At 42.2% G+C, this 144,179-nt stretch overlaps 1 long non-coding RNA gene across 2 annotated transcripts; it reads right to left on the reverse strand.

The window, feature by feature from the left end:
- Positions 1–37,502: 37,502 nt before the first annotated feature.
- On the reverse strand, positions 37,503–93,945 carry LOC109280812 (uncharacterized). Of its 2 annotated transcripts, XR_009459811.1 has the most exons (4): positions 90,775–93,945; positions 87,180–87,446; positions 44,517–44,570; positions 37,503–43,881 (listed from the first exon to the last, which is right to left on the reverse strand). It is a non-coding gene; the product is annotated as an uncharacterized LOC109280812 (long non-coding RNA). The 2 variants fall into 2 exon arrangements; XR_002087236.2 differs by lacking the exons at positions 87,180–87,446; positions 90,775–93,945 and adding an exon at positions 58,706–58,817 and having other exon boundaries at positions 37,504–43,881.
- Positions 93,946–144,179: the final 50,234 nt, after the last annotated feature.

The raw sequence follows: 144,179 nt of genomic DNA on the forward strand, positions 1-144,179 counted from the left end.
GCCCACTGAAACCAATAGTTTTCTATTAATTTCAGTTGGCTTCATATGATACCCTTAACAGGGATATTAAAAAAAAAAAAAAAAAAATCAGTGTTTCAGATGGGAAGCAGAAACTTGCTCTTGCAGTGCTCAGAGACTTTGCAAGTCACTTCGAGACTAGACAGTCCCGTGACAATCATATGTGACTTCAGGCTTTTCACCTGGAATCCCTTTCTTTTTCTTTTGAGTCTCACTATCCATTTAGTCTCATTCGTCCTTCTTCTCATGTTTGTTTCCTGTAACTTGAACACCGTTTTCAGAGGTACTGAGTGACACATCCCACTAGAATATAACTTAGACTTGTTCAGTCAAACCACACTTCAGAATTTCAGATAATGTGCAGTTGTCCACTGGCACAACTTGAGTTGACATGCCTTAGTCAAATTATTTGATTAAGAGCTATCAATTGAAAAAGACACACAAACATACAGAGCAAATGAAGACCTGTAAAGGCATTCAAATAATTCTCTCAGGACCTGATTTCTCCTTGCTTTCTCTGCCCCAAGGAAATAAGCATGCCACAAATGCTCCAGGCCCAGGGACACTTTAACTATTGAAAGAAAATCCTTAAACAGGTGCAGTAAGCAACTAAAAGCGAAGACAGGAGAATAATTCAAAACTATGATATCTTCAGGCAAAAATTAAGATGTGTGATCTATAGTACTTGGAACCTTGCTCAGTACTCACAAAAACTGTCATTTACATTTTGAGATAATTACCAAAAAGCCTTCATTTTTGCCTTACATGGATGAGACACAAATATTAATCTTCTTGCATCCAAATGTAGAGCCTGACTGATAGGCAACAAAGATCCAAAATAAAGGATGCAAAAATTATTCCTTCCAGAATCTTCAGGTGGTACACCTAAGCATAATAGTACACCGGAGCAGCATGGTTAGCTAACAACACACACGGGTGTAATGTAACCAGCATGATGTCCAGCCACCTTTGTCTCCTTAGCTTTTATGAACAAGTACTCATTGACAGGTGAGCCCACCTAGAAGCTAGAAGCCATCCCTCGAGAGAGACAGTGAGACACTTGCGCCTCTCTGCCACCACACCCCTCTCATGAAACATTAGCAGGAGAGTAATTCTTTTAACATTCATAGCTCGGCATCATGATTTGTATTTTCTGATCTGAACTGTAATAATAAAATTTACTAAATGTGTAGGGAATTGTGTAAATTAGATGCAAATGGGAATTATGTGTCTCAATAGAAGGTACAAAGAAAACATGAAATATTGTTCATGTTTCAGCAGTATATTGTTATTGTCAAGAAATAGTAGTTTCACCTCCTTATAATAGTTTATAGAATCTAATAGTTACAATAGCTAGGAGTAAGCCTATCTAATACTGAGATCAGATCCAGATCATGTCTACACTTGCTGTATTGGCCAGCTTGTATTTAAGCATCGTAAAATAATTATTACAATATTACTAATCCTTTTAATACTAGGGATATGCAAACCAATAACATTTTTAAGAACACCTACTTTGGATAATGCCAATGATGTACATGAGGATGTTCAAGGTGACAGCACCACTAGTTTGAAGATAAGAAAAATCCCAGCACTCAACAAGATTTAGATATTACTTCTAGAATTATTAAATGTAATATTCACACACAAGTAATACACACAAATGTAAAAAGTTGCATGAAAAAGGAATGCAATGGTTATTTGCAACAAAGGTACTGACCGGGCAGGCCCCCCGACTCTGTTCCTTGGGCTCTATGGTATTCTGACTTGTGGAATACCCTGAGCAATAAGGTATTCTGACTTAAGTCTCCCTGAATTTCTCTTTTTGAAGCTGGAAAAAAGTATTTAAATATTCACTGAGGCAGAAAGACTGAGAATGACTATTATTCAATAGTTAGAGCACTCCTCTGGGAAACTGGACTAATGCACTGAAGTTCCTCCACCAATGTATCTTTCAAGTGTTTTATTAAAGAGGCGTCAGTAGGAAAGACTGAAAGTGCCCTTGAGCATTGTGATTAGTTTATTCTTCTTGGAGGAGGATTAACGTTGTGTTCAAAACTGGCGAAGGAAGTGACTGAACTGGGGTATCCCACATTCAGGGTTCGTACCTGTAACGGTGGGGTCCTGCAGGAGGGCCATGATCTCCTCGAGGCCCCCTTCCTGTGCCAAGTTGGCCCAAAAGGGCACCCTCACTTCTCACCCGCCATGTCTTTGATGGAAATTAAATGTATGGGAGGCTGCCTTATGTCCTCTTGGACACGGGTTGCTGTAATATCTGCCCCGTGGACTCCCGGACCCCTTGTGGGTCCTGCTCTGCAATGGATGCTTCAGGAGCACCCTAGCCTTATGGGCTATGCATGGCTCCAACCACCCCTTTACCACACCCCAAGCCTCGCAGCTGGAATAGACATTGTTTGGTCCAGGTCTATACCCTCTCTCTGGCGCTCGGGCTCTCTGAAGCCCTGTCTCTGGGACTTCTCAAAGCGTTGCTCCCTTCTCTGGGCCTTCTCAGTAATGCTGCCCCCCTCTCCGGGCCTTCTCAAGTGCCCCCTTTCTGGGGTCAGTGCTGGGGTCAGTGGTGCGCCCTCACTGATGCTGGGGTCCCCACACTGCTGTGGGTCCCCTATGAGGCCTCCTCCAACCCCTAATTGCCTCACCCAAACCACCGGTGGCAAACAGCAACACAAATGCAAGCCCCTTGGCTATAACATAAACTGAAGCCGCCCAGCTATAACCACGCTCAAGCCTACCAGGGATTCTTCATCTTGCAGCAGTGTCAGATGCTGCTCCTGCATCAGGCTTCTCCTCTCTTCCATGACAGGGAGCTCCTTCCTCCTTGGCTGCTGGCAGGGAACTCCCTCTGGCCTCAGCCCCTAGGGCTTATAAGGGAGCCAGGCCCTGCCCCTTTCAGTCAGCTGACCGCTGGCAGGTGCGATCTCTTGCTAGCTCCAGTTGCCTTGGCAACCAACAGCTGGGCTCCTTATTCACTGCTAGGGCTCTTTCCCTAGCAGTTTCCCCTCTTTAAGAAAAGGGCACCAAAGTGCTCTGTGACAGTACCCCTCCACTTCACCCAATAGCTCAGATATTGGACCTGCCCCTTTTACTGGTGTAATTAATCTAGACCCCACATTTTTCCCAGGAAGAACTATTTTACTAGTTCAGGCTGAATATGGGGAGTTTCAGTATGACTAAAAGTATATTTTTCAGTAGGGCTGTGCTAAACAGCACCGTTTCGCTTTGATTTCTTTTTCAATGTTTCAACAGAACAGTGTTTCATTTTGAGTTTAGTTATGTTTCAAAAGCACTGTTCCATTTCATATGTTTCAAAAGCACTGTCCTAGACTGGACCTAGGAGCTGAGCTGGTGGAGGCAATGTTTCGACTTGCCTCGTTTTGTTTCAAGGGTGTTTTGAAGCCCTCTGTTTCATTTTGATTTCTCTGTTTCAAGCTTGAAACAAGTCAGAACAGCATCAAAATGGAGCAGCCAGTGAAATTTCACATAGCCCTATTTTTCAGTATCCAGGCTACTTGGCCAAAACCAAAACAATCAAACAAAAAATCACTCAAATCCATTTCTAAGAACCTGGTGTCTTATGTTGAAGAAGATGGCTACTTTGCAATCCTCAGGAAATATTGATGACTAGTTAGGCTTGACCATTTCTAGAAGAAGAAAACTGAAAATGCAGAACTGGAAGTGGAGGGCAGGAGAGAGCTGTGCTAATAGATTCTTCTGTTACCATGGCATCCACTCTGGTACCTAAAATAGACAAAGATACGTCACCTTCCCTTCAGATAATGTTTAACATTTTGTTGTGGAGCACTGATCCAAAAAAAAACTTCAAAAGAAATCAACTTACTGCAGTAAAAATGCTAAAAATTAGAATTAACTTATGGAACAGAGAGTATTTAAGAAGGAAAACAGCACATTATATTACATTATAGTGTTAAAGATGTGAGCTTTCTGATTCCAATTAGCTCACAAGAGATGATTATGTGCATTTCATTAGGCCTCATCATTAATGATATGACTTGTTATAGATGCTCAAAAAATGGTGCTTATCTTCATATTGACTCGTATGAAAATGCTGAACTTACATTCTGTGCCAAACTCTGAGGGACAGAAAGTATGATATTAATATACTACTAAACAAAATAGCTAATAGGAATGAATAGAGCTACTAATATTGTGCTGATATATCAATGCGACTCCAGGAATGTGTGAATTTAATGTGCAAAGGATTATGACTTTGCTAATCTGAAATTAATAATTCTTTGTGCATCTCATAAACTGTGTGAATACTTTTACAGTTCAAAGAAGCTGGAAAGAAGCTGATGTGAAAGTCTGTCTTTTGTAATATAGTGGCTATTAATTTCAGTGGGGAGGGAATCTGCTATATTTTCTAAATTTGTATTCCATCAGTTTATTTTAGAAGCCCTAGACACAGTTTTTAGACTTGGGTGATTTAAATATGCTGTTTTCATAAGATGTCTATTATCTTGGATCAAATTCTTATAGAAAGATCTCTTTATGACATTTTGGGCATTTCTAAATTGGAAACTGAAAAATAGGCCTCTTCCAGTTTTGGAGGGTTTCAATCCTGAACCTCCTTTGGTAGAATCTGGAGGAAGTGAGATTCAAATGGCATTCCTCATGCCTCTAGTTTTATATGTAATATAAACACATATAGCAAAACATATAAAATATAAAAATAAAATATAAAAACACATAACATAAAATACATATACAAAAACTCTTCCTCAGCCTGAAGAAGGGTGTTTGTATCCAAAAGGTTGCAAAAAAGGTTTTTTTTTCCAACTGTTTTAGTTGGTCTAATAAAAGATATTGGAATTACCCAAACAACCTTGTCTGCCTATATAAAAACATGTAACTGATTCATTTCAAATTTAATTTATTAAATTATATCATATCAACCTGTTAAAAGCACTTAAAAACCTGAAGTGAATACAATTGAAAACATACTTTATACATATACCCTTTAAATTAACTAAACATTTTAACACATGCGATTCCTTTGCATTAGTTATTAATTGCTATGGAAAGGTCAATTCCTGAAATACCTTCTAAATATTTAATGGGAGTTTTACCGGAGTAAGGACCATTTAATTACTGAGCAAAGTTTTGAGGATTTGACCTATTGGAGTTACGGGCACTGTTTTAATAATAAAGTGCTACCACATAATCCTCCAGCAAGTGTTCTATCTGGAATCAATAAAATTATCGTATTACATCTCTAATGCCTATTAACAAGATCCACTCTGCAGTTTTAAAGATAGATGAACAACATGCTGAAAACTCTCAGAGAAGGCAAAGAGTATACAATTCTTCAGTCACCAAAGAAGAAGCATGCAGCATAAAGATTAAATCTCAAATATAATTGTTTGTACAATTATTTAATGAATTATTTAATGTGTATTTTATTTAAACCATTTTAAACTTAATAAACTCCCACCATTGATACCATTGTGCTGTGTGCTGCCCCTGCACTAGGCACTGCTTTTGGGCAGGGAGGTGACTAGCCAGAGAGAAGAGAGCAGGACTGGCTTTTGAAGAGGACTGCTGGGTGCTGGCAGCTACAGCCAGAGCCTGGAGCTCCCCCAGTGGTGGCAGGGTCCCATTGCAGGGCTGCAGAATGTTTGGTACTAAGAGCAGCAAATCTGCTGCCTAGTCCGTGTATGTGTAGATGCCTGCCTGGGAGCACTTAATCTTCAGAAGTTTACTCTTGAGCAAATTGAGCCGAGAACAAATGCATTTGTAGTTGTACCCACTGTGAGATAGAATTAATTCACAGTACTTATTTACAAGCATGGGAACGGATTAGAAAGGTCTCTGTGGGTGCACCTACATGAGATGCTACGTCTATAGGTGACGCATTGGGGGGGGCACCAAGAGAAGCGCCGGCGGCACTTCCAGTTTTGCCGCCAGCGCTTCCAGGGTCTGCGATCAGCCACTGGAGGACCCCCTAGGCTCAGGAAAACCAGTCACCCAGGGCTACATCCTAAAGCAAGTACTAAATGATGGCACAGTAACAACTGCTCCGTGTGAGGCACATGTAGATGTTCTCAGCATTTAACAATACTGGTTCCTCTTGGTGCCAGTAGTAAAAATCCCCTTGATGTCAATTTTGATAGTTTTAGGTCAATGCTGAATACCTCTGAAAGTGCCAGTCTGATGCATCTAATAAACTAGATGTAATAGGGAGGAAAAGATTTCCATATATTTTTTAGCTTCTAACAAAGAATTTCAAGTGCTTCATAAATATGAATGAATTTAGCTTCAGCTCTCCTGTCAAGCCCTGCATGAATTATTCCCAATTTACAGTTGATGAAAGTAAAATCAAAGAGACTATGATTTGTCAAAGGTCACACGCAGAATTTGGTGAAATCCTAGGAACAGAAGATGAGTTTACAAATTTATAGTCTTGTGCATAACTTTGATACCCTAAATAATCCTACCAATTGCTGAAATTTGCTCCATTTAATATGCCAAGTCTACAATTGAGCATATTTTTATTGATTGTATCACCTACCAGCCTGGCTGCAAGAATTTTGTCCAAGGAATTAGAAAACACACATCCTGATTCTTCCTGGCCCCACAAAATCAAGTATTCAGTTACTAGCCTATATTAATTCCAAAATCTGGTACTTTATGACCAAAGATTGAACTCTCTAGAACATTCCAGTCACAGTGTTGCCCTGGCAAGGGGTCAGGCCAACTCTCAGGATCTCAATATTGCGCTGTTAGACAGGAGGGCGTGGTGTATAATTGCACATATACAAAACACACACAAATCAATTAGGTGCATACACACACACACTACCAGCTCAGGCACATACACATGCAAACCAGCCTAGGTTCATGAATACTTATCACCAATTCAAGCACATACACTACACACCCCAAAAGTTAGAGACAGATCACTAATTCATATATCATGCACACAATGCCATATTTATATACATATATACACACACACACACACACATATATATATATATATATATACATATATATATACACACACACACACATACACACACACACAAGCAACTTAGATACACACACGTTCAAAATAACCAGTCTAGGTTCATGCACACTTATCACCAGTTTAAGCCCATACATGCTACACACACCAAATTTAGACAGAATTAGTTACCAGTTACCAACACCTGCACATCCAACACACATACATGGATTACTAATTCATATATTGCACACACACACGTTGCTATCTATATATGCATATATATATATATATATATATATATATATGTGTGTGTGTATTCAATAATTCACACACACACCACCCACCTACACATACACACAGGTGAGTTCCTAAGTTGAGCGTTGTGATGTGTATGTATGTATGTATGTGCTTGATGTACTTGGGATACCTGGGGAAAAGTTAAGGTAAGAAAGTAGAAGTGTAGGGAGTTAAAGTTACCAGGACCGGGATTAGAACCGGTAGACTACAGGGGCGTGGGCTGAAGAACTGAGGATCTGGGGTAACTTTAGGTTAATTGATCTTAATTGATTAAAAGACAATGCCCAAAGCCTGCAGAACAGGGAAGCATATGGGCACAGAGTCTGGGACTGGAGCCAGAGTTACAGGGGAGCTGAAAAGGTAGGTGGGGGCAGGGAAAATGGGACTAAGGGAAAGTGTAAGTGTTAAAGAAGGGCTCTGGGTGTGGGAAGCCAGAGGATGGTTCTGGGGCAGCTAGAGAAGTTACAGGGAGGGGCAGTAGGTGCTGGAAGCTGGAAAAAATTGAAGGACAGCTAATAGGAGCTGGTAAGCTGCAGGAGGGGAGGGGGGAAAGATTACAGAAGTGTGGGGGAAGCCTGAAAACAGAGAGAGGGACAGCAGAAAATCACAGGAAAAGCAGCAGGCAGCAGGGAAGCAAGGAGAGGCTGAGAGGTGGCAGAAAAGGGGAGATGGAATTGGGAGGAGATCGGGAAACTAGCAGAGAGGGTGGGAACTGGAGCTGAGAGCGAGAGAGAGAGAGAATGACGCTGGAATTTAAGATAAGGAAGGGACTGGGATTCAGTAAAACATGACCCAACTCGGGGTTGCAAATGACAGTGGTTTTATTGAACAGGGGAGATGGTGACACAATGCCAAACTGGTTCCCTTGCACCCCTCCCCCCCCCCACACACACACACACAAACACAATGGCAGCAGGGGTTAGAGAGGCTTGGTGCAGGGGCTGAAGTCCATTGAAGTTCAGGAGGAGAGAGAGAGAGACAGAGAGAGAAAGAGAGTCCAAATTGTAGGAGGAGGTGTGCAGGTAATATCTACCAATCCAGGCTGGAAAGGGATCCTTGTCCAGTAGATGTTCTCCAGAGTGGGGTCGCTGGCAGGGCCTCTGGGTGGATAGGTAGTATGATATGGTGCTGGTCCAGATGGAGAGGGTGTCCTACTGGGTCTGTCTTCACTGTCCCTTTTTATAGGGGCAGACCTTTTGTGACCCTAGAGACAAGAGGCATGCCCAGGCAAGGCTCAGCCCCTGGCATACTGAGCATGTGTGCTCCATGCAGGGATGTGCAGTTTCAGGTGTTTGTAATCGTGAGAGTTGCTGGTTTCACAGAGTCCTTTATCTTTCAAATGCTGGGTCTTGTCTCTGTTCCTGGATGAGGTCCGTGGTTCCTGGGTGAATCAATGTGAGGTGATGGCCCAGTCATTACAGGCCATTCAGTAGAGGCCTGCTACCATTGTCTTTCAATCATTCCTAATCACACTCATTCACTGGGGAACCAATTTACATGGGAGGGATACATGACTCATACTGTTGCAACATGGGATGCCCAGGGAGAGGACAGAAAATGGAGGCTTGACATGACTTTGGTTCACTTACAAACACAGGCCTAAACCATACAATATCCATATGAAACAATAAAAGTCAATATGAAAATGATAATAATACAATATACAATCAATACAAACCTAATAATAATACAATATAAAATGGTGGATATCCAAAACCAAAAACTTGCTACCGAAATAAAAATATTTAAAGCTTATCCTAAGTCTGAGCTCACTTATACTTATCTATAGGGAATAGAGAGGGAGAGAAAAAGTCAGAAATGGTTGGGGAAAGGGGAGGGAATGTATTTTAAAATAAAGACAAAAAAAAAAGAAGAAAAAACTGGGGGTTCTGCTACAACAGAAGCAGAACTGGAAGAGTACTTACTTCGTTCTACTATATTTTCTGATCCCATGTAGTGACTGGTTCTCTTGAAAGCATGTGCCCCTGTGGACAGCCCACACTCTGAAAGGCATTTTGTCATTGATTACCTATTGATGCGAATCAAATCACATCCTTGTTGGCGCAGAAGGTTCAGCACAGCTTTAGAGCAAAATACAGAACAATTTGTAACAGCTCAACTATTTTAACTTCTTTTATTTTTTCCTAGAAATGGAAACAATTACAATATACTGTGAGATCCAAAGCTATGATTTATGATAATGATCATTTTGGCTCTAAGTGAAAAATGTTTTAGCTTATATATCTTTGACTTACTATAAAATACTATGGCTCAGTACAAAGGAAAATTTAAGAAATGGACAAGAGATGCCAATTAAATGTTGCTGAGCCATTGGAGATAAATTAAGTAATTAGAATGGGCAGATTTAGGGAATACTAGACCCAAAGTTAAATAATAGATTCTAGATAGTCTGAAGATGCCAGAGAAGAATCTAAGGAATGAATCCTAAGGAAGAATCTAAGGAATGGATCTAAGGTACTGGAAAAAACTAAGGCCATATGTGAGAATTGGGGAAAGGATGTTGAAGAGAAGAGAGTACAGAATTCCAACGTTCTGATGCATATTGCTGCTGATAAGATATTATGCCTGTCACAAACCCCACAGTGGGCTGGGAGCATTGTGGAGTGTCATGAAGATTTTCTGGTGTTTATTTCATTGACATGGAGTTGGTAGTTTTGTTGGAAAGCCAATGCTATGCTCTATCCATTTCAGTTGTTTTTATCACTGTGTGGGCTATATTATGCTGTCTGTATATATCTTTATGGTTTTGGATATGGTTTAGCCAAGGCAGTGGATGGAGCTGCTAAATCTCTCTTGCTATTGCAACACTAGGGAAAAAAGAACTGTCACTCCGAGACAGTCGGAAGATATTATTCCATTGGGCACCCAAGGCATTGTCTGCCCGTAATGGGGAAATCGACTCCTCTATAGCAAAAGCATTTTTTTCTTTTTTCTATAAGAAATGGCCTATCAGCCACAGGAATGCCATGTTTCCTATGGAGAGAAATTTCTGGAGGAATCCACTGACTAATGAGTAATTATAATAATGCTGATGTTGAGGGAGGTGTCTTTGGAGGTATTTTAGAGTCTATTTATGATCACATCAAGATCTTTGAATACCAGGCTTTGAGGGTTCAAGGTCCCCAGCAGCCAGCACTGGCAGAATAAGCAGCAATGCTTATTTCTTATATTATTGGCAGACCTCTCAGGAGGTCTGGGATATAGCCAGATGGGAGGGTAAGAACATTTACTACTCCGTCTTCAGACCCACAGTATGTTTACTTGCATAATTCTTTTACCCTATATTATAAATCTTGTTGTTGTTTTATCTCCTTAGTGATTGCTTGTGAAAGGATGGATCTCTGGGCAACTGATATTCCATTCTATGGAAATTTCCATTTTGTGAATCTATATTTGTTTTCACAGCCAAAGAGGAGCCATCTGGAGCTGGCAGAGATTTCCTTGCTGCAGCTGTGAGGTTCACTATAAGAGCAGTCTGGTATAAGGAGTTATCCCAGGGCAAGCCACAGTCAGTTCCTTGAGACAAACAGTGGGACAGCAGGGAGAAATTAGGGAGTCTGGGGGTACCCCACAGATATGTCTCAGAACAAATCTTTAATATGAAATCCCAATTTGGTAAACACAATTTAGCAAACAAGCCATTGAAAAGCATGCTTCATATGGCCATGGTCTGTGGAATGTTTCAGCCTTTAACCTTGCTACCCAACAAAATATCCAGTGTATTTATTAATAGCTTCCTACAGCATGCCAATATACAGGTTCTTGTTTAAGTCAGTCATAAGTCAGCAATTAGAAAACAACATTAAATAAAATTGTAAGCATGACAACTGGAGATGATTAGCAATGGGAAAATTAAAGGGTTCCTTTTGATCAATTTTTCAAAAGCATCAGAAAAAGAGGTAATCTCAGAGCCTTCAAATTTCAGTTGCCATAACAACTAGATGTATTTTAGTTGCCATAACAACATTTCACAGTTTTCAGTAATAATGTTAGCCCTCCCTTGTCCACCAAGAGAATCTCATACATTGCTCTGACACCAGAAACATTAAGCAGCATGTTGCATGAAAAGAGAAAGCAGCAAATCTCTGCAATCTTGTAAAGGCAGAAAGGGGCTGGGGGGAGAGGAAGAGAGAGGGAATCTGGGACTGCTTGGCCTTGCAATGGAAGCAAGAAAAAAAATATGTGAAACTGAAGCCTTAATGAAATTCTTTCCTTTCACAATGAGTCCATATGCCTTACAGACTTCTGATCTCTTGTTTAACTTTCTGTAACTTCTAGATCACTACAGATTTAACTCGCCTGCAAGAGCACTTCTCAAACTTTTTTAACTCAGGCCATCCCTCATTACACTCAAGGCATTCCTCAGAAAATGCCAGCTTTTAGCTTTCATCTTTCTTTTGACTATGGAAAAATAATAGAGCAATTCTTCTATTGCAACGAACTCGGAAAGACCATAATAGGTGATAATGTTTTTGATATTATGGATTCTTATTTAAAATCTCTGGGTTTATCTTGATATTTGTGTGTAGGTGTTTGCAAAACCAACAGTGTTAATATCCCACCCCAGCTCATAGCACCCATAAAAGGATCTCATAACATCCTGATTGACAATCACTGATCTGGAGCATACCACAAAGCAAACACACAACAACTTGTCTTCTATAAATCTTTTCTCCGTGATCTCTTTACTGAGTCTTTGTTCTTTTGGTTAATATTATCTTTGCCTCCATATAAATATGCATATACATCTGGCCATTTCTCTCAGTTCAATTTGTTGACCCTTTTAAGCCATATACCTACATCAAGGTATCAAGGCATTAAATCAAGGCAGATACATAATTTCACCACAGCTTCAGATAGTAAGAACTCCACCCTGTCATTGCAACGGTGTCTGTCTCAGATCTCTTGTCTGCATCCCTTTACTACAGAAAATAGGATCAGTAACTAAAATAAATCCCAAATGAAAACAAGGTGAAAAAGAGAGAAAAGCAACCAAAAAAAGAATATTACCAGGCATTTGTTCTGCTGAATCTTAACCACAGTTTTACTGTAAGAGGCATTATATTGCTCATGATATTTCCTTAGCTTCTACCTTCCCGTTTAATCACTGATAGACAATCAAAATCAAAGTTTCTGAAACACACCATGGTGTCAAAACTGAATGCAAATAAAACAATTTAAAGAACTGAATAGTAACAAATGCATGCACTTCTTTGTTCCCTCTCAATGAACTGAACATTTGTTTCTGTAAACATAACACGAACTAAAGATGATGTACCATATACCATGGCCTGTCTAGTTCTACTCAAAATAATTGCCTCTCTAGTTGCACAGAAGCATAGGAAGTTTCCTTGTGGCTGTGAGCTGAGTGGGAGTAGAAGCTGTTTGGACTCAAGCCCTGTGCATGTGGAAAAAATCTGCCCCATTGCATTTATTTTATTCAAGGAATATCCACATGTATTTCACCACTGTTGTTGCATATCCCAAATTCTGAGAGCTAGTGGCTAGCAAACAAAAAATGCAATCACTGATTGACCGGAGATGCTCAGCTAGTATGCCCTGGCACTCTGGGTTGCCTTTAGATTTTTTCAAGGGTACTGTTAGGTGCCTTGCAGTGTTAGCAGTGTTAGGTGTGTGAACATGATTCATAAGATAAACCCAGAGATTTTGAATAGGAATCCATAGCATCAAAAACATTCTGACATCTTGTGGTCTTCCTTAGTTCTTTGCAACAGAAGAATAGCTCTATCATTTTTCCATAATAAAAAAGCCAACCCTAAAAGCTGGCATTTTCCAAGGAGTGCTTTGATTCTGAAAACTGTTTTTTTTGGTTGTAGCCATGTTGGTCTAAAGACATAGGCAAGCCAGGTTCTTCAACTCTGAAAAGGTTGAAAACTACTGTCCTACACCTATGTGCTGTTTTTCCCTATCCTTCCTTTATTTTTAGAGTTAGAATAGTGCTGCAAAATACCAGAACCAATAAATTACTTCCCAGTGTTTAGAAGACAATAGAATAATAATCTGATCATAATTGCTAAAAGTCATACTTCCAGGAACTGGACTAGTCTAATGCAGTGATGGTTGAAAATGGCTTAGGCATCAGATGCACTGTTTCAGAATAGACAAACTAATGAAACAACAAAACTTTTAACCTTCATACGTTCCCATGAGGTAATTTCCTACCCCAGATACATATTTTGTGCAGTATCTTCAAGTTAATTAATTCTATTTTTTTTCTTTTTACGACATTGTCACTAGCACCACAGTGCACAAGATCCCCAAAGAACAGCCAGTTTACATGAATGGTTTGCTCTCTGTGGATGAAAAACTGCCCCAGGGTAACATGTTACCCTAGGCATGAATGTGTTTTTCCATATGGGGTAACAATTTACCCCAAGCCCATGTAAACACATTGGGGTAACTTGTTAACCCAATATAATTTCTGTATAAATGAAGGCCTAAACCTGTTTGGCTACTTCGGGTGGATGCATCTGAAAGGTCAGCATTCATTCACACTTCATTCATGTCCACTTCAGGAATCCATGGTAACTAATGGATGGCCATTCTCCACCTTGCTTTGGCAGAAGATGTGGTAATCCCTGTTGCTAACCACTTTGTTTGCGGACTGCAAGGTCATCCAAACACCCTGCCCTTTGCCAAAAAACAAAAAACTCTTTGCCACACCTAAATCCACCTCTGCTCTCATTTCTCATGGCAAAACTCCACCTCACCTGCCCCTTTCATAACATACAAGCTAGTTTGCCCTGTCTTGGTTGGAAGTGATGACAAGGAGGAAAGGGACAGCAGAAAAGAAATAGAACAACATCATTCTGAAATACAAAATACACTATAGAGTCCCCTTCAATGGTAAGGGCATGAAACCCACCATGCCCCTTTTACTTGCTCTCAATAAGCCCCTGCATGTGCGATTTCCAAACAGTATCCACTCACATTTGGCTTGCCTGCAAAGGGTGGGTGCTGGTTTCTGGCTTCTGTGCCCAGGAGGACAGGGTGCTACCTGTGCTGCCATAGGGCAAGGTGGAACTGCTTCTGTGACAGTATAGGTGGACAGGGTTAGCTTTGATTGTTACTTATATGCATTCAGCAGTAATAATTTTTTTTTTTTTTCTACAGTCCAGGATGAGAAAGCAGCGCATACTCAGTGCTGAAGCCTGTCTTGCACAGGTAATTGGGGATGACAGTGACACATCCACTGATGAAACTTTATCCCAAGGCAGTGAGGATGCTGAGTTTGTTCCAGACATGGGAGATTGTTCAGAGCAAGAAGATCATGTGTCTATGAAAGCTTCATCCAACTCAGATGAGGAAGAGTTGGTACCACAAGGAGAAGTGATGCCAACACTTCCAGTGGGAAAGGGAAGAGGACCAGCTCCAGGCTGCTGTGGAAAACCAAAAGTAATAAAGAGACAGTGGTGGAAACGTTCCACTTGTTTCTCTCACAAGAAATCCTGACTGTTATCATAACAGAAACAGAGAGGTAGAAAGAAGATTCAGGGAGTGGAATGATAACTATCCTGAAAATAGAAAGGAGTAGAAAAAGCCAGATGAAACACAGCTGGAAGCATACATTGGCCTCCTACTGCTGAGTGGTCTATACTATGATGGTCACGAGGCACTGGAGGATTTGTGGGAGCAACACACTGGGCATCCTTGCTTCTGTACCACCATGAGTTTAAAGCAATTCCATCAAATCACCAGCTACTTGAGATTTGATAACAAACTGACACATGAGGAAAGGAGAGCTGTAGACAAGTTTGCTGCCTTCAGAGATATTTGGATACAATTTGTGGAGTAGCTCAGGAAATGGTATATTCCAGGAATATACCTGATGATTGATGAGCAGCTCATTGTGTTCAGGCGTCATTGTTCCTTCAGTCAGTATATGCCCAGCAAGCCTGCCAAATATGACTTGAAAATTTGGTGGTGCTGTGATGCAGCAACATCATTCCCCCTGTCTGGAGACATTTACCTAGGCAAGCAACCAGAAGCTCCATGCCAAGGTAATCTTGATACCCAAGTCATTGAAAAACTGGTTCATCGTTGGTACAAGATGGGAAGAAATATTGTGAGTAACAATTTCTTCACAATTACTTACCTGGCAGAAAGACTGCTACAGCAGGACTTGACCTATGTGGGTATGATTCAGAAAAACAAGGTCATATCCCAAATGAAATGCAAGAAGATCGAAGAAAGGAAAAATTTTCATCCATTTTTGCTTTTGATGGGAAACTCACCTTAGTTTCCTATGTTCCAAAGAATTCCATAGTTGTACTGTTGCTGTCAAGCATGTACCATGACCTGTCAGTGGGTGGAGAGCAAAGAAAGCCAGACATCATAGATTCATAGATGTTAGAGTTGGAAGGGACCTCAGTAGGTCATCAAGTCCAACCCCCTGCCCTGGACAGGAAAGAGCACTGGGGTCAGATGACCCCAGCTAGGTGCTTGTACAGCCTTCTCTTAAAGACCACCAAGGCAGGAGAGAGCACCACCTCCCTTGGAAGCCCATTCCAGATTCTGGCAACCCTTACTGTAAAGGTGCTCTTTCTAATGTCTAACCTAAATCTGCTCTCTGTCAATTTGTGGCCATTGTTCCTAGTTACTCCAGGGGGTGCCCTAGTAAATAGAGCATCTCCTATTCCCTGCTGCCCTCCTCTGATGCATTTATAGGCAGCCACAAGATCACCTCTCAGCCTTCTCTTATGAAGGCTGAAGAGATCTAGGTCCCTCGGTCTTTCCTTGTAGGGCCTTGCCTGCAGGCCTCTGACCATACAAATGGCCTCTTCTGAACCCTCTCAAGATTCTCCTCATCCATCTTGAAGTGTAGCACCCAAAACTGGACACAGTACTCCAACAGCGGTTTGAAAAGTAGGCCTGTGCAAATAGGAAACTATTCAATTCGGATTCAGACAATTTGGATGCCAGAGATTCAATTTGGAGATCCGAATCATTTTCCCAATTCAATTCAGTCAAATCGCTTCAGAAGATTTGGAGCTGATTCGGAGATTTGGCCATAGAGTATAATAGGAAATCAATGAAATATCTATAACTTTGTTGTTTTTTGGCTGATTCGGATGAAACTTGCAGAGGTGCCAAGTTTCAAGGTGATAGGTGCAGGGGTTTCTGGGAAACTGCACCTCAACTGCATCTTGTTAAAATTTAAAAAAAATGTACACATTTATTACAAAATCGTAACAAAGACTGGACAGTGTTTTGCTCATTCTGGAAAGATGAAGCTCAGTAACACACAACTCCGGACAACTAACCAGAGGTTGACTGCTGGTGCCAAGTCACTGATGAAGACATTGAATAGCACCGATTCAAGGATCGAGCCTTGTGGGACTTAATCATCCATGACTACAATAAAAACAAGGGTGGGGTGGATAACCACAACCACTTAGTCCATATGACCCCTTGCAGAATGGAAAATCAACAGGTGGCCAATGACACTATTTTTCGATATGCTGGATGTGGCTGCCATTGCCAGCCTCATCATTTGACTAGACCACAACACAAACTGGAAGCAAAGATCACATTTAAGAAAAAAGTGCTTTTTTTGCAGGAGCTAGGAGAACAGTTTATCAATGGACAAATAAAATGAAGAATGATAGATATACATAATCTAAGTCCATAAAGTCTGGTATGACTGCCCTAAATTACAAATTGCCACAACACACCCCAGTAGAACCTTCTGCAAGCCTGAGTGGATGTTGTGCTTTCGTCCAAGGACAGATGACCCCAAAACCTGGAAATGATGCAAAGATTGTAAGCAATTTGCTTGTGTGCACCACAGTACATCAGTGTTGCTTTGTGAGAAATACAATATGTAGTTAAAACAGGAAATGTTTTTGGAAGTAATTGTTAGTTTGAAAACAGTGTGAACTGCAGACCTAGCAAATTGTTCATTCACGTTTTGAAACTCTAAAAAAAGTTAAAATTTTGTTCATAGTTCTAGTTAAATAATATTTTGGGTTCAAATCATCATAAATACTCTTTCAAACAATCTGTATGTTTAATAAATGGTTTTTGGTACATTTATAGTGTCACTGGTTCCACTTTGTTCATGTGGGTGGGGTAACAAGTTACCCTATGAGACTAACAATGTGGAATTGTGGAGTAACAAGTTACCCCATGAGAACAACAATGGTTACGGTTTCATGAGAACAGATGAGGGTTAAAGGAGTAAGGCAGGGCTTATACAACCCAAAGTGAGAAAAAAGCAGCATACATTTACACTGCTGTGAGGGCATTGTTACATGTTACACTTAATGTGCTAGCTGCACTTACAACACTAGTGTCTGAGCCTTCAAGTAGTAAAGTGTGTGCTACATGTCATTGTAGCATAGTAAAGTTAAGACTTTTCTAGTGAGGAGTTCAGATCATATTGTCTAATATATAGTGAGCTAACATTAGACTGATTCAGAAAGATAATACAATATTGGAATCCACTACAATGTGACTCCTACTCTTGTCAACATATCGGAGTCCTGAACCAGTGACACTCTGGTGCTGTAGGGGATGGGTGGAAACCTGGCCTGTGCCAGTGTCACTCTCAGCCCCCACACTGCACCAAGTCTTGAATCAACTCTGGTGTGATCCCAGGGCTGAGACTGAAAAATCAGCTGAACTGCAGAAGTGCAGAAGGAAGAATAGCTCGATTAGTGGTGCATTAAACTCATTAGAAAAGGACAGAGTTTCTTTAACACTGGTGCAATGGAGATTACAACGAAGCAAGCAGATTATAATGAACCACAAAGTCAAGTGACTTCCTCACTACTGCCCAAATAGAAATGCTGCTGCCACTACCAGGCCATTTGTTTTAAACTTTGGGTGGGCCAGGAACCAAAGAGGGCAGGGGTTGCAACTGCACCACTGTATTCCCCTGGATTGTTCCTGAGCTATATAGTGCTCAAGTTTCACTTGCAGAAAGCAGGCATTAAGCTCTCAGGAATTTGGGGATCTTATTGCCTGCTGTATCAACTGATGTTGCTTCCCTGGAAAGAGGACATCGCTTACTTTGAGAGCTACTTTTTGATCCCTGTGTGCATATAGTCATAAAATAAGTGATTTCATAGATTTCATAGACATTAGGGCTGGAAGGGACCTCGGAAGATCATCGAGTCCAGCCCCCCGCCCAAAGGGCAGGACGTCAGCTGGGGTCATAGGTTCCCAGCAACATAAGCATCCAGTTTCATCTTGAAGGTGTTCAATGAAGGCGCTTGAACAACCTCCGGCGGCAGGCTGTTCCAGACCTTGGGGGCTCGGACAGTAAAGAAATTCTTCCTTATGTCCAGCCTGAAACGATCTTGTAGTAGTTTGTGACCATTCATCCTCGTCATCCCTTGGGGCGCTCTGGTGAACAAACGTTCCCCTAGATACTGGTGATCACCCCTGATAAACTTGTAGGTGGCCATCAGATCACCCCTGAGCCTGCGCTTTTCCAGGCTAAAGAGCCCCAGGGCTCTCAGCCTGTCATCATAGGGTCTGCTTCCCTGACCCCTGATCATGCGCGTGGCTCTTCTCTGGACTCTCTCAAGCTTCTCCACATCCTTTTTGAATTGTGGAGCCCAAAACTGGACACAGTACTCCAGCTGCGGCCTCACTAAGGCCGAGTACAGGGGGAGAATGACGTCCCCGGATTTGCTTGAGAAGCATCTATGGATGCAAGCCAGCGTTTTGGTCGCTTTACTAGCCGCAGCATCGCATTGCAGGCTCATGTTCATCTTGTGGTCAATGATGACCCCCAAGTCTCTTTCTTCCATAGTGCTAACCAACATAGCACTGCCGAGCCTATAAGGATGCTGCGGGTTTTTCTTCCCAAGGTGGAGAACCTTGCATTTATCGGCGTTGAACACCATCAGATTCTCATCCGCCCACTTGCTGAGCCTGTCCAGGTCAGCCTGGATCACCCGCCTGTCTTCTGGTGTGGATGTTTTGCCCCAAAGTGATGTATTTTATACAGAGGGGAGAAACTGCATACATTCAGTAAAAGAACAGTGACTGCAACAGTGTTCTCAAGTACAGAGCACAGCTTAGATCTCCTCTTTTTTTATACCAGAAGCCATGTGGCCACTTTCACTCAGTTCTTTGAGCAGGCTAATGATTGGTGCTGCCAAGACCACCCCCTGCTAATTAGTACAGATGCAACTTCACTACTGAAGTTTAGGAGGCAGCCCATGCAGTGCAATGTGATATGCTTTTGAGTATTGCTGCCAGGCACAATGAATGTGTTATTTTAACAGGGCCTACTTGACACACACAGTGAGGCCTTAAGCCCTTGATAACATGCAGTTAAACAGGCCAGAGAAAGGGACTAATCAAACCCTTTTTATGAAGATTGGATATCCAAATGTACTTATTTTGGAACCCAGGAATTTTAATCTTAAATTTTGCACTGACTCATTAAATCTAACTGGCCACATCTACATGCGATTCTGATTGCACAGTAATTCATTACTACCACTGCACAGTAGTAACGAGCTACTGTGCAGTCAGCATTACCTAAAACCCATTCGGTGATGCTACTGTGAAGTAGCTCTAGTTATTGTTTATAGAAGTACTAAATGGGCTTGCCTACAAGTGCACATTTACTGTGCAGTAACCCAATTACTGCACAGTAAGTAAAAATTACTGCGTAGTACGGAAGCACATCTACATGTGCACTCCTGTACTGTGCAGTAACTATGGTGGCTTACACCAATTTGGGCTTAAATTTGCTACCTGCATGATGCAGGTAGCAAATTTACACCCAGTTAGTTACTGCGCAGTAACGCAGATGTTGATACATTACTGCGCAGTAATGCAGGAGCTTCCTGGCTGGGTCTGCCCAGCCATTAGGTGGCCAGCCTGAGCCCATTCTCAGGGCTCCTCCCTTGCCCCCTCCCCTGCTGATGGGCTGCTCTCTGGCAGCCCCTAGCTGCAGGGTATAAAAACCTGCAGTCATTTTGTGCCTTGGGGCACACACCAAAGGGAGCCTGAAGGAGCTGTTCTCTGTCCAGGAGCCCAGCAGGCCCTGTGTGCACCCTGGACAGCCTGCAGGCTGTGTTTGCCTGGGCTGTCCCCCTCCAGAGCTGCTGCCTGGCCAGCAAAGGGTGAGTGCTGCAAAGGGCTGCAGTTTCCTACACCCCTTGCCCAGCCCTGTGATCATACCAGGGCTGGTAAAATGCTTTAGCTGCACAGCTGCAACTCCCTGGCTGTACCCCTGTTGGGGGTGCTACTGCCAGCCCTCCAGGGTCAGCATCACAGGACCAGCTGCACAGGGGCCCAGCCAGCTGGCATGAGGCATGATGTCATCCTCCTCCCCTGTGTCCAGCCTAAGGCCTGTCCACATGTGTCTGATTGTCCAGAGCCCCAGGAGCCCAAACTGGACCGGGGAGGAAGGGTGCACCCTTGTGGAACTGTGGAGCAAGGAGAATGTCCTGAGGCAAAGTGGGCGATACTCAAATACACACATTTATAAAGCCCTGGTGGCTGGGATGCATGGGGCCACTCCCAGTCAGTGTGGCAGTGCCCATTAAGGTCAAGGACCTGTGGGCTCACAGGGTGGTTGTGACCAGCCACAATTATTGATCTGGTGGAACCCCAGGACCATGGCCTTCATGTGGGAGCTGACCCACATTCTGGTGCCCCAGAAGCTCGTGCCCCACCCTGACACATCTGGTGACATGTCACCAGAGGAGGGGCTCCAGGCCTTCAGTGTCCTGCCCTGCACTCCTCCCCAGCTGCTGCATCCACTGGCAGCCTGGGGAGCCCTGTCCAGCAGCTGACTCAGCTTCAGTTCTCTCCTGCAGCTGCCCATGAGGAGCAGCTAGCCATGCCACCCCCAGCTGCCAGCAGCACCAGCTTCTCCCTAGGAAGGGGGCATTGGCCGGGCACTGACCCCAAGCCCATCAGAGGCCATGGACACTGGGTGAATCCAGGCACCACCTGGCATGTGTAGCCCAGGACCAAGTCGTGCGCCACGTTGGCCCCGGACCCATGCTACGTCCTGCACTGGGGGGCCCTCCCATTCCCCACCCTCACCCCTGCTCCTGCCCTCATCCCCAGCCCTCCCACCACATAGCAGGCTGCTCTAACTTGGGACTAAATCTTGTCCCAAGTCGACTGCATGTGTAGATGCTGCCCCTATTCCTACTTACTGAGCAGTAACTTACTGCACAGTAGCTTTAATGAGCAGTAAATTCATGTGTAGACACACCCAATGACTACACAGTAATGACTGTGCAGTCAGCGTCTCGTGTAGATGCAGCCACTGTCAATTAAATTCTAAGGATTAAAATTTAGTCAACACTTGTAATCAGTCAGAATGAAAAAGAACAAAAAATGTCTAAAATTCCCTACGCCTGCCTATTTCTTTTTGTCTGGTAAAGAACTAATGCCTCATTTACTTCTCTGAACTGCTTCCTGATTGCAACCTTAAATCAGGGACCAAAGCAATGCTAGCTGGAGGAACTGTACAACTAATTAAAACCAATAACCACAACACAAAAAAAGTACCGACTATTCACATCAAACTATTCAAGGCCATCTAAACTAAGGGAAAAAACCTTCACAAAATATGTTGAAAATACAGGCAAACCCCACTTAACACTGTTTCGCTTAGCGCTATTTCGCTATAACACTAATTTAAAATTGATACCCGATTCCACTTAGTGCTCAGCAAGTTTCATTATAACACCCACAGTTGCCATCTTGGGTCATTCAAAACAGCTGCAGTCGCCATCCTGGGTCATCAAATACTTTTCAGTTTCGTTTACCACTCATTTTATTTAACGCTCAGTTTTTCAGGAGCCAATTAAAAGTGCTAAGTGGGGGTTGCCTCTAAATGCTTTTCAGGAAATCAAAGTCCACTTTTACAAGCAAAAATAATAAAAAATACAATAAGCTTATCAAGCAAAATGGGTGTGTCTATATAAGATGCTTTATGGCACATTAGAATAATCTAATGTTCAGTCACCATCTCCACAGAAATTACTGCCCAGTAAATTAGTCTTATGCACTGTTTTCTAGTACTTGCAGATACAGGTATTAGAAAACAACTAATTAAACTAATGCATCCAAGTGCAGGTGTAAAAACTGACTGAGAGTAAATTGCTCCCAGTCAACCTAGGCAGCAGGGGGCCACAGGAGGCAGAGAGAGCTGTCCTGGCTCAGTAGGATGATGCCTCCCAGCCATGTGGAGATCAGGATGTGTCAAGACATTACTGGGATACAATTTACTCCCAGTCAGCATCTACTTGGGCACGTTAGTTTAATGTGCCAATTTCTTTTACCGGTATCTACAGGTAGTAGAAAATGGCTCATTAGACTAATCTACTGCACAGTGATTGTCAGGTGATGCTTTATTGCGCATTAGGTTAGTCTAATGAGCAGTAAAGCATCTTGTGTGGATGCACCCACATGGTTGAAGCATAACCTATTTTTTGGCTTAATTATGCTGGTACGAGTTCTAGTCCCTTTCTCCAAAAAAAGAGTTAATAAGCATATGGCTCACCTCACCTCCATTTACTGCTAGCATCTATAAATCTATAATTTACTTAGGAAAGGCGAGGATAACTATACACAAATAGGCATTATGAATCTTTTATGTATTAATATCACTGTGGTCACTGTATAGACTGCTGGGACACAAAGGCTTATGGGAAAAGAAAAAGTGAGAGTTGAAGTGGGGAAGAGTTAAGACAAAGACTTATGTAATACAAAATAAAAAATATCTAAATAAGAGTCTCCATTATTCCTTTACCTTTGTGAAAATTATAATTCTTCAGATGATACTGTAATACAGGTAATTACTTCTCTAGGCACAGTTGTTATGAAGTATGACTATAACTATAATCTTCTGCAAATAAAAGTCCTGAAAGTACAAGAAAAAATACTGTGATCCAGAGCTGTTTTCCAAACTCAAATTTATCATCACAGCATGAATTGAAGTAGGTTGTTCTGTCGTGTTTCCATTGAATTTTAGTTAAGATTTTATTCCTTCCCTTAGTTGTCATGGAAACATACCCTGAGCACATTATAGCATATAAAGCACCACTGACAAAAAAAAAATAAGTTGATCCTATTCAGACTATGCTGATTATTGCTTCCAGAGACACTTAAGAAATCATGGTACTCATACACTACTTAGTGTTAGTTTGAAGGGACTTTTTATCTCACAAAAGCTTTCTACGAGCAAATGTCTAACTACAGCATGTGAAATGCTGTTTCTGCCTTCAAACCCTTGGAAATTTTAGCACTTTGGCCTGTTTCAAAATGTACAGCTTCTTGAAAACTAAATTAAAAATCAGAGAAAGATATACTTCTCAATGCAGCATCCCTGTATGGGAGATTGTATCCTCTCCCTGCATTGCCTGTTCTGTAATTTGTGCTACTTACATCAATTATGCTGACTTGAATTTTTAGTTCTTAGTGGTTTGGCAGGGCCCAGTCTCTATGTTAGCTGTTATAGGACATAACAATTGTCATGAAGTGGAGAACCTAAGCCAGAGAAGTGAAGTACCATTTTTTTTAAATGAGCTCAAGAAAAAATTAGCATAGCTGTGATATAACAAAGGACACAGAAAACAGAACAATGAATTTTCAGGTTACTTACACCATCCCTGGAAGAAGGAGCCTGAAGTGAGTGAGGTTGGTTACTCCCTGATAAGGTAGCCCTGATTCGGGAGGGTTTACTCCCCAATGCAACTATACCAAAAGCTTTATTTATCCTGTTATGCTAATATTCATTTTGTAATGGCATCGGGCACGTTCCAGTATCTTTACCTATATTTTCACACCTGACTTTTGTTTCAGTTCTCTGCTTGTAATAGGTCAACTGTCTATCTCAGAGTCATTAGCATTTATATTACCTGCAATTAGTTTTGATGGCATACTATAACTGCATCTATATTGACTGCAATTAATACTGCTCACTGTTAGTTGCTTTTACTACTCAAAAATAAATCCCAGACTTAGGTTTGTGATTATTGCCCTAATCAACTGATTTATTTCACTTGTATGTTCATCTTGTGACATAATGTTACTTGTTTTTCACTTATGTCAGGCTCCACTTAGGCCTTTGGCTGACTCATGATAAGCCTACTTCTAATGCTAGCCCATTAATTAGAAGGAATCTTAGCATAAGTCTGCTAAAGGCCTAAGTCCCTTATTATCTCATTACAACAGAAGCTATTTGTTTTGCATCTAAACTCTTCCCTAGAAGCTACACCTGGCAATTTACTTTGTTGAAAAGGCCACTTGGCCATTGCTTTTATTTCATGAGCAGTGATAAAAGTTATCACTTCTGCCCCCTCTACACATTACAGGTATTACGCAATTAACTGAGACTGGCTACACATCTACAAAGTACCAATCACACCGTAAAAAGGTTCAACGAGCTAGAAAGTTAGGCTTAAAAAATGTGTATTAACATTATAGCTCATTTCTATCCAGATTTAATTTGGATGTATAGCAGGGTTTGCCCCTATGTTTGGGAGCCCTGTCAGCTAACCAGGCTCCCAGCTGCACAGGTGTGCCATGTGCAGCTGAGGCTGGGAGTCTTGCAGCTGAAGGGATTTCCAGGTGCAGGAGTGCCAACCAGCTATGGACTCTGTGTCCTGGTAGCACCCTGTAGCTCCCAGGACCCAGTATTCACAGGGCACTGCCAGTACTATGGGAACTGGCAGCCGCAGGCCACTGCTGTGATCTTCTAGCCACAGGGGTATATGGAGGACCTCCTGGAAGGGAGATTGCAGCAGTCTCCCAACCCTTGACATGCATGGGATGCCCTGCAGCTGAGAGATTGCAGTAGCCAGCTGTTTTGCCCCTCCCAGCACAATGGGGAGCTCCATCAGATGAGCCAGCTCCCAGCTATGGGAGCTTGCTTCTTGCTGGTGCAGTGGCAGCCCAGGATCAGGCTCCCACTGCACCAGTAAGAAGGCATTATGGGATCTAATGTGCAATCCCACAATCACACCTGCCATGCACATGTAGCAGGGCAGGAGGTGTGATTGTGTGGATCGTACATTAGATCCCATCGTGCCTGCATGTGTAGTAGAGGGGCCTTTAGAGACACTACCTATTTTATAGGAGTTGGGAAATGGGAGTTAGGTAGCCCCTACTTAGGCACTACCCTCAGTTAGATAGGAATCAGGTAGTTAGAGAGAGGAAAAGTCTTCAGAGGCTTCCCTATGTTTCCAGAATAAAGTATTTGTGCAGTTCTTCTTATTCATGCCTGACTGTTTTTATTGAACTCAGTGGTCACTACATGTTAGAAAGACCCAAGACACTCTATTCCTAGCCACCAGTCTTTCCTTGAGAAAAGATATTAGGCTTACTGCTTGTCTTTTTCTAAAAACCTACATTCTGAAAATATGTTAGGGAACCTCCATTCTGATGACAGCTTTTTTCACCCTCTCCATTTTTTGTATCCTAAAGGTATTAACCCAAACCACCTTTCATATTCAAGACAGAAGACAGCAACAGAAGCTGTCCATTGGCCTTTGGCTATCTCTGGCTTGAGACTTACTACACTGGATTTCCAGTTTCATATACTTTGGATTTGTAGAGCTGGGACAGCCATTACAATTTTGTTGGATTTTATAGGATTTTTATTTCTGCTAGAATATCAAAATGAGATATGTTGAATGTACTCAATTTTAAGACCTCATTTTAGAAAAATGAGCATAAGAATTTGCATCCTTGGTGTAAGGCTGACCTCCATAAAGAAGATTTGTTTTTTTAATTTTGGTTCTTATTTGCACCAAATCCAATTATACCTACGTATAGGTTCCTCCAGTGGCATGGATAGGCACTTAATAAATAGAGGTACTATATTCTAAGTGTAAATTTATACTTGTTCCCAAAATAGGAGGTTTCAAACATATTTTATCTATCAGCACTAGATAACAAAACTAATTGTCCTACTAAAATTGTCATGCAAAGACTAAATCCTCTGTGAAAAGATCTCTTCATCTAACCTTGACAATAAGGGGAGCCACAATTTCCACAGAACTCTCTAGGGATCCTTTCACAGTGCAAAACATCCAGAACTGGGGAGGCAATGACATGAGGAAAAGAGGGGAGGAGAGTTCAGTGGCAAGCTGCTGCCCAAAACAGGAAAGAGCAAGGTGCATGTTTTATAAGAATGGCCTTAATCATCTTCAGATTCCCCAGAGCTATTATTGAACCAGGTAGATGAGTGCTTGCCTAACATCTACGCATCTTTGTACAAGGGTTCTCAAACCCTACCCTGGAGGCCAGATCCAGCCTATGGAAACATGCTATACAGTCTGCAGGGCTCCCCACTGAGCTAGAAATTTGGCAGCAGGGTCCTGGCTGGGTAGCTTTTTAGACTGACATGCAAAGGTAGCCCAGGGCATGATTTGAGCACACAGGAGTGGGCTGGAGGCAATGTGGGGCCCAATCCTGCCTTACACCAAGGTATTGTGTTAGGGTAGAACCACAGAGTTTGAGTTTTTAGTCAAGTGTTGAGTGAGCCATCATAAGCTTTGCATTTTTTTATTACAGTGTTTCATTGTACTGTCTATTAATTTCTAATGATTTTCTTTTACAAATTGTTAGATAAATACCCTATGACAATAAAGTTACATTTTCCCCTATGATTAGGATTCACTGATGAATAAGCAGCAAATCAGTAGATTGCAGCTCAAAGGAGCGCTTGAAATCACATTAGGGCTGCAGACCTCAGACAGAATAGCAAAAGTTAATAGTGGATTGTCTGTACACTCAGTGACCATAAGGAATGAATAAATGTCTTGAATGTCAGCATTCTAGCACAATACACATGATTTATTTCTAATTTCTCTCAGGTCATAAGCTTTTATATTACAATATAATAGCTAGATAGATACTACTGGATTCACTAAAGTTGAGGCAAATGTCTATAATGATAAAAATTATATTCATAATCAGTAAAACAATATTTTTTTAGAACACTGAATGCAGGCTTTCTGTAAAATGTAATAGTGCCCTTATGGGGAATATATCACTTATTAAAGTGATAATCTATTAAATTATATAGAGAATAATCTAAAGATTACTGACTCCAATAAACTTTTGATCAAACCTCTTTCAGTTGAAAGAGGGATAACGTTCTAGGTTAGAATGAGATTTTTCTGAATTTTAGAAAGGCAAGTATTCACCCTTTGAACACAGTTAATTTTTTTAAAAATAGAAAATTAAAAGAGCATGTCTTTTTAAAAAATAGGTAAATAACACTGCTACCTCACTAAGGCCCTCTTTAAAAAATTCAAACCAGGAGGGAAATAAAAATGGTAAAAATACTGAATAATGATGAAATTGTTGAGAGTTATAGAAGAGTTAGAGCAGAAGTAGTAATAAACAATTATCCAGATTAATTTGTAATACCTAGCTTGTGAATAACAATTTCCATTCATACATCATGAAAATCCATGAAGATGAGTAATCATTAGATAAAGAAATTGAGGTATAGAGAAGGTAAAATATTTTCCCAGATTCATATGGAGTCTTTATTAAGCCTGGCACAGATCCCAAATGATCTGATTCCTCATTCTATGCCATATCCAGCAGACCAAGCTGCATCCTCTAATGTATAGGCAAACAGCACAAGTGCTTCTCTCCTAGGCAGAAACCTCTTATATACAGAACTTAGTGTTTTTTCAAGATGTGAACAACTGTCATTTCAACTCATTTCTATTTATAAATATTATATTTTGAACCTATATTTCCATGAAAACTATGTTTTGGTGGAGAGACTAAGTACCCAACTGGGTACTTCTGAAATTATTGTACCTAGCAGAGTACAGGCCTCAAAGACCATAGAGACAACATGTTCTATATCCCATCTTGGAAATGCCTCTTAATTATGCATAGATTTAGCTCCACTTTTTGGCTTAGAAGTGGGAATGGGGCTAATGCCTTCTTCCCATCTTGTCCCCACTGTAAAGTCTGACAGTGTTAAGGCACCAAAATTGCACAGTCCTGGCACTCAGCAGAACAAGTGACTGCTACTGAAGCTACCCCATATTTATTTGGTTCCTGTATGTCAAAATCAAGACATATTAGTGAAACAGACACCTTCATTCTTATTGCCCATGCTATCCCTATTGCAGAGTTACCAAACACAGAGGATTTAATGCTCCACCTGTTTCAGCCTTTTATGAGGGACTAAATTCACTTTAGTATCTCAGCAGCACCTGTCTCATGTTTGTGTCAAACAATCACTCATAACACCGTTTTCACAACAAATTGTAGATATGTCTCCAGCAGTGTATGCACAATTAGATATTTCAGACAATGGTTTAAAAATAATGGAGCAAAACTGATTAGGCAAGTACCTTCTGACAAAAGCTATCTTGAGGATTAAGTAGCATCAATTACAGATGTGTTAGTCATGAAAGCTCCTTTTCTGAAAGTGCCTCAAAGACAGATTCTTCTGAGATTTTTTTCCTGAGACAATTTTTTGGTGTATAGTAGGTCCAGAGCTCAATTGTTTAAGATTAATGTTATACCAATATAGTTCATAATATAGTCTGGTGTTTTCACTTTTAGATTCTTTTTATGACCTAAGAAACTTTCTATTTCAGCCAAGGCTACTCAACTCATTCTTCAGCAACAGAGAAAAAGCTGTTACCACATGTGTGAATAAAGATTAGGAGCACATTATGCTTTCACAATTGATGGAACAAATACTCCAGTTCTCCAGAGCATAATAACCACCAAGCCAGTGCAGCACCTGAGCTTTAATCAAGTGTGCTGTTTTCCATGCCTTTCAGCACAATGACTTTAAAACGCTACTAGCACAGTAAAAGTACAAGCTGTTTTTTACTGTTAAATTAAAAACATACCATAAGTACCTAGCTATAACTCCAGGCACTCAGTATTTCTTGAACATTTCAAGTTTATATGGAATTTTCTCAAATTCCCAATTTTATGATCACAGTGTTGCCATCCTTCATGATTTAATCATAAGTTTCATAACATTTGGTGCTCTTCCTAAAGTCCAGCTACTAAAGTCACATGATTACAAAAGAATCTCAACTTGTGTTCAAACTATATTTCAAGCCCTCCTCATTCCTGATGTATCTATTCCAAAGGGCTCAAAAACACAACTCAAATAACGAGATCCATATTTTTCAGTGGTATGATTCTATGGGCCTAAAATATTCCTGGCGCTAGCAATCCCAAATGTTTGTGTAGGAAAAGTTCCAGTGAAAAACTGCTGTTTCATTCCCCCTTTCCACCTTTACTCAGTGGCCAAAGTAGAAATGATAGTATGTGCAGAGAAAATGGAAGCCAGAATGCTAAAGGAGTAGTATTGCCTTTAGAAGAAGCATTATACAAAAGTTAACAATTGTATATTATTTCATGCTAAAAATAGAACTGTCAGTTTACAGAGTGTGATGAAATTCTGCCCTTTTTATATATATAATCTAACCCTATAGCAGATTGGATATATGGTGAAAATGCAAACAGAAGACAAGTGACTAAAGTATCTGAAAAATTTTAAAAGTGAAGAATGCAATGCCAATGCAAGTATTTTGATTTTCCTTTCATTTTTTGTGAACATTTGCAAATTCTCATTTTTGGAGGATTTCACCTTTTATTAAAAACCTAACTTTCTCTTCCTTCTAGAAGCTATGTGGAGAGAGGGCAGAGTCCAGCAAGGGTAGATCAAAGAGAGTGTGCATGGGTGCAGTCCCCCCTCTGCTTCAGTCCTTGTTCCACCCAAGGTTTAAAAGCAACTGTCCAGCATCAGCTAAGACGTTTCTATTTAGGCAGCCCTAACAGAGTCAATTGACTTCATGGCTCATTATAGTCTACCTGATTCCTTCTAATCACTCTTCACTCAACTGACATTAACAACTCTCCCCTTTCTGATATCCCATTAATCAAGCTACCCTTTCCTCGGCAGTTTCACTGTCTGTTAGCTTCTCCTGGTCTCCCTTCTATTTCACAGCCCTGCAAACTTTGTTAGTCCTTTTAAAATCCTAGATGTGCCCATAGAGTTTAGTCTTTAGCAGCAGCTCCAGTTTCAGCTTTTGGCTGCAGACAAGAGCTGCTGACTGTGTATCTTATTTGGGGAGGATGGTGTGAAAGCAGAAATAGTATTATTTTTAACATATTTCAGTTGTCTAATAAAACATTTTGAAACTTTTGGAACAATATAATTCAATTAATCTTTTCAGCTACTTTAAATGTGCACTTTTTTGTATTTTTTCAAGCAGCTGGATACATTGTCATTGATATCTGCCATCAGGAAGTAGCCTCAGTAATTTTTTGCTGATAGGATCTGGTGGTGGATACTGACATTTGAATATTAACCATCTTAAGCAACCCAATTGCTGGATCTTTCACATAAACTCAACCATTTAAATCTGCCTCTACTAACAATAAAAACAAAGCAGACAAATCCCAAACATGCCAAAGCAGACAAATCCCAAATAAAATTTAACAGATTATCTAGTATTTGTAAACTATCTAATGTCAATTCTCGTTTTTAAAGTAGTAATTATCTTACAGACTAAAACCAGCTAAGTACACATTTCCTCTATGTTTCAAAAAAACCAAGACATGACTGATTGATTTTAAAATTTGGATCAGATGGATATGGACAAAAGAAATGTAAACATAAGGCAAAAATCAGTAGTTATCATTCTATATCAGGGGTCAGCAGCCTTTTGCCAAAGCTTACAACCAAGTTGCTGCTGTGGGCCTCTCTCAAGAGTAGCCAGCTGCCAGAGTCATAGTAGCAAAGGTAAGCTCAAAGCTATGGAGCAGCAGGCTGTGCAGCAGAGGGGAGCACCGTGGAGTGGTGAAGCAGTACTACATAACTCTGCTGACCTCTGTCTTAGATTACTACAATGCCTCTTTCCAAGAAGAAAGATTCTAGCAACATTACTATTCAGTTTTGTAAGTCTGACATATAGAAAAACTAAGACCCAGAGGACAATAATTCATTTCAGTTCATTTTCCCTATGAAATTCTGGCACTGCAGAACAAATCATCTGGCCCAAATGATTTCAGTGTTATGCTAGGAACCTACTGGCAGCCTACTGTAGTGGAATATACCAACATCAGCTGTAGCTCAGAGAAATACAGCTCAACTGTCCTCCACTATGTTAAGAGGTTTTATTTCCACCGATCTCCCTTACAGTTGCCCAAATACAGTACTTTCTACAGGCAGGCAGAAGATGCATGTGTCCACTTGGCATGGTGAATTAAGACAATAGAAATAAGGATCTTGAGTCTGCTCTAACTTCTGTCTGTGTAAAATCAACAATATGCCACTTAGGTCCAAAGATCTGCACTGGGGATAAAAAAAATACAGCCAGATCATAGTTGGGCACTAAGTCTGTTCGATCTGTAAAAGACATTGTCCCAGTGTAGCTCTTCACTATACACAATGACTTCACATGCTTTCCCAGCAAAAGTTAGGAAAAGGCCTTTTATAAATCAGCTAACACAGTCCAAGCCAGCTAGATTAACACTACCTCAGCTATGCCTGCAAACCTCCATGTAGAGGTGTGGCCATAATGCTGCAACATAAAATGGGTTGGATGGTGTCGGGGTGGGGGGTGGAGAGGTCTGCTGATATTACTGGTCTGTTTGCACTTGTATGATTTACACTTAGTCATTCATTTTTCCAACAGGCACATAAGCCCACCCAGCATTTCCATGTCTTCATGGACACTACCTTTGCTTTCATATCCATAAGAGATCCAACTGCCTGGATCCAAAGCTCCTTTACACCAAAAAAAAAAGCCCATCACTGGATTATTGTTAAGGTTAAATGGAGGAAGCCAAGAATCCATAGGGAAGCTTCCACTCCCTGCCACACAGTCCCTGTAATGACAAAAGATACTTCAACTATGGTCTACCTTAAAAGTTCTAGGAAGTAAATATACAAAGCACAGAGATATGGAAACTGAAATCTCTTTTCTATGAACTGCAGGCTGAAGACATTTTTCTATGCTTTTGTTCTAGCCCTTAAAAATGAGTATATCTGGAGGAAAAATCAATGAACTGTATCTTTCAAAGTGTCCTGGCCCCTGGCATCCTTCATGTACTTATTTCTGTGGAGCAGTACAGTTCAACCCATGACTCTTACATTCCTCTTTTTGTACCATTAGCTACCATGCTGAGGGAATTTCTTGAGGGATAACATTTTGAGGAGTGGAAGAAAACTGAGCCAGGTATCTGATAATATACTGCTGTTCATATCACTTCCTGCTGGCTCTGTATATTATTAATGTTTATAGGGCAGCCACTATGACAGCAGCTGGCTTAAAATATGATGTTGAGAGATAAGATGCATTCCAGTTTTCTCCTTGTCCATTTCCTCTCATAGGAATATGAATAGAATTTATCAATTTACAATGTTTACTACTGACCAGCATGTCAAAACATTTTATATAATAATAAATTCCCTAAGATTTTTCTTACTATTAAAATGCCAATAGCAAGTCCCAGAATGAGCCATCTTAATATTTGTTTGATGATTCTACATTATAAAATATGATACTACAGATGGTTTGTTTTGCTTCATGCAATAAAACTTATTATATTAATCTTTTGTATCTAAGATATTCTGCATTTTCAGTAAGATGTAATTTTCTCACACAGTTACCATTAATATCACTGGGATGTTGATGAATATATTATCCCTGTGTAACTGAATGAAAATGTAGGGTTCTATTGTGTTGAAAGCTTTGTGCAAACCTATGTAGATGTTCTCCTTTGGTGTTTAGTAAAAAAATGGTCACTTTATTCAATTGAGACTAATGACACCAGGAAGAAGCAACGGGTGGTGGTGGTAGACTCCCTTCTCTGGGGGACAGAGGCATCCACCTGCTGACCTGACCTGCTGTCTCAGGAGGCTGACTGCTTGCCTGGAGTCCAGATCCAAGATATCACAGAGGGATTACCAAGACTCATCCAGCCAACTGACTACTATGCCATGCTGCTCATCCATCTGGGCACCAATGATACTGCCAGGGGAGACCCTGAACAGATCAAAAGTGACTACAGAGCTCTGGGAGCAAGGATGAAGGAGACATGGGCTCAGATGAAGTTCTTCTTGGTCCTTCCAATCAAAGGGAAGAGCCCAGGCAGGAGTGAATGCATCTTGCAGATCAATGCATGACTGCACAGATGGTGTCGCTAGCAGGGCTTTGGCTTCTTCAAACGTGGGATGTTATTCCAAGAAGGATTGCTAGAAAGAGATGGGATACTTTTCCCTCTTTTTGTTAGTTGTATCTCCACAGACAGGCTCACTAACCTAGTGAGGAGGACTTTAAACTAGGTTTGCTGGGGGACCAAGACCAAAGCCTTGAGGTAAGTGGGAAAGTGGGTGACATGAAGGAAGTGTAAGCAGGAAGGGGCAACAAGGGAGGCATTCTCATTCTTCCTGAGAAAGTAGCCCAATGCTAGTTATCTCACGTGTCTGTATATGAATGCATGGAGCCTGGGAGACAAGCAGGAAGAACTGGAAGTCCTTGCACAGTCCTGGAACTATGGTGTGATTGGAATAACGGAGACTTTGTGGGATAGAGATGTGGCTGATAAGATTGCAGAGCCACTGACCATAATCTGTGAAAACTCATGGCTATCAAGAGAGGTCCCGGATGCTTGGAAAAGGGCAAACATAGTGACCGTATTTAAGAAAGGGAAAAAAAGAGGTTCCAGGAAACTACAGACTGGTCAGCCTCACCTCAGTCCATAGAAAAATCACGGAGTAGATCCTCAAGGAATCCATTTCTATGCACTTTGAGGAGAAGATGATTACTAACAGTCAACAAGGATTCCCCAAAGGCAAGTCATACCTGAACAACCTTATTGCCTTCTATGAGAAATGACGGCTGCTGTGGAAGAGGAAAGATAGGACTATAGAACTAGTTCAAAAACATTTGTTGGTTCTTTGGAAGACAAGGTAAAACGGAATTACTCTCTCTTTCTATATAGTGCACTGAATAAGATTAAATACCACAAATGAACTTTCTCTCTCATCAGAGTCTAATAAGACCTTACAAGCACATCTACAATAAAAGCCCTTGGCATTTTCTGAGAGTCTTAATAAATGGAGTTCAGCAAAGGTCCCAGATCTGACTGCTGGAACAGAACTACAGATAAGGGACTTTGTCTATACAGCAATGCACATAAGAATACTTAGCATTAGAATTTTCTATATTTTAGAATAATGCTAATAATAGTATTATGTTATATTATACATATGATATTCTATAAAAAGGTATTTCTCCATAAAAAATAGTGGAGACATCAGTGAATGTGGTATACCATGATTTTAGCAAGGATTTTGATACGGTCTCCCATAACATTCTCACAGGCAAGCTAAGGAAGTATAGGCTGGATGAATGGACTGTAAGGTGAATAGAAAACTGGGTGGAACATTGGTTTCAGAGGGTAGTAATCAATGGTTCAATGTCTAGTTAGCAACCAGTATCAAGTGGAGTGCCCCAGCAGTCGGTCCTGGGGCCAATTTTGTTCAATGTTTTCATCAGTGACTTGGAAGATGGCATACAGTGCACCCTCAGCAAGTTTGCAGATGATACAAAGCTGGAGGAAGAAGTAGATATGCTGGAGGATAGGGCTAGGATTCAGAGTGACCTAAACAAATTGGAGGATTGGGCCAAAAGGATACTCATGAGGTTTGATGGGGACAAGTGTAAAGTCTTGCGCTTAGGACAGAACAATCCCATGCACCAGTACAGGCTTGGGGCTGACTGGCTGGGCAGCAGCACTGCAGAAAAGGACCTGGGGGTTACAGTGAACAGTAAGCTAAATATAAACCAACAGTGTACCCTTCTGGCAAAGAAGGCTAACGGTATACTTGGCTGTATTGGTAGGTTTATTACCAGCAGGTCAAGGGAAGTGATTATTCCCTTCTATCCAGCACTGGTGAGGCCACATCTGGAGTATTGCGTTCAGTTTTGGGCACCTTGCTACAGAAAGGATGTAGACAAATTTGAGAGTCTAGTGGAGGGCAACAAAAATAGTGAAGGGGCTTGGGCATATAACTTGAGGAGAGGCTGAGGGAGCTGCACTTATTTAGTTTGGAGAAGAAAAGACTGAGGCAATTTAATAGCAGCCTTCAAGTGCCTGAAGGGAAGTTTGAAAGAGGATGGAGCTAAACTGTTCTTAGTGGTGACAGATGACAGAACAGAAAGCAATGGTCTCAAGTCGCAACAAGGAAGTTTAGTTTAGTTTAGTTTTTAGAAAGAATTTTCTTACTAGGAAGGTAGTAAAATACTGAAACAGGTTACCCATAAAGGTGGCTAGACAAAGCTTTGGCTGGGATTATTTAGTTGGGGATGGTCCTGTGTTGAGCAGGGGGCTGGAATAGATGACCTCCAGAGGCCCCTTTGAATCCTAATTTTCTATGACTCTATGATAGTTCGCATGACTGAAGCACCTTCATGGATAGGCATAAACTGCTCAGGAAGAACCAGCAGGGGAGAAGAGAAGTAGTTGTGCTTTCTGTAAAAGAGCTGTATGATTGCTCAGAGCTCCGGTATGAAACTGGAGATAGGCCTGTTGAAAGTCTCTGGATTAGGGTCAGGAGAAAAGCAAGGGTGAGGTCATGTTGGAGGTCTGCTATACAACACCAGACCAGGAAGATGTGGTGGATAAGGTTTTCTTCAATCAGCTAGCAGAAATTTCCTGATCACAGGCCCTGGTTCTCATGCGGGACTTCAATCACCCTGACATCTGCTGGGAGGACAATACAGCAGTGTGCAGGCAACCCAGGAAGTTTTTGGAGAGGGCTGGGGACAACTTCCTGGTGCAAGTGTTGGGGAGGACAACTAAGGGCCATGTTCTTCTTGACCTGCTGCTCACAAATAGGGAATAATTGGTGAGGAATGTAGAAGTGGATGGCAACTTGAGCAGCAGTGACCCTGAGATGATTGAGTTCAGGATCCTAAGGAAAGGAAGGATGGAGAGCAGCAGAGTAAGGCCCTGAACTTCAGAAAAGCAGACTTTGACTCACTCAAGGATTGGATGGGCAGGACCTCCTGGAAGATCAGTGTGAGGGAGAAAGGAGTGCTGGAGAGCTGGCTTTACCTTAAAGAAACCTTACTAGTTTCCCTATCAAATGTCAGTGGAATTCAGTACTTCCTTTTTCTCCCCTGAAATTAGTATTTTAGAATTGGAATAAACTGAATAGACAAGCTATAGGAAATGTTGAGGTTACTGTTCATGTAGGTCTGAAACAAGTACACTATCAGTATTTTGAAACTGGCCACAGGTTTCTCCATAAGGGCATGCAGAGGAAAGGATGAAAAAATGGGCAGGATTTAGGTTGGATCCTTTCCCATTTGTACCGTGGAATGAAACTGAGGACAACACACACAGCAAGGCACAGAATCTGCATTTTATATTTCAGTTCTGCCAAGAGCCTCTAAAATTATGCTCTTTATATTTTATGCACAAGGGAGATGTGCATTTCTCCCCAACTTTTAGCTGTCTCCATTTTGCCCATTACTATGAACTTTTCTGGTGGAATTTGACATATGTTTTTATATTTCTACTTATGGAAGTTAATTTCTTCATCTTTTGAAAGATGAATGAACAACAAATAGACTAAAAGAAGATTATTATACAGTCATCATAGTGATGGAGAAATGTTTAGAAGAGGAAAAACAGAACTATAGAACTAATCCAAAAACATTTGTTGATGCTTTGGAAGATAAAGTAAAGCAGAATTAGTGTCACTTTTTATGTAGTGCACTGAATAAGATTAAATACCACAAATGAACTTTTTCCCTCATCAGAATCTAACTAGACCTTGCAATCACATCTACAAGAAAATCCCCTGGCATTTGCTGCGTGTCTCAACAAAGGGAGTTCAGCACAGATCCCAGATCTGACTGCAGGAACAGAGCTCCAGACAAGGGACTTTGTCTATACAGCAGTGCACATAAGAATGCTTAGCATTAGAATTTTCTATATTTTAGTATAATTTTATAAATTGTATTATGTTATATCATACATATGATATTCTATAAAAGGGTATTTTTCCATAAAAATAATATGCCCAGTGCAAAGAATGTTGGCAGACCCCCTGTTGACACTGAATTTGGACCCAGCACCTATACCTTTATTCCAGGCTGGCACAATCCTCAGACGGACCACCACACCTGCCAGTTGATAACAGGTGAATTTATTGATACAGAATAAGAACAACAAAACAATACAAACAATCAAGCAATTCTATATCTACCAATCCTAGGGCTTTCATCGGAGTCAAGGTACATCTGATCAGGATACAGGCTCCACTCTGAGGCTCTCTCTCTTAGGTGTCAGCAGTCTGGAGGAGGGATGCCGAGGCCCACAACCCCGCTTTGGTGGGGTGTATGAGATAGGGCACACACCAGCAGCATGTCCATGGTGGCCTCAGGGGATAGGGATGGGGATGGGAACCACTCTCAAAGAAGAGAAGGAGGAGGACAACAAGGAGGGATGGGAAAAAAAGGAACAGGGAAGGATGGGAGGGACAAGAGAGACCCTTTGTTAATCTCCTGCCCTGCTGCTCTGGGGCCTTGTAGCTGGTATCACTTATCTCGTGTTATGGGACAGTATGGTATATACTTCTTTGGTTCCCAGGCTTTGTGTCTTTGTTGTGTTAGACAGCCTGTCTGCTTTAAAGGCTATGAACTTGTGTCTTGGCATGCACCCCTCAAATCTCAGGATATGTCCATCCGTTGGCCTTTTTGTGCTAGACAGCCCATCTGTTTTCAGGGCCACGAGAAGCTGTGTGTGCATCTCCCAAGCTCTTTAGAAATCCATTTAACCCCTGCTGCCCATCTTGACTACCTATAATGCATATATCTATACCCACAAGCCAATTTCCAAAAAAACAGGCCTTTAAATACTGTTTCTAAGACAAGAACCCAACATATTGCTTTTCCCCTATATGTGGATGTGACTAGAAAAGGACCAATGGCATACACTGTTCAGTAGAATGCCTTATGTGAGTTGTTTGTGGCTTCTTTCTATTTTCCTCTCACTGGCTATGATATTAGAGGTCTGCACAGATGTTCCTCTCTTGTTGTACATGGTTACTTTTCAAGTGGCTTCTCAAAGCAGATGTTTCAGCATACCCTTATGTTCTTTAAGAAACTGCAGATTGCCTTGGAGTTCTGTTTGATCCCACAAAGGGAAACTCCCACACAAATGACTTTTCTCATAGAGATTGTGTGCACAGATGCAGACATCTGAACAATCTCTTTCACTATCTTTTCATAATCCAAGCTTGCAGATTTCAGCATTGTTACTACTAAAAAGCCAAAGGCAAACAATCATTTTTTATATTTATCAACTGCTTAAAAATCTATGATTAACAAACAACCAGGGCAAAGAAAATTATGGTATCCATGTAAACAGAGAGTTTTAAAAGTTTGTGGGATGCAGCAAAAGTGGTAATTTACAGTACAGCAGAACAATAATTTCATCAGTAATTTGAACAATTAATTTTGCAATAAAATGGATTATCAGAAGGACATCCTGATTCATCAACTCCAAAAAACCTTTCATGGGAATGTAGCAATTTTAACTACATCTTTTCATTGGGAAAGGATTTTCAAGTCCAGATGGAAGTTCTCATTAAGAGCACATAGAAAAAGGAAGCACCTAACCCCAGAATGCCAAATAGTGTGGTGTCTAGAGTACTCACTGGGTGCATCTACCCATGCATTTATTTCACATTAAATTTACTGTGCACACAGTAAGTTACTGAGCAGTAAGCAGAAATAGGCCAGCTTCTACACATGCAGGCATTAAAGCTCATTAACTCTGTATGGACTGACTTAGAACTAAAGTTAGTCCCAAGTTAGTCCACACACACAGTGTTACTGTGCACTAAGACATCTACACATACATTACTGCACAGTACCTAATCGGGCATAATCACCATACTGTGCCTGTGTAGTTGCATGCCTGTACTGCACATTATTTTAAGGATACCGCACAGTAACTGTGCATGTGTAAATGTGCTCACTCACTCCTGCTTGTTATTCTTCCACCTGCCACGTCAGTGCCCTAAACATCAGGCTACGAACTATTCTACAGATCCCTAGTTCCAGATGCATTTTTAAGCACTGAGCTACACAGTGCAACCAATGGATATTTAGTTAATATTACCCAATGGACCAGTTCCAACAAAAGATAATAATCTATCTCCTGATATCAGTAGCCTAGTGATTGAGGTATCACCAAGCAAGCCAGGAAACAGCAAAGCAGAAACTTGAAACTGAGTCTTCCCTGTCCCAGCTGAGTCCTTTGGCCAACACGCCATGGTGGTTGACTTCTTTTTCATTAAAAAAAAATTAAAAGTCTCAAATTCTTCTCAATATGGAACGCAAACATTTTTGAAAGCTTAAAACAGGTTTTTAGAGATGGGGAAAGCATAATTTAAAATAATTCTACCTTGTAGTTTTCAGTATGTTAAAGCCTGATCTGCTTTTATTAAATCTGACCCTGGAAAAGAAGAGGGCCCCTCTAAATTCAACATAATCAGTAGCAGGACAATGGCTGCAGAGCAGAGACAGACACACAATTCAGTGAAATATGACCTATTTTTGGATAAACTACAAACATTTTCACTTACTATTGCAGAAAGATAGTGCTGACATTATTCACTCAGGCAGACCTGTTGTTATCCACAACAAGAAAAATAAGATTTAGAAAAGGAATGAACAAGTAGGCTTTTACCTCTTTTAATTAAAATTTTTAAATACTTCATAAGTTAAAATATTTGATTAGATACACAGTCCAAGTCAACAGCTTCATTTATTATTTTAATTGATATTTTAACAAACAGGCATTCCTGTTTACTAGCACCAAGATCCCTTTATTTATTGCAGCTTATTTTGGATGACCTTTATTCTAAGATCTTTTCAGCTCTGTGTTATTGGTAGAAGCCAAGAGCTCTGACAGCTGCTGCCAGCTCTAGGTGGTTTGTTTAAAACAATAGGGGGGTTGCCTAGCAACCTCACATCACATTGTTGGTACCCGACTGTATCTTACATTCCAAACTACTCTGCACGTCTTCAGAACTTAAAGAGCCACTGTCAAGTTCATAATCATGTATAAAAATGGAATTTTAATCTCTTTCCAATAATTAGACATTAGGAGAGGGAAAATGGAACCTATTATCAAAACTGATTTGGGCTTTGTAAATCTGTAGTAAAGGAGAGATCTTGGCTAAAACAATTTGTGGTTTAATTGTGACAAAAGTGTAACCCCAGGATTTTAAAAATAGAAACAAACAACCGAAGTATTTTCACCCCCCATCAAAAAATTATAATTTAGATAAATAAAATAGATCCTATAAATCTAAAGTTTTTATATGTACATACACACACACACACATTATACATACACACACACACACTATACATACACACACACTGTATAGAGGGGTGTGTGTGTGTGTGTGTGTGTGTGTGTGTGTGTGTGTGTGTGTGTGTGTGTGCGCGCGCGCGCGCACACACGCGCGCGCATTAGAATGCTTAATAAGGATATAACTCTCTCTATCCTCAAAGCAGGTTGCAGACACTAAACTTCACAAAAACCCTGATGGTACTTATGTATCTCTAATCTCCTGCGAAAGGAGATAGTGGGCAGTTAAGTGACAGGGCATCTGTGAAACATGCACACAGAATGTACACCCCACTTGCAATCATACATCATTTGAGTCTGCATTATGTAAACTTCCATCTAAGCTCAGGCAAAAGTTCAAACAAAGCTGATGTTTAAATACCTTTTCCATACACAGCCTGCCTTCCCCAGAAAAGTCTCCCATGTTCCACAGTAGAGGTGCTCAACCCCTGGCCCACAGAACAGATCCAGACCACAGTGCTGTGTAATCTGGGAGCAGAGCTCCCCAAAGATGTTGTAAGGAGCCCCACGAGCCATAGCCCTGTGCACTAGATCAGGTGCCAGAGGGCTGAATGCCCAGTATGTTTAGGTATATAGAGTTGCCCCCAGAAGGGGCTAGAGCAAGCTTAAACCCGGTCAGGCAACTGGCTAGCCACTACCCTGGTGAGGGTCATGGGAGAGACCCTAAAGATGGTACATCTGCCACCCAAGGGATGGACTAGCTAAGCCTATGGCCTAAGGTGCCTGCTTCAAGAGGGAGCAAGGCATGATGAGTCATTGAGCTATGAAAGAGACCCTGTGAGAGAGGGTGGAGTGGGTAAGGCCTGAGTGAGAGGCAGACGGTATGAATGGGCATGTGACTGAAGCCTGACAGTGTGGCCTAAGCTTGTTCTGGCAGTAGGTTGGAAGCATTTTGTCATCTGGATACCATCTGCGAGGCATGGGCTGTGGTGTAGGGGAGGTACAGAGCCGCAGATATTGCCCCGTCATTGGGGCATAAAATGGGCAGCCTCCCACCTTAATTACCAACTATTAATTAATTAATTAATTAATTAAGAACAAGGTATGGCAGTTGAGTAAGGTGGGAGGCATACCCAAAGGCAAGCGGAGAACCTTGCACTGTGGCTAGGTGGGGAGCCCCACTTTGCCACATTCTAAAAGTTTGGGGAATGACGCGCCAAAAGTTTGGATTATGGAAAAACAGTTTCAGATTTTGTCCATTTTAATGTTTATATTTTTTTCCTAGTGAGAGCCAATTACACATCAAAAAATAAAAACAAAAACATTTCATTTTGAAAATGTAAAAATGGGGTATTTCAACAATTTGAATTTTTTTCTTTCCATTTTAGGAAAAGTTGAAATCAACCATTTCCTGTGAACAGCTTTCAGTGACTGCAAATTGGCATTTTCTAGAAAATATTTTATCAAGGAATTCTTGACAAGTTAAAAAAAAAAAATCATAAAGGACAAAAATAAGAGAGGAGCTGTATTAAGAAAATAGATATGAAAGGAGAGGAAGCGGAGTGGGGGTGAGGAGAGAGAAGGGCAATTACAGAGAGTATCCTAGAAGGGAGAATAGTAAAAGGTATAAATTGACCAATAAGATTCATAGATTTTGTTGTATAAGCAACTCATAACCACAAGCAGCAACAGTGCATTTTAGGTAGAGGTGGTCTACCCATATCAGAGAAGTCATGTTGCCAATTTGGCAAGTAGCGCATGTAGCTGACATACTGGAATCCAAGATGCTGCTGTAAATTCATGTTTTGGTCAATATTTCATCACCTACTAGGGTTAGAATTTAATTCCAATGACAAAATCCAACATTGTTTGAATCAAGATCAATTGTAACATTTGTCATGGTAGCCATGTTGGATTCTAAGATGGCCGACACATTAGCAAGCATATAGCGACTCACTGTAATAAAAAAAACCCTAGTAAACAATATTCTAATATGAAACTTCATAGATGCTGTCATTACAAATTTCATAGCAGGCCTACAGTACTGAAAATAGGCTAGCGTACTTGTTCTAGTTATACTGAATAAGACAATACATTTTTTTTAATTTCAGAAGGCAGATAAGTTAGGTATTAATAATACATAACTCCATGGCAATGAACCATAGACATATGTTCCACTCAAGGCAATAGGAAAATGTAATAGTCTAATCCAATGGCAATATAACAGTAATACAATGATATATACAAGATTAATACAATGGGTAATTGCACTTTTTCAGATCTCTTCATTACTTGAATCTGTTTCTGAATCCCTGCAGTTATTCTATGGATTGCAACATGCTGTCTCATAGCACTCACAGTCAGAAGTGTATGACATTATTCTGCTGGCACAAGCATGTTCGTCCCCAGCAGTCTGTCTTGCACTTGGCAGCTTGTTATCCAAAGGTATTCTGCTGGTAATGGTTCAAGTGTGTTTATGATAGGAACATAACCATCATTTTCAGCTTGACAGCCACACTGGTCAGGCGATGACAATGATGAAATAGGTTCAAGCACACTTCTCCAAATGAGCCTTTTATAATTGGCTATTGTTTTTATATCACATGATGACAGTCCAAATGGTATCATCATTAGATGCTAGTGTAGGCAGTATAGGACAAAATCCAACAATTGATGGTGGTGAAGTATCCTTGGAAAAAAACTGGGCAAGAATTGTCTACCTTAGTACATCAACATTCTCTTGGTTGTCAGCCGATCTTCTCCCCAGTGTCCGTGGTAGCTGTCCTGACATCTGTTGAACATCTATCTTGTCAAGCTTTTTTTTCATGTTACTACCCATACTATGGACAGATGGTTTCAATGACTTGTTATGGGGCCAGCATCATTGGAATGACTTTGTTAAATTCAGGTGGTACATCTTTCAAGATTCTGTGTTGCATGAAACTTTTGTTTTCCATCCAGTGTCTCCTCCTAGATGTCAATGTTGTCCAATCAAAACTGAACAAAATGACTGGGAATGAGATTCCTTGGGATAACAATTCCATTTTCCCAAAATTCTTTTTAAGTTTTTTCTCAGCAATCGTAGTCTCAATACGATGAACTGTGTCATACAGTATTCTGCATCCAGCAGTATGGAGACTTTGTGACAGCTTCTTAGGTCTAGTTGAATCTCTAGCTGAATTTAGATCTATATTCAATTTCTAATTCAAAACAGCATACAAACAGCTTCTCAGGAAATTTCAGTTACATCCCACCAAAACCAAAGAAAACTTTCCATTTTTTATTTGAGAATAAGTGATTTTAGTCTATATATTGTGAAAACAAATGTGTATTAGAATAGTAGTAGTACCTGCATGAATAATATCTCACAAACTTGCTGAAAGATAATAAGTGCACTTGCAGCTCTGCAGATCACAACACATAAATCATAATACAGTGATTCCTTCCCTTCCCCCCTGCCAATAATTACCCTGTAAAAGGGAAGAAAAAAAAAAAAAGTTCTCAACTTATCAAAAAGAGGCATTAAAAAGCAATAAAATGTTGATCTGCTTTTGTGTTAAAGTTGTTGAATGAAAGTTATCTGTATGTTTGTCAAGCCCGGGAGCAGTGGTTGGGAGAATGGATGGCATTAATTAAAGAAGTCTGATAAGAACATTACCCTCATTCTATATCTGGGACTTGACTGTGCAATTTGGGATGTGTCAACAGTGCTCTGCAGAGCAGCAGGGCACTTCTATACATTGGGTTGGAGGACTGGGGCTTGATTAGTTCTTAAATCATTTCTAAATGATTAAAGAGAAATGGAAAATGCTAAGGAGCATTCTTGCTCTATTACCTGTCACCAGCTTGGTTGATTCTCACTGGCCAGTGCTGTTCTCTTTTCAGTATCCTTTCAAAAAAAATAAAATAAAAAAAATCTCATTTCAAATTAAGAACACACATACATTCATAACTATCTGATTTTTCACTTGTACCAGTGTTTCTGGCTACCTTTTTAAACCAGGCTTTCTGTATATATCAAGAGGGCCCTGTAAATAATCTTCAACTGTTTATCCTGTGTCCCAGAACACACAAGAATGTCTATGAAGAAGGACCCAGGTATTCACTGTAGATTTCAGTCAACAAAACACTGGAAAGCAAGTATACCATCATAATACTGAGAAACACAACTGTAGATTACACTAAGCAACATGAGCCCTCTACAGATAATATCAATATTAATAAAGCATCAGGAACAGCTTCATGTATTTGCACAAAATATGTAAAGAATAAATAGCATAAAACTAAAGATCACTCCTGATTTAAGTATTATGCTATTAAAACCATGCGCCATCTCCTACATTTCTCCAACAGAATATCAATCAGTACTTTTCACCAAAAGCCACAACAGCTTACCAAAAAGGGAAATTTAAAGATGTCACAGAATGTAAGGATCCAAAATTATAGCAAAATATAGCCACACTCATTAGCCCATAACATTGTGGTATGCTCATATCTAAAGCAAGGGATATCTCCCTAGGAAGTACAAAACAGTGGTTGGTGTCACCTCTACCAGAGGAATGAATGATTGTTGAAGCTTGGTGTATTTACTGCTTGGTAATACAGACAGAAATGCTGGGGGGGGGGGGAAAAAAAAAATCACAAATAAAACACATTTGTCATGGCACGATGTATTTAGCAACTCCATTGTATTTCTTGCCCTATCTAGCGTAAAAGGTATTCTTTTTTTCCCCAGAGAAATTAGTAGGAGAAGCCAAAACAATCTAAAATGTCTCAGGTAAAATGAAAGAAAACGGCTTGTTAATACATGATTGCCATGTTCGATTTTTCATCACCTATCCGCTAGTCAGGAATGGCAGGGTTCTTACATGCAGCCATGGACCTATGGGGTTGCTGCTCAGAAGATTCTAAATCAAGTTGTGGCTTTTTAGCCTGTGCTAATAATACATAACACTCATTAACTCAGCAATTGCTCCAGTCATATCTTAGAGAGAGAAGATTCTGTTTAAAATTTGCTGTACCTTTACCTGTGTCTGCATCATGAGTCATTTGCTTAGTGTATGATAGTTAAGCCACAGTAAAAGCCTGTTAACTGTGTAATCTATAGGGAAACTCCTGAAGAATAGGAAATTATTTCTGTAGTTCTACCTCATAAGAAAAGACACAGATCTGCAGTGTCCAAAGCTGTTCTAAGTGTCATGGGAAGAAACACCTCTGCATTTGAATGCAAATCTGATAGGTTCATACCCCATTAAACAGACAACTCTAAAGTAAATTGATGAATAAGAAAATTATTAAACTAGGTAAAAATAATAGCAGAAGCCAATATTTGCCCTAAAAATATCAGAAGTATCATAAAACAAGACAGAGATAAGAAACCACAAAAATGATCTACAGGACCTTTGAGGGGCGAGGGTGAAATAGATTGATCAAAAATATTTTATTGATTAAAAACATGTTATTGTATATTTTTAACCATTGAAAATATTCAGAGGAACAAATATACAGAGATGGGCCTGAGCAGCAGAGTTTCAGATCCTGATCTGACTGTCAAAACTCTCATTCTCTGCAGTTAATTTGACACTACAGTTTTGCTCAACTCATTTTTTAAGACAAAATCCAAATGGAACATGTTGGCCTGTATTCAGATTCAGAATCTGAACCTCCTAAATATCAAGCAGGATTTTGGATGGAAAGATGTCTTAAGCTGAATACATATGATCATTAAACGAGTCCTAAAATAGTATTTACACAGACACACAACAAGAATATTTAACATACAATGTATATCTGGGTATACTTATAGGATGTATATGCTTCACCTTCAAAAGCACTCCCACCACTTTCTTGCCGGCAGAAAAAATACGTCAGTGCTTCTTTGTAGCCCAGTGGTAAAATTCATATTGTAAAAAGCAAAAAAAAAAGGTGATACGTGTGAGGTCTATGTTGTGTTTGTCAGTGATGACTTCAACATGTAGTTCAAAGAGAAAGGTAGTTAGCCATGTTAGCCTGAAGTCAAACAGAAAGCAGGGCAGGGTGGCAAGACTAATGCATTCAGAAATAAATACATAAGCCTTTGGAGGCAACAGCCTACTTCATCAGATTCTATGAATGGACAAGCAGAAAGCAGGGGTACTTTCTATTGGGCACATCTGCACAAGATGCTTTCCTAAATAGATTCATAGATGTTAGGGTCGGAAGGGACCTCAATAGATCATCGAGTCCGACCCCCTGCATAAGCAGGAAAGAGTGCTGGGTCTAGATGACCCCAGCTAGATACTCGTCTAACCTCCTCTTGAAGACCCCCAGGGTAGGGGAGAGCACCACCTCCCTTGGGAGCCCGTTCCAGACCTTGGCCACTCGAACTGTGAAGAAGTTCTTCCTAATATCCAATCTAAATCTGCTCTCTGCTAGCTTGTGGCCATTATTTCTTGTAACCCCCAGGGGTGCCTTGGTGAATAAATCCTCACCAATTCCCTTCTGTGCCCCCGTGATGAACTTATAGGCAGCTACAAGGTCGCCTCTCAACCTTCTCTTGCGGAGGCCGAAAAGGTCCAGTTTCTCTAGTCTCTCCTCGTAGGGCTTGGTCTGCAGGCCCTTGACCATACGAGTTGCCCTTCGCTGTACCTTCTCCAGGTTATCCGCATCCTTCTTGAAGTGTGGCGCCCAGAATTGCACGCAGTACTCCAACTGCGGTCTGACCAACGCCCTATAGAGGGGAAGTATCACCTCCCTGGACCTATTTGTCATGCATCTGCTGATGCACGATAAAGATTAGAGCTAATTACTGTGCAGAAAGCATCACCATCTACACATGCACAAACTTACTGTGTAGTAATTTGCACTAATTGCAAGTAAATTTGCTACCTGCAAATGCAAGTAGCAAATTTACTCAAGATTATTTACTGCATAAATGTGCTCATAGTCAGCTGGGCAGCAGGAGGGTGGAAAATTGCTCTCTGCCCCCTGGAGCTGCCTGCTGCCACTCTGGGGATAACATCCCCCTGCCCTGGGAGCAGAGAGCTCGCAGCCCCTGCTCCATGATCCTTATCTCCCAGCACCAGCTCTGTGGTCATGGGGCTGGTGCTAGGAGAGAAGGATCTGCCAGCACTGGCCCCATGACCATAGAGCTTGGGCTGGGAAAGAATAATCTGTCAGCTCTAGCCCCATGACCACACGGCTTGGGTTGGGGGATAAGGATCTCCTAGCCCTGGTCCCACAGTGGCTGGGAGCTCCCTGCTGTTGGGTCAGGGGGAGATTGTCCCTGCCCAGGCTCCAGTGATGGAGACTGTCCTAGCAGCAGGCAGCTCCCAGGGGCAGGGAGGACTATCCCAGCCCCTGCCAAGGCATAGCTGTCTCCTGGCCCCTGGGTTTTCACCCAGGAGGAGCCTAGAGCTCCACCTAAATGGTGCTGGAACCTACTGCAGGGTCACAGGGAGCAGGAGCAGCTTTCTGCTAGGACCATCATATCTGCTCCCAAGTCCCTGCACATGTAGATGTGTGCCCAGGAGAGTTTACTCTCAAATACTTTGTTTTAGAGTAAACTGCTCCCGGATTATTTGCATGTGTAGATGCACCTATTGTATTCTATTTCCTTTCTATTTAGTACCCCTGCTCTCTGTATATCCATTCATGGCACTGGATGACAAGGACTGTTGCCTATAAAAGTGCATGAATTTCTGATGTAGTTTGAAGTAAAGAAAGCAAAATCAATGGCTTTTGAGACCAGAATCTCCCTCTTTTAAAATATGTGGACTATGTATTGCTAGCTAATGTTAATCATGGAAAAGCAGAACAGCATTTGGAAAATACGGGGAAAAGCCTGTTTTTTATTGAAGTGAATAAAGAGCATCTAAAGAAGGACTATGTCAGAATAGAATTCAGGCTGGTAATCCGAATCCTCATGGTGATAGATGAGGAAGTAATTAAAGCTTTTGAAGTATAATGTAACTGTCTAAAATGAGAGAGTGTCATGGAAAAATAAAGCCCAGCAAGTACAAAATCACTGTGGATGAGCAAGAGAAAATAAAGTTAGAATATTTTAGCCACGTACCAAAGAAAATTACATACCATCTGGAGAATAGAACGATGCAAGGGTATGCACAAAGAAAAAGGTTGAAAGGAAATGCAAAGCAATGGAAAGTATTTGGGGGCCACATTGAAGAGTGAACCACAATTATGATAGAAGGCTGCACAGAAGGTTTTCTGCCTTCACAAATTATAATATAAAACAATGACAACATACTGAAATATGAAAATTCAAAGATAAAGTATACTATTACAGAGGATAGCAGGGCCAGAAAATACCTATTTGTCTAGCCCGGCCTAGTGCTTTATACAGAATTTAACATTTCCATATTACTGTCTCATTTATCTATATTTGTCTTATCTGACCAGTTCTTGAACTTCAACAAGGATGAGTCTCCATGACCTCATCTAGCAGCTCCATCCATCAAGAACTAGTCTCAATGAAACTTTTTTCTTCCATTTCTTTGGATTATTACTTAATGCCTTGCCAAATTCGGATAATCATCTCTTTGATGGATTTAGTATATTTAAGTTTCAAAGACCAAGTATGGTATAAGAGACTTAGGCACTTAAAATGGCATTTAGGTGTCTAACTATACCCTGGAATCAGAACTCATGGCAGAGGTGGTATCTTTTATTAGACCAACTAGAGATTTGCAAAAAAAAAAAACCCAAAACAAAAAAACCCACTTTATTTGCAAGCTTTTGGGTGCACACACCCTTCCTCAGGCATATGATACGGCAAAGATTGTAAAATTTCTCCTATGTGGAAATGAAAATTCATATTTCACAGGACAGCTGAAGGTGTTGTAAGATCTTCTGGTTGGAATAGTTCATTTTATGCAAATTAGGCTCAGACAAAAGTTAGAACAATGTTTTTACCTCAATGTTGTCTGGTGTCAAGCAGGATGTTGAATTACATTTTCTTCTGATTATGATATTTCATATTTTGCAGGAGGATGGTGTAATGAATGTTCTCCTGGAACATTCCAAAGATTGGTCTTTTCCTTCAGGGTTTCCTGGCCAGCTCTAGGCAGCTGCATGGTGATTTTAGGCAACATCCTGCTCAATGTGCTTCCTGTTTTGGGTCCTATTCTATAGTACCCAACACTCCCCATGCACTGTAAAAAGAGCTTTCCTGCCCAACACAGGGTTCTGGATTCTAAAGTGTAGGTACCACAGTGCTTTTACTGGATCTAGCCACAAATCCACAAAATTCAAGTAAATTGGTGACTCATGTGAAATGTGTTCACCCATTCTCATTAGTGGGAAATGTCCATTGTTTTCAGTCCAATAGACAGAAGTCTAAATTACAAGCCAAGACCTAATACCCTCCCATACAACGCGGTACTCTCTAGCTGTCCTTTCTAGATAGGGTAAAGGCTGCATTTAGAATGAAGACAAAGAAATTATGGAGACAGAAAAAGGAATTCTCATTTTTATGAAATAAAAAGTAAGTGTGATCCTTAACTTCAAATCTTGGTCTTTTTCCTTTAACTGTTTTCTCTAGGAAATGGGGCAAATTATAAACTATGCCGGTAAAAGCAGATACCTAACTGCACAGTAATTGGATCTTTGAGATGCTGTAGTCACCACAGATATCACTATAGCTGCACATATGCATCAAAATAAGCTTGATATTTTTAGCTTACTATTAGGGATATGCATGTACCTTGTGACTCATGCTCTTTTGCAAATATCCCTCTCTGAGTCCTCTTACAAATTCTGCTTATGACTGTTGAGAACTCTGAAAACCAGGGATAGAGAGTGGGTCATGGAAGCCACATTTACTAGATCATCAAGCATAATCTACTATGGCTGGGATATCAGTAGTGTGATGTAGTTCTGTAATGACCACTTGTGCTTAGGTGACAAAATGCATGTTTAGAAAGTCCATCAAATTGTTAATAATTCCTGAAATGCTGAGCCACCAGGCTTATGCCATGCAGATGACACCATTTTCACAGCTAGATTCTCTCTTTGCAGTGGGGCAGAGGAGAAATAGGGCTCCCTCTGGTCTTCACGTAGTATATATAACACATACTGACACTACTGACTATTGTATTACATTGACTATTTTTCTGGCTCTTCTTGAGTCACTTCAGGAATTCAACAGATTGGGAACAACTGCTGATAGACTCATAAGAACTGTTCCTGCTAGCAGTACAATGGCTTCCAGATCTGCAGATGGCACACCATCTGAAATTCAACTTCTCATCTGTTCAACTTGTCTGTGAAGTGTCTTGCCATTTAGAGTCATGGTCCTTATAGAGTCATAGATGTTAGGGTCGGAAGGGAGCTCAATAGATCAGAGTCCAACCCCCTGCATAAGCAGGAAAGAGTGCTGGGTCTAGATGACCCCAGCTAGATGCTCATCTAACCTCCTCTTGAAGACCTCCAGGGTAGGGGAGAGCACCACCTCCCTTAGGAGCCCATTCCAGACCCTGGCCACTCGAACTGTGAAGAAGTTCTTCCTAATGTCCAATCTAAATCTGCTCTCTGCTAGCTTGTGGCCATAATTTCTTGTAACCCCCGGGGGCACCTTGGTGAATAAATACTCACCAATTCCCTTCTGTGCCCCCGTGATGAACTTATAGGCAGCCACAAGGTCGCCTCTCAACCTTCTCTTGCGGAGGCTGAAAAGGTCCAGTTTCTCTAGTCTCTCCTCGTAGGGCTTGGTCTGCAGGCCCTTAACCATATGAGTGGCCCTTCTCTGGACCCGCTCCAGGTTATCCGCATCCCTATTGAATTGCGGCGCCCAGAATTGCATGCAGTACTCCAACTGCGGTCTGACCAGCGCCCAATAGAGGGGAAGTATCACCTCCTTGGACCTATTCGTCATGCATCTGCTGATGCACGATAAAGTGCCATTGGCTTTTCTGATGGCTTCGTCACACTGCCGACTCATGTTCATCTTGGAGCCCACTAGGACTCCAAGATCCCTTTCCACTTCCGTGCCACCCAGCAGGTCATTCCCTAGGCTGTAGGTGTGCTGGACATTTTTCCTCCCTAGGTGCAGCACTTTGCATTTCTTCTTGTTGAACTGCATTCTGTTGTTTTCTGCCCACTTGTCCAACCTATCCAGATCTGCTTGCAGCTGTTCCCTGCCCTCCTGCGTGTCCACATCTCCCCATAGCTTTGTGTCATCTGCAAACTTGGACAGAGTACATTTCACTCCCTCGTCCAAGTCACTGAAGACATTAAAGAGTATCGGTCCAAGGACCGAGCCCTGCGGGACCCCACTGCCCACACCCTTCCAGGTCGAAATTGACCCATCCACCACGACTCTCTGGGTGCGACCCTCCAGCCAATTCGCCACCCACCGGACTGTGTAGTCATCCAAGTCACAGCCTCTTAACTTGTTCACCAGTATGGGGTGGGATACTGTATCGAAGGCCTTCCTGAAGTCTAAGTATATGACAACCACCCCTCCTCCTGTGTCCAGGCGTTTCGTAACCTGGTCATAAAATGAAACTAGATTGGTCAGGCACGATCTGCCTGCCACGAACCCGTGCTGATTTCCCCTCAGCATAATTTGTCCTGCCGGGCTCTCACAAATGTGAGCCTTGATAATTTTTTCAAAGACTTTGCCAAGGATGGATGTGAGACTGATAGGTCTATAGTTGCCCGGGTCCTCCTTCCTCCCTTTTTTGAAAATGGGGACCACGTTGGCCCTTTTCCAGTCCTCCGGGACTTGGCCCGTGCGCCACGAGCTTTCAAATATTCCTGCCAGTGGCTCTGCAATGATGTCAGCCAGTGCCTTCAGCACCCTTGGATGGAGCTCATCCGGGCCTGCCGACTTAAAGGCATCCAGTTCTTCCAAATGACTCTGCACCATTTCAGGGTCTACGCATGGAAGTCTGGCGCCTTGCTGCTGCCTCTCTACAACTCCAGGGGACCGCAAGCGGTCCTGTATGATACTCATCATCCAGCTTTAAGAACTTTTACATGTGCCCACAGTGGCCTGGTTGCATAGCTTCAGATATATATAGGATTATTTTATTTGAAAATCCAGAGGTAAAGTAGCTTGTTTTGCAGAGAACGGTATTTCTTACTTGTCTTATCGTACATTTGTAGTAAGCACAGAATAGGTGCTGACAGCTGGTGCTACCAGAGTTGTTGCTGACAGTGAATCCTAGCCAATTTTCCTGGGGTCACATAACACAGGAAATCTAATATAATAAAGGGCTTAGTCTGTGCGTCTGTGTGTCTGCCTGTCGATAATGCTTCTAGCCAACCGTGTATCCACTGCCAAAAGGGTGGGTGGTGATTGGCTGCACGGGCCCAGGCTGCACGTGTCCAAGTTTGAGCCATTGCTGGGGAAGTTTGTGGCAGCAGCAAACACATCCCAGCTGCCCAAGCACTGGGGCTTCCCCATGCCTCTGTGGGTTGTCACAGTGCTGGCACCCTCCCACACCCACTGCCTGTCCCCAGTGCTCCCCAGAAGAGCCAGCAGGGTGGAAGAGGCAGCGGGTGGGGAGGGAGGGAGTGAAGTGGGGTGGGGTGGGAGGAGGCGAAGGTAGGGTCATAGTGGCAGCTGTTGTCAGGGCCAGGCAGCGGGGAAGCCCGACTGTGAGGTAGAGGCAGGCAGGGGGAAAGAGCCCCTGCACTAGAGGCTGGAAGGAGGCAGCAGCAGCGGAGAGAGTCTTTACATGGCTGGCCCAGAAGGATGGGGGGGGCTTGTAAACATTCCCTGAAATCCATTATTCTTGACAGGCAATTAGCTACTATAAAGGATAATGGACAAAAGCTGTTGGAGTTCTTCTTATATTATAACTTGTGTATTACCTACTAATTCTTTCAAATGAAGCCATGCCATAAAGTATGGAGGCATGCATGATCTGGCCACTGGTACCAGCTGGACCTCATTGTCATTAGGCAGGCAAATCTCAGTGATGTCCTTACTCATAGCTACCATAGTACTGATTGTGACATTGATCCCTCGCTTGCGGTCACTAAGATCAAACAGAAACCAAAGCAAATCTTCTGCTCTAAATGTCAGAGTTTGCCATGCATTAATATCACGATACATCTGCTGTTTATGGACGCTTTGGAGGAGGCTCTTCCAGAGCTGCATTTCTGAGAGACTACTGAAGAGAAAGGGGGAAGCCTTAAAAAAAGAAAAAGATCTGCATCACTGCTGACTCTATATTTGGCAAGTAAGTCAGAAAAAACCTAGATTGGTTTGAGCAATGTATTTGGTAGCTGTGTTGGTCTAAGCCAAAAAGAAATGCAAAAATCTAGAACTCTTCATTCAGAGATTCATAGATCATGAGGCAGGAAGAGACCTCAGAAGATCATTGGGTCCAGCCCCTTGCATCAGGCAGGAAAGACAGTTTGGGTTAGGCGACCCCAGCAAGGTGACCATCCAGTCTCGTCTTGAAGATTTCAAGGATAGGTAATTGCACCACCCCCGGAGGGAGTTTATTCCAGTCTGGACATCCTAGCTCTGAAGAAGTTTTTCCTGATGTTGAACCTGAAATGGTCTTTCAGGAGTTTGTGGCTGTTACTCCTGGTTTTCCCCAAGGGTGCCCTAGTGAACAGTTGTTCACCAAGCCCTTGATTTACACCTGTGATGTAGTGGTAAGCTTCTATCAAGTCCCCTCTGTGCCTTCTCTTTTTCAGGTTGAAGAGTCCCAGGTCCCTCAGCCTTTCCTTGTAAAGCTTGCCATGCAAGTCTCTCAATACTGGACGCAGTACTCCAGCTGCAGTCACACCAGTGCCAAGTAGAGTGGAAGAATCACTTCCCTAGTTATGATGGAGATGCATCAATTGATGCAGGCCGGGGTATTATTTGCCCTACTGGCTACAATATTGCACTGCCGGCTCATATTCATACTGTGGTCTATTATTACCGCAGCTCCCTTTCATTCGTGGTGCTGGTCAGTTTGGCATTGCCAAGCTTGTAGGTGGTGTGTAGGCAGGGTTTGTCCCCAGATGGAGCACTTTACATTTCTCAACGTTGAACTTCATTTGATTCTGATCTGTCCAACTTGCTAGCCTGTTTAGGTTTGCCTGTATCTGCAGCCTATCTTCAAGCGTGACCACGCTTCCCCATAACTTGGTGTCATCCGTGAACTTGGCCAGTGAGCTCTTCACCCCTGCATCCAAATCATTGATAAAGATGTTGAAAGAACTGGACCAAGCATCGACTCCTGAGGGACACCACTGGCTGGTTCTCACCAAGAGAACACAGATGTGTTCATTAGAATACTCTGGGTCCTACCCTGCAACCAGCTCCCTACCCACCTAACTGTCTCATGATTAAGCCCACAGTCCTCCAATTTTCTCATAAGAACATCATTAGAAAGATGATAGCTTTTATTAGACCAACTGAAAAAATGCAAATTTTTTTTTTTTTTCCTGCAAGTTCTCCAGCTCACATGCCCTTCATCAGGCTCAGGGAAAGTTAAAGATGGTAAAAAGTCCCCATATGTAGGAAACAAATTTCATTTTTGCACCGAGGAAGCTGGATCTGGAAATCTGTCCCTCTGGGTCCATAAAAGTATCTTTGTGAGGTGCTCTTTGCTGTATAAATCAAATAGGATTCCTTCCCTGATGGTGGCAGATGGCAGACAGGCAGGGAGGTGCAGTAATCTTTCTTGTTGTTCAGCAATTAAGTTTATAATCCAAAATAAGCTACAAAGTGACATCTTCCATGTTTAAGTGATGTATTTGGTAGCCGTGTTGATGTGAGACAGAAAGAAACGCAAAATCTAGAATTTTTGGTTCAGAGATGACACCTTTTTTTAGGCCAACTGAGAAGTTGCAAAAAAAATTATATTGTTCTGCAAGTTTTCAGGCTCATACTCCCCTCGTAAGGCTTAGGGAAAGTTAAAGATGGTAAATAAGTCCCCATATGTAAGACAGAAACTTCATTTGTGCATAGAGGAACAACAAGAAAGATTTCTACAGCTTCCTGACTATCTGCCTGCCATCTGACACCAACAAGGAAGGAACCATTCTTGATCTACACAACAAACAGGACCTCACAAAGACACTCTCATGGGCCCAGGAGGGAAGTCCTGCCTCTAACCCCCTGACCTTTGCCACTGGAAGTCCCACCCCTTGCTCCAAGAAGTATGCTTTTTTGGTGGGGGAGGGTTGCCATTTGGAACCAGAAAAAAACAAATCATATACTAAAAGTCAAACACCTATTATACATACTTTAATTTTATAATAAAAAAACTATTTTTGTCATGATTTGTGTTTGTGTATTGTATATAAAGATGATTGTGTAATAACTCAAAAATAAAGTCATACTCTTATATATTGCGTGTAGGAGGGTGTGGTTGGGTGTGTGTGCTCACCCACATTTCTCTACCCCACAATCCCCTTCATGGTGCACAGCCCCTGCCAGCAGCAGCAGCAGATAGTGGTTGCTTAGGGTGCTCATGGCCTGTGCAGGAGCTGCTGCCCAGCAGTGCACATCTCCAGCCAGCACTACACATAGCAGCAAGCCTGGCACACCTCTATCATGCAGGGCTCCCCATGGTGCACGTGCAGCTCCTGGCACTTGTGCACCATTGGGGATGCCCTGGGGATGGAGCCAACTGCCTTCATCACCCTCTGCTGTGGAGGTCCCGGAGTCCACTGGGAAGCAGGGGGCAGCACTCCCCTCCACTTCTGGCAGAGTCCTGAGACCTGCATGGCAGGGAGTGTAACCAGGCAGCTGGCTCCACCATGCAGAGCTTCCCCCAGTGGTGTGCGAGTTCCAGGAGCTGTACGTGCTTGGCAAGTCAGGCAGGCTGCACTCCTTGCTGCCTCATGTAGCACTGGCCAGAGCCTTGCATCACCAAGTGGTAACACCTGCATGGGCCACAAGCACCCACCACCTGCTGCTGCTGCCAGCAGTAAGAGCTGTGCACAATTGTGGGGGTGGGGAAGTGTATGGGGAGGCTCTCATACCCCCCACCCACCCTCACACCCACACCCTGCCTACCCTAGTTCTTTGCTCATGCTGCCCCCATAAGTGTTGGCTCTGGGGTCCTGCCAGCCCTATGCCCCACACTCCCACCCAGTTGCAAATCCCCCTCCACACTTTGCTTTCTTATCTGGTGCCTGGAGCAAGCACTGTAGCAGGAAGATGAGGAGGAGCTACTGGATGTCTCAGAAGATGAGAAGGTTCTCCAGAGGCTGCAACAGTTGCAGCAGCAGCCCCCCTGGAAGCTGCATGCTGGCTGGGCAGGACCCTTCCACCCATGAGGGTAGGAAGAGAGCCATGTGGGCTCGGTGGGGTACAATTAGTTGGTGGGCACCTGCAAGCTAGATGAAATTGTTTGGCAGGCTGGATCAGGCCTGCAGGCCATATTTTGCTTGCCCCTTTTTAGTCAAGACAGAAGTCAATGTTTGCACAAGACTCCCAACATAGAGTATGCTACGCAAAATAAAATATGACTAATATCTTTGGTTATTTTAGAAACTACCAGCATTCTTCCCTGTATGACTTACTGCTACTGATCAGCAATCCCAGGATATACTCATCAACATTCCAGTGTAACATACTAGTGCTGGAGAATGAAGAATTATAAATTGGCTTATCTCGCTATTGATCAGTTTCTCTATACAAAACTTAAAAATACAAAAAGCCTTGCCTTGCATAATGTGAGAAAGCTGACCTAGTTTTCAGATACACAGAGTTTATTGCGGATTACTAACATCATCATTCCTGTACATGCTGGGAATGTTAATAACTAGTAGGAATCATAAGACTCATGGCAATATTATGAAAAACTCTAGGCAACTATATATTTATTATTTTACTATATTCATTGTGAAAGCATACTAAATGAAAAATGACTACATGTATTCATCTGAATGCTTTATAAAATGATATATACTAACTCCTGAGTTTTAGGGTCCCAAGATTTTAGATGTACCTGCAAAAACTTAGTTCAATTCAAAGATATTGATTCTATTGCAAGGACCCTATAATAGAAAGTCAGTTGATGCACATTTACAAATTAGTGTCACACTTCCATAATAGATAAAATATATGAAGCATAGAATGAGACTTTCATAAATATTCACATTTTGTAAGAATTCAAATGGCTTAATAGGAGCAGAATTATGGAAACATCCTTGGAAAAAATATATATTTATGGAAAAGTTGTATGACAGGAACCCAAATTCATTTTTTGAATCCAAAAAGTACAATATTTCAATGACTAATAGTTTTAGGGCCCTGAAATGGAATGCAAATCTCTATTCTAGATAGCCAAATAGAATGGGCGTGTGTAGATTAAATGGGGGCCCTAAATTGAAGCAGTGGTATCATGGTATAGGGTCCCCAGGGATGGCTATGATGCACCTATGGCTCCGTGACTGTGCCTCTCTTGCCCAATGGGCACCCTTTTCCTCACCTACCATGTCTTGTTGGTAATTATAATAATTAGGGAGGCTGCCCTCGAGTTCATGTTTGGACACAGTCCTGATGGACCCCACTGAACCCTGTGGGTGCTTGAACCCCTTTTTGGGCCCCACTCAAAATGGATGCCTCACGGGATACCCTCAGCCTTATGGGCTAAATGTGAGGCTCCAAAGCCACCCCTTTACTGCGCCCCAAGCCTCACAGATGGTATTTAAACATTGTCTCTCTGGGACCTTGCTATAGCTCACCCTCCTGTTATCACCGGGCTCTCTGCAGCCCTGTCTCGGCACCCACACTGGCGCTGGGCTTTCTGCAGCCCCTTTGTTGCCATGCCCCCTGGTGCTGGGGTCTGCTCACCCCCTTTGTTGCCATGCCCCCTGGTGCTGGGGTCTGCTCACCCCCTTTGTTGCCATGCCCCCTGGTGCTGGGGTCCCCACATTGTAGTGGGCCCCCAATGAGGCCTCCTCCTTCCTCAATAGTCTCAGCCAGATTGACCAGTCTATAAACAGCAACCAAAATATGAGCCCCTGGGCTATAACATAATAAAAGCAGCTCAGGGTGTGTTCTGTCCCTTTAAAAAAAGTCAAACTTCCCCCCAGCACTAAGTGCCTTGTAGGCCAGCATACCTGGTGAGTTCCTAGAGCCCCATTAGCCCTATATGCAGCATATCAGGCAGCCACAGCATCTCTGGGCAGTTCTTCCCTATAAGCTTCTTCCCCTGGCTGCTGCCACAGAACTAACTCCTACTGGTCTCAGCCTTGGGGTTTATATGTGCCCAGGGCCCAGCCTTCTTCCGGTGAGCTGACTGGGTGCAGGTGCAGGCTAATTCCCTTGTTAGCCTGCTGCCATAGTAACCTGCACTTGTGGGGTTTCTATCTGACTCTTAGGACCCTCTCCCTAGGCAGTTTCTGCTCTTAAAGAAACAGGCACCTTAATGCCCTGTGACTAGTGTTTTTTTTAAAACCCCACTTCAATTTAGGGCCCTTTAAAACCTTGTGTCATGCACACACCTGAACTTACCTGCCTCTCTGGTGGTGGAGAGGGGAGGGCAAGCTGCCGGTGGGCAGAGTAGTCCCTGGGCTGTGGGAGAGGGCTGGTACTTCCCTCCGTGACAGCAGCGGGCCCCCAAAGATGGCATCTGCCCACAGGCACCTGGCTTGGGTGGTCCCGGGGGGCAATGCAGCCTCAGAGGGAAGCACTAGACCCCCGTGCAGCTCAGGCAGGCAGGCAAGCGCCAAGGGGAAAAAAAAAAGATCTTGGGTGGAGCCAATGTTTCCTCTAAGGAGTAGCAGTCCATGAGTGCACTGCCTTGGTCCATGAGCACCCTGCCTCGGTCCGGCGTGGGACACTTGGGTCTGGGGGCCAGGGGCTGGGGCCCAGAGGCTGGAGTTGAGAGACTGGGGGCTGGGGACAGGAGGCTGGAGCCAAGAGGCTGGGGGCTGGAGGCTGGGAGCTGGGGGGTGGAGCTGAGAGGCTGGGGGCCGGAGGCTGGAGCTGGGGGTCAGAGGCTGGGGCCAAGGGCTGGAGCTGAGATGCTGGGAGCTGGGGGCTGGGGCCAGGGGCTGGAGCTGAGAGGCTGTGGCTGGAGGCTGGGGCCAGGAGCCAGGGGTCCAGGGGGCAGAGCCAGGGGCTGGAGCCGGGGGCTGGCACAGGCTCTGCTGGCTCCAGGGAAGTGCTGCACTCCCCCACATCAAGGCCAGAGATTGGAGCATTTTTCTGGAGCTGGTAGAGCCCGCGCCAGCTGCCTGCCCCATCCTCCATCCCTGCCTTGCTTTACCTCGGGGAGGAGCCGCTGCCTGCTCCGAGTGAGGCTCCACTAGCTCTGGGACACTGTGGGACATGCCCCCCAAGCCCATGCCAGGCTCCCGCCCCAGCCTCTCCTGGTGTGTGGCCTTGAAAAGGCTGTGCGCAGCCACACTTTTATTTGTGTGCAGCCACTCATGAGCTCATCTTAGGAACCTTGGGTGGAGCCTGTCTTCCCGGGCTGCTGCCAAGCTGCCTGCACAGGCTTCCTGCAGAGCCCCTGAGCTGCACAGAGCCCAGTGGTTCACTCCATGGCTGTAGGGCAACAAACTAAAACTCCTCTGAGGAGTTTTAGTTTGCTGTATCCCAAGTCATTTGAGGCACATTATACTGATGAATTTGCTACAGCAGCTGGAATTACTGTGCAATACGACACTGATGCAGACACAAATCAACACCATTAAAACAGTATAAAAGCATTTAACCCATTTTAAAGTGTCATGCACACATGCCCCTCATTTCACCTACATACAACCATAAGCGCTAAGTACGATGCTAATCCACCCTTCTGCAGACTCTGCAAAGTTGGTTCTTGGCAGTCCCTTGATATGAGAATAATAGTCTTCCAGTAAACAAGGGAGTCATCAGTCTGTAGATGATGTTGTAGCCTGATCTGACATCCATATGTTTGACTACAAACATGGAAGTTAGATCCAGAAGGAAGGAGTAGAACCTGACAATGTTGGGTTGGAGCTATTTCCTTTTCTCTTACCTATCTGCCTCAATACTTAGAGGAGTTTGCTCAAAATGATAGCTCCTTTGTCATCCATCATAGCTCCACTGCAGATGATTCAGTGCTTGAGTCTCCCATGTACTGATTTTAATATCACATTTCTTTGGGCTGGCTTTCAGGGTGTACTTGAATCTTTTCTTTTGCCTATTTTTAGAGTGATGACCATCAGTCAGTTGAGAGTATAGGACCTGTTTGGGGAACCAGTTGTCAGGTATTCTCATAATATGCACTGTCTGAAAAACCTAGTTCCATATAAACTTGGCTTCAATGCTGGTGGTAGTTGCGTGAGCAAGAATGCTGTCCTTTTAATTGGTATAGAGGATTTTCTGAGGATATCATTGATAGTAAAAGCCCAGAATTTAAGTGTTTTTGATATATCATCCAAGTTTCATACCCATACAACAGGGTAGAGATGACCATACAGCCTGGTAGAGAAATTTGTTTTGGGTCCTGACCATGATCACTGAAGACAAGATTTTGGAAATGTCCAAAGGCACTGTCATATTTTATCCAGTGTTGTATCATTGTTATGATACAATGCTTATGTTTTGGGAAAGGTGGCTATCCAGATAGGGGAAATGCTCAACATTCTCCCTCTAATTTTGAGGGATATATGGAGGAACAGCTGGTTGGTTTGGGGTCGGTTGGTAAAGGGTTTCGTTTTTTGTGAAACTGACCATGAGTGCATCTACATAAGATGATAACTGTGCAGTATCCTAATTCTACTGCACAGTAGCATGAAGGGCAAAATCTGTGCTAATATGCTACTGCACAGTAGTATTAGGCTACTGCACAGTTAGTGTCACTAAAAATCCATGCACTGGTGCTATTGTGCTGTAGCACCAGCTACTGCACATTGATTTAGTACTTGGTTATCTAAGTACTAAAAACGTAACGCACCTTAACTACAGCACATTAATGAACATGCAAATGCACCCAGTGAGTCTAACATTTCACATGCTTCACAGAAATAATCAAGAGTTACCTAATAGGCTTGTGCAAATAGGGAATTAATTGATTCAGATTCGGCCAATTCAGAGGACAGTGATTCAATTCAGAGTTTCGGATCGCTGTCCCCAGTCGATTCGGCCGAATCGGCTTCGGAAGATTCGGCACTGATTCAGAGATTCGGTGATTCTGCCATAGACTATAATGGGGAATCACTAAAATACCTATAACTTTATCATTTTTTGTCAGATTTGGATGGAAAACAGAAGGGGTGGTAGCCCCTTCTAAGGGGATGAGGTCTGCCAAGATTCAAGGAGAAAGGTGCAGGAGTTTCCGGCAAACTACACCTCAAACTGTTCAAAGCAAAACTTGTGACGTGACTGTGTGTATGTTAAGGCACAGCAGGATGAAAATTGCAGGGATGGTAGCTGTTTCTGTGTTTCCTTCCCCAGAGTACTGTGATTGGAAGGGGACTCAGGGAAAGATCACAGTTACTGGCCAACTACAGATGTCAGTCTTTCCCCCCACCCCTGCACTTTCCCTCCCTCTTTTCAGTTGCTGTTCCCCTGAAAGACTGCCTTCTGAATCTCTGAATCTTTTTCCAAATCTTTTCTGAATTGATTTGGAGGCTCCAAGTCATTTCAGAGGGTTTTTTCTGTCTCCCAATTTGATTTAGATTCAGTGATTTGGCCTCCAAATCAGGCTGAATCTTCTCCATATCAAATCTGCAACTGAACTTTCACACACCCCTATTACCTAAAGCTCTTCAATTGAGTGGGCACAGAACAGAATTATCAGTGCATTGGATTTGGAACATAACTAGTTGATGTAAAGAGATTTCCACCAATACAAGAGACTTCCACCTGGAGTCAGTGGCTGCATCTACATGAGATGCTGACTGTGCAGAAGCCTGTGACTACTACACAGTAGCATCACATGGCAGGAAGTATGACACAAAGCTACTGCACAGTAGTCAAGAGCTACTGCACAGTAGTAATAACCTACAGCCAGAATAAGCTGCTCCTCAGTGTGACTGCACAGTAACTCCGATTACTGCGGAGTCATTTAGTACTTGTTTATACAGAACAACTGTATAAATGACTGCACAGTCAGCATCTCATGGAGACACAACCAGTACCTAGTATATCAGCAGTGAGATGCATAAGAATCCCTGTAAAGCAGTAAGAACAGAAGGTAGATGCATCCTCCATCTGTTTGCAGCTTTTGTGACTCAGTCTTCATCTTAAGACCAAGATGCTGGCCAAGATGATACTTACAAAAGTAGGTACATTTGTATTTTTTCAGAGACTTGAGCAGGGTAGTTTAAAAGAAATTATGAGTTGGCAGCAAGATCATCAAAAGTTGGCCATGCAACTCTGAATGATCAGGGAGAGTTTGGAGAGGGGGAAGATGATATATGCAGCATGAGCATTTGGCTGGTAATCATGTTACTTTTGAGTGCCAAAAGATGAGAGGAGATGGCTAATGACAATGCCCTGAAAAGCTCCAGCCAAACTGAAAATGCAATCAGATGGATAAGAAAAGAAGCAGGAAAGTTCAATGACCAAAAAAACCCAAACCAAAAAAAAATCCACCACCAAAATACAAGACTTAGTACACAAAACTACTTTGACAGCTAAACCACTGCATACAGATTGTTTTTCATCTCTAATATTGAAATATATATATAAGACTCCAACTGAAAAAAATAATTTAAGCAATATGTTGCATATGAATCAATGGAACTATATGAGAGATATTCACAGTCCTAAACTTCCTGAAATATCAAAACCAAATAAGAAAAGTACACAGTTTGACCTTTTCCATGGCATGAGACTTCTTCACTAAGAATATTAAAGTAACTGTATATATTCCTTCTACACTATTGACTGTATCTCCTCCTCTAAGGTGAGTCAGGAAACAGAAATGCTAGTCAGGAAACAACATTTCCCAAAATGTTAATGAATCACAGAAACTAAAGATTCAAAAGTCCAGTTAGGTAATGCAGTGCCTCCCATTGCCAGCAATGATTTTTCCTTACAATACATAATATGGAAAGAGCCCCCAGAAGCAGATGTAGTTGCAGAGGCAGCATTGCTTATGTCAGGATGTTTTTTTCTTATTCTTTTCTTTTTTTTTTTTTTTTTTAACAGGGCCAGTGAAAATATTCCTTTCTGGGGAACTGGAGGACAGGAGTGCACATGAATTTACCTCATGTTTCATTCTCCAATATTCAATATTCTCGACCAGGAGGACAAGATATACCACTTACTTTACTGAGTAGATTATGCAGGCACAGATCATTCAGAGAAGAGGCATATCAAGCTTGAAACAGCTTTCAAATCAAGTCTGACGTTCCCAATATCTACCTGCATAAAGTCAGAATGCAAACTCCCCAAATGCCAGTGTGACTTAGTGCCAACTGGCAGGCACTGAAGCTTTTTTCAGCTTCGTTGCTGAGGCAGGGTTTCCTGCTGCTGCTGACTTTGGCAAAAAGCTTGCCTCCTTGACATTTGATTCAATATTATGCTTCTAGCACATTAGCTTTGCATGCCTTAGGAATTTAAAAATAAGATGGACAAATTTTTTATTAGCGGTTACACCAATGATCTTCTATCTCTTTTTTGTAATTTAAAAAAAATACTTGTTTATAGAATTTTACAAAAACACACACATTGTTAGAAAACCAAAAGAAGAAATATTTTGGAAAGAAATGCCTATTGTTGTAAGGACTAGAAATAGCTCCATGACTATTACATACAGCTGTGGTTCTTAAAAGAAAGCAGTAAAAGATACTATTTGATCCCTGGGGTTTAGTACAGAGATTTATTTTTGGAAACTGAAGTTAACAGGAATTGTGATTTGAACACAAATTTAAGCATCCGTATTTCAGATAGGGGAAAATATATTGGCTGTTGTAGCAGGAACTTTAACCATAGTCTGTGTATATAGTACCAATTATCTAGTTAACTCCTAAGTTCCCAGCCTATGGAGTGCATCAAGTGTATAGTCCATTGTATTCACACACACATCCTCCAACATGAACATAAATCCCACTGATGTGCACCCATACAGAGCACCTTATATGTCCTAAGGGTTTCATTCTTCAATGTGATATTCTGCCTAGAATCCACAGGAAAAGTAATCAAGCCATCTGCAATTGGAGAGACAATAGGAGGTTGAGTCAAGAGATGCTCCATGTTCATTTGAACCTCTTGAATACTGGCAGTGACAAAAAGGGAAACTACACTGGTAAAAAATGGACATTTTGTTTGACCAGTAAGATGCAAAGCTGGTCAAATGTCTACTAAGTGATGAATTCTTATGGAATTCTTATGAAGAAAAGACCTAGTCTAATGAACCTATGGTAGTGTAAAAAGTTGTACTACTGTTGGTTAAAAATAATGTTTGTTTATGTTCCTGCAGAAGTTTGCAGAGACCAGATAGGCACACCAGTCTGGGAAAAAAATGTTTAGGTACTTGTTAGGACTAAATGGTCTTTCAGCTGGAGGTCATGTGATTTGCCACCATCCATTTCCTGCACTTTTGCTTCTCTATCTTCCTGCTAGCAGTGAGCAAGCAGGATTTTGTACAGGTGGGCTTCGGTGCATGGTGGGCTTATTCTGACACCAAAAGGGAATTCTTTCTACCCTATTCATGGATGTAGACCCTAATATTTGTGAAGAATGACATTTAGTTTATGATCTGTCTTGTCTCTTAGAGACAGATTCTGATACCTTATTCTCACCATGTAAAACTGCATTCCATAGTTTGTGAACTTCTAAGACCAGGGGCCATCTTCTTCAGTGTTTGGAAACAACTTAATACATTATAGATCCTACAGAGATAATCTAAAAGGATCATATTAGAACCTGTACCTAGTAAACAAACTATCAAAGAACCAGCCATCTTACCAAATAATATCTGTTTTGTTCTTGATAAATATAGTCGTATATATATTTTTCCTCTCAATTAAAAAAAAATATTAATAAACCTTTTGGATGGAAAAGATACAGCCTATTCTAAGTCTTTCATAGGCTTGTGATTTTCAGTTCCACTCAACATGTGCCATTACAATAAAGTCCTCAAAAATTACTCTCCATTACGAACAATGCCAAAAATATGCTAGACAAAAATGCTGACAAATGTTAATGACTTCTGGGCTATATTTGTGTCTTTGCTTACTTTTACTATGAGCCACCACTCCTCAATACTTACAGTCAGCTATTAGGTGATAGCCCCTGACTGACAATATTTTTTAAAGTAACCTTGAAAATGTAAAGTAGCCTTGTGCACATGAAGAGAATGAGTCTCGCAGCAATTAGAGAGCAGGCTATTTTAATTTCGAGGCAGCCTTATGAGGTTTTAAGAATCTCCTGCAAGATACTCAGCAATTTTTCAAGATAATTTAGCTGAAGTTAATGAGAGTCAAAGTCATTCCATCCCTCCAGGAATTGTGCCAAAAGTGTTACCATTTTGGTGATGTTTCTTCTCATAAGTAAATGCCCATGGGGTATAAGTCTGCTTACCTACCACTATTAGTACACTGTAATATTTCACAATGACAGAAGACCATTAGCAGTGAAACCTGAATTTTATCTGAAAATGTAAGAATCATAACTAAAGTCATCTTTAGCCTTTTCAAATACTGCAAGGAAAATGAAGCCTTGCAAAAAAATATGCTCATACTCAGAGACATGTACAGAGCAAGTTTTCTTTGATAACTCAAGCATAGCCACTTTTTTCTATGAGTGCAGTCCTTAAATAGCTTTTACAAGAAGTATTATGCCAACATTTCACTTATGGTTATGCTTGCCAGATTTTAATTAGCTACTGTTCTGAGCAAAGCTGGAAAAAGACTTCTAAAAACATGATTTACTACATTAAACTACTGACTGAATTCTATGTATTGGCCAACTCATTAGCAACATTTCTGTCCTACCAGTGACACACACTGCAGGCACAATTAAATTCAGTGTGAAATAGACATACTACAATAGCATGCTGAGTTTAATCTTTAAATCCCCTTCCTTTTACACTGACTATAGAAAATATTATTTATCATGAAGTTGTGAGGCAAACATTTAAGAGTAAAAATCAGTTGCTTACTGAATTGCAGCAAGAGCATAGTAAAGAAGGAAATTGATGTCAGCATTAAGTTTGTAATTGCAGTTTTCAGTATTGTCTTAATTAGCGCCATATAATTATTTTTGGTTCAGTACAGTTTTTCTCAACAGAAGGGTTTGTATTACTTTAACAGAACTCATTATTACTTCCCTCAATTTTATTTTAATTTATTTCTTTAATTACAGTACATTGCTCCAACAAATATGCAACGTCAACGCAACTAATTGTCACATTCTGGTTCCCAGATTTATGATGTGCTGGCAATTTTGCTGAAGTTTTCTTCTACAGTTAAATCATATTATGAGCTGGAGAATTTAGCCACATGATCGTCATTAAACAAACAATAGAATATAACCTATTAACTGCCACATAAACTCAATAGTGATTAAACATTTGATCACTTTCAGGTTATTTTGTTTGCCGTATGTAGTGGGATTGTGAGTCTGCTCACATGAAAAAATTATCCTAATTATAGGGATTGGTGCATAGGTAAAAGTGCTCTAAATAACTAAAACTGCTGCTGCAAAGTTAGACATATATGGGCTTATGTGATCAAGGTTTCTACTGTGACTATGAATCTACATTGTAAAATATAGGTGTGATTGTAACAGGCAAGCTTGCCTAATATAGCTTAACCTACCTCAGGGGTTGGCAACCAATGGCCCATGGAGCCATTGTAACTGGCCTGTTTAGCTGGGGGGGCAGAGGAGGGGAGGAGGGGGAAGCAGGGTTTTGGCATCTTTTGGCTTTGCTCACACCACACAGTAGCCACACAACAGCCAGCTCTGCCCAGGCCATTCCAAAGTGGCTGTGTTGACAGCCAAATCCTAGAACTGGCCCACTTTGAATCTAAGTTGGGTCAGTCCAGGCCAACACTGGAAAATTTTACTGGCCACTGATCAAACACAGACAACAGTAACAATACAGATATTTGTACGTATAAGTGCCAGAGTATGAGACCGAGAGGGTCTCACTAAGCTGTGGCTCTCAGGTCATATGTGAACAAATAATTTATTGTTACGATATACAGATAGGAATAAACATTAGGCATAGTACTCCAGAGAAGGATATGGGAGTTATAGAGCATGAGATGTGTTCATCCTCTATATGTTTGGTCTCAGAAAAGGTAAATTTTGTGGGGCTGTGTTGCCTTTCATCTGCAAGAGACCTTGGGTGTGTACAGAAGTTGCCTTTTTGCCATTTAAAGGGCTTTATTGCCACGACTTAACAAGTGCGTGGCTTTACATCACTTTAAAAATGGGTACAGAGCTATAAATTAACCCTTGTTAAATGAGGTGTTAAATTTTAAGCACTGTATTTTTCAGCACTTAACAACCTACAGTGCTTTAAATAACTTCTGTATGCTGGTCAAATTTCTGACTAGTGGAGAAGCCCCAGGAGGAGATCTCCCTCCCTTTTAGCCTGGAAAGTGCAGGGAGGTTCAGATGTCTCCCCCACTCCACCAAACACTTCTGTCATGTTTAAGAGCTCTGTAACTTTCTAGTACTCTAGAAAGTGATCTAAATTACGGTGCTGTAAAACATGCACACACCACTTCTGTACACACTTGTGCAGATTAAAGGGGAAAAAGTAGCCTCTACTTCTCTTCGAATTCATCCTATAGAAACCCATTCACTCAGCTCTGTGGGAAAGAATTTCTCCCAAACAAGAGGGCAATGAGAGTTTCTGCTGAGGGTGGGATGACCTGGGTGATGTAATCAGCCAAACTACTTTGGGTTTTCCATTGCAAAAGCCACCGAAGCATGGAAGCACAACTACATTAAGTTGCTTCTACTTGCGCTGCTGAAATACTCTAGAGACTTCCCAGCATAGCAGTCAGAGAAGAAGATCCTGGAAACAAGGTTATTCCAGGCTTGAACAGGAGTTAAGGGACAGGGAAAAAAAAAAAGGGTGGGGGGGGAGCATTTTATAGATATTATAGTAAAAGCCATATATATATGCCCTAGAAAAATCTCCCAATTTTTAGAAGTGAACACTTGCTACTTCTGTCTCCTTCCCCATGTTCTGGAAGAGGAACAAAATCTTGGCCCCATTGAAATCAGTGACAAGATTGCCATTTACTGCAATGGAGCCTAGATTTTACCTCTGGAGTTAAAAATTGAACAAGTGAAGTTACATGTTACACTTAGACCATATTAAAGCCACTTAAAATCTCAGTTCCCACACATTAAAGCTTGATAACTCATGCTAAATGAACTCGGAGGCTGTGTCCACATGAGTGTGGACATTTGTTTTTCCAGGGACAACTAGCAGTGGGATCTGCCAGGGTCACCCCCCACCTCCCCCCATGCTGCTACTTTGCAGCGCAAAGAACACTTGAATGTGTGGTATATGGCACTGTTGTGCTTGTTTGGGTGCAGCCTGAGGGTGCATTCCCATGAGCTCACATGTGCATGTTTCCAAAGAAACAAATATTGTCCCTGGGCATGCCCCTGTACACAGAGCACTCTGGCATACAGCAGAGACCCAGATGGGGTAGGGGAGGCTGGGGCCAGCACCTGTGTTCTACTCAGTACATATATAGCCTCAGTTGGGGATTGCCTACATTACATTATAAGGTGACAGATTAGGAAGTGTTTGAAGGAATGAACTATCATAATTATTTTTGGGGGGAGAAAAAAAACTCAGAAAAAAAACTTTAAGACAACTGGCAATTTTTTGTCCTAAAAAAAGACTGAAGAACCGCTAAATGCTTCATGTTGAAATACATGAAGAGTGTTGTAATGAAGCTAGGCTTCAATTGCTTTCAGTGGCCAATAAGAATAAAACTTTGAGGAAGGGACTTAAATGCCAACATTGAAAATTTGGGTAAAATATTAGCAAAAGCTTTAGAACTACAAAAAGTGTTATTGTAAAGGGCTGAAGAAATTATGAAGGACAGTTGTGCAATTACCTTCACTAGAGGTACTCAAGGCTAGTCTTGACATTCACCTATCAAAGAAAGCTTAGGGGAAATGGAAATATCCCTAACCCAGTGTAACTGTAGGTGTCACATTCAACATTCCAGTTATATGCTAGTCCCAACTCCACTGAGAGGTAATAAAAAAAATCTACATTTAAAACTCAACCCACTTAATAAGAGACAGTAATAACATTTAGCTCTGATAGCACATTTCATAAAGAAATTTATCATTACGTTCATTTTATAATTAGGAGAACCAAAGAAAAGAGATGAAGTGACTTACTCAATGTCATACAGCTGTTCCGAGTGTCGGGCCATGAAAAGTGGTTTGTATATTCAAACAAGCACCTAACCTCATCACCAGAACTGAAGCCAACTTCCTACAGCCTAAAACACAAAATCTGTCAACTATCTCCAGTACCCCCACACACTGCACACCAGAATCTATCAAAGACAACAAAACCCAACTACCTGGGGGGGCACATTCCTCACCATAAAAACACTCTGCCTCCAGTCTCTCAAGCCTGATCCTGAGAGGGAACAAATTACACTGCAAACCACTTTTCAGAGCTGGGCCTATGAACCGCACTTCATCAGCCTCCTAGGTAGTAGGTACAGAAACTCATGGACTCCATATACACAGTGGAGTTCTGGCACACTGCAACCTGCCAGACATCTGACACCCCAGGCACCTCTGCACTTTTACCTGTACTGCTACATCCCCCTTCCCCCCTACCCCCCACCCCAGCCTGTCCCTCACCCCCCGATGCCTCCATTTCCATCTTCACTGACTGGCTTTCTTTCCTGCACTGCATGCCAGGCCAGCCTCTGGATTCTTAACTATTCCTTCCATCCAGGACCAACTGCAGGTACTTCCTCAGCCTGACAACGGGGGTTTCAACCCTAAAGCTGGCTTCCCGGGCAGCTAAGCTGAGCTCACTGGGAGCCTCACAACCCCACTGCAACCAGCAAGTGTCAGGCCTGTCAAAGATGTGACAGGTCTGGGCATTCCTCAGCCAGGACTTTGTGCATGCGTGCATTAGCTGGAGGTTATGGCCCCTCCTTCCTGCCTTTCACCAAGGGATCATTGGTCCTGGCATTTACGGGGCTGCCACACCGCCAGCAGTCCCACCAGGCCTCCCTATCCTGGCAGGGTGCAGTTTTAGTCATCATGCCCAGGACCTGGGGCATCCTCCTTCCCTATAGCCCCAATTCCACACCTCCAAGTTTGTCCTGGCAGGTGAATGAGCTCAGCAGGAACATGTTCTTCCCCTGCTGGCTGGTGATGCAGTTAGTGCCCCCTCCAGCTGGGCATTACTTGGCTTTTCAAAACCTCCAAAACCTCCAAAAAGGGAAATTGGTGCAGACAGAGTAAGGAGTGTGGCACTCAGTCCATCTTCAGGTGGAGCTTGGGGAACCCCAGCAGCGGGAAGTTCACCTTTAGGAACACCAGCTGCTCCACCAACGTAGGATCCAAGCAGGTGTGGTGGGGTGTCACAGCATCCCCAGCAATGCTGAACACCCTCTCGCTTGGAACACTAGTCGGTGGACAAGACAGGTGTTGCAGGGCAACTGTGGCCAGATCCTGCCACATCTGACTGCAGTTTGCCCAATAGGCCAAGGTGTCACATTCCAGTGGCTCCACATCCTCAGTGAGATAGGTAGCCACCGAAGCCTCGGCACTACCTGCCTGAGGCTGGGGTCTGGTGTGTTTGGACCCCAGCATTGAAGCCACGCCCATGGCCCACATCGGCAGTGGCTGGTGTGGAGGAGACCGGCTGGTGCTGGGAGTGCTGGCACGGGAAAGTGGATCCCCCTCTTCCACATCCCCTCGCCTCTGCACTTCAGCCTCGCTGACTTTGTTCACCAGCACCTGTGTCCAGTGATCAAGGGTTTTGGGGCTGCCAGTGCACATGCTCCCCTTCACCCTCGGGTAGCACATGCCCACCATCATGTGGACCATACTGGACCGCAAGGGATCCAGTCGTCTCCCGATGCCCTCCTTCAGCCGCTTCACCAGTGCCTGCACGTCTGGTGACAGCAGCCTGCCCCAGCCAGGAAAACTGATCCCCTGGAACTTTTCCATTTGGTTCTCCAGTTCCCTCACTAGGGGGATCACCTGGCTGAGGAGGGCATCACTAGCGCTAAGGGTCTTGGTGGCCTCGAGGAAGGGCTTGAGGAACAACAAGATCTGGGAGATGGTACCCCACTCAGCCCTGTTCAGGGGGGCGCTGATCCCTATCTCCCTAAGCAAGGCCATCTCATGGATGGCCTTCTGTTGCTCCACCAGCCTCCCAAGCATCAGGTGTGGAGTTCCACTGAGTCTCCAGATCCTGTATGATTCTGTGCTGTGGGATGCTCAGCTCTGCCTGTTTCTCCCACAGCATCTTGCCCCCCTTGATGCTGCGGTGGAAGTAGCCCGCCACCTTCCTGCATTTTGAAATCAGCTGGGTTGTAGCAGTACTGGTGGCAGCACTGTCACCGGCAACCCTGTCCCCCTCACTATTAGGTGCAGCCTGTCTGCCACACAGCAGATGCCAACAAAGTTGGCAGCACAGACAGCCTTCACCATATTGGCCCTGTTGTCGGTGACCATGAACCCGTGGGTTTGCTCAGCCTGCACAGTGAGCCACCCCTGCACGATGCGGTTCACGGCCCCATGATCTCCCTTGCCATGTGGAACTCATCCAGCACATCGGCTTACAGTAGAGCCCACTGACGGCCTGACTGATTGCACCAGTGCCCCATGAGGGAGAAGTAGGTGTGATTGCCACCCCAGCTGTTCCAGATGTCGGAGGTGAAGTGCAAGGCTACCTGCAGCCCTGCCTTGCACAGGTCCTCCCTCAAGTACTCCCTGCATACCTCATACAGGGAGGGCACCACTGCCCTGCTAAAGGTGGTGGATGTAGGCACTTTGTAAAAAGGGGCCAGAAGTGCTACGAACCACCTGAACCCTGGTCGCTCAACTAGGGAGAAGGGCTGTCTATCCAGAGCAAGCTTCTTCCCAATGCTCTGGGTGATCTCGCGTGCCTTGGGAACATGCCCCCCTTTCTGTCTACCTTTCCCCCACTGGTCCAGGGTGGCCTGCCTCTGCCTTGTGGGGAGGGGGGCTTTGGAGTGAGTGGGGGACTTCCCTTTTGGCACACTTGCACTGGTGCCAGGCTGATCAGCAGGAAGAAGGGCAAGGGGGTGGTGCCTCCTCAGATGCAACAGCATGGCCATGGTGGAGAAATGTCTCAAGTCCTTGCCATGGCTCATGTGCCTTTGGCAGTGCTAGCAGATGGCAAACCTGGGATCATCTGCCACCTCAAAATGATCCCACACTACACTACTCCCCCACTTCTGGGTTGAGGGCGAGGATCCTGCCTTTTCCCCCTTCTCAGCAGGGTGAAGCTGAACAGCAGGAGGAGCTGCCTCAGCTGAGCCACTTGCCTGCACAACCTCAGCCTCCTCCAAGGTGATGCTTTCCAGAGGAGACCTGGGTCTAGGGGAAACGTGATGGGTGTAGAGCACTAACTCTGATTCCCCCTCAGTCCCCAAAATTGCCTGAGCCAGCATGCTCAGCATCCCTGGTTCCAGCTCCAGCTCCTCCTCTGGCAGTGGGAGGCTCACGCTGAGAGCTGAAATTGGGGTGGAAGAAGCAGTGATTCCACTCCTGGTGCCCACTTCTGGACTGAGCAGAGGTGGTGCAGGTGCAGGGACGTTAGGTGCAGACGCTGCTCCCACCACCTCACTTCCACTGGCAGCACTGATGTCATGGCTGCTCGGGAATAGAATGGATCTTTGTTTGGGGGTGGGGGGACTTGCAGCTCTAGCTCTCTCCCTACCCCCTCTTCCTCCCCTGCCAGAAGACCTGGCATCTGCCTTTCCAGCACACTTCATATTGATCTTTCCTGTGCTATCTGGTGTTGTGCTGTGAATGAAATTATTTGCATGTCTATTCCTGTATCTTCTTTCTGGCTCTCATGATATTGTGTATACAGTGTTGTGCTGTAAATGAAATTATTTGCATGTCTATTCCTGTATCTTCTTTCTGGCTCTCACGATATTGTGTATACAGTGTTGTGCTGTGAATGAAATTATTTGCCTGTGTTCCTGTGTCTCAGTATATTATCTGTGTCTTGCTCTTCTGTAAATATCTGTCTGTCTTCTTCCGCTGTGATTTTTTTTCAATATTCTGGGTTTGTGTGTGTGTGTGTGTGTGTGTGTGTGTGCGCGCGCGCGCATGCGCGCGTGCATGCACGTGTGCAGGCAGGCAATCTTTGCCTCCCTGCACAGTGATAGATAACCCTGGCTGGGAAAACACAACTGTCTTTTTGCAAAGTTTCCAAAACAAGTTCCCAAAAAAATAATTCAAAGAAATAAATTGAATTGTAATACTACTAATAATTGACTTGAATAGCTAAGCTAAACTAAGCTAAGTTAACCTAATTCCTAACCACTCCTTTATAACATGAAAAAGCAGCAGGCAGGTCTCAGTCTCAGCGTTCCTCTCTCTCACAGTTGCTGACAGGGAACAAGCTGTAAAAGGCACAGAAGGGCTGGAAATAGGGGCTTTTATACTTTCTTTAGTCCCACCCCACAGATGCTGGCATTGCAAAGGTAGCCAGGGAGAAACCCTTCTCACTGGCTACCTACAGATGTCAGTCTTCCCCCCACCCGCTCCCCAACCCTCCCCTCACTCCCCCTCCCTCTTCTATTGCCCTCAAAATGGCCAAAGGGGCTCTGGAGCAGCCGAAGTGGGTCCAAAGCGCTTTGGATGCCCCCAACCTGCTCCAGACACCATTGCTTGTACCCCACTTCGACCTGGAAGTGCCACCACGGACGCCGGATCATCCGAAGTGGGTCCGGATCCGAAGCCTCGCACAGCCCTACTGAATTGTTCAATATTGCAAAAATATAGAGTATTATGAGGATATAAAGGAAATCTTTAAGCCTCTGAAATAGACCTCTTTTTAAATAAAGAGATTAGGTCATCCTGCACGAATGAGGTCACCATGCACAAAAATGAGGGTGTACACTATAAAGCCTGCCATGTTAATGGACAGCAGGGATTTGAGCTATTTTAAATATAATTGCTGTTACACTGGAAAGGGCAGCTTCATGTTAGGTTAATAATGCTGACTTAGCAACAGGCACATCTCAGAGTTGGAGAAAGTATTTCCTATTATCTGCTTCAAGTTGTTATCTAGTATTGCTGCGCACTCTTGGGCAATTGTTTCATATCACATAAGAACAGCAAAGTATCAGGAGTGCGGAAAAAACCCTCATGTTATTCTTCTTATTCGTATTGTAAAATCCAATGCAGAAGCCTGCATCACAGATCAGGACTCTAATGCTGCAGACCCAGTACAGAGCAAAAAGTCCTTGCTTACAAGAGCTTCTGATAAACAGGTGAGACAACAGGGGGATACAAAACAAACAGTGGAGTACAAACAAACAGTATTAAAAGGACTTTAGGATCTTTTGTGAGGAAAAATAGCATTCGCTAACTCCTGTGATCCCTGCTCAGAAAGGGATCCATGAACATTTTGACAGGATTTCAGGTTTTTGTCCAAAATAATTATGTTATTTTTAGTTCCTTTTCTTTAGCATCAGCTTCACCAGGAATTAAGAATATAATCTATTTCAATTGGAACCATCACTCTTGACAGAGCACAGTTTATGCACCGATGAGTTCTTTGATGGCTGCAGTCTTATACGCAAGTGAGAGGTAAGGCACGGGTAGGGTACACCCATGCACTAGCAATGCTCTGAATCTGAGCATCAGATTCATTCCTTCTCTGATGCCAGTCATCGCAAAACTTGATCCAGCCTGCTTTACAAAACCTCACTCCATCTGCAAACTGATTCCGCCAACCAGAACTGCATTCTGCACTCCTTTCCCAATCAGCCACAGAGATTCCAAAGGAACTGAAGTCATCTGTGCAAGCACTGCAAAGTCTGCCTCTCTTTCTAGGATTATTATTTAGGATTCATTAGTTAGGGTTACTAAAATAGCAGTATTATAATACTTACTGACAAATATTTGATCTGGTGAATTTTAACTTCAGGTTGATATAAATTAATCCAATTCTGATACCAAAATAATCAGGGATTTTGGTAACCCTCCCCAACATATGATCAGAAGCAAACTCCCCACTGCTCAACAGACATCAGGTGGGACACAGCCTTGCATTAGCAATAAATGTTTATCCCATCAACATAATGCTATTGCTACTATAGGCATTATACACTCCAAACAAACCCATCAAAAACCCATGCATCTTATACATGACTCTCAAAATGTGATACCTCTAATCTAATGAACCAAGAACCAAATGCCCTCATGGCAACTACATGTGTCAGACTAAACAGAAATTATCCACCAGAGTGAACTCTCATAGAAAAATGATACAGGAGAGATGCATCTACACCATTAGGAGCATTTCTCACAGAACAACCTCTCAGATCTTGCTCAAGGGAAATCTACCTAACACTTATAAAAGGCAAACTTGGTTACAAAAAATCATAAGCTGGATGGACACTAGGGACCACAAACTTTACACTGACATCAATTTTATGGCACATTGGGTGCATCTACACACGCAATCGATCCTGGCTGAGGCACCAGGAGAGGCACACCTGTCAGCAGGGGCCAGGGCACTGCATATGGGAGGCTCTAGCCAATTAGCTCCTTCAGCACTCCCTGCTCTAGCCCACCTGCACCACTACCCATGGACTTTCCCCCACCTGCCCACCCACCCAGCACCACACTCACTATAAACACATACCAGAAGAACAAGTTTTTATTTCCCCTCACATCAAACAGACCCCGCCTCCCCTCCCCAACAAATTTCATAGTTGGTAGGGTCAGAAGGGACCTGAGCAGATCATCAAGTCTGACCCCCTGCCATGGCAGGAAAGAGTACTGGGGTCAAACGACCCCAGCAAGGTGTTTATCCAGCCTCCTTTTAAAGACCCACAGGGTAGGAGCCAGCACCACTTCTCTTGGAAGTTGGTTCCAGATCCTAACTGCCCTGACAGTGAAGTAGTGCCTCCTGATATCTAGCCTGAAACTACTCTGTGCCAGGTTGTGACCATTATTTCTCGTCACTCCTGGTAGTGCTCGGGGGAACAGGGACTCCCCCAGTGCCTTCTGGTCCCCCCTGACTAGTTTGTAAATGGCCACTAGATCCCCCCTCACCCTTCTCTTGTGGAGGCTGAACAGGTTCAGGTTCCTTAGCCTCTCCTCATAGGATCTGCCCTGCTGCCCCTTGATCATGCGAGTGACCCTCCTCTGGACCCTCTCCATGTTGTCCACATCCTTCCTAAAGTGCAGCACCCAGAGCTGGATGCAGTACTCCAACTGCGGCCTGACCAGTGACACAGAGAGGGAGGATCACCTCCTTGGACCTGCTTGAGATGCATCTGTGGATGCATGACAAGGTACAATTATCCTTCCTAACCGCGTCCCCACACTGGTAGCCCATGTTCATTTTAGCATCAATAATGACTCCAAGATCCTTTTCTGCCTCTGCAATGATGAGAAGGGAGTTCCCCAGCCTGTAGGTATGTTGCTGGTTCTTCCTCCTCAGGTGCAGTACCCTGCACTTATCAGTGTTGAAACCCATCCTGTTCTCATCCGCCCACCTCTGCAACCTGTCCAGGTCTGATTGCAGCCTATTCCTCCCTTCTAGCATGCCAACTTCTTCCCACATCTTAGTGTCATCTGCAAATTTGAACAGGGTGCTTTTTACCCCCTTGTCCAAGTTGCTGATGATGTTGAACAATGTGGGCCCGAGGACTGAGCCCTGCGGAACCCAACTGCCCACACCCCTCCAGGTCAAATAAGACCCATCCACCACCACTCTCTGGGTGCATCCCTCCAGCTAATTAGTGACCCATCTGACTGTATAGGTGTTGATGCCACAGTCTCCTAGTTTTTTTAATGAGAATGGGGTGAGAGACTGTGTCAAAGGCCTTCCTAAAGTCCAGAAAGACTATGTCCACCACGACACGTGCGTCCAAGAATTTTGTGACCTGGTCATAGAAGGCCACTAGGTTGGTCTGACAGGACCTGCCTCTAATGAACCCATGTTGATTGCCCCTAAGCATAATCTCCCCTGAAAGGCCCCAGCTGTGGCCAGCACCAACCCTGAGGCTGCATGTTAGCTGCCAGGGATGGCCTCTTCCCTGGATGCAGCCGTGGGCCCTGTAGAGCCATGAGACAGAAGCTGTTTGTGAGAGTTTGCTATATTTCATAGACATTAGGGCTGGAAGGGACTCTGGAGACTCAGACGATAAAGAAGTTTTTCCTTATGTCCCATCTAAAATAGTCTTCCAGTAGTTTGTGACCATTAGACCTTGTCTTCCTTTGGGGTGCCCTGGTGAACAGACCTTCTCCCAGTTCCTGATGCACACCCTTTATATACTTATAGGCTGCTAACAAGTCACCCTTGAGCCTTTGCTTCTCCAGGCTGAAGAGTCCCATGCCTCTTAGCCTCTCCTCATAAGAGATGTTCTCTTGACCTCTAATCATGCATGTAGCTCTACTCTGGGCTCTCTAAAGATTCTTCACATCCTTTCTAAAGTGTGGAGCCCAGAATTGGATGCACTACTCCACCTGCAGCCTCAAGGCCAAGTAAAGTGGGAGGATGACTTCTTGAGTCTTGCTTGAGAGGCATCAGTAGATGCAAGCCAGAGTTTTATTTGCTTGCTGGCTGTGGCATCGCATTGGTGGCTCATGTTCATCTTGTGGTCGATCATGACCCCCAAGTCTCTTTCAGTCATGGAGCTAGTGGGTGTAGCACTGCTGAGCCTGTAAGTATGATGTGGGTTTTTTCTACTGAGGTGGAACACCTTGCATTTCTCTATGTTGAATGTCATCAGCTTTTGATCCACCTGCCTTGCAAGCCTGTCCAGGTTGGCCTGAATTGCCAGCCTATCCTCTAGTGTGACTTCACTTCCCCATAATTCGGTTTCATTTGTGAATTTAGCCAATCCACTTCTGACACCGGAATGCAGATCGTCTATAAATATATTAAAGAGTACTGGTCCAAATACTGAACCCTGGGGGACACCACTGGTCACCATGCACCATGTTGACTCAGTACAGATAAGATGCTCTGTACCAGGGGCTGTGCACTGCCTGGCTTGTCAGCCATGCACGGATGCCCAGGGACCACAGTAAGTCGGGCTGGCAGGCCTGGACCCAGGCAGCTGCTGGCTGAGCCCCCCATCCCTGCATGCTCCCCTGGGGCTGGTGGGCTGCTGAGTGCTGACTACAGACATCCTGTCTCCTCTGGCCTGTTCCCAGAGTGGGACAGGCCAGGCTTCTGGCAGCACCTGCTACTAACCCTGATCCCTCTCCTATCCTCCTGCAGGCCAGCTGCTCTCCTGTGCTGTCACTCAGCCCACAGTGCCCATGTTCAGGGGGTGTGGGGCTCCTGGATGCCTGAGACTAGGAGATGCCCACACTCCCACCTTCCCCACAGTAACACTTCTCATGTAGACACAGCCATTATACTCTAACTGATTCCTGAATTCTTCCCATACACAAAAGGTGATTATGACTCTTTTCCCTTTTAATAGGCCTTGATCTCCTAGTAATCAGCTTCTTTTCTTTTGCTAATTATTTGTCTGCTATCCTTGAAAATTTCTCTCCCCCTCACATTTCATAGCTCTGCCAAACTTTTTTTTTTTTTTTTTTTTAATATCCATGTTTGCTTTTTTCCTCAGAATGGAAGAAGAATTGTCTCGTATTCAAAAGCTTGTTTAACGTTACCCTCAACTATGCAGTTGGTCCAATAAAAGATACCACCCAGCCAAGTCCTCTCTCTCATATAATTCCTGCTAAGGCTGTGTGAAATTTTGCCAGCTGTTTTGTTTCAATGCTGTTTTTATTCGTTTTGAGCTCAAAACAGTGAAATCAAAATGAAACAAAGGGCTTCAAAACATCCTTGAAACAAAACGAGGGCAGTTCAAATATTTCAAAAGTTTTGAAATGTTGTGAGTTTTGAAGATGAAGAAAGGCTTGCCTGCTGGGAAACAAAGTAAGAAGAGGGAGAGGGAAGAGCGGGGAAGGACACAGTGATGGCACGCCTTAACATACACACTGGAGAAGAAGCTCCTGCAGGAGAGGAAAGAAAAGCTCGGTCACAGTTTGGCTGCCTGAGATGCTGCTCATGCTATGGTGCTGCTCACCAAGTTATTATTTTATCTGTTGTTCTTTAAAGTGGTGGACCAGAGTGAGGATGTAGGGGGGGAGGAGGCCTCATTGGGGCATACTACCATGTTGTGTAGAGGCCCCAGAGCCAGTGAGGATTCACCTTAACACACACACGTCACAAGTTTTGTTTGTCAGCAGCTGGAGGTGCAGTTTCCCAGAACTCCCTGCACCTATCTCCTTGAACCTTGGCAGGCTTCATGCCTTCAGAAGGAGCTATCATACCTGCTGTTTTCATCCAAGTCTGCCAAAAAATGACAAAGTTATAGGCAGTTTTGTGCTTCCCCATTATAGTCTATGGGCAAAATGTCAAAACAGCGTAGAAACAGTGAAACAGTTTTAACGAAACAGAATAGAACAGTGGTTTTGAAATGGAATGAAACACTGTCCCATCAAAATGGAAAAATGGAAGGCAAAATGAAACAGTGCTGTTTCGTACAGGCCCAATTCCTGCACCCTCACAGCTATAACAGCACTCTAACACTACAGTAGTGACCGACTCATTTATGCTTATTAAAGTATGCTATCAAGATGATCCTCCCCAGGATAGTGCAGAGTCCCTGGCCTTACTTCTTGTATTTTTGCATACATATACATTATACATCATATGTGCCATGCAAGCTATAAACTAGTAAGACTGAGAAATAACAGCAGCAGAATGGATTAAAGAACAGACTGAAGGATCTTCCTGGGATCCTGTATTAATGCTTGGATGCTTTCATACAGGATGGTCTTATAACCCCACACTGAGCTTTGTGCTGCTGGGACCATAATACCGAAGTCCAAGCTGGCTAGTTCCACACTCCTTTGACTGCAGTGTTAACATGCCCACAGATATCTTAGCTATCTTATCCTCCTTTTAAAAATTGACCGTGAGAAGTGATTGGATGTACAGATCAGTGCTTTAAAGCTGATACAGATCAGTGCATCTACTTACGCCATTTTCAGGCACTGGGGTCACGTCTACACAAGATGCTGACTGTGTAGTCATTACTACACAGTCATTTAGTACTTGGATAAACAAGTATTAAACAACTGTGCAGTAAGCCAAGTTACTGCACAATAAGCCAAGTTACTGCACAGTAGTACCAAAGTAGTGGTAGTACCACAGTAGTGCAGTAGTACTGCACAGTAGTACCACAGTAGTGCAGTAAGCCAAGTTACTGCACAGTAGTACCAAAAAATGTCTTTTTTGTGCTACTGTGCAGTAGCATTGCATCACGGTTATTGCCATGGAATGCTACTGCGCAGTAATATTGGGCTACTGCACAGTCAGCATCTTGTGTGAAATAACTTTCATGGCCTAGGTGAAAAAGTTCACGTTTTTACTCACATTTGCTTATCCAGCATGTGTTGTGGACTCTAGACTCTTGTCACATAAATTTAAAACAACTGGATTTGGTGAAAAAGGAACATGCATTTTATGAAAATTTATTGAAAAAATGTTGAGGCAAAAATCTTCTTTTTGCATCAAACATTAGTCAAAAATGATCAGCCAGCAATATATCTGTTCAACAAGAAGCACAATTTATTTTTCCACATATGTTAAGCCTTTTCCCCCTAAAAAATACAAAATTCATTTTGTTTTAAGCTAGATCAAATAAGCAATAAATCTGAAGTAGCACACTAAAGGTATTTATTATTAAATTATAGGATTGCCTCATTTGAACCAGAAAGTAAGCCACCATGTGGCAGAATTCCACACATGCATGAACTAAAATTCCAACGAGTCCAAGGTCCCACTATCCCATCTTTCCCAAATGCCCAGAAACAAAGATAAGCTTTGAAGTATGTTCAAGGAATTAACAAACATGCTCTTTGGCTGATGAAGAAAGGGGAAGTTAACTTCTGAGTTAAGGTCCTCACAGAAAACACCTTGTCAACAGTTGTGTCTCTGAGGGCTTCAAGTCAAGCAACCCTTTGAATGACAACTGCAGCAGAACCATGGATAGAAAATACAATGAATAAAAATGACAAACTTCATTAAGGATATCAACTGTGCCAGGATGAGTTATGTGCAAAATAATCACAATGAAGTCAAGCCACAAAAAAAGCTTGCTTGGCATAAGATTATTACAAACTGGGAACTAAGCCCACATTCATTGAAAGGTTCACATTTTGTGTGAACCCCAGCCAAACCATTTTATGGTTTCACATCAAAAATATGCAGAATTTGTGGTTTTGCATGGTACCAATGTGAAACTTATATTTTGCTTTGAATTCTAAGGTCCAATTGAATCCGAACACAAAATAAAATTCACTGAATATAAAGCCAAACAGATTAAAGCCAAAGAAAATGTGTGAAGCCACAGTTTTTTCACTGCTATGAATAGCACCTTTTTTCAAATCATTCATTGCTATAAGAGTTTTAGGGAGAGGCTGTCTGAGGCCTTGTGGTCTAGGAAAAAGTGTCTTGATTAAATTCTAAACCAATTTAGTTAAAATTGGAGCAACTGCATTGCATGGGACATCTGATTTCAGTTTCAGAGATCCTCTTATTGATTTAACGTAAGCTTGTGAGGAAACAACTTATGCTAAATTGTTAGGGGGCATTTTAAATTCTAAATGGAATTGCTTGTAGAAGCAAGTGGCAGAGATTTAACTAAATCAGTTTCCAAACCAATTTATTTAAATTAGTAAAATTTCCTTGTGCAGACAGGTCCTAAATACAAACAAACATGAATTTGGAGTATACTTCTCCACATTAAAGTGACATATGGAACTTCATTCTCCAGTGCCTGGCATTTAGTGTATAGCCATTTATACCCATGCAAACCAAGCATAAAATAGCAGCCAAATCTTACCAAAATCAATTAGCAGGATTTTGCACCCACTTGGGATTTGCTCTGAACATGTGTAAACAAGAATGCAAGATGCAGGGCAATAAAGAATTAGATGCATGCCTATAAAATATTATTGATGCTATTGAATTCCTAAATACTGCAAACAGTCTTTATGAGCTAAAGTACTCTGGTAAGGGAGTGGAGTTGGGGAGTGATGTCTCTGGATACCTGTGTTCTGTCTGAAGTGGCCCACCAGGGCTGGTCATGGGAAGGAGTTTGGGACTGAGATCCAGTGCCCTAGACACAAAAAGGATGACTAATTTGATAAATGGGGATTTATTTTTATTTTTTTATGGATTATAATGAGGTTAGTATAGAAATGGCTGCTGATACTCTGTAGGGGTATATCTATACTGCCAAAAATGTGTATTCTTAATTTGAATTGGCTAACTCAGATTAATATAAAAATAGGCCACCTGCATTAACAGCTCCAGTTCAACCACAGGCTCCTTAGAAGTCTTGAACTAGAGCCACAAACCTAAGCTTTGTGAAACAAGTAGCCTTGTCTACACTGTCCCGTTAATCCAAGTTAACTAATCTGAGGTAAATATTCATTTTTAGCAATGTAAACATATCCAAAAATATCAGCCCAAGCAAAACTAGAGAGCCCTTAAGAGGCAGCCAGACATGAAACCAATGGTTTTGAATTAAATGCGATGCTAGAGTTGGATAATGATATCTGCATTCAAACTAGAATGATATGGATTTATTTTCTTATCTTTGACCATGACACATAGCCCAGTATTGCAAACTCCTCAAGCTGCTAAAGAATATATTTAGCTCTACGAACCAGTAGTTAATTACAATGAGGACAAAAGCATTAATCAAACCTGCAAGTTAATTAATCAAAATATTGGGAAGTATTAATCCAAGCTTATTTTAGATACATCACCAAAATAGAAAGAAAGGTTACCATACTTTTGTGCCTAGAGGGAGGCTGGAAAGGTAGAGCAGAATCAAATGTACCCTTAAGACTTATAGAACTGGTTTATATTGGTTATAACCCTCTGAAAAAGAAGAGTCAAAGCATTTTTTCAAGGTTGATGACATGCCAACAAACTAAATTTGCATTAAGGTCCAGTCTTGAATGAAAAGGCAGGCAAACATTCTTAAAAAGTCAATATGGGATCAGGCAAAAACACATTTAAAGAACAGTAGGAGAGTATTGTCTGCATGCTAATAGTATCTGAGACCTTAAGGCATCATAATGTCTGATAATGCAACTGTGCAGACACATAACATTACAAGGTCAAGAATTTACCAGTAGTCTTTGCAAGATGAAGCAAGTTAACTAATTGAATAAAACTGTTAAAATGAAGAGTAACTGACTTGCTGTAGAAATGCTAGAGGTGAATAAATGCAGTAGGTGACCACTATTGAACAAGTAAATATCCCAATGCAATCAGTCTCATTTTCAGAAGTTTCTTTTTGTGAGGTGAGGAAGTGGTGTATAGAACACCTTAAAATGAATTTTAAATATATATTAATCCAATTTCAATGCGAGCTACATCTGGATAAACATTTAGGAAGACAAGTATTATTCAAAGTAGGAGCATCTACATATGCTATTAATGCTATAAAGGGTTACTGTGCAGTAAAATACTGCACAGTAAGCCTTCCCTGGCAGCATGTCTATACATGCTCCCTTTTGGGAGCATATCTACTCCCACTGGAAACACCCCAGTACAGAACTGCTCCTATTCTGCTCTGGCCTTCTGAAGCAGCCAGGGGGAGCTCCAGGGTCCTGTGGGGTACTAGCCTGGAGGCTGGCAGGGAGCATGGGGCTGGTCCCTTTGTGCACAGGGCCAGGAGACTTCTGCCAGCTGCAGTTGCAGCTGTCACTTTCTCCCAAACATATCAAGAGGGGTCCTGATGTCCACAGGGTTGGAAGACCACTGCCACTGCAGAGCTCTCCCAGCCCCTTGCACATGGGAACAAGCTCTATGCCCAGTGGTGTTTCTCCACACAGCTGGGGGCTAGCTGGAAGCTGTCCCACTTCTGCCGCAGCTCTCAGCCAGCCTCGGGCTGAGCAGGGATTTCCCTGAGCAGCCCCGGTCTGAACAGGAGCTGTCCACTTCTAGGGCAGCTCCCAGCCAGCCCTGGACTGAGCGGGCATTTACCTGAGCAGTGGGAACCTAGGTGGGAGCTATCCCACTTCTGGGGAAGCTCCCAGCTAGCACTGGGCTGGTCAGGGATTTCCCTGAGCAGTTGGGAGCTAGCTGGGAGCTGCCTTAGAAGTGGGACAGCTCCTGGACACTCCCTGGCTGTGCAGGGAAGCAGAGAGCTCCCCAGTACCAGCGTTGTTCAGCTCCCAGCTCCTGGGGGGACCTGGGAGCTGAGCAGTGCCAGGACCGGGAGAGTTTCCCATACCCAGTAGCCCCCTAGTGTTGGGGTTGACCGGAAGCAAATTTGCTCCCTGAAAAATCTTCATTGTGCATTGTGATACTTGAAAGTTTGTGACTTTTCATGGGTGTAGCAATTTAAGTAAAAGGTGCAGAAGCACAAATTTACAATAACTGTTTAAGGCTGGTAGCTAGCAGCAACATTGCCTATTTTCCATAGAAACCTTCAGTATTAGGAAGGGAAGGGCGGAGGAAATCACAGAGACCGTGCTGCCCATGCATTCCCTTCCACAACCCAAGGTAGTGTGAATCTGCTTGAGCTACAGTGCCTCACAGAGTGCTACTGGATTAGTGCACTGACCCACGGCCATCAGCAATAAGCGATGGCTTAAAGGTACAGAGACTTAGAGCCTATTTTAGATTTGTGGGGATCTTGGCAAAGACTAAGGCATGCACCCCTCCCACTCACGCTGTAAAAAATTTGCATTGATTTGGTGGGATTTGACATGGCCTGAAGTCCTAGCCAACTGCCTTGGATACATGCCCCTAACTACCCTTCACTAGAAATAAACGACTTTACAGTGATAAAGTCTTGCCCTGTGCGTAAGGCACTTGTTTTAGACCCAAACCATAGATCTAATTCCCAGCTCTGCTACAGATTTCCTGCGGAATCTACTGATTTGTTCAATCAGCTTCAGTTCCCTACTCCCCTCCCCAGTAAAATGAGATAGTAGCAGAGGCACAGCAAGTGCTGTTCAGTGCTGGAGGGAGTGGGGCTGGGGGCAGGGGGGAGAGGGCAGGGCTTGCTGATCACTTTAGATGGGGCAGGGCACAGTGAGGGTAAAAGAAGCCTTGCCTGCCCTAGCTTTATGCACATGAAAGGTGGCAAATACTGCTGCCACTAAAGCACCATCAGCTCAAGCAGCAGCAGTCCGGTGGTGTGGGTTGCCTAGAAGCCACCCTTGGGGTGCCCCGTTCACTCCCTGCTACCCCAGATATGCTATTAGGTTCAGGGCTGTTCCAGCTGTGGCAAGGACTTCTTTGGGAAGGAGCATCATACTGCTCATCCCACTCACCCCCCCAGATACATTGCTGAGTAAGGGGCTGCACTGCCTGGCTACTGTGGTTTTTTCTTTCTTTCTACCACTTTTGTTTATTTCTATTATTGCATATAAAAACTACTTGTGGTCTCTGGCTCCATGGCAGGCCTGTCTTGCAGCATCAGACTCTGAAGTCCACATTCCTACAAAGTAGGGTGGCACACTGCCATGCACCCAGGAAGGTGAGGCTCTCAAGCAGTTTAAGCAATGCGGCATGAAACCAGGCTAGTTTCCAATGGAAATCTGCTGGTGCATTGATGAAAGTGCATCCAAACTGAAAATTCCTGCAAAGCATTTTAATTTTTCCGAGTTAGCATTTTCTAAAACCCGTATTTAATCAGAAGATACCTTCCTCACAGTTATGAAATATTAGAAACAAGGTTGCTCATGTAACTGTCATTTGTCCTCCTTTAATCATGTGATCACCTATTGTTTTGGTTTTTTTTACCTCAGAGCCCCCATCTCAGTGCACAGGATAGATGAGCTTCACAGAACTAGCAGTTCCTCATCTCATTTTATCCTCCTTGTTCAAAGTAGTCCTGTACCTTATTTACCACACAGTAATCAAACCCTGCTCTAAGTACAGAATTATTGATTTTCTCATGGATTTTTCCAAGGTGCTCACCATTTCTGCAAATCACGTCAGGATCTCAAATCAAGGTATCCAGAAATAAGCAAACAAACGTTATCATCCACTGATGAAAACTCTGATTTAAGTGTTTTACCCAACATCACATTTAGTAAGAGACATTTAGTGTAATGTGCATTATCGTATAACTCCCCTCCCCCCCCACCCTCACCCCAGCACCCTTACATGTTACAAGTTCTGTGCAATTACCTGGTTAACTGCCCAATTACCTTAAGACCAGCTACACATAAAAAGTAGGTATCACCCAGTAAAAAAGCTCCACAACCAACTATATAAAGTTAGAACTTGAAAGTGTGTACAAACTTTATAGTTGGTTGCAATTGAACTTTAATTTGCATGTGTAGTTGCCCATCAACCGACAGAGCTCCCAACCACAGGGAGCCTATTTGGAGTGCAAGACATTATAAGAGCTATGTTAGATTTACCTCTGAGGAAGTTCTGTGCAGTTTCTTGCAGTACATTTGTGGGTGTTGGATCAGGCAGTTCAGCTAGGCAATTTTTGCATTGGAACCTCCAGGAGACATTTTCAAAAACCCAAATTTTCTTCAGAACAGAGTAAACTGCAGCAGCTGTTCCATCTTTGATACAAGCACTTCACCTAGCTGGTTGGTCTCGTGTAAATGGGCCTGGTGTAGTGTAAGTTGCTCCATAGAAATATGGAATCATTCCCCTTCCATTACTGCAGCTGGTACCTATGCAGAAGTACAAAGAAGAGAGAAGTTTCCTTGTTCCCTCCTTCTTCAGCCTGTATTCTGATGAAAGGCCAGAAACAATTGGTCCCTCAATGTATAGGGATAGTGAAGGAAGTGCTATAAAGGGAACCAACTGCACAACAACACTCAGAACAACTACCCACCTCATGTAGAGCAGCACTGGATAAGAATCAAGTTACTCGAAGTTCCTGTTGTGCACATGGGGAGAAAAAATGAGAAGCAGGCAAATTTCTCCCCTCTTTCTCTCAGTGCCCTGCCACACCAGTAAACACGCATGACAACAGGTATATATCTGATGCAGATAGCAGCTGGAGAACCAGAAGATAAACTGTGACTGAATCACTTTTTCTTTCACAGGCTTCTCCATGGCAGCATGCACTGTATTGCCCCTTATTTGTCCCTTGCAGCAAAGCCATAATTCAGCTCTTGATCATCTCCCTTTACTCAAATTATTCTTGAATGTTCACTGGTGCCTTAAGAGGATTTTGGAAGAGTTATCTTTTAGATGAGACAGAACTAAGGTCCAATTCTCTTTAAGACCTTAAGAAAAACCTGGTCTTTTGACACTAATCCCTAGGTCATATTTTAGCATGGGTAAATTTATAATACCCATGCAATAATCTCCCTGCAATTTCAATTGGATATCTGAGCCTTCTTCACTTCCTCTCTGTAAAAAAACTGGATAATGCTTCTTAAATAGCCTTTCCTTAAACAAATGCAATGTTATACTGATTCTTTTAGTATTTCACAAATTCATCCTTGGACTGAGCTCTTTTGTGATATGTTGTGTTTAAGACTAGAAGATGTTTGTATTGTAGAATTTAAACCCTCAGGAAAATGGACACCATAGAGTAATGATGCCAGTAATGAACAGCACAGATGAATCACAACACCCATATCAATATTTCAACTGACTGCTGGTATCAAATAATGAATGCAATATAAATTCACTGATCTCAGCATTTGTTACTATCTTTGACACTCGTACTGAAGAGATATTAATGAAAATTCAAAGCAAGCACCTTCTTAGAAAAGGTGATCATTGATCAGGTCAAAAATAAACAGAATACATTAGAATGTATTAATAGGTCATTGACTAAGGTTAAATGTTTTATCTTATTATGGAAATTCATGCTAGTGACAGCATTAGGAAGTATACTGCCTGTCTTTTGTAGAGTCATGGTAATTCCATGAACAAAAAAGGGTAAAAGATATAAAGTAGCATTGAGTTGAGGGGTGGGGGAAGTGGATTTTTAAACTGAAAGCCTCCAAGTTATCAAATTGGTGTCATGATTTTACAAGATTCAGGGACTGTAGCACATACACATCACTCATTGAAGGAGTACTGCCTAGCATGTGGATTCTCACTGATTTGAATAAAACAAAAGCAGAGTAAGGCATTAGGGCTGTGTGAAGCTTCAGTTTGCAATTCAATTCGGAGAAGATTTGGCCTGATTTGGAAGCCAAATCTCCGAATCCAAAATCGAACTGGGAGAAGCTTAAAACTTTCTGAATGGATTCAAAGCCTCCAAATCAATTCAGAAAAAAGATTTGAAGATATTGTTTCAGGGAAACAAAAACTGAGAAGAGGGAGGGGGAGCAGCAGGGGAAAGGACTGACATCTCTAGCTGGCCAGTGACTGTGATCTCTCCCTGAGTCCCCTTCCAATCACAGTCCCTGTGGGAAGGACATAAAAAACAGCATATACGCCTCTATATGCAGACTTTCTGTGCCTTTTGTGAGCTGTTTCTGCCTGAATGAGCAACAGCGCCTGAAAGGTCCTGGACTGGCTTGTCTTCTTAGTCAGTCACCTACTACTTTTTGTTCTTAGAAAGGATTGGATAGGATAGGATATAGCTTAGCTTACTATCTAGAATCCCTCTACTTTACTTATCCCTATCCAATCCATTTTTTTTCAATTTTATTTGTTCTTGGATTTTTTGTCCAAAACTTTTTAAAAAGAAAGCTGTGTTTTCCCTGGCAGTGTGATCCATCACTGCAGGGAAGCACACACATTGCACACACACACACACAGAGAAGAAGTCAGACATTCACAGAAGAAGAGATTGTATAGAGTTATTAGTATTATTAGTTATAGTTACTTACATACAGACTAAAGTAGTCAGAGAGATAGAGAAGTCATAGATTCAAATTGAGATTAACATCTATAGCACAGAAGTCAAAAAAGAAGAAGTCGAAATCGAAGTGCAAGAAGTTGTCAAAGTCAAAGAAGTAAAAGAAGAAGAAGAAATATTTATATTATTTTAGGTACACAACACAGAACAGTAAACACAACACAGAAGAAGTAGTCAGAGATTCAGATTAACGTAACACAGAAGTCAGAGTCATACAAGAAGAAATCAGATTAGATTATATTTAGTTATTGTTATTAATCAGTTACAATAAGACTACAGACTACACAGACATTAGATACAGATTCAGATTGATCTTAATACACACAACACAGAAGTCAGTCATAGAAGAAGAAAAAGAAGATATATATATGCAAGTAGCTCACCCCTGGGAACCACTGGGACTGAGATGCCTGCTGGTTCTCAGGCATGCTTCTCCTGCTCCTGGGGTTCAATGGGCTCCTTAGGTACAGTCTAAACCCCATGGTCTGCTAAAACCTCAGACTCTGGCTGGGACTGGGAGAGCTCTGCAGCCCCTTGAGATGGGGGCAGGGGTAAGGGTGGGGGTGGGGTTCCCTCACAAGATGGCAGGGCAGAGCTGGAACCCTGGGAAGTCTGCATGGGGTCCCTGACAAGATCAGACTGTTAGTCCAGGGATCCCACCCCAACCCCATCTGGTGTGGAATCATTTGGTTGGATAGTAGTGGGGTTTGAGTGGGAGAGGGAAGGAAGAGACCTGTCAGGCACCAGGGTTACATCAGGGCTTGTCTCAGGGTCCTGGGAGAGGGGATTTCTCCCCTTAGAACTCTGGGAAGCCCCAGGACTCCAATCTCCCCTAGATCGTTGGAGGGGGAGGGCTCCACTGATGGATCTTCCATTGGGTCAGCCTCAGCACTCATGGTCTCGGGGGATAGGCCTGGCCAGTGGAGTGAGGGGCCTCCTTCATGGGCTCCTGCTCAGGGCTCTCCAGCAGCCCCAAAACATGAGGGAAGGCAAAACAATAAAGAAAACCAAAATATACAGTGGGACTGGTGAACCTAATAGGAGCAGGCTGGGGTTGTGAGGGAAATGGGGGTGGGGGAGGGAACACATACACAAGGGCTGGGGATACTTGAGCTGGCTTACTCAGCGACACACCAAACACCAGGGCAAGTGGAGTGGACCACAGGACTTACCACACAAGGGCAAAAACAAACAGGGAAGGCTGCTGAGGCAGATGTAAAAGATAGCTGGAGTGGTGGAGGGGCTTTTTTTGTTGAAGATCAGTCCAGGAGTCCCTCAGGCCTCCAGCCAGGCACTCAGCAGCAAAGCAATAGGCAGGAAAACAAAGCAGAATCAGATGCAGTGAGGCAGCTGTGCGGGGGCAGAAGCAATGAGTCAATTAAGGAATAATCCAGTGCAGGTGTGGTGTTGAGTGGCACTAGGTGGTGCAGCAGGGAATCTCCCTCTCTCCTGAGAAGAGGCAGCAGCAGAAGAGACAGTAGCAGCAATAGCAGCAGTAGTGGTATTAGCCATCCAGTTCAGCCACTCAGGTTGTGCTTCAGGTGAAAGTGGAGGTGAAGGTGGTAAAGGCCAAGGCAGCTGAGGTGGGAAAGGCACCTTTAGGTTCTAGCAGTGATAATGTGGGAGGGGCCCACAGGCAGTGCAGGCTCCTTCCACAGGCTGTCCCCCAGCCATGGCTTGGCAGCAGACTCAGCAACAGGCTGGAACAGGAATACAGAAACTGTGGTGTGTTGCTGGAGTGCAGTGCTGGGGTGGTGCAGTGCAGTGTGGTAGGCCCCTCCCCAGGGGGGGGACAGTGGTGTGCATCAGAGCACGTGGGGGGGCACCAACAGCAGCAGCCCAAGGCAGGAAGGGGTGTAGCCAGTTTACCCCCAGAAGCTCTGAGAACAAGCCAGCAGCTAGCAGTAGCAAGAGGCAGGAAGGAGCCTGGCCACCTTCTCCCCAGAAGCTCCTGAGACCAAGCTTGCAGCAACCACTAGCAGCAAGAGCAGCCTGGGACAGGAGGGGCATGGCCAACTTCCTCCCAGAGGCTCCTCCCCCAGAAGTTTCTGAGGGCAAGTAGCCCTAAGCTGCTTGCCAGGACAGGTTTTTATACTGCTGGGGCCAGCACAGGCGCTGGCCCCAGGCTCTAGCTCCCCCTGAATGTAGATCCAGGAGGAGTTGGGCAGGGGTTTTCTTTGCCCCAAGTGGCACAACTTGCCCCACATCAAAGTGCATGTCCAAGCATGTGTGCTGAGGCAAAAATCCCTGGCACAAATTTGTGCTGCTCCTACTTGAGCTACTGCAAATGCATGTGCCTGCATGTGTGGACACACCCATAATGTCTTTACATATTGTAACAGAATCGTTTCATAAGGTGAAAGCATCTACAAGTGAACAGTAAGCATTTAGATCCATTTTTCAACATAATATATAAGTTGTAGGGGGGTTGTGTTTTTTACCATATCATTTCAACTGATTACTTAAAATAAGATTTTTGTACCATCTGGAGAGCAATTTGTCTAATTGTACTAACTTGCCTGTGGTACTCATGTGAATCTTGTGTTTTGTGATAAGAGTATTCAAAATTGGATATTATTTCCATGGGTGTTTAAGAGGATTGTTTTGCACTTATATAATATTCTTGGATTCATAAGGGTTACTGGAATGAAGACAATTATGGTAAATTCTAATTTTTTTAAGTAAGGTAGCTTAGTCTCAATGTCTCTAATTCTCAAAAGACCTGTTATTTGCAAAAAGAATGTGTGTGTCACATCACTGCTTTGAAAATCTCAGTGTGACTATGGGAATTAAATGCTAAATTCTGATGATTCCCACCTCTCTGCTTTTCCTTTGTTAAAAGAGAAATTGGAAAGGGGATTGTTGTAATTATTTCCCAAATAATGTAAAGGGAGATCTTAAAAGTTCCCACAGTTTTACATAGCTACATATTTCAACAACAACTGGCTCTAGTTTTACTGATACTATGAATTCACTTCCAGATGCTCTAAATTCACCAAAACATTTTAAGCCTAAGCCAGTCATACGTAAGATTTTTTTTTTTTTATGTGGGATGGATTCAATCCAACGATCACAATTTGTTCCTATTGAACGGCCATTAAACGATATACACAGAGTATATGAGTGATGTCTTCATTATATCCCAAGTGGAAAACTCTCCATGCCACACAGTCTTATGAAAAATCACAATCATTTGCATCCATACTGGTTAAATCAGCAAAGATGGTAACATTGAAAACAGCAGAAAGACTACTCTGTAATCTAACTGGTTTCTCCAGGTCAAACTTCTACATAGTACTTCTCAACATACTGATTGAAAATGGAAATCAGATCCAGTAGCATATATACAAACCACTTAAATTTAGGCACACATCTTTTCTTTCTTGGAAAGTAAACACTGAGGTCTGCCATTAAGTTAATCATCTACACATATCTAGAATACCCTACACCAGTGGGAACCAAACTTTTTGGGAGATGTGCCATGAAGTAGCCCAGCACCATCCCCGAGTCCCACCCCAAGGCTCTTCCACTGCCCACTCTGAGGTTCTGCTTTCTACATCCTGTGCTCCCTGGCTGATCTGCTGCTGTGCTTTCTCCTTCCTGTCTGATCTTCTGCTCTAATTTCTGCTTCCTGCCCTACCTGCCTCTGCCTGTCTCTGCTCCAGTCTGCTGTATACAAGAGGCAGATGTGGCATGTGTGCTGCAGATTGGCTACCTCTGGTGTACGTTGCAGGTGGATTTTGGCAAAGATGCTGCCTCCCCCTCCTGCACTCCCCCTCATTCCATCTAGTTCAGATGATCAATAGAGGGCTTACATCTTCTGTTTCACTAAAACTCACATTTTTTTAGAGAAAATAAAAAGGGACACTTAACACAGCCCTAACAGCCTCAGTTTCAATTTGCAAATGTATTAGTGTTATTTTTGGAACTGGCTAGAGAAATTCTGATAAGCAAAAATGAATTATCTGTGGAGACTAATTGAAAACACAAGAGGTGCCATGATTGTTAGATCACAGGCCCATCTATCCCAGCATTCTGTCTCTCTGAGTGGTACATAGTAGACCATAAAGGGAAAAATATTTAGGTATGACCTATCCAGACCAAACCACCTTCCTTTACAACCTTGAACATTTAGAGGTCTAGGAAATTCTAATTTGGAAACTACAGCCTTCTCACTACATTCAACACCCGCTGATGGACCTATCCTGCATGCCTTGCCAATAAGTTCCACAAGTTAATTATACACTGGAAAAAAGAACTTTGTTCTGTTTGTCTTAAACCTGTCTCCAAATAATAAATCCCTATATTCTCTATCTACAGCATTTATTATTTTATAGACCTCTATCATACTCCCTCCCCCCACCACCAATCTGAAGAGTCTGAGCCTACTCAATCTCTCCTTGAATCTATCTATGCTTCTGACAATCACAGTTGCCTTTCTCTGCCCCTTCCACCTCCAGAAAGATAAAAAACTGCACATAGTATTCAAAGTGTGGGCAATACCATGCATTTATACACTGGCTTGACATTTTCTGTTTTATTTTCAATTCCCTTCTCAATAATACCTAATATGTTATTTGCCTTTTTGACTGCTCCTGAATGCTGAGCCGCTGTTTTCAGAGAAACATCCACAATTCCATGACCCTTATTTGTGTAGTAACAGCCAATGTAAAGTCCATCACTCTGAATGTGCACATGCATTTATCAACATTGAACTACATATATACATTTACCAATTTGTCATTCACACAGTTCTACTGAGAGATCCTTCTGCAGTTCTCCACAGACATTTTTTTAAGGGGGGGGGTAGCACCCTGAAACTATCCCCCCACCCTCCCCTAAGTTTCCAAATAATTTATATGTTAAACAGAATAAGTTCTAGCACAGAATCTTGGGACACGCTATTCCTTATCTCCCCAACTTTGATGATGATCCTCCATCATCCTTCTGATAAAACCCTGCATGGTCTCTTCCTAAATTGTTTACTTGGCTCCTTAGCCAACTAGGCTCCTACAATCTGTGGTTCCCGTGAAGTTTATTGCCACAGGACAAGTGCCCTGCTGGAGACTCTCCATTTCCTTTTCCACACAAAATGAAGTTACTTTTCTTTTCCCAGTTCTATTTCACGTTTATATTATCACAGACACCACACCTCTAAACACAAGCAGATCTTGCTATACAGTAGGCATGTCAACACGTGCAAATGCTGTGGAGTAGGTTTACTCTAAAGCAAACCCATCCCAGACAGACATCTAACATGTGCAGGGTTACAGGAGCAGATCTGCTGCTCCTTGCAGCAGTTTGTTCCCACCCCCTCTGGCTGTGCACCAGCTCCCTGCAGAAGGCATGGGGAGCTCGAGGCTCCCCATGGGTGCTAGCCCAGGGACTGGAATGGAGCACAGGGCCAGGAAACAGCTGTCTCCTGGTGAGAGCTTGGAGATTGTTCTCTGCTTCCAGGGCGCTGCCTGCTGCCAGGGTGGGCTCTGCCACTAGAGCCCTGGTGGGGATAGTGTCCGCTGCCTTGGCAGCAGGGAGCTCCTGACCCAGGCTCCCCAGTCGGGCAGAGGGGATTTGGAAATAGTTGCAGGAGAGGGGCACATCCCAGCCCCCTGCCCTGATCCACCAGTGAGGCAGCAAATAGTGAGACCCCAGCTGGGTGGGGATTCCCTACCGCTGCTAGCTACACAGCGGATCAGAGAAAGGGCTGGGACCTGCCCTCCTCCGCATCTCTTTCCAATCCTGATGCCTCAGTCACCCAACTGGAGCACAGGGCTGGGACATGCCCCTGACTGGTACAGGTCCCAGCCCACACTCTATGATCATGCTCCCAGCTGCAGCCTGTTTCTTGCCCAGCTCTGTGACTGTTGCTCCAAGCCTGTTTCCAGTCCCCACTCCACAATCACAGAGCTGTGGCTTGGAACAAGCTCCCTGAGCCCTGCTCTGTGATTGTGATTAGGGAGCAGGGGCTGAAAGCTCCCTGCTCCTGAGGTACAGTCCCCACCCAGGCTCTGGTGCCCCAGCAGCATGCAGATCCCAGGGACAGGGAGCAATCTCCTGCTCCCTGCTGCTTAGCTGACCAGGAGCAAGTTTGCTCCCAGATGGCCATCTACAAATGCCATACACCACAGTAAGTAATTGGGAGTAAATTTGCTACTTGTATTTACAGGTAGCAAATTTACTCACGATTAGAGCCTATTACTGTGCAGTAAGCATCTGCATGTGTAGTCAGTGACACTTATGTTGCACAAACTGCTAGTTTCGTGCCCCTGGAGGCTTGTCCAATTTTACCTCTAGGAGAGAGAGTCACACACACTCAGGCTGGGTCCACGTCAAGTTTATTGTTTGCAAACAAGTTGACAAGGGAGCTGAGTCGCTCAAATCAGAGTCGACTTTGAACAGTGTCTGGAGGTTTCTTTTTATAGCTAACATAAACAATAGATTTCTACGTGTCGCCTGATTATTGGCAGCCTAAGCATTATGTCTTGCATCGTATATCTAGCAGTTACATGTTCTATGATGGTTTACATACATGTCTTATTTACATCTTAGATCCCCTCCCTGGGGCAGTCCCTAAGCCCCTCTCGGTCATCCTTCGGTCAGGGTGTAATTTCTTTACATCAACATTTTTCCCTGTCCATCTTCTGCTTATCTCTCATAAGGAGTTATTTATTGCAACCATTCTTTGTCCTGTCTTCAAAATTTAGTGCAACTCGCAATCAATTAGTAGCCTACGTGTTAAGTGTGGAAGTGATTACAAAAGCAGGATGTCTGCTGAGTGCAGAAACAATTACAAAAAGCAGGATGTATAGATTATGCTATATTTTTACCACACTTACTGTGAGGTAATTTGCTCTAATCTTGTGTAGCAAGACTGTGTAGAGCACAGTCATACAGCAATTAGTGCACTAAGAGACATCACATGCCCAGGGAATTTTCAGTGGAAAGGCAAAATTGTCTCTCATTGTACGTACCCATGCATAGATGCACAGAAACAAAACTCCCCTTAGGAGTTACCTATGAATGGATGCAGGAATGCTCTTTGGGGAATTAATGGAAACAGAACTTCACTGTTTCTCTCTCTCCCTCCCTTCCTTCCCCTCACCCCTCCAAGGAACACACACACAGACATACAAGGCTGGGTTATTGCAGAATAAGAAGATATCTTTATCTAGAAACAGGGATAATGTGGATCACTTCCTTCAAGGAGAAAGGGAGACCCAGAGACCCAATTATGATATTCCCAAATTGTCAGCTATGTGTTAAAATGCAGGGGCAACACAAGTACATCCTTTTCTTTGTTATTTAAATACTGTAGTAATGTTTCAATCTAGTGCTGAAAGGGATTTATGACTTTGTATCTGCATTTTTCATGTCTACCCTATCCCAGACATAATGTTCAGTATCCTGCCTGTTTACCAGAACATGACAGGCAGAGAGTAAAAGAATGATACAATCAGCATTTGTATACCTGAAATAGCAAAGAAGCTTCATGCCCTCAGATTCTTGTGATCTAGTCACCTTTCTGAAAGGATAAAATTTAGTCTCTGTTACAGCTGAAGTTTTGAAGACTTGACATTTTTCTAGGCTCAGAGAGGTGAAAATAAAAATAGAATACCTTTTAGATACGCAAAATGAAGATGCCAATGTTGTAAACACATTTATTTGGATTTTTAAAAGCTTAAGGAAAACATAAGGATTGATGTTCAAAGTCATATTTGAAAGCCCTAACCTAAGTCTGGCAGCTACCCTTATTAGCTGCTGCTGAGAACATTATAGAAAAATAAAATATAGAACAGTATAATAGTAGAGTGAGAAAGGGATTTTACACTACTCACTGCCTCCCCCCTCATCTTGAAATCCTTTTGCTTATATTACATACAACATTCAAATGCCTTGTCTTTGATTTGAGGAACCCACCTATTATCCAGCTACCCATTCAATTTTCTTCTTCTTCATTCAACCTTCTTCTTCCAGTCCATCTCTGACACCATCTTTGACATCCCTTTCTTTGGCTCTTCCCATTTCCTCTTCCATGCAGGTCCCTGTGCATGGAGCAATCCTGAAAACTGCCACTCTTGTGCCACAGCCCTCTATACAAATCCCCTGGGGAAGTGTACCTCATTGCTCACTGACATGCCTTCTCCTCCCCATGCTTCATCCCACAGAGGGAGTTAGGCACCTGACCCAGGAGCAAAACCACAGCCTGTAAAATGAACTACAGGGAAGACAGGAAGTTAGGTGCCTGGAAGCGGGACTCACAACAACTAAAACACTAACCATAGAAAAGCCTAAAGTATCCAATAAGAAATGCTTTTAAAAACAGCAGAAGAGGTGGGGAAGTGAAAAAAGTATCCAAAATGTTCTGTTAAGTGTCTTCCTTCAGCTACAAGCTAGGCACCTCTACAAGACTGGGCTTTGCAACCTGAAATCCTGCTGAGCTTGAGTATCCAAGTTAACTTTTCAGTAAAAATGACTAGTTTGCTCTTCTCCTTAAAGTGTGGGGGGCAGGATGGAATGGAATGCCATTGGCCAGAGTTGTTTCTAGCGGGTGCGAGGCCCAGGGCAAGTGGCCAGAACTGGCAGAGTTGGGGTTGGGGGGGTGGTGAGCAGCTGGAACTGGCAGCGCTTGGTAGTGGTGATTCATGGTGGCTGCCTATATGGCATTGACCGCAGGGCCTCCCAAAGCGCAGGGCCCGGGGCTGTTGCCCTGATTTGCACACCCCCCCCATAGGGTCAGTCCTGCCATTACCTACCATATTATATTACTAGCCTAGAGGTAAGTGTAGTCACTCAGGAAGGGAAGATTGAGTTCAGTGCCCTCCTCAGCTACATCTGTATTTCACCTACATCTCCTGCCTCTTAAGAGAGTGTCCTAATTGCTGAGTTATGGGATTGTGCAGAAAAGAATTCAATACCTCTGAGGCCAAAAATAGGGAATATGACTGGTGGTTAGGGCACTTAACTGAAAAGCAGCCCTGGGTTTTCAACTCCTGCTCCCAAGACAGCCTATGTGTTTTACCTTAGGCAGTCATTAGATAACACACACACACACACACACACACACAAAATAATCCTGACAGCAGGATCTGGAGCCCAGGACCTTCTTCCTCCTAAGTAAATACACTGTCTAGTAGGCTACAGAATTTACTGCTTTCTTGCTTGTGCCCTATGATGAAATGGGCTGTGACTGGTGTTTTGCACTGCACTGTATGCTGCTAGTGTGTTAGGGATATTCTGAGTACACCTACCTTAGAAGACTGAGAAACACTTGGCTTGTGGATCCCAAAGAGGCTTGGGCATGAGATAACCACCAAGCTTCATAGACTTGACAAGATGGCAGTTTATAACACAGCCACCTAAGGAATTTTACGGATCCAAAGCCCCTCAAGGGCTTGGGGGCATGGGAAGAAAGCACTGACTGTAGGGGATGGGTGGGAGAAAGGTGCTGCAGTTTGTGTGCTTAGACTACATTCTTTTTCAGTCCTTTTACAGATCTGAGTTGGTATCCTTAAACTACTAAATACAGTACATCAATATAGATGTCCCACTTTTAGTATTCCCTGACACCTCAAAGTGCAACTTCAGTTTCTTGCATCAGCCAGCCACTCTAGACCTTCCCAGCAGTGCTTCAATAGAGGGAAATCATCTTCCTCCAGCCCAAGCTCTCACTAAGAAAGCAGGTTATATCTGTGGACCTCTTACAAAAACTCCAAGTTCCCACCAAATCCCCTGCCTGCCTCTTCCAGGGACCTCTTGTCAATGCTTACAAGGTCCTGGGGAGTACCTGCAAACCTCTAACAATCCTGCTGCTTCTCCTGTTTTAGATTCAGGTTCCACCTGCTTAATCAGGTTTAGTGGAGTAGCACCTGCTCATACTCATATGCGAGTTGGACATACTTTGCTTAAAAGGGCCACGTTCTCCAGTATGTACACTCCCCGAGTGCTCTTATATGCATGCCAAGATTATCAATTAATTGTATTGAGGGTTATTTCCTCTGAAAAAAAGAAGGCTGAGGGGGAATTTAACGATACTCTTACAATGCATGAAGAGTGGTTATAAAAATGGTGGTAACAGAAAATTCTCTTTGGATGTAGGGGAGAGGAGAAGAAATAATGGTCTTAAAATTGTAACAAGAGAATTGAGGTTGGATATTAGGAAGACATTTCTTATTCTGCAGGTGGTTAAGCATTGGAACAGATTATCTAGGGAGGTTGTTGAATCTTCGGCACTCTTAAGTTTTTAACACCATGTTAGACAAACTATTTATTGCCTTGAATAGTTTAGAAACTGATGATCCTGCTTTGAGTAGGGAGTTGGATGAGATGACATCCTAAGGTCCCTTTCATCCCTACTTCTTTATGATCCTATCCATATTTCTGTTTACTAATTGTTCTCATATTTATTCTATAAATGTAGATCATTGGTTCTCAACCTTTTTTATTCTCACGGCATTCATTGTCAGACTCAAGGCACCCTTCAGGAAATGCCACCACTTCTCTTCCACTCATTTTTTACCACTGAAAAAAATAGAGGGATTTTTCTGTTGCAAGGAAAACAGAAAGACCACAACAGGTTTCTGAATTCTTTTTTTTTAACATAATAGATTTTAATTTAAATATCTAGGTTTATCTTGTGCATCACATGAAGGTGTTTGCACACCTAACAGTGCTACACACCTAACAGCATCCTGCAACACCCTTTAAAGGATTTCATAGTATGCCACGGCACCCTGGTTTAGAATGATGTAGATCATAATTTATCCAGTGTGTGGGTTCACCTTCCCTCTTTTTGTAAAGAGCACCTACAACACTTTTGAACGATGGCAAAAATGGGAAAATTATTTATGCACTTGGAAATATTTTCAAAGCTCTGTCAACATTCTTAAAATTCATCCCACCTTAGTGTACAAGAGGTAAATTTTAAATTCTACTTTTAATCTGCATATTCAACTTTTTTCCCCTCTACATGTAAAACCTGAATGCATTGTCCTCCTTTCCCAAGTATGGTAATGTATAACCTTCATGTTACTTTGAGAATGACAAAAAGAAATGATTCGCAGGTCATTGCCAAAAAATTGATACACTTGACATTTCTTTTCTTTCATACAACTTTTTGTAAAATATAAAAATTCTGCCAAGGGCCAAACAAACATCTTGAGTTTAAGAAGTACAAAGGTTAACACATCTGCAAAAATCCATGGTGTTCTATGCTTTAATCCTTTTAGTCTGACAACTATGGTCTTCACCTTGACCCTGGCATTTAAACCCATAGGCTTTTTGGTGCCCTAAGCAAATTTTCTTTGACAGCTTCCCCTCCCTCCTAAGTGTTATGCTAAATGCCTTGTCAGAATACTTTAAGTTCTATCCATTTTAGGTAGACAGAAGACAAACATCTGTCAGCTCATTTGGATTGAATCCACCAATTCTGCTGCAGAAGAATAATATTTCATATAAAACCTCGTTTGTCTGGTGTACATCATAGCAATATATTTCACAGCAATGGTAAGTATGAAATACAAGCCCGTGTTAATGAGCAATATGGGGTCTATGACACATAACTCAGATGTTCTGCTTGTCTCCAATAAAACATGTACGATTTAGCTCCACGCTAAAGGTCACTTCAGTTTTACAAAATGCTCGAAATAGTAGAACCCCAAACCACACAAATCAGGAGTAACCTACTATAAAGACACTGAAACACATACACAGCATACATCTGTCTCCTAGCAACAGGGCACTGTACTTTCTAAAGATCAGTCTTTTTAATTATGAAGGCTTATAAGGCCACCCACTGGCTGTTTCTTATTCCTGCAGGATGGCTATCAATTGTTCTTAGTACCCGAAGAAAACAGAACAAGAAATAACAGGTTTTAACTACAAGAAGGGAAATTTAGATTAGATCCCATAACTTGCACAGCTATGGAAGCATGTTTTGGAGGATTAATACATGGTTAAGAACTTAACTGAGCATTTGCCATTCCCCTAAGCTAGATATAGGAAAATGGGGAGAGGGGGAAGGGAAGGGAAGGAGATAGGAATGAAGGACTCATACATGAATTTTGTTCTGAAGTAATTCTGTCGGAAACTGCTACAAAAATGATAGCTATAATAGATATATAAGCATTAAGCTTATGCCACGCAACAAGTACAAGCACATTTATTTATAAACAATATTAAAAGTGAGAACTTCTGGCAACCTGGAATTGGAAGATCCTTCAACACAGGCTTTAAAAATGGAGAGAGAGGGACAGAGAGAGAAAGACTAGCAACCAACACACGTATCTATAAAAAAATTAAAGTATTTAAAGTAACGTGGTTCAAATCACTTCCATAAACTATACATAATTAAAAACCCTATGCCTATCATGCCATCTCTACTATCTCTACAGCGTGAGGAAATAATGCAAGTATTTATTGTTTAGTTTTATTTATTACTTGTAATGTTGTGAGGTCCCAGCCAGGATTTGAAGCCTTGTGCAAGATATTGGAACAAATTCAGAATAATGGACAGGCCCCACGCAAGAGAGCTTACAACATAAACCAAGATAAACAAGCACTAGGAAAAAAGTGCATAACATAAGGAAAAGCTGCAAGAATTGGGATTATACATTTTACAGATGAGATGTGAAGACTGATATGGGCCTGGATAACAGCCTTTAAATCCAAAAATGGTTGTTATAAAGAGAATGGTGATCAATTGTTCTTAGTGTCCAAAGAGAGCAGTACAAGAAATAATAGGATTAAGCTGCAATGAGAGACTTGGATTCGATGTTAGAAAGAGTTTTTTGTTTTGGTTTGGTTTGGTTTTAACTACACATACAATTAAACACAGGAAAAGATTCCATTGTCTCTCAAGGTAATCTCCTTCACCTGGATGTTTTTTAAAATCAGGTTAGGAAAATATTTTTCTGGGATAGTTTACACAGGGTTGACTGTCTTAAGCAGGGTATTAGATGACTTTCTGAGATTCCTTCTAACTCTCTTTTACTATGATTCTGCAGCATACAAAAGATTTGAGGGCAAAGGGTGGCAAAAGTTCCTGCTAATTCCACAGGTTTTTTCTGAGAGAAAGGGGGGCATAGTTCTATGTTTATACATTTAAATTAAAAAATTAGGATCAAGTCTCTTCAGCCTGGTGTACACTGTCCACATAAACTTTCTGTTTGCTTGTTTCTTTGTTTGTTTGTTCAGTTTAAATGCCACCCTTCCCAAAAGAGGCTCAAGGTGGCTTTCAATGAAGACATAGAACAATACTTTGAAAAATAATATGTAACAGAACGTCACAGGGCACTAAGGTACCTGCTCCAGAAACTGCCTAGAGAGAGGGCCCTAAGAGCTAGACAGAAGCCCACCACTGCAGGTTACTATGGCAAGAGGCTAATGAGTAAATTAGCCTGCACCTGTACCTGGTCAGCTGACCAGAAGAGGCAGGGCCCTGGGCACATATAAACCCCAGGGCTAGAAATAGAGATTGGGTTCTCTGTCAGCAGCCAAGGAGTTCACCAGAGAGGCTTGGCTGCTTGTTCTGCCCCACGAAGGATTAAGGGGCTCCAGGAGCTCACCAGAGACCCTGGCTTATAAGGCACTTAGTGCTGGGAAAAGTTTGATGTTTTAAAGGGACAGAGCACACCCTGAACCGCTTATATTATGTTATAGGCCAAGAGCTCAGATTTTAGTTGCTGTTTGACCAGTGGATTGGACTGAGGCTATTGGGGAAGGAGGGGGCCTCATCGGGGACCCACTACAGTGGGGGGATCCCAGCACCAGAGAAGGGTGCAGCGAAAGGGGGTGAGTGCCAGTGTGGGGCGCAGAGATAGAGCTCTAGACAGCCCAGTGAGGACAAGGGGCCGAGCTATCGCAAAGCCCAGAAGTGACAATGTCAATACCAACTGCAAGGCTTGGGGCATGGTAAAGGGGTTTTGGAGCCATGCATCTATCCCATAAGGCTGAGGGTGTCCCGTGAGGCATCCATTTTGAGCAGGATCCAAAAAGGCATCCAAGAACCCACGTGGTTCAGTGGGGTCCAGCCAGACTGTGTCCAGACAAACTCAAGGGGAGACTCCCAATCTACAAAAATTACGAGCAAGATGTGGCAGGAGAGAAAGAGGATGCCTGTTGGGCAGGACTGGCATGGTCAAGGAGCCCTAGGGGTATCACGGCCATCCCTGGGGACACCATCCAGTGACACGGAACAAAATCCTCAGACAAAGACCCAAAACTTAAAATCCACCTGCTGAAAGCCTGCCCACTTCTGCAAACTCATCTTGGCAGGGGAGGATGAGTGCTCATTGTGTGATGCAAGGATTATGTTACACTATATTTGGAGATCTGCCTTTGCGTTTTTAGTTAATTTTATAGGTTATCATTTTGAAAAGCTGCCATTGTCTTTCTTATGAGCCAGCCTGTACTAAGATAAAGAAGTGTTGCGTTAACAATTGTTTTCCTGGAAGACTTTCAACTGGAAAGTCACAAGATCCTGTGGAGTTCAGATGGCATACTTTGGAACTGATATAGGCCATATGGAGAGACATATGCTGCTTGTTTCCTGAGACTCTACAGTGAGAGAATTCTGCCAATTTGCTTTTGTCACACCCATGCAGTGGGCTTGATCTAGTTGACTGGGAACTCATTAGCTCAAAGCTAATGATGAGGTAATCATCACATTTTGAAAGGGAGCTGCCTTTTCAGTAAAGAACTAATTGATTCCAATTCAGGTACCAGCACACTTGGAAACCGTCCAGTTACTAAGTGACTCTTAACAGCACCAAGGCCCAGAATGCTTGGAGACCCTGAATCAAACATCTTCCTGAAAAGGGACTGATATGTTTCTACCTCATTGTCCCAGTTTGGTTTGAATATGCTAGAAGGTAGAATGCCACAGAAGGGTTGAAAACAGAGTGAAGGAGGCAGTTATTTGTCATTAAGCTTAGACCTTCTATTCCAGTGCAAGATTGTCCTAACCCTGGTAGCCCAGGTACTAATTGCCTGTTAAGAAACTATAAATAAGCTCTCTGGGACCTTCCATGGCTTTCAAAGATAGATATGGTAAACTTGTCTAGTCATCCTTCAAGTCACCTCATTTTATAATTCACCGGTGCTACCTGGAGAATAAATTCATAAGGGTTCCTCCAAGAAGACCAAAAATCTTGATAACTGAAGACTTGGAAGCAATCCACTTCTGTGTTGAACTGACACAATAAGTCTTTGGGAGAGCCTCCCTTGCATGTATGGCTAGTGTTTCAAGTCTCTTGCAAGGTTAAGGACATTAGAAACTTGGTGCACCCTTTCTTCCCACATTTTGCACAGCAGATCTAAAAATCATTAAGATTGCCTCTTAATACTGGCGTGCAAATGAGTAAAACCCATGGATAACTGGCACACCCTCCAAAGTCAAATAAGGTGAACAATGAATGAAAGTGGTTTAGGCAACTTTTTTCCTTAATGTGATTCTTAATATTAGACTAAGCCAGAGATCCAGCCAATGTATGGCATGAGCTAAGTTGAAGATTCAGCTGCAGCAGCAGCAGACCATGAATTGGGTTTAGATCTCAACGGTGTCATGGCCCTTTTTCAGGCAGTATAAGCACTCATCCTAAATTTCAGTGTATCCCCACCATTCTTACAAGGTCTTTTCCCCATTTAACTGATAAAATGCCTCAGGCTTCACATAAAGAAGCAGCTAACCCTAGCCTTTCTTTCTGGTCAGCCACCCAAAATGGCCAGGCCTATTCTTGCTAACTTCCTACTCCACAATTCACAAATACTGTGCAGTAAGGTCAGTGAGACCCACAGACTCCCATTTACTCCCTCATTGCCAGTAGAGGCTCTATATACCATATCCACAATGTATTTATTTTGGTTACACTAAGCAACTTCTAAATAACTATTTTATTTCTCTCTCAACTTCCTGCAAGGAGCAAGATGTGAATTATAAGAACATAGTTCATGCATATAGTGGTAACTGCTAGATATTATTTATTGAAAAAAGCTGTAATTTGGAAATAGCATATATGACAGAAAATATTACTGCAAAAGTCCCCTTGAAACTGTGACCCTATATCCCATGCCCAACAATGTGTTTTCATAAACCCCAATGGCATTTCATTGGCCTATTAGTGCTGGACACTTCAGGAATTTGTGGTCATGAGTAATATCGTTCTAAGAGTGAATGCCTTTCATCTTGAGGAAATAAGAATAACCTTCTCACTTCTTCAGAGGTTATAATAAATGGCTCTCAAAAGGCAGAGAAAGAAAAAAGCAAATCCTAGAATATAAAGTAGCCTTTCAAGTAATTATAGCACTTGTACAGTCTATATTTTGAGATTTGACAGCAAAGAGATAGGGGCAGAGTCTTTCTTTATATACCTCTGTGATAAAGTTAAGACCCAAAGCAGGACAAAGCATGCATAAACTGCAGATCTGTAAATATGATGAGATTAAAAACCAGGGAGAAAATGAAAATAAGCACAATCCTCTGTTGGAAAAAAGATCTAAAGGATTTCTCTGTTCCAAATATGTGAATGTTATGGGAGAGTATAATGCTTTTTGTTTCAACCTTGACGCTCTTCCAGAGGTCTGTTAAAAAAACATTCTGTGATGTTAGAATTCTTTTATCACTTTAGTTGTCTTCTACAGACTGAATTGCCAGCCAAATGTTAAATAAATTACTTTATTTTCTGGCATATCTCACATACTGTGAATTCTCAGATTCTTTTTTTTTTTTTTTAATTCTTTACATTCCACTGTGGATTCATCAATAAACAGACCCTTGCTTTCCAAAAGTAAAACTAAAACAACTGTGATTACGGATTAAAAATACATAGTTGCTATGTTTTAACATGGAGAAATATAACTTTGTGTTTCTAACTTCAAAAGGATTACTTTGAGTCTTGGATAAAATTTCTGTTTGTAGTAGACTAGCCTTATTTTGCCTAATTCCATGTATTCATCATTAGGACAAATGCAGGGGTCAAAGAAGTTTTAAGAAAGGTTCAACATATTCTTTTAAAACAGAGTGGGTGGTACATTTGAAAGATGGTAAGAAATGGTGGCTTTCTTACAGCCTCATCCAAAGGCCAGTGAAATCAATGACCCCCATTCAACGGTCTTTGGATCAGGACCTACTGTTCCAATTTTCCAAAGTACTGAATGAATACTTCCTACCACATGCTAGGCAGCAAGCTTGCAGCTTCCCATGTGGGTGCTCAGCTCAACAGAGATAATGGGTCACACCTAGATAGAAAGAAATGGGTCCTGAATGGCTGCACTTTCATAAGCTGTTGTCGGTAAAGAAAGATTGGGTACACAATATAAAGCTGGTTTAACATTTACAAGAATGAGTGAGGATTTAACTGTTCAGAAAGCACCATTTTTGGCTCCTTATCTGGTAAAATGTCTTAAAGCAATTAAAACATCAGACAGATTATGTAGGGTACAGTCTTGATAAAAAATGAAAAACAACTAGATTGATGGGAAAAAATTGTCAGATCCCAAAAAATTTATTCAGGAAACTAGTTAAAAATGCAACTGTGTGATATTTGAAAACTTTTTGTGGTTAAAAAAAATTGGCTACATGTACAACTAGAAAGCCATAGTCCCAGCTCCTGAATGCTCTGTGTCACCTCAGTCAAAAGAAGGAAAAGAAATCTCCTCCATAATGAAAAGCAGCCAACATCTTAGTATTTAAGAAAGAGAAGATGCATCTATAAGGAATTTACCAATCTATTTGCTGAATGCAAAGGTTTTGATTGCCACAAGCCTGAACAACACACATGGAGCATTTTAGCTTTTGGCAATTGCACAGAGCAAAATCCGGCAAACTGCACTGTATGTAGATCCCCATTTGGATCCTTTCCTCTTACTGGAAAAGGGGCCCAGGCTCACAAATCAGATCCTTAATTGGCTGGTACTTTGGAAAATGTCTGCGAGTTAAAGGCTCAATTAAGTTTCAGCACAATGCATAAAGAACACTTTATATTTCCCAGATTGTGGAGGATTTTTTTAAACTTGATAAGCTGAATCTTTCTTTGTTTATATGCACTGGAGATGTAGAAGTACATCTAACTACCTCTTTACCCTAGATTCATAGATTCATAGACATTAGGGCTGGAAGGGATCTTGGAAGATCATCGAGTCCAGCCCCCTGCCCAAAGGGCAGGAAGTCAGCAGGGGTCATAGGATCCCAGCAAGATAGACATCCAAATTTCTCTTGAAGGTGTTCAAGGTAGGTGCTTGAACCACCTCCAGTGGCAGCCTTTCCAGACCTTGGGGACTCGGACAGTAAAGTTCTTCCTTATGTCCAGCCTAAAACGGTCACAGAGGAGTTTGTAACTGTTTGATGAATTCCAGAAAGTGAAATTTAAGTCTTATTATGTATTGCATAGAATAACCTCTAAGTATAACATTATACAAGACAGAGCTAATTCTTTTTTTTTTTTAAGTGAAAAAATTATTTAAGAACAGAATTTTGGTTAAAAATTTAATTTCCTGTAATTTTATACTTTTTTATTTAACAGTTTGGTTTTATCTTTGATGGCAAGGTTTTTCCTGTCACTGACACTTCTGTTTGGTGTGGTGGGATTTTTGATGACTGAAAATTTCCATTTTCAAAGAATGAGATCATTCAAAATTAACATTTTGATTAAAAATACATTTTGAAGATCAATTTAAAAAATGGACATTTGATTAAATCATTAAACTAGTGTGTGACTTTTTTGAACATTTGATTATTTGAATGTTTTGGGATTTAAAGAAAAAAACAATTGACTACATGTACAACTAGAAAGGCACAATCCCACCACCTTAGTATATTCTGCATGCTCTCTATCATCTCAGACAAGATGCATAATAATAACAGCACTTGAAATACTTTGGGCTTTCTTTCTAAAGATCATATGTGGAAATTTAAAACATTCAAAGAATGTGAGTAGAACAGAAAGGAGAAATTAATAGAAAAACATTGACCCATTGTAATAATGCATGCTCTGTTATCTGGGTCACATTCCAGAGCGTAATATAAAAGAAGCTCTCATTGCAAAATTAAAATTGTTGTATTTATAAATTTATAAATAAGGAGAAGTAGGGATTACATGCATATTGTTTCTGACCACAGTATTAATTCTTTCCCAGAACTGGCAGAATTTCAGTAATTTATTAAATGTTTGTATATAATACTCAAAATCATCCCAGATTCTTCAAAATATAATGTATGATGTGTAAGTGAAGTATATTATTTGTTGCTCTGAATTGGGATTCCAGGCATATTCATTCAGGTGTCCATTTCATTTTTATACTAAATATATGAGAAGCGTTTTTCTTCCAGGGTAGTTTTTGTTGTTTCTTTTTAGTTTTTCTTTTAATCAACTAAGAAAGGCTGGATAAGATCCATCACATCTGTAGAGCACAAAAGCTGTTACAATTTATCCATTAGTTTTCAAAGTTGCTATATACCAGAGTTTTGATTACTCTATGGAAAAAAATACTTAACAACCTTTATCATTTACTGTTTGCATTGATCAGTTTAAAATGTTACCAACATTGACAGCCACTGAGCAACCAGCTATAGTCCACATAAGGAAATATACTCTCTAATTTATTGTTTTAGCTTCTCAGAAAGATCATAAGATAAATTAGATTTTCCAATTACCTTCAGGCATGGCACTGACATTTTGTGTTATCCTTAGAGCACTTAGAGTGGATGAAGAATAGGAAAGTCAATAATCAGTAGTAGCCATGTCATCCAATATCTAATTACTAGAGCAGAATTTAAATATCTATGGTTCTCCTCTGTTTGCTGAATTTCCTTCCTAACCATAGGTTTCTTATAGCCTTTTAGAATTTAGGACTTGGACATCAAAAAATATTATGTAAATAAGATTTTTCCTATTTTTACAATGCCTAGAAACTAACTTAACATTGCAGAACAGAGGCTCATAAGCAAAGAGCCTAGGCCCCTTTAAGCATGTAATCTCTTCCGTATTCAGACTTTGATTCAGCAAAGCTATTAGGTATATACTTAACTGTGATCCTGCATTTAAGGACTCGCAGCATATCAGTGTTAGGTGTGGAATACAAACCCCTGAATTAGACACCCTGTACAATGCATGGAGAGGGTTAGGCATCTGAGAATGGGATCCAAAAGAACTTGCACACTCCAGTCAGTAGGCTCATCAGGCAGTGACATAGACCTAGCTAATAGGAAAAGGTTAAATGCTGCACCAGATTCAAGAGCTGCAAGGAGACGCATTGGTCCATCTATAGTCTGGAACACTCTCCTGGATGTAGGTGTCCATGTCCCTTCTTTGTAAAACCAATCTAAAGTTACACTTAAAAATAAAAAAAGACCTATCTGTGTTGAGCCCCAGCTCAAATCTGGGATCGTGCCCGGTATGCAAAGGCCAATAAAGATACCAGGGGTGAAAGTATAAAGAAGATTTATTGCTAACAATAAAAGGTGCAAGCGGAATAATTTCACATAACAAGCACACAGATTTCTAATTCTAAGCATCTTTTATACAGGGGTTTTGGACCTTCATAAGCATCCTAGTTTGCTAATTGGCTATAAAGGAGTGACGCAAGGAGTTCTTTACTGAGCATGTCTCTATACCTGTGTCTTAGCTATGTATCTCATTAACATACATGTATGTTTCATTAGCATACTTTTTCCCCACCTAGGGGCGTGATTTTTAGTATTTTAATGAGCTCTTTGACCCAGTACTCTGATTCTGCTTTTGTTTTCAAGCCTCCTTTATCTAAGACTGTCTCCTCCTTATCATTGCAGATGGGCATTCGTCACATAACATTCACTTTTGCTTAGGCTTTGCTTAGTAGTTTCTAGGTCACTCCTTACATCTGGAGGAGCTATGCCCATTTAATGGTCAGAGCACTTACACAGGCCTGTAAATTCAGGTCCTATGTCTGCCTGAAGTGATACAAATCCATATCTCCCATCACCTAAGAAAGCATTCTACCTACCAGGCTAGGCCTTCTTTACTCTTTCTGGAACTGATCCACTGTGCAGAAAGTAGTGAAGATTCATAATTGTGATTATGAATGAATCAATGAAAGATTTATAGAGCAACAGAAAGAGGCAATGGACCAATATACATTTTAGCCACTTTAAAAAGGGAGGGAAAGAAAGTCAGACTGGTTTTGGGGGTATTTTTACACTTTTATCACTACAGAATCCTGCAAATATAATGTTTACATCCTATCAGCCCATAGCAATATCTTTTTATCTAACTAAATTGTGACATCTGTCTATACCCAAAAGAGGGAGCATTAATTTATTAGATTTATTAGTGTTATTATTTAGATTTATATCCAGCCATATATATGTGGTTTTCCAAGTCCCTGACCACACACACACACACACACACACACACACACATGCCCTTTCCAACAAAGTCTTAGGGTGCTCGTAGTGAGAGAGAAAAACAATATAAAAAGCAAATGGAAGAGCATAAAACCAAATGGAGACAAATATGAACCCAAAGCTTCTTTAACAGTATCATAGCCTAGCCTGGCTTGCTAACTGGCTGCCCAAATGGGGGTCTTAGAACAGGGATTGTCAACCAGGGGTATGCATGCCCCTGGGGTTACTTGGGAAGGCCCCAGGGGGTACACAGCGGTGGTGCTGAGAAACGGGGGGCACCTCCAGTTTTACCGCTGGTACTTCTGGTTTTGCTGCTATTCATGGAGGACCCCCCTCCCCCCCACACACCCATCAGCCACCGAGACACCCTCCCCCCCACATGGCTCATCGACTGGTCAGGGGGCTCCATGCTTCTTGACCGGTTGCCAGGGGTCAAAAAAGGTTGAAAAACCCTGTCTTGGAAGATGTCCAGGCTCTGGCAGGCCTCAAGTTGGGGGAGGTGCGGGTGGGGGCAAGGGGTGCACTGATGGCACTTGCAGGAGTTTGCTCCCAGCTGATATTGGGATCACAATACAGAATAAAGGAAAAGGCAGATCCACAGGTATATAAGGCCCAGACCATTTAGGGCCTTTAGGCCAAAATCAGCACCTTGAATCATGTCCGGAAAGCATATGTAGGCTCTGCAGCACTGAAGTTATATGCTCCTGGAAAAATCACACCCATCAAAAGGCAGGCTGCCACATTCTGCACAAACTGCAGCTTCAAGATTGTTAGTGAAGGCAGGCAGGCTTGCACAGAGCACGTTGCAGTAGTCTAGCCTTAAGGTTATGAAAGCATAGATGGTGGTGGTGAGATCCAAGTTTGAAAGCAAGGGACACAGCCTTCTTTCTCATCAAATGGCATTTGTGCTTTCACTCCTAACCAATGCTGCCACCAAAAGATCCAAGTGCAGCAGAGCATCCAGGAGTACCTGTGAACCTGGGTGACATTGAGAGGTTGAATCTCATCCATGCAACGTTCCCCGATCCTTTCTAAGTCAAAGGACCTGCCCACCACCATCACCTCTGTCTTGACTAGGTTTAGCTTCAATATATTTTAGCATTCACCTATATCCAGTCCCCAGTTGTGACTAGGCATTTGGAAAAGCCTGAAATATTGGGGCTCAGATCAGATGCGGGGGGGGGGGGGAAATGGGTGTCATCAGCATACTGATGGCACCTCACTCCAAATCTCCACACTATCTTGACCAGCAGCCTCGTATACACACCTTACAGGGGAGCAACAAGTTAGAGTCCAAGGGGACCCCACAGGAAAGGTCTGTAGGGAGCAATGAAGTCTCAGCCAACCCCATTCTTTAGGACCTCCTAGATAAGAGAGTGTGGAACCAATTTAGAGTGGTCCTTTAAATGCCCACCAGGTCATGTAAGCATTTAACAGGGTTTCAGGGCCAACTGTATTAAAGGCTACTCCAAGACCTAATAAATATCAGCAGGACACACTTTCCCATATTGGTCTTCAGGCAAAAATCATCAATCAAGGCTATGAGTGCAATCTCCATGCTCTACCCAGGAAGAATGTTGGACTGATAAGGGTCCAGGAATCTAGACATATCCAGATGCACCTGGAGCTATTAGGGGACCACACATTCAGTGACCTTCCCCAACAAAAGAGAAGACAGAAACAGGGCCATAGCTGTCTAGACAGTTAGTGTCAAGGGATGGTTTTTTGAGTAAGAACCATTCAATTGCAGAATTACAAGTGTCTGGCACCCTGCGTTCCTGAAGGGATCCACTGATAACCCCCACTAACAATGGCCCAAATCTCTCCCAGCTAGCTTTAACAAGCCAAGACAGGCATGGGTTGAGTTCAAAGTTTCCCCATGAGCATGTTCTCTGCATCAGTGAGTGATAGCAACTGAAACTGAGTCATGAAAACTAGACAAGACACAGCTTCTCTAACCCCAGACTCTGACTCTACAGCACAAGGGATGGTTCCCAAACTGAGGCAGATATAGGCCATTTGGTCTGACAGCCTTGTCACATGTTACACTTAGGACATTTTAACTACACTTAAAATGCAAGTGTCAGTGGATTCAAGCACTAAAACACATGCTAAGTGCAATCTTACTATATCAAATTTTGGCGTTTTGAGGGGAGGAATACCCCAAGACTGTACTAAGTAATACATGTTCATCTATTGCAGGGGTAGGCAACATTTTTTGGCCGGAGTGCCAAAAAACACCACAATGCCTACCTCGGAAGGTGCCGGAGTGCCGGCACAGCAGAATAACAAAATGAGGGCAAGGGGTACATGGCAGGATGCCCTGCTTGTGCCCCTTGCCCCGCCCCAAAGCCCCTGACTCCCAGCCCTACTGGCCCTTGCACCCAACCCAAAGCCCCCACCCACCATCCCTGCTTCCCCTTGCCCGCCACCCAAAGCCCCTGCCTTTTGCCCCCCACCCAAAGCCCCTGCCCCCAACCCAGACTCTCTGGCTGCAAGCAGCTACCCCAGCTCTGGGTAGCTGCTGGAGCCCAGGCTGCTCCCAGCAGGGCTTGCAGCATCCTAGCTAACTGCTGGGAGCAGCCCAGGATCCCAGCTGGCAGCAGCTCCCCAGAGCCAGGGCAGCTGCAGCTGAGAGGCTCCAAACAGCTGTGCTGGGCTCTGGCATCAGCTCCGCACCAGTGCGTGCAAGCGCACCTCGGAGCGGGCGGTGGGGGCGGGGCCTGAGGCAGTGCAGCCCCAGTCTCTCCCCCACTCCCAGCATGGAGGTGATGCCTGCACACACCAGTGCGGAGCTGATGCAAGAGCCACCCAGAGCCCAGCACAGCTGTTTGGAGCCTCTCAGCTGCAGCCGGCCCCGGCTCTGGGGAGCTGCTACCAGCTGGGATCCTGGGCTGCTCCCAGCAGTTAGCTGGGATGCTGCAAGCCCTGCTGGGAACAACACGGGCTCTGTCACTGGCAGCAGCTACCCAGAGCCAGGGCTGGCCATGGCGTGCCAAGCAAAATGGCCTCGTGTGCCACACTCGGCACGCGTGCCAGGGGTTGCCAACCCCTGATCTATTGTCTGACTGCTCCATGGAAATAATACCAGCACAGCTTGCTAGTTGTTGGTCCCAGCCCAGGTACTGCACTGAAGTCCTTAATCAGCTCTAATGCAATCGGGGGGCTAGGATTAAAAATCAGCTTCAGTGCAGGGCCAGGGCTGGGACCGAAAACCAAAATCAACCATCTCCATTGCAGTGCTGGGGCTTGGATTGACAATCAGCCAATTGTTAGACCCAGTCCCTATGCTGCACCAGAGTCTTGAGCTGACTCTGGTGCAGTCCTGTGTTACGTTGCATGTAACACTTAAGAACCCTTTGTAGTAAATATCACCATGTGATTGCTCAGAACACATTCTAACTTTTATTACAACATGGTAATTAATGCTTACTGTGATCTAGATATAACACATGTTAAGTGTCCCATGTGACAAGACCCTAAAAGGTAAGTAGCAAACATCCAATGGACTGTAGAAGACTCAGTTTCTGGGTGGAGCCCAGATCAATCAGGCCATTCACTGTCTGGCATAGTTCTGCTGGCTGGTACTTGGTAGATCCAATGACTGTGGAGAAGAAAAGCCTTTCCACTAACATCACTAGTTAGTCTAGAAGGAACATATCTACTCTGTCTTCTGTCTGACTTCAGACTTACACTGCTAACTACCTCCCTCTACCTCTCTCTGCCTTTAAAGAAGGATCTATACTGCAATCAGTAGACTTTGCCACAGGTTGACAGCCACCTGTGCTTTTACCACATAATACCCATCTGCAGCTGTCTCAGCTCCCCCTGTACACCAGGATGCCACCATCACAATGAGAGCAGGTGCCTAGGTGCCATTGTGCCTATGACCAAGATCAGTGTACTATTCCGCAAATCAACCAGGCCATTGACAGAGCAGCTGTCAGTGCCAGTGGGAATGCCATCCAGAGAATTCTGGGATGTCACTGGGATTAGGAGTTTCTGTGGATGGACCAACCTATTTCCTTAGCTGGGGAATCTGCTGTGGAGTGGGACAGTCAGCATACTGACAGAATCCCCATTCTATCTCCAGCATCAAGCATGGGGCAGACGCCTTCCATATTGGATACGGTTGGCAATGGACACCTTCCTTAGATCAGATGTTCTTTAAAGACCATTTTGTCCCCTAGATCCCAAATCCTAGGCTAGTGGTTCACTGAGTACCCAGCAGAGACCAACTGGGCAGACACTCACCCAGAAGCATGGTCCAGCCATGTCTCAGTAATACAGGTACAGTCAGTACCTGCATCCTGAATAAAATCAAACATGACTGCCATGTTATTCACTACCAATCTTGAATTAAATTAGCAATAGCAACAGACTGGAATCTTCACTGGCTAAAACCCCCATGATTTTCAAGCAGGTGACAAATCTATCCCAAAGCTATGGGATGGTACTCATGGGAAACCAATTTTCTGGACATCTGCTGGAAGAACAATGCAGCCAAACATAAAAATGTTAAGCCAATTCCTAACTTGTGTGGAGGACAACTTTCTCTTCCAGAAACTGGAGGATACAATGAGGGGATCATCTGTGTTTGAGCTTGTACTGACCAACAGGGAAGAACAGGTAGAGATTGTGAAGGTAATGGGTAGCTTGGGAGAAAGCAATCACAATATGATAGAATTCCAAATGTTGAGACACAGAAAGCATTAAATACAAAAAATAAGGATGCATGTTTTCAAAAAGGTGGATTTCATCTGACTCAAGGACTTAATAGGAATGGTGTCATGGGAGGATAGACTGAAAGATAAAGGCACCAGGAAGCTTCTAAAGGGCACAGAATTGGAGGTCCAACAAGAAACTGCTCCAACACAATGGAAAAACAAGAACAGCAAGAGACCAGCATGGTTGCACAAGGATCTTCTAAAATGTCTCAAATACAAAAGGAAAGTATGCAGGCAATGAAAGAATGGGCATGTCACCAAGGAAGCAAACCAGGAAATAGCAAGAATTTACCAGGTCAAATTCAGGAAAACAAAGATATAGAATGAGGTGTACCTGGCAAAGGAGGTTAAGGATAACAAGAAGAGGTTCTATAACTATGCTGGACAGAAATTAAGGAGCAAGGAAGCTGTGGGTCCTCTGTTAACAAGCCAGGGAGAACTCCTTACTGAAGATGCAAAGAAGGCAGATCTAGTAAACAGCTACTTTGCCTCAGTCTTCACAAAAATGTTAAGCTGCAGTCAGACACCTAATAAGAATTATCTAGATAAGGAAGAGGGCAATCTGAGGGAAGAGATAACAAAAGAGACTATCAGAAATATTTTGTTGGGTCAGAATGAATTCAAGTCAGTAGGACAAGATGAACCTCATCCCAGGGTCCTGAAGGAACTGGCAGAGGACATTTCAGAGTCCTTGGCAATGATCTTCAGGAAGCTGTGGAAGACAAACCAGGTACCAGAGGACTGGAAAAGGGCCAGTGTAGTGCCCCTCTTTAAAGAGGATAAAAAAGAAGACCTAGGGAACTACAGACTGGTTAGGCTATCTCAATACCTGGGAAGTTACTGGAGCCTAAGGAATGCCATTTGCAAGCACCTGGAGGAGGAAAGGTTGATCACAAGCAGCTACATCAATTTATGAAAAATAAATAATTTCAAACAAACATGATCATCCTTGTTTCACGAAGTAACTGCTTGAGTGGCTGAACAGAATGCTGTGGATATAATGTACCTGGATTTCAGCAATGCTTTTGACAAGGTCCTGCATGACCCTCCCATAAACAAATTGGAGAAATGTGGTCTAAATAAAACTACTACAAGGTGAATAGATAATGACGGAATAGCTACAAGAAAAGCACAGTTATTAATGGTCCACATCAGAATGGCAGAAGGTTTCCAGTAAAGTCCCACAGGTGTCTGTCCTGGGCCCAATGATGTTTAGCATGTCTATTACCAATTTGGATGCTGACTTACAAGCCTTCTTGAGCAAGTTTGCAGACATCATGAAACTGGAAAGGATTGTGATCATGTTGGAGGATGCAAACACAATTCAGAAGGATCTCGACAGATTGGAACGTTTGGCCAGAGCTAGCAGGATGAAGGTCAGTGCAGACAAATGCAAGGTACTACACCTTGGGAGAAATAATCAAAAACACAAATATAAAATGGGTGACACCTGGCTCGATGGCAGCGCTATAGAAAAGGACTTGGGAGTCTTGATAGATCATAGACTCAATATGAGTCTGCAGATCAATACAGCCACATAAAAGGCAAATGCATGCCAAAACCGCATCAGTGGAAAGATTAGGTGTATAGCACAGGAGGTGACAGTGCCTCTACTTAGTTAGGCTTCATCTGGAGTGCAGTTCTGGGGTCCACATTTTAAAAAGTACATGGAGAAGTTAGAGAGGGTCCAGACATGGGCAATAAAGATGATAAAGTGCTTGGAAAGCAAGTCATGAGGAGAGGCTGAAGGAACTAGATCTGTTGAGCTTGCAGAAAAGGCACGTAAGAGAGGACAAGATAAAAGTCTCCTAATAGTTGAAGGGCTGCCATAAAGAAGGGGGAAAGCACATTTTCTATCTTGCTGCAAAAAGGAGGATGCAGACCAATGGTTTGAATCTGCAGCAAATTATGTTAAGATTGGATATCCAGAAAAAACTTCTTCGCTGTTAAAATAGTGAGGCAGTGGAACAGGGTGCCTAGGGAAGTAGTGGATTCTCCATCATTGGAGGTGTTCAAGAGGAGGTTGGAAAGCCAAGTGTCAGGAATGATTTAGCATAGCTATGTTCTACTATGGATATTTCCCATGCTTCTGGGGTTTCCTGATTGCCCCAACCCCCTCTTTCTGCTACCTGTGTCAGGGTGTTTTAAGGGACCAAACCTGGAGGTTCCTAGCTAGAGGTCAATTGACCTCTAGGTCAATACCTTCCACTCAAGGCCATATTTGGGGTCAGGAAGAATTTTGCCATGTGATCAGATTGGTATGCACTGTGGGGTTTTTGCCTTTCTCTGTAATGGAGGACGTGGTACTCTACCAGGGATCTCTTGAGCATATATTGACAACATTTTATAAAAGAAGGCATTGGCTGCCATGGTTTCTCTTTTTCACTTGTGGCAGGTCTATGTTATGTCAGGGTTGACAGTAGTCTTAAATAGAGTTTAGACTATAGATCGTATAAGATGTTTGGGATAGGGAGGATCTTGCTTCAGGCAGGGAGCTGGACTAGATGATCTCTGGAGGTCCCTTCCAAACCTACTTCTCTATGATTCTCTATGATACAAGGATGAAGAAGGGGAAAGACAGGGGAATAGTCACCAAGTGCTGCCCTCTGTGCCTCTGAGGCTATTTCCCCTCTTCTCTTCCCTAACATATCTCCCTCTAAAGCACTTTCTAAAGTACTTGAAACACAGACAATGCATCATTTCTTTTTTTGTCCTTAGGCAGAATTATACTTCTTGGATCAAGTACTCTCCTTCCTTTAATGCAGTTTTGCAGTTTTCCCCTGGGTAACTCTACTGATTGAGCTATAAATTAACTCACTCCAAATATTGTTCCCTGTCTTTGTCTTTACAGACAAACTAAAAACCAAATTCGTAATCAAAATCAAACACAAGAAAAGAGATATTACACAGCACTCAATTAAGACAAATCCCCAAACAATAGTAATACTGGAAAACCACCTTGATGGCTTCATCTACAAAGGAAAGGTGAACACATCCTCCCTATTTTAATTTATGAAGATGATGTGCATTGTATCCTAGATCTCAGAGCTTAGTATTAGTAAGATTTTCAACTCATTCTTTTTGGTATATATATTTGTATGTCACACTTCTTCCATCAGTGTTTATACCTTCAAAATAGAGGAAGAGATTGTCATTTCTTCAGCCAAGTTTTGGCACAGAACCATTCCACTTTTTGACCTCACCCATTGGGAGATTTGAAAAGAAAATTGCAATTATGTTTACTTTTTTATTTTGGTCTAGTTCAGCAGGATATGTAAGTATGCCCTTGACTTTACTTAGTTGTTGGATTTTTAAGTTGAACAGAAAACAAGCACTTAGCTTAGTTATTCTGTGGACTTTCTGCCAATTTCTAGAAAAGGAAGGGCCACTTTTTGGCGGGGATTAATTTTTTTTAAACAAGCAAACAAACATTTTCTTAAGCCAATTCTAGAAACACTTTTTATGATGGTATAATGTTATAATATTCATTTTGGAAGCATCACCATCTGGAGGTAACTTCTGTGCAACCCACTGACATACAATGTTCCAAGAACTGCACTAGCTTGTAGTATCTGGTCATGTTGTAGTGCTGGAAATTTTCCTGGTCTCAATCTAGTTATTCCAAGTGTACTGTAAGGTGATAATGTAATATCTACATGAGACGCTTACTGCAGTTTCCTAATTAGCTCCACAGTAAAGCATTACTGTCTACATGCATAGCTATTAGGCTGGAGTAAAAAATTAATGCCACTGTAGGTTAGACACAAGTACTATCCTACAGCAGAATTATTTACTATGCCACAATGCATGTACAGATAGTGACCAGGGCTGACTGGGGTACAAGGGTGCTATAGTGCAGGGTTGCCTGCTGGCTTGCCTCACACTGTAGCACCCTTGCACCCCAGCCAGCCCCTCCACAGCACAACAGGCAGAGTGGAACAGCTGTGGGCTGGCAAACTGACATCCCAGGTCCCTTGCCACCCAGGGCTGCACCAGCCTGGCTCAATGTGCTGCAGTCTCTGGTGCATGTGTAAATACTGCACCTGGGAGCAATAAACACCAGCACAAGCTGCACCAGAGTTTATTCTCTTGCACTAATTACATGTGTAGATGGGTCCACAGTGAACTACTTTTAATAAAAGCTGCAAATTGTGAGAATGAATAGTCTACTGCAGTAAATTTCAGTACAAAGTATGACCACAGGAATACTTAGTTCATAGATAGCACTATTCATCTTCATAGTACTTTAAAAATATTATTTAATTCATCTGCAGAACATTCCTGTGAAGTGGGTAAGATTTTCAACAAGAATTTAAATAAGTGGGAGGAAATCTTTTCACATCCCACAGTATAAAAATAACTTCTTCTGGGTTCGAACAAATGTTGGCATCCATCTTTGTTCACTTGAGCATGACTGCCATAATTCATGGTTCATATATCTAATTAATTGAATGCATGCCATCCTTTCCTCCTCTCAGTATTTTTCCTCCATATATGGGTTTTTTTCATATAATGAAGCTTCAGCAGAATTTTAGTAGAGCCCGCAAATCAGAGAGCGGACTTCTGATGCTCACACAGCATTAGCCATAATGCTCTGAGCAATGATCGCTTTGGGATACTGTATGGCCACAAGCCTTTCCACCTGCTTGCTAATTTCATCATATAAAGTAGGTGGGGGGTTTTAAGTGATCATTAGGTTGATTACACTAATATTCTGACCTCATACAGCCAGACAAATACTGGCTGGTCTAAGGACCAGTCTGGTCTGTCATCTGTGTGCAACCTGGTCTGGTCTGTGTGCAGGTACCATGGTGGAAGAAATACCACAAAGCCTGTTATTTGTCAATGATCTATAGACTAAACCTCTTACCTCATTTCCCCCAGTGACAGCCCAGCCTAACCCAGGAAGCTCTTCCACACTTCTAGGTATGAAATCAACCCTTCTGCTGCTTACCTCCTAGCTTGCCCATTTCTTCATTGCATTAGGAACTTACCAAGGGATGCAAGCTTTGGCAACAGAAAGTTTGCCAGCAGCACCCCACAATTCTCTGTTCCTAACTTCTAACACTTTTGCACTCTGCTTCCTTTCTCTACTGCCTGTAAGCAGAGGCAAGCCCCAGAGAAGCGAATTGACTGAATCCTAGAAAGTCTCTGCTTCACATAAACTGCACAGTGTGGTTGGCTTTAGAATAGGCTAGCAGGTACAACAGAGATGCATAAGAAAGCTGAATGTGATTTGAGCCCCAAACAGCAATGTAGATATACCCTCTGAGTCCTTTACCCAACCCTTCCTCATACTTGCACGTACCATCTGAGTTCATTTCTACACAGGCAGCAGAGCGCTATGAAAAATACTCAACCTCTCTACACTAACTTGGGTACTGGAAGCAGTGTAACCAAGTTCTCATAGTGCTCCAGATTAGGACCAGGTTGTGTTTGGTCAACATACTACTAGTGCAATTCAGAGGAGAATTAAATAAACTCTCTGGTTTCCACTGTGCCTGAGGGCTTCCTCCACTTACATTTCCATAGAACTGAAGGTAGAATTTAATGGAAGAAATTCCACAAAAGGAAACCTATGAGTCCCTATGGAATGAGGTAATAGAGCCAAAATTTTGATATGCTAGAGGAATATCATTTTGCAATGCCCAAAGCTATCTCATACCTTAATACAATCTACAATCATGTTACACCAGAATGGCAAGGAAAAGCTGCCTAGAATGACCCAGAGAGGCAATAATTCAATTAGGATGATCAGCATTTGGGATGCTTATTTCAGTTGTTTGTGTTCTGAATATTATTTCAAATATGCATTTTGTAATGATTGTACCATAAACTATAGACAGATGACTGAAAAATTGAATCATAAAGCCTTGTGTCTCTATGAATAAGCACAAATTAAAACAGTGTTGGGGGGATTAATTTAGCTTTAAGTAATCCACATGAAGTGAATGTCGGTAGCAGAATCAAGCTTCTATGACCAATTTATCTGCCAAGGATTATTACACTGTATATATCTTGTATAATTAAAAATCTTAAATAAATCCTGTTTACAGAAATATGCCTTCAGGCTCAGATATCTCTTCTTTTCTATCTACTGATTTTTCCAGAGACTCTGTTTTAAATGAAGACACATGCAGCAGCTTTTTGATCTGCCAAGCCTGTTTGCTTCTTAGAATGACTAATTCACCTGAGAACAAGGGAAAAGTGCCTTCCATTGACAGCTACATTTTATAGCTTTTAGCTCATCTTCCCAGTCACAAAGCAAACTGTTTGACCTAGTTACAAAGAGAATTGCAACAAAAGCATAAGAAAATACAAAGAACCGCATTCTACAAACGGATGCTATTTTTGTCATACAAAAAGTGATATTGCTGTAGCTTTAGAATTATCTATTCAGAAAAGCCTTGGACTGTGTGATTTTGACATCTATATTAGAGTCACTAATGGAATTGTAAGCATAAAAAAAAGATTCATTATTTCAGGCAATTAAATGCTTGTCAGATATAGGCTATTATTCCCTTAATATGCTTAAGCATGCTGGATGGGAGTGTCACATTCAGAGTCCTAAGAAAGAAACCTGGCTGGCTAAATAAAAAAAAATCCTTTTTGATGTTACCTGGAATTACATGCTAAAATGGGAATGCAGAGTTTTTCCCTCATGTCTTTAGGTTAAGGTGGCCAAATCCTACCCTGATCTTTCACTATTTAGAGGGCTGATATCTGGAAAACAATAAGGAAGGAAGCTGGCCTCTGACTGACATCTGCATGAAACTCTCTTTTTACTTTTTGTGCATCTGCGCAGAGTCTGGTTGTGATAACTACAACATTAGTTGACATATTGAATACTGAATAAAGGATGCTTAGAGCTAAAAGCATGAGCTGCTATTACAACCCAAACCCCTGAGCTGCTATTATGCTTTAATTTCTGGTCCACCCAAAGTTTAAAACTAAGTGCCTGGCAGTGGAAGCAGCATTTCTAGTCAGGCAGTGCTGAGGAAGTCAATTGACTTCATGGCTCATTAAAATCTACCTGATCCCTAATCCCTTCTAAACCCTTTATTCCATAAATGTTAATGACCCTCTTTTCTTTTAAATGGTCTTGATGCTCCACCAATCAAGCTATCCTTTATTCTGCAATTCTGCTGTTGTTCACTGCTCCTAGTAATGAAGCTTCTATTTCATGGCCCTGCAGATTGTTTTTAACTCATTGCAATGAAGTTACATTTGCTTTGCTTCCATACAGCCCTAGCCCCTAGCGTGTAATTCCAGGCCCTAGACCCCTAGCATAGTAAAACTTCTAGTTTAATTTTTAACTAGAGAACAATATGTGGTGTACCATATATGATGATGCACCTCACCATCTGCACCCCCTTTTCAAAATTCTAGATCCACTCATGGCTCCTATAGCTGGAGCTAAAAAACAAACCTTTGCAGGTATAAGCTGTAAGAACTAATACCTTTAACAGACTGACATGCCAACCAGTGGATTAGAGGCAAGATCTGTCTCTGTGTTTTAAAAGGCACAATATTTATATGAAAGGATCTACTACTCTTTAAAAAGTCAAAAATCAAAAATAAAATCCCAATCTCGAACAGATTTAAACTTGTAAAGAGAAATGCCAGGGATTCCAAGACACCAAAACTATTGCTGTTGATGGAAGATGCTCAGATACTAAGGTGATGGGCAGCAGTACAAAACCTTAGGATAAACGGTGGTGATCAGGAAAACCTTATGCCTCAGTACAGTGAGGAAATGCTCATCCCAGCTAACTGTCAGCAAGACAACCTGGTATTAAAAGGAAGTGCACACAAGTTGACAACAACAGCAAGCATTTGATATGTCCATTTAAAGTATCATTTTCCATCTTAATATCCTTTAATTGGCTCTGTGGTTGCTTAGTGACCTTCTCTTTTATATACCACAATATTTTAGAATATTTTCAGTGTTTCACACAAGAACTTAGAGGCTTCTCTAGACAGGACAGTCACATCTTAAGCACAGGATTATACAAAAAAAATAATAATTGAAAATAGTCTCACACAGTGAAATACTGTTTACTTAACATTGCCTGGTTGAGACCTAAAGCTCCATTTTCCATCTGCTTATAGGAAAAGTGATTCTGAAGTTTAGTCAAGTGGTTAGGATGAGTATGGAGAAGACACAGCTACAATCAAAAACTTTGATGGTTCAGCACACCTCTGATTTTTACAATGATACCTATGATCTGATTACATTCTCTCAAGTTGAACAGATGACTCCCTTCCTTGTTCATCAAATCTCATCATCCCATTGCAGAATGGTGCTCTAATGGAGAACAGTGGCATATAAAACAGGACGCATTTCCTTGGTGCTAGTACTTTCTATTTAAAAGTCTAACCAAAAAAATCCAAATAGGTCTGGATTCTGTCCTCTGACATTGCCCTGATAGTACAGAAATGGGCAGAGGGTAGTGAGAGATGCATAAGTAAGCTTCTTGTGGATCCTTGATTTAGGCTTGGATGTGATGCACTTTGATCAGGTATTTGGGTAGTCTATGTTGTGTTGGGCTGGAGTCCAACATGGTACAAGTGGAAGGTTGGCAGAGTTCTGCATTGCCACATAACTTCCTTGCCCCTTATGCCAGATATATGAACTGGGAAGAAAGGCATCAAGCCCATGCAAAGTATACTTGTGCTACACGCAGTTCTCCTGCAAGAGCAAAGTCTTTGCTGAGTATTTGTAAACAAACTGGCCCCTTGCATCATGAGCAGAACAAAAGGTTCATAAACCAATAGTTAACCTGGAGCATCTTCCCTAGGCCAGTCTACTTGATAAATAATCCTAGAAGCACAAGTTGCATACATTAATGGACTCTGCACATACTTAAGAGCCACATATTTCTACATTCAGCGACCACTGGTAAGCACTATAGCGAGTTTTCTAAGACATTTTAAGTAATTATCATAAGTAGAACAGATCCAACTCTGTGCATACACCCCCTGAAAAACTATTTCATAATCTCATCAAGATCTAACAAGGAAGACATGACCTCAAAGAAGGTAAGAAATATGATATTTAAATTGCTGGATAAGTATCTGTTCTGTTACAGTCTGTTCAAGATTAATTGCTCTCAAAATAGTACCAAGACATTTAATTTTGTTATGTTCCTGTCCTAAGCAAAACTTGAAATTGCATTAAGCAAACCTCCTCTATTTGTGCATAATTGGTTTATGAATCAGCTTAATTAGTAGAATTAGTATTAGTATTGTATGTCAGTGTTGCAAACATTAGCAAAAAATATATCTGGTATGTTGCATGCCCCTATGGCCAAATTCTTCTCTCTGTTGCATCAGGGCAAATTTTGACTAATTATGTTTAAATTTAATAAAAATTACTCATTTTTAAACAGATGAATATTGCTAGTGATAATTAGCAAAAATTTGCTATAGAAAAATATTAGTTCTTGAAAAGCATTAATTTCTAGTAACTATATCATCTTTCTATTCTACAAATATATTTTGATCTATTCTATCCTGACAAACAGGTCTGCAATATAATAGTATTTTTCATATAGTTTTGAATAAGTTTAAACAAATGAGCTCTCTCTTTCTATATCAACCATTGTTTGAATGTTAAATTTAATACCTAAACCATAATACTTCATATTTCAGTTTCCTTCCATTCAGTTTCTTTCCTAGCCTTCCCTTGCTCACTTAATAATATCTGATTTCCCTTCAGAACAGTTTCTACTCTGAACAATGATACGTAAAAGACTGCCAATGTGGGCTCGCCAGATTGGCTTGAGACACTTACCCTGGGCTAGAAACAGCGCCAATGAACTCTGAGCGACCCCAAGAGTGGAGCTGGGGAGCCCTGCCCTGCGGAAGAGGAGAAGCCAATGGATAGAAGGGGTTTTCCATCCCCTCATTCGCATGGAAGGGGGATGGCCAGGGTCGGGGGCCCGCCACCCTAGCCCTGGTTGGCTGGTTTGCAAGCCAGGGTGGGACTGCCGGAGGAGATGAAAGCAGCAGCCGAGCTGGTATGGGACTGCTGACAGTGACTTCGGGGAACGATGCAGGGGGCCTAAGAAGAGCTGGGGTGAGCTAACCCAGCAGAGGGAGCAGAGAGACCCCTCTGAAGAACCTTAAAGCCCTGGGAGAAGAAGGCAGTGGCAGTCAGCCGTGCCTCCATCCCTGCGGCACAGAGGGAGCAGCAGCCAGGGCTTGAGGTAGAGAGCTGGTGCCCCAAGGCCCCATTGCAGCGTGCTGGATGTGCCAGGTGTCCCAGAGGCTAGGGGTGGCAGTCGGCCCCCCACTCCACTGCAGAGAAGAAGCAGAGGCCAGGAATGCAAGCAGCATCCTTATCTGAAGCAGGGAGCTGGACCAGTGAGTTGAGGAAACCCCTTATCTTCCCTGGGGAAGCAGGACACCAGCAGGCAAGGCACTGGGATCCTGAGGAGCAGCAGAGCACCAGAATAAGGGTCCCTGGGAGCTCGGGGCACAGGTCGGTGCTCGGAGCAGGACTGGCGAGCCGCGAGGCATGTGGGGCGCCTGGCCAGTCATCTGGACCAGGGGCTTAGAGCAACAACCCCTGGGAGCTGCCTGTGCTGCTGACCCTCTGCCACTGACTGCCCCAGAGGGGACTCCATCCTGTCCCTTATTCTGCAGCTGATTGTCATCAGATGGAGTCCCTGAGCTTTGTGCTTGTGTCATGCTGATTGCTGCAGGAGCCTACTCTGTTGCTTGTTGCTTGCCCTTTTCCTTGCCACAGAGGGTCACCCTTCAGCCTCTTTGCAGGGTTGGGGTTTGATACAATTTGATTGCTGCAGACCAGAAGAGCTTAACCTGTTGCAATCTGTCGCTTATTGGGAAGCCTGTTGGAGCTGCAGGGAGTGACCACCTTGCTTCCTTGTGGTAGCACCTCAGCAGTGGTTGAAAGCTGCCAGTTACCCTACCTGTGGTTCTTGAGTCAAGTGTTGACTAATGCATTGTGGTTTGTTTTGTGATTCTGGCTACGCCATTTAAGTTCACTTGTAAATAACCTTTCCTATTATTCTTGTTTTGTAAATAGAGTGTAAATAGTTAAAACAGTTAAGTGTTAGACCTTTTTGGGACCACGGGCTGCTCTGTGGGGAGCAGGGGCTGGCTGGAAAGTAAATTGGTGCTGGCTGGAAGCCCTGCCCCACTCATCATACCATCCCTGATATTGGGCAGGGGTGGCAACTATTGGGCTGCCACCCGGGTTACAGATATAATTTATTCTAGTATAATGATACATCATCTTGAATTAAAGAGATGCTGTCATTTGATTAGGATTAGGCAAAAGGCTTTAAAAACAATTTCTTCCACACTATAAAAATAATTCTTAATAGTGTATAGTAACCTTGTTCTTTTTTAACCTTAGCTTTTGGAAGCAATGGAACAAGAAAATATTTTAAGAAAGAAGGTAAAAGGCTTTTACTGGAGTAGTGCTGGAAGTCTCTAAGGGCATTTTTACACATACTCTGGGGGGCACTTTAATTTAAAGTGCATCTCATGTATCAGCTTCCCCATGCTTCAAAATGGCGACAGGCATTTTACCTAAGTTTGTTCAATAAGCTTTGGTTAAAGTGCTCCCATCACCATTTTGAAGTGCAGGGATGCCAATACACAATACATGAAGGCTGGCTGTAGCGTGCTAATTGGCATGCTCCAGCAGACTCAATTAACTGAGTCTGTTCGAACACACCATAGTTACGTCAGAGCAGAATTCCTGGCACGTCTACAGGTACCCTGAAGTCATTCATGGGTTTGGATATGATATAAATCTTGTCATTATGGCATGCTAAACTTTCCAAATATAGTTGGAAATCAAATGCTACCAGTAATGGTAGTGCTTGGATATTCCTGGACTCTATAGTAGAAAGATTCATTTCAAAAGGGCAGACTGAAAAATGTTGGGTACTGTATATTGAAGTTACCTGGACTGAGAAAGTAAAGGACTTGAATGTAGAAGTGGCATGGACTTTCTTTAAGTCAAAGGCACAAAAAATATCTGGAATTATATCACAGACAAGCAAGAAAAACATTCTAGGGAAGGACTTCAAAATAACCACCTCAAAGATTATATTAGGAATAAGCACAAGGAACAAGGGGAAAAAAGACTGACCTGCAAAAAATCAGTGTCTTACCAGCATACAGTTTATATTTTAACCCCTTGAATGCCAGTTACAATGGAAATTAAATCTCCCATTACACAATTTCTCCTACATACCCCTCACCCTCAAGGTTTCTTGCATATCCCTAGGGGTACGCATAACAGTTTGGGAACCCCTGTTCTAGACAAAGGAAATGCATTACATTTCATCTCTCTGGATGTCAGAAAAATGCTTGATACTGTGCCACATGAAAACATTATTAATTTAGTCAGATTGATTTAAACAAAGAGTAATCCAAGAATTGCAAGGTGTGTACAGAACAGCAAAAGGGTAAATGGTAATGGGTAGTGTTGAAAGGGAAGGCATGCAGTGCAGCTCCTCGGAGACTATTCTTTAACCAGTTTTATGCAATACATTCATAAGTTACCTGGGCACAAAAAGTAGGAGAGCCAATGCAACATATGACGACATAAATTTACATGGCATACAGAGAAGGACAAGAATATCAAGCAGGGAGATGACAGTTGTAGAAATGTGGAAAAAAAAATTAATAGTACAAAATGCAAGGTTATGCATTTAAGGACTATAAAAAATTTATTTTATGAACTGAAACGTCCACAGTTGGAGATTACTGAAGAGGAAAAGGACCTAGGATTCAATCAGAAGAAGGGTGACCATGCATTCTGGATTAGCCAGGACAGTCCGGATTTCAGAGGCTGGTCCTGGCCAGATAGTGAAAAAAAAAAACAAGACACCCGGGTGGAAGACAAGGAGGTGGAACAGCAGGAGCTGTGAAATAGGAAGCCCTAGCAGACAGCAAAATTGTCCTAAAAAGTTTGTTTGATTAATGTAATGACCATTAAAAAGGGGACTAACACCTGTGAAGAAAATAATGGGTCATTAATGGGCTATCAACTCCTTAGCTGCCTGTATAGTAATACCAGTAATACTGCAGCAGCAGGGCGGGGGCAGGAGACAGGCAGTGTCCTAGATTTCACATTGACCCATATGATCACCCTAATCAGTAGATAACTATGAGCCACCCCTGTGATGCAGGTGTTAAAACCTCTTTAATCTTATCAATCAAGGTAAAGAAATGGAAGTATTAATGTAATTGTACAAGGCATTGCTAAGACCGCATTCATATTACTATGGTTGTTCATGTTCAAGAAAGATGATCTCAAACTGGACCTTCAGGAAGGGTACTAGGATGATCAAGGGGATAGTGATCCTCTGAAGAGAAGAAGCTAAAAGAGGTTGTCCTGTTTAGCCAAGTAACACAAGAACTAAAGGGAAATATGACTACTCTCTGTAAATTTATTGGGGTTATACACCAGGTTGGGAAAAGAAATATCTTAGCTAAAAAATGTTGGAACAAGAACAGAGCTAAATTGACCATGAATAAATTTATGCTGGAAATGAGTAAAAAGAGTATAACTATCTGAGCAATGGGATTCTGAAAGAGGTTTCCAACCACAACATATGGGAGAAAAAACCTTAGCTAGTTTTAAGATGGAGCTTAATTAGGTTATGAAAAGGGATTAGATGACAGTTTGCCCATACCCATAACCAAAGAAGTCCCATCCACTCATATTCTTAGTCCATGGATCAATTATGGATGAACGCATTAAATCAGAAAAAGCCCTTCTAATGAAGGATCACATTCCTGCTGTGCACACAGAAGAGTCATAGGAGTAGTACTTGCCCACATGATAAATATAACTATAGTTCTAAGTAATTTGTTAGGCTTTTTCCTGCTGTTCTACCGCTGAAAATAAGGACCTGTTCAGCATAGTGCTAAGAACCAATTTTGACAGGCATTATACGAGAAGATATTGTAGAGAATGAGGGAGTTATACCAAATTGCTCTTTTATAAATATCATGACTTTATCTTCAGCTGTTTGATCTTTTCCTAATAGCATGAGATTAAATTAAAGAAGCTGTAGGTGAAAGAATCAACCAAAAAAACCCCAAAATAATGATAAATTAAGGGTTCTTTATTTGGATATGTCTCTGGGTGGGTCCATCCAGGCTACCTTTTCCAGGCCTAAGCCTATTTGTCAAAGGGTCTTGAGCTCAAGAAAAAAGGAGTTAAACAGCTTGTGTGTTGCACCTGGAGAAGGGTTTCTAAAATATAGGCACAGAAATTGCATTAACTGGACTCTCTCTTTCTCTCAATCCAGAAATGGAGTTTTTGACTGAATTGAATTTACTGAAGCTTGGAAGAAAAAATAATTTTAGCTTTGAAAAAATAGCTTTTTTTTTATACTCTATAATCAGAGTGCTTGGTGTCTATGGACTCATGAATACATATTGCAAGGCAGGAGAAGCTCTTTTGGGATAACTCCATTCAACTATTCGTAGGTCTGTAGAGGAAAAGCACTGGAAGGTGACAAATACAGTGGGGCCTGTTAATATGGCTGGGCAAAAATGGAAGGCAATCCAGTCCTTGCGGGGTTAAACTGGTTCCATCCTTGAGGGAGAGAGGCTCAGGAACCCAAGCCTGTCAAGCAACTTGTCAGTGCTTCTACTGATCAACTGCCAGATGCAATGCTGAAGATGAACTTTTCCCTAAGTAGAAATTCCAGCTAGAAGTTGGATTTTGAGGGAGAGCAAAGCAGAGTGGTGCAAGGGAAGCACGCTGTTATTTATTTTGTGGGCTTCAGATTTTAGTGATACCAGTCGAATGCCTTTCATAATGCATTATATTCAATTTCAAATAAAGAAAAAAAATTGAGTACTCTCCCTGACAAAAGTTTCTAGCATTACCAGGGGTGTAGGTTGTAGCCATGTTGGTCTAAGGACATAGGCAGACAAGGTCCTTTGGGTGAATCTGATATCTTTTATTAGACCAACTCAAATAGTTGGGGGAAAAAAATTTTAACAAGCTTTTGGGTTTAAAAACCCTTCTCAGGCTAAGGAAGTTTCAGCAGTTGGTGTGTGCTCTTCCTGGATGGAATGAAAAGTAAAGAAGCCAGAGGTTGGGCTGGTATGCATACAAGACAGACAGTCAGTGGAGATGTAGATTGAGGAGTCAATGGGTGAGAGACAGGCTGGGTGGGGAGAGAATGGGGATGAAATATCTGGGGAGTCAGATGTCAGGCAGGTTATAATACATTTAGTCCATGATTTTTAGTATCCAGGAGGTTGATGAAGTGGAGTTCATAGGCTCGTCTCTGGGAAGTGTTGTGTAAGTTTCCTTTGAGGATCAGGACTGAGAGATTGGAGAGAGAGTGGTTTTCTTGTGAGAAGTGTGCCCCCACCGGTAATTGGGTATTTCTGTCTTTGATAGATTTCTGGTGTGCATTCATTCTGGTGCGCAGTTGTTGTTTGGTCTCTCCTACGTATTTTCCATCAGGGCATTTGGTGCATTGGATGAGATATATTACATTTCTGGAGGTGCAGCTGTAAGATCCAGAAATGCTGATGGCTCTGTTGTGGGGTTTAGTAATAGTGGGGGTGGTAGAGATGTGTTGGCAGGTTTTGCATTTCTTGTCCTGGCACAGTCTGGATCCATTCGGTGTGTTCTAGGCCTGAGGAAGTTTGCTTCTGGTGATGAGGTTGGCGAGGTTCGGTGCTTATTTGAAGGCTAGGATGGGTGGCTCTGGCAAGATCTCTTTAAGAATAGGGTCTCTTTCTAGTATGGGTTGCAACTGTTTGAGGATTTTCCATATGGGTTTGAGAGAGAGGTGATATGTCATAACCAGCGGTGTGCAATTTGTGGGGGTTTTCTTCTGTACTGCAGCAATTCTTCACGTGGTATCCAGGTGGCTCTTTCAAACATGTGATCTATCTCTCTGGAGGAGTATCCTTGTTGGGTGAAAGCCTTTTTCAGATTGGTGAGATGACAATCCCGGGTGTTCTCTTCAGCGCAAATTCGGTGGTATCTGAAGGCTTGGCTGTATATCACAGCTTTCTTTTTCTATTCATGGACTAAATATAGACACTGGATGTATGACACATTATACCCTGCCTAACATCTGACCCTCCAGGTACCTCTCCACTATTCAACCACTACATTCATCCCCCTTTTCTCCTCTCCCCCCCAACCCCGACCCAGACCATCTCTCACCCACTGACTCCTCAATTTACATCTCCACTGACTGTCTGTCTTGCATGCATACCAGCCTCTGGCCTCTTTACTATTCATTCCATCCAGGAAAAGCACACACCAACTGCAGATGCTTCCTCAGCCTGACAAAGGGTTTTTAAACCCAAAAGCTCACCTTAAATTTTTTTTCCAACTATTTAAGTTGGTCTAATAAAATATATCAGCTTCACCCAAAGAACCTTGTCTAGCATTACAATGCACTTTTCAATGAGAGAAGAAAAGAATGGGCGTGGGAGGGAGATGACCCTATGGCCAAGGAGGAAGAAATAAAAATGTTCATGAACCTTCATATTCTCATGAAAAGTGCATGCAAACAAAAGCTGTGAGTTTCAACAGCCTACATGGACTCATGCATCTCAGACCATTCAAGTTATTTAACATTCTCTTGTTTTGATTTAAAGCAATATGCTTTCTAAAATACAGAATTGAATACCCCATTTTTCTCCACTCACGTCTCTTACAATGTCACTGATAGAAAAGAGAATGAGCAGTGCTGGATTTAGGCTTAAACTACATAAACTACAGTTTAGGGCCTCAGAATTTGAGGGGCCTCTAAATAAGAGGAAAAAAAACTTACTCAATATCAAGTTCTATAATAATCAGTTGGTAAATAAAAAGGAGATACAGGAGATATGGGGAAATGACTCTCTAAATATGGATATTTTCATTCTAATATGACAAAAATATACATATGTTGGATTCTTTTTTTCATATGGGGCCTCTTAAGATGGACATAGTGTAGGGCCTCAGCATGTCATAATCTAGCACTGTGAATGAGCCACACAGAAAAAGCCATAGCTTACAGTCACAAAGGTAATCTTTTTCCACATACACAATGAAGAAAATGTTCCATTTCTGATATTAAAAAATGAATAATTACACAAAAGTTTAGGATTTATAGAAAGAATAAAGAACTGTAATGCATCATTCAAATACATTCCAATACTGTATCTAAACATGCAAGGTGCAATATGAAATAAGTAAATATAAACTCCATAATGAGAGAAATGTATACTGGCACTGGGATGGAGGGGAAAGGAGGAGGAGTGTGGAGATTTCTACCATAGATGGAAATAGTACATGGACCTCAATCACCAATTTGGAGATGAATAATCATTACATTTTGAAAGGGCATTTGGATGGACTTTTTTTTTCCCTTCACTTCAAAGTCTCCTTTGGAGACTGAAAACATTGACATTTATTTTTAAAAACTGTTCTGTGCTCTTTCTAAAGCTTTACTGTACTATCATTTATTGGACACTTAAATGCAAAACAATTGTTCACAAATTCTTCCCTCATCTGTTGCAATGCCTTAGTATCCTGGATAACATGAACAATGAACAGTACTTTATTAGTACATACTTCATGTACATCTAAGACATTTTACTTATTTTGTAGAATAAATAAGAAAAAAGAATTAAATCCCTAAAACAACTGCAAATTTTCAGTCACCCTAGAGTGATGACTAAACCATTTCTTGGTATCTATCAAATATTTAACTAAAACAGTCAAAATAAAATAATCTCCTAATGTACAAGCTCCTAACCTATTTCAGCATATTAGGCAACCATTTCCCTGTAGGAATAATGACGAACAGTAGCTCCAATATATCCTGATTTGGTAATGACCCAGCACTAAGCATGTATGTTCATTTATTTATAGACTAATTTTTATTTTGTGTACTAAGTAAGAAACAACCCAGCGGGGAAAATGCTCATTTACTTAGAAATTAAGGAGTATTGTTCAATTACAGGAAGTTTCAATTGAATAAGGTCAATTGTGTTAGAATTTTGTTTAAATCAAATTGGAACCTTAATTTGAAACAAAAAGGTGGATTCCAGTGGCGTAGCGGTTTCATAGCAATTGCAGGTAGACTGCCCTGGGAGCAAATGTCAGATGAGAAAAAGATAGAGGTTAGGGAAACATTTCAACCCAAATGTGAGCAGCGCTAAATTGGTATGTAGGTGCTATGCCTTTACAGTTTCCATTTATAAGAGGACACATTAAACTGAAGCTGCTCTTTACTGACAAGGCAGTAGTTAAAGATCCCATAGCAATTTTGAGAGAGTGCCTCTGCATCTAGGATAATATTTCTTTTCTTATTAACAACTAGCTTTAAATCAGAGAATGATGAATTTTTGTCCCACACTGGATTTACCATATATCAACATTTTCATTATGCTAAGATAGCTATCTTCTATTGTTCCATCAGTCCCAGGTGCACTTTAGTCTTTGACATTCTTCCCCCATCACTGCTTTACAATATATCCTATTCTGAGCCACTCAGAAATCTTGAGGTTCCTATCCTTCATGAAAGGGTAAAAATTCATTCCACTATTATGCTTTGCTGGGTAGCATGGGTGCATGAAATCCAGAAGGACAGGGAAGAGGCCTGAGCACTGTAGGCAAAGCAAAAAAACCTGATCAACTCCATGCCTAAGATAACAACCTCCTCAAGTAGCACAGTCCCACTCTCCTGTCACATGACTTCAGCACCTGTTGTGAAGACGCATGCCACACCCCGAATAAACAGAGTGCTATGTAAGTGATGTGCCTAATTGCCTGGCTGAGGGTCTGGGTCCATATGCTCTGTTGACAACTTGAAACTAGTCCTGGTTCAGTTCCTTGACCATTTCCACAGTTACAGTTTTCCCCCTCTTCTGCCATAGCTTTTTTATGAGGAGTATACAAGCTTGAGGACTACATCAGCAGACACCTCTTCACTTTCATGGACCTCTTCCCGCTCTTCTGTTCTCCATGAGAGTGGCAGGATCAATGATTGCACTATGGCAGACAAGTGACTTGGCATTCTGGAAAGTTATATGCAAGTAAAAATAAAAAACTCCAGAACATAGCAATGTGTGCATTTTTTTTGCAGGGAAGAAGGCACTCAAGAAAGAAACCATCTCATAGTTAGCTGGCAAGATAGCTAGAATGAGACACTGCTCCTGGACATCCTAGGGAAACCTGCAAGACTTCAGAGTCCTCAAAGCAGAGGTCTGGTGTCCAGTGAACCCAGATCTGAAACTACTACCCCAGACTTTCTAATATGCCTGTTTCATTGGATGTACATTCCAGCAATATTGATTCCAAGTTTGGTGTGTGCTCAGTGCTTCAAGTCTCTGTGAGATCATTTTGTAAATGTTTCTTTTTATTACTGTTTTCAAATTTCAAATTGTTTTCAAATTTCAGTCTGTACTTAGACAGCTTGAATGATTCCACATCCTGCATGAAGGTTTCCACATCCTGCATGATTTTGTGCTGTAGGATGCTCAGCTCTGCCTGTTTGTCCCACAGCTTCTTGCCCCACTTGATGCTCCAGTGGAAGTATCCCACCACCTTCCTGCATTTTGAAATGAGCTGGTTTGTAGTGATGGTGCCGTCAGTGGGAGCCCTGTCCCCCTACAAGGCATCCGTGACTATAGGTGGAATGTGTGTGCCACACAGAGGATGCCAACACAGTTGGCATCACACACACCACGACCATATTAGCTTCATTGTCGGTGACCATGAACCCATGGGTGAGCTTGCCCTGCCCAATGAGCCACCCTTGCACCATGCAGTTCATGGCCACCATGATCCCCGTTGCCCTGTGGGACTCATCCATAACCTCCACTTGAAGGAGAGGCCACCAGTGCCCTGACTGATCACACCAGTGCCTTGTGAGGGAGAGGTAGGCATGATCTCCACCCCAGCTGCTCCAGATGCCCAAGTTGAAGTGCAAAGCTACCTGCAGCCCTGCCTTCCACAGCTCCTCCCTCAAGTACTCCCTGCATGCCTCATACAGAGAGGGTACTACCATCTTGCTAAAGGTGGTGCATGCAGGCACTTGGTACTATGAGGTCACAAGTGCCATGATCCATCTGAACCCTGGATGCTCAACAAAGGCAAAGGGCTGGCCATCCATAGTAAGCATCTCCCCAGTGCTCTGGGTGACCTCGCTCACCTTCAGAATGTGCCCTCCCTTTGTCTCCTCCTTTCCCCACTGTTCCAAGGTGGTCTGCCTCTGTTTCTTCAGGATGGGGGCATGAATTACACATGCCCCCCGTGGCTGGGGGAGGGGCACAGCTGCACTGGTGGCAGTGAGAGCACAGCAGCAGTGGCAGGAGTGTGGTGGTGGTAAGCGCAAAGCTCTCGCAGATACCAGCAGACTTCTTGGCAGTGGGGCGGGGTGGCGAGCATTGATGAGGGTTCAGCAACCACCCACAGGTAACGCTGGCAGCATCAGCAGTGGCCAGCAGCAATTGTGCACCACCCACAGACACCACTGGTGGTGTCGGCGGTGGGGTGGTGAGCAGAGACCACCCGCAGGTGGTGGTGCCTTTTTGTAAGGGGTGCATTACCATGTTCAGGGGGTGTGCATGCACCCCCTATGCATTGCCCCTGGACGGAGGCTTTGAAGTGAGAGGGGGACTTCTTTTTGTGCAGTCTCCCACTAGTGCCAAGCTGAAGAGGAACAAGGGCAAGGTGGTGCTGCCTCCTGAGATGGAGCAGCATTGCTGTGGTGGCAGTGTTTCACCTCCTTGCCCCAGCTGATCTGCCTTTGGCAGTGCTGGCAGGTAGCATACCTGGGATCATCTTCCACCTCAAAATGATCCTACACTACACTACCCACCCACTTCTGGGTTGAGGGTGGGGATCCTGCCTTATCCCCCTCCTCACCAGGCAGAGGCACAACAACAGGAGGACCTGAGCCACCTGCCCCCACAACCTTCTCCAAAGTGCCTTCCAGAGAAAGAGACCTGCCTCTAGGGGAAGTTTGAGAGGGTGTGGAGCACAAACTCAGATTCCCCCTTCTTCCCCAGAATTTCCTTCTCTATGGCCCTCAGCTCCTCTATTTCCAGATCCAGCTCCTCCTCTGGCACTGGAAGGCTTTTGCTCAGAACTGAAATTGGGGTGGAAAATGTCCTGTTGCTACTGGTTAGTGGTGTTAGTGGTGGTGGTGCAGGTGCAGGCACTGTTCCCACCTCCTTGCTCCCACTAGCAGAAGACTTATCACTGCCAGGAAAGAGGATGCATCTATGTTTGGAAGTTGCAGCTCTCCCTCTGCCCCCTCTCCCTCCCCTGCCAGAAGACCTGGCACCTGCCTTTCCATTACACTTCATAATGTTTGGTGTGCTGCAAAACATGTGTGTGTGTAATATATGTTGTGATTTCCTGCACAGTGATGAGACACTGTCAGAGAAAACACAGATTTCTTTTTGTGGGGGGAAAGAATCAAGACAGACTAACAAGAACAAATAAGAGGATTTGGGGGGAAGAATAAGTTGAAAGGAATGGATAGGGATAACAATAGGAATTGTAAGCAAGGGTAAGTATGAAAAGATTGGATATAATTTACAAGAAGAGAGACTAGCTAGCAAGCCAGAGCCTTTCAGATGCTGCTGCTCCAAGACAGACATAGATCACAAAAGGCTTCGATCACTTCAGACACAGCTTTATATGTTGTTTCTACATCCCTCCCCCAGAGCACTGTGATTGGAAGGGAACTCAGAGAAAGATCACAGTCACTGGCCAGCTACAGATGTCAATATCAGAGCAGTCTGTCCCCCCATCCCCCCCTAGCCTTTTCCATATATGGAAGACCACCCCATCCCCCTCCCTCTTCTCAATTTCCATTGGCTGCAAGCCCTCCAAATGTCTCTGAATTGATTCATAGTCTTCCGATTCCATTTAAGCCTTTTAATGGGTCTCCTAATTTGATTCAGATTTGGAGATTTGGCTGCCAAATCGGGCCGAATCTCCTCCGAATCGAATCGGCTACTGAAGCTTCACACAGCCCTAATTTCAGGCACTATTTTTTGGACTGTTGGTGAAGTCAATAAGATTGTTAAATGGCTCCCCATAAAACTAAGGTATGCATAAACTAATGTTTTGGGGTGAGCTTGATCCTGCTTGGTTAGGTTCATTATAGTTCGCAACTTTTTTTGTGAATGTTAGGATTTCACTGACCTGTAATTTGCTATGGTTCCTATGAAACATATCCCGTTTAAATTAAGTGACAATTTCTTTCTTTTGACTTGGAGGTCCAGTGTGGTGGAGAGCTTAAAGAATACTTGAATAGAGTTGATCACCTACTAAAGTGAGGTACATTTAAGACCTGACAACTTAGATGAGTTTCTATATCCAAATAGATTCCAATTTTAGGGTTTAATTGATTTGAAAGACATTTGTTAGTTAAATTTCTATTGGCTAGCAGAAACATCAAAATATCTTGGTACTACCATAGTTTCCATTGATGAGGAACTACCTGATAACTTAACTCAAATTAAGTAGTCTCCGTTCAATACACACAGACCCATACAGACACATTCTGTGTGCTGCGGGGTGCCACGCAATATTTGTAAACCTTACAGTGTTAATATGATTCATAAGATACCCAGTGAATTCCAATAGAAATTAATAGTTGCGGTCTTTCTGAGTTCTTTGCAGCAGAAAACCTGCTCTATTTTTTTCTATAAGGAAAAAAAAAAAGAACATGAAAACTAAGAGCTAGCATTTTTCAAGGTGTGCCTCAAATCTATCCAGGGGTGTCTTGAGTCTAAAAAAGTTGAGAACAATTCACTTAGTCTGCATTCACAAAAATAAGGGAACGACTGGCACATTGTTTTTTTTATAATCCAGTTATTAGGACACTCATCTGGGATGTAAGAAAGTAATTCAAGTCTCATTTTTTGCTAGATTTGAGTAGGGATTTAAGCTGACACCTCCACCTTGTAGAAAAATGATCTAAGTTGTAGGGTATTCTGAGATGGCTCTCTCTGTCTCCCCTGTCCTTTTTCACTTGTATGTAACATTTAAAATACTTATTAGCCCAAAGAGATTGAAAATAATGGTATAGTTTCAATATTAGGACTCCACTGGGAGGAGTTCCAGCCTATACTCCAACAAATATTTAAATATTGCTGTTGTCCCCAGAGTCTCACTGTGAACCTGAAGAAGGATAAGAAAGCAATTTTCTGCTCTGGAACTCTGTATTGTCTCTTTCACTACTTCCAGTGTGGGTAGAACCAGATTTCTTAATTAGAAATACCCTATATCTTTAATTTGTAAGATATAGTGTGCGCTGTATACTTAAGTACAGAAACTTAGTATATGTAATGAAGATGAAATGCAAAGAAAATAAATGTTTACTAAATCATCAAATCTTCAGTGAAGACTCTGTCTGCGGTCATAATTCATGTAGTACTTTAGGAATACTATTTATCTTTTGTTAATAATTAGCATATAAAAATATTGTCTTTGTTTAAATATAACAACATACTGACCCCATATAAAATCAAACAGATGTAATTACAGATCATTATATCTTGTGATATTAAAATGGAGAATATTGTTTATCAATAAGCCTATATTTAAGCCTAAATATACACTTTAAATTAGCACACATTTATCATGACAGAAGACCTTTATGAATATGCAATAGTATATTTATTAAAAGTCCATTAAAATCTATAAAGCCTACTTAAATTATTCGCAATACAATAACTCTGGGTGGAAAAGTAAATAAATCCATCCCCTTTTCCCCTTTTTTTAAGGCAGCCATATCCTGAAAGAAATATGCTACAGTGGTAGGTTACTTGGAAAATAAAAATGTTCCTTGAAGGTCTTTTAAATCACAGTAGTAATTTCAATGTTGAAAATAATTATGTTGGCAACAAAGTTGCTCTTAATTTTAGGGAATGTGAATCTATATTTCCTACGGAAACTTGGTGCCATATATTTTTCTTTGTATCTTATTTGATTCCATATAATTTTTAAAGGGAATTGAAATCATCTATATATACTTAAATAATTTAAATAGTATATTAGTTCATAGTCTTTTTCCACTTTACAATGATGCACATAATGTATCTTCAAATATCCCATAAATAATCTACATTCTCATATTCCTTCCCCAAAAAATAAAGCTTTTCACATACACAACTTATTTTTACTTGACTTTTAAATGAGAACATTTACAACCAGATAGGTAAGCTTCAAATAAACCAAAGTTTAAATGTAAGACTAATTGAACAAGAAACAAGTGGAGAAATGCACTGAAACAATTCATTAATCCTTTAGCAATATTACATCAATTTACCATTATCTAGTTACAGCAGAATATAACTGCTGGATCTCAGGCTCAATGCAATAGTGATTGCACTGAGCTCTAATGAAAAACTGAACTCCCCTACACTGGGTTTATTTTTGTGAAGGGCATAATCCTTGCCTACTCCTTCACTTTCTGTTAAGGCCAGCAGAACGACTGGATGCAAGTTGAAGGCACAATGAACATTAGAGCTGTCCCATGGAAGTCTGGGAGACATCAATATTGTGCCTGCTAAAAGCACAATGCTTTTAGAAACTTCACATTAAGACAGTGTGCTGATATAATGCTCACAGTGTGATTCCTAATACAGCTGTTTAGGCCAGGTACAGGCATTATACTTTTACCATTGTAACTAATCAGAAACCAACCTATATCCATAACAGAACAGAAGTTTGGCATGCAAAGGGCGTGTCTACATGTGAAGCTTTAATGTGCATTAGCCTGAGTTAATGGGCATTAAGGGTGCACATCTACATATGCATGCCCTTAATGTTCATTAAAATGATGAATTTAGGCATGAATAGCTAAAGCGCATTAACAAACACGTAGATGTGTTAAAGTGCATCAATGCTATGTGTGTTGACTGACTTGGGACTAACTTTAGTCCCAGGCCAGTCCACACACAGCATTAATGTACTTTAAATTGTGCACATGTAGACACCTGTCTAAACCCGCTTAATATGCATTAAGATAATGCGCATTAAATTGAGGCACACTTAAATGCATGTATAGACATGCCCAGACTAGTTTAAAAATGGTGGAACTAAGATTCCTCCCTCTCTTTCCCCTCCAAAGGGCAAAGGTGTGTTCTGTTCACTAGCAACCTAAAGTATGCCACTTCAGAAAACCAGGCAACTTAGATTGATTCAGCCTCAGGCTTTTTCAATGTCTGTACTAGCCTTAGGGATCTGTGATTCCTGCTTCACTCTCACTGTTGCATCTGCAGTATCTCATATTCTATTTATGATTTATATTGCTTTGCAGCTATTGAACACTGTCTTGTGAAGAACAATTCTTTTTCACCTGCCTCAGGAAGGTTGGAAACTATACTTCAGAACACATACTGAGTATTATTGCATAAGTAGATATTGTTCCTGGTTTATGCCAATGGTTGTGTTTTATTCTAGTGCAATGAAAAGGAATCATTGTTCAGGTGAATAACAAACTCTCCTTTCCTTAGCCAGTAGAATTAACATTTACTCCCCTTCATTTGTTTGATTTAGTAGCTAGCACCTGTACAGGAAAAGTTCACTTAATATACAGTTGTAGCTGAGGACACATTTATATGGCCAACTGTAATGGAGACATGCTTGAACTAACATGGGTACCAGAAGCTATCTAGTTGTCAAAGTACGAACTAGTCACTGTGCTTCTTATAAAGCAAATTAGCCAGTACTGATCTCTGTGCTGCCACTGCCAGTCTGCTTCCAGTAATCAAGTTAGCTCATACAGTAGTAAACAGTGTTGACATGCCCTGAGAGACCAACATATCACAGATGGTTAGGACTGGGTCTCACAAAGGGGAAGTCAGTTTCAAGTCCTTGTACTGTGCCTAATTTGGGATAAGGTACTTTGCTCCTAACTAGAGATTTAAACTTGGCTTCCCCACATCCCCAGGAAGTATTCGCACCACGAGGCTATATAGTGAGACATATTTGAAAATTATTCAGAAAGTTTCATCCCAATGCAGAATGCAGTTTCTAAAGCTTCAAAACTTGTTAGGAAATGGAATGAATTAGCTACAATCATAAGTTTTATATGAGAATTGCAATAATTTGTATGCGAAGATCACTGCAAACATGTCCAATGGTGTGGCGGATATAAAAGTTAAGAATTTATGTAACACTGGGCATATCTACATGAAACACTATGTTGCCGTAGCAACATGCTATGGCAAGTACAAACCATGACACCACAGCCATATTGCCATAGCAACATGCTCCCTCGCTATAGCATGTCACTATGGCAATGTAGCAGCTAAAAATAACCATGCACCATCAGCTTGGTGCAGTAGTAGCTGTTACTGTGCCATAGGGGCATGTGTAGATGTACCCAGCGTTTGTTGCAGGTTCTCTTCAGGCCCAACAGAACACATAATGAAATTCATGAAAGAGCATCAAGTAATTTCAGCGAGCTTTTGACACGGCCCTATAAACACCTAAATTAAATATTATAACACTACCTGAAATAAATTCAAAATGAGAACTTCCTGACTCTATGACCCAATGAAGAGAAATAGGTTCTCTAATTTACTTTATTTCTATGTATTGTAATATAGTGTATAAAAATATTCACATTGTACAATGTAAAGCATTCTAATATTCGTTTTAAGATTTTTCTGAGTTTGATCTGAAAATTGTGGGGGGTGGGGAGAAGAAGGGCAGATACATTTTCACATGCCTACACAAGCAAGTTTTAATTGTACATATTGTTTAGGGAAGTGCAACTTCATAGGGTACATTTCACTATGAATCCATAATCTCTCACCTGTTTGTCTGAAGGTTTGAATGACTTGGACTTTGCAGTGTGTTAACTTACTGAATTCAAATTTTTGAAGAGCTGACTTAGCCAGACCTATCCTACTCTGCTTCCCAACAAGCTAGGATATTTCACCATTTTCTTGTAGATATCTTTGTGTTGTAGTCTTATTGGGGAATTAACTGAAAACTGAAAAACTAACTGTTGGCAAACAATTTAGCAGCTTTCTGGTGTATAGACATCTATGTGAGGTTCATAAATAAATCCTAGAACATTTTTTATGACTGAGTGAATCTAGTTCATGCCTTACAGCATTGCCCAGTAAAGACAGGTTGAACTTCTGCATTTCATTCCAACCTACTTCTATTTCTTGGATAAAAATACTGCTATGTCTTCAAATGAAATCTCTTTTTATGAAATATTTTATCTTTTTCTACTGAATGAGCAGGGGGGAGGGGAGGGGGAGAGAAAAATCATATCAACTTAATGAATCTGTTCCATTGGTATCACTCAGATTTTTTTTCCAGACATCTATTTTAAGTCTATTGGCTATATCTTCTAAAGAATGATCTTAGAAAGAAATACAAATTGTATATTAACATTTTGTATTATGTTATGCAAAATATTTTTCTTGCTTTTTAAATTGCAGAGCAAGTGCACACATTTTTAAATTACTGTTGTTTTTACTGTTTTTTCACACCATTAAAGAGACATAGGATGTGTCCACATGCTGCCCTACAGCAATGTTGTTGCTGCACTGCGTGCATGGCGCACGGTTAGTTTTAGCCACTATTTTGCAGGAGTTGCGTACTAAACATGGGAGTGTGCCACTTCAGTGAAGTAGCTCCCGGTTATGTGTAGACTCATGTGATCACTACATCACAATAGCATGTTGTATGGCAATGTAGCACATCACTATGGCAACATAGGGCAACATATAGAACAACAACATAGGGCAACATGTAGAGTTAGCCATGTTAGTCTGAAGTCAAGTAGAAGGCAGGGCAAATTTGCACCTTATAAAGCATCGGTTTCCAACTTCAGGTCACAACCCAAATGAGGGTCGCAAGAGCAATGCTGGCAGTGCCGTACACAAAGGATGAGCTGCGCCATGTGCTGGGAGCTCCCCCACCCCCGGGCCACCACTACCGCACTCTGCTCCCAGCAGCAGGTCATGGCAGAAAAAAGTTGGGAACCACTGTTGCAGAGTAACCATAATAGATATATATATAGCACCAGCTTTCATGGAATGAATCTCACAGCATCAGATATTTTGCTCTCAACTGGAGATTTAAACCAGCATCAATCAGATGCTGATGAAGTAAGCTTCAGCCCACAAAAGCTTGTGCTATGGCCTTGTGCTACCTATTCTGAGTAGTATGTCAGGTACAAATCTACTTTGCCTTCTACAAAAAAATAAAGCCTTAAATAATTTAATCTACCTTCTGGTATTTTAAAGAGACCTTAAAAAGGTAGGTATAAATGCAGTTTCTCCCTTAACTGTGAGTTTCTTTTGCAGAATTAATGTGGCTTTTACACAGTGTCAAGCAAAATATGGATATATATTATCACAGTATTAACTAATCCACTCCTCTAGGGGCCATTGAGCTTTTTGAGAAAATGTTAGTGATATTTATTAATCATTATCTTACATATTTAACAGTGAACTGGCTCAT

This window comes from Alligator mississippiensis, chromosome 2, assembly GCF_030867095.1.
Source record: "Alligator mississippiensis isolate rAllMis1 chromosome 2, rAllMis1, whole genome shotgun sequence".
NCBI lineage: Eukaryota > Metazoa > Chordata > Crocodylia > Alligatoridae > Alligator > Alligator mississippiensis.